The sequence below is a fragment of the Myodes glareolus genome, chromosome 22 (assembly GCF_982192425.1).
Source record: "Myodes glareolus chromosome 22, mMyoGla1.1, whole genome shotgun sequence".
In the NCBI taxonomy this organism is placed as follows: domain Eukaryota; kingdom Metazoa; phylum Chordata; class Mammalia; order Rodentia; family Cricetidae; genus Myodes; species Myodes glareolus.
Window position 1 is genome coordinate 48,864,816 of NC_142047.1, and position 115,097 is coordinate 48,979,912.

Below are 115,097 nucleotides of genomic sequence, written 5' to 3' on the forward strand. Positions count from 1 at the left end.
GACGCTGGGGTGTCACTGAGAAAAGCCAGGTCTTTGTCTGGCTCTCATGGGCCTGACAGCCCACAGGGGACAGACACTTGGCAGCATTCTAGGTCACATAGGTGGACAGAGGTGTTCTGGAGGGGGCCAGGGGAGCTCAGGATGGGGGAGGTGAGCACGCCTGTTATTTCTTCCTGGTGTTTATTTTTGTCATACTTAGGGTTTCTATTGCTGTGAAGAGACACCATGACCATGGCAACTCTTATAAAGGAGAGCATTTAATTGAGTGGTTTACGGTTCAGAGGTTTAGCCCCTTATCATCGTGGTGGGACATGGAGGTGTGCAGGCAGACACGGTGCTGGAGAAGGAGCCGAGAAATCTTTGATCCACAGGCAACAGGAAGACTGAGACCCTGGGCCTGGCTTGAGCACCACCCCCATAGGGACACACTTCCTCCAACTAGGCCACACCTACTCCAACACAGCCACCTAACAGTGCCACCCGCTATGAGCTTATGGGGGTCAGTTATATTCAAACTACCACGATTTTGGAATAATTACAGGGTGACTAGAGAGTGCCGAGATGTCCCCCAGATATCCAGATGCAGAGAGGATGTGCAGGTGTGGGGAACCTGGCAGAAACTGTCTCCCCAACAGTTATATTTTACTATATATATTTATATATATACTGTCCTTAGCTATAGCTAAGGACAGCATCAGAGACAGGGACACAGCCTGACTGCAGGCAAGTGTGTGGTCTCTGTGCCATCAGCTGACTTGTATGGGTGTATGTGACTATCACCTCCATCAGATCAGAATGGCCCGTAACACCCATGTAGGTGTCCCCAGCTGTCCCTAGCCTGTTTTCCCTGTGTCTGTACTGCAATTCCATGTCATTTCCAGGACAGTCCATAAGAAGAGACCCACAACAACAACCTTCTGAGCCAAAAGGATCCTCTGTTGGTCCCCCTCACTCTGTTCTCTCTCTCTGTGTCTTCCTCCTCTTCCTCCTCTCCCTCCCTCATCCCTTCTTCTATGACAGAAGATGAAGACATTTTCTCTGATACCATGATCATAAGCCACATTTGATTGGGACACAACACTTTCCTTCTGGAATGTTCTGCAACCTCTTCCTGATGTCTGATGGCTACATTGTTTGAAGAAATAAGCCAGAGACCTTCTGGGACACTTTTCCTTTGGCACTGGAGTCTCCACCGTGAGGTGGCTATTGCTGGCTCAGGCTCAGAGCAGCTGTGGTCTCCCAGACTCCTGAGTCCCTTGGTAGAATGAGGATGGGGGATATAAGACCCTCCCCCGAGACCACTGTCACTTGCTGGCCCAGCTGTGTGTAGCTCTCCTGAAGACACTAGAGTGTTCAGGAGGAGAGGGTCAACTGGGTGGGGACTCATCTGTGCGTCACCCATGCTGGGTGATATTGATGGGGTGGGAACTGTTGATGCTGTAGCTACCTTCAAGTTAACCACACTTCTGGAGATAATCCCAGGACAGTCACCAGCTCACCAAGCTGGACATGTGTGATCCTGATATTCTCACCAGCTCACCAAGCTTGACGTGTGTGAAATCTTCTCTTCAGCCTGTCACTACTCTCTCTGGGGTGAATAGAAAGATTCCCCCAAACACTCACTTACCACCACAGGACTGAGATTCAGGCTGGGTCTTTAGGCAGAAACAATGACAAATGTCTTACATTTTTTTCTTTTTGTTTTTTTGAGACAGGGCTTCTCTGTGAAGCTCTGGCTGTCCTGGGACTTGCTCTGTAGACCAGGCTAGCCTCAAACTCACAGAGATCAGCCTGCCTCTACATCCTGAGTGTGTGCCAAATGACAACCTTGGTGCCAGTCCTTTTTGACCTTGTGTGAGACAGCATCTCTTGTTCACCACTACATAGAGCAAGCTGGCCAAGGCTTCTAGGGAGTCCCCGGTCTCTGTGTCCTGTCTTGCCGAAGGGGTGCTGGGATCACAGATGAATGCTATGGTGTTGCACTTTGCCTTGGTTCTAGGAATCTGAACTTGGATTCACACTCTTGCATAGATAGCAAGCACTTTTCCCACTGAGCCATCTCTCCAGCCCAGTGGAGCCATTTATATGGAGCCACAAATTCTTACCACACCACGACATTGGTCTGCTGATGGTTATGCGAAAAAGATCTCAGAGATTTTCATCTATATATCTCTACCTTTTAGACAGTTCCTTGAAGCCCTCCTAGCCAACCCCTACCTCCGTCTTGTGAAAAAATCCTTTGTTAAATAGATGCATTCATGTGTCAGGTGTCAACAATTATGGTGGTTACCAAGAATGATGAAGGAAGGGTTCCTAGGCCTGCCCCAGCCCAGGGAAAATGACCCATTGCTGTGACCTGGTGATCAAACAGAGATGCCTATGGATGTGGGAAGAGAGAGAGGGAGTCAGGCATCCGAGCTATGTGTTTACCCCTTGGGCCTCAGTGAGTCCTGGGGCACCTCACTGGGTGCCTGGTGTCACCATGCACAGCTCGGGGCTTATCCATCCTGTTGGAAGGAAAACCCTGCCAGACCATTGATGTTGCCCGGCTGTGGAGAAGAGGCCAGAGCAGGATACATCTGGAGACGATTCTCAGAGCATGACCACAACCGAGGGCAAACACAGGAACTGGGTCACAGCTGAGGCACAGACTGCCGGGCCTCTGCCTCTGACATTGGCTGTGCTGTTCACTCCACAGTCTACCCTCCCCCAGGACCCTTCACACACTCCCGTTCTCTGCCTCCAAATCCCCTCCCAACCATAAGGGCCCCACTCAGGGCCCTTTCTTTCTTCTTTTAAAGATCATATACATACATGTTGCCTGCACATATGTACATGTACCATGTACAAGCCTGATGCCCACAGAGGCCAGAAGAGGGTGCTGGAGAAGTTGGAATTACAGGTAGCTGTGAGCTCGCTGACATGGGAGCTAGGAACTGATCTTGGGTCCTCTGGAAGAGCAAGTGCTCTTAACTACTGAGCCATCTTCCCAGCTACCACAACATTTTTGTTTTGTTTTGTTTTTTAGTAGTACCCAAATTTCATTATGGGGGTTTCACACCTACTTAGCTTTGGTGATTCCCCTATCTCTCTGCTCCCCAACCCTACCCCTGCTATACATTTCCATATAAATGGAGACTGCACCTTTGTTTCCCAGCTGCCTAGACCCAAATAATTATCCAGAAACTATATTGATTACAACACTGTTTGACCTATTAGCTCAGGCTTCTTATTAACTAACTCTTACATCTTAAATTAACCCATTCCTATTGATCTGCATATTCCCATGAGGTTGTGGCTTATCAGTAAGGTTCCAGCAGCATCTTTCTCCTTCGACAGCTGCTTGGCGTCTCTCTGACTCTGCCTACTCTCTTCATATACCTCTTCCAGTCTGACTATATTTTGCCCTGCTATAGGCCAAATTTCTTGGAACTGTGCGTAAAAAATAAGCTAACAAACCCTTCCTTGAGTTGGTTTTGTCACGGCAGCGACAAAATGACACACAAGGGCTGGACACATCTTCACCCAGCCGTTATTCAGCCCTCTACCTCGCTGCCTAGTATTGCACCACACAGATTCACGGCAGCCCTGTGTCACCCACTAGGAGGGAACAGGGCCAGAGTACGCTGTGCTTCCCCACCACCCTGCAAAACAGCCAGAGAAGTATTGTAGCGGGGGCTGGGAGATGGCTCTGTCTGTACAGTGCTTCCCACGTAAGCACAAAGACCTGAGTTCAAACCCTATACCCGAATTAAAAAACAAAACAACACTAGGCAGGGCAGTGCTGGTGAACTCCTTTAATCCCAGCACTCAGGAGGCACAGGTAGACGGGGTAGAGTTCAAGATGTGATGAGACACGACGCTCCTGGTGCTGGGAAGGCAGAGGAGTAGTTCCCATGGCTTAATGGTAGTTCCCGTGGCTTAACGGCCATCCTGGGGAGGCCCACATCAGTGAGAGACCTTGTTTCAAAAACCAAGGTGGAGACTGATTGAGGAAGACAGACAAGGTTGACCTTTGACCTCCACATACACGCACACACATGTGCCTGTACTCTCTCTCTCTCTCTTTCTCTCTCTCACACACACACATACACACAAATATGTGGTTGAATCAATGAGATTATTTTTTTTCTCCATTGACTTTACTTTCTTCATCTGTACAGTATATTGTTACTGTTGTTTGAAGACAAGGTCTCACAACTTAGCTCAGCCTAGCCTTAAACTCACAGCAATCCTCCTGCCTCTAACTCTCCAGTGCTTGGGTCACAGGCGTGCCACACGTCCTTCCACGGTTGTGCTACTTGGTGCGTGCACGGTACCAACGCACAAGCGGCGGCGTATTTGAACGAGGAGCTGCCACTTCCAGCTCATTCCTGCAGCTCAGAAATAAGAAATACGCCTGTGTGCAGCACACCCGTTCTGAAGAGAACACCTTCAGTCGTCAAACCCGGAAGTGCAGTTTATGACCGCATAAATTTCAGGTGCCTTGAGCCCGTCAAGCCTGCTCTGAGAGATGCATTCTTGGGAGCAGAATGAAAGGCCTCCACTTCAGGGAGAGAGTGAAGGGAGTTGACTGGCGTGACCTCACTCATTGCTCAAGGTGTCCAGAACAGACATTTCAAGAAAGGCAACCTGTTTCTGGTCAGGCCCCGCCCTTGGCTCGCAGCCCTGGCCCAGCTGTCAGGGCCATCTCCAACCTGCACTCCTCAGAGACTCCCAGCTGGTTGTTATGTTTGAGGAAATTCCTTAAAACGTGGGTTCTAGCACCTCCCAAGGTGAAGACAGAAATAAAACAACCAAGATGTCTCAAAGGAGAAATAAAGTCCCCGGGAGTCTGGAGGAGCGACCCTGGCTTGCCAAACGACAAGACTGAGAAGGGAGATGGAGAGCAAACAGTAGCTGGGGAAATCTGTTCAAGAGCCCTGCGTACTCCAGATGAAAGTAAAAGATGAAAGGCGGGGAGTATTTGCCTCAGAAGCCAGGCATGAAGCGTGAGAGAGGTGGAGAGAGGCCAGCCGGACACACTGATATGGGAGGAGCAAAAACCCCAGGGCTGGAAAGTTCCAACCGGCAGAGTCAGTTTTACCAAAAGCACCCTGTGCATGGAGCTCACAGTGCCACAGAGATGGACTAGGAAAATAGAAGACAGCTGGGCGTGGTAGCGTATGCTTTTAACCCCAGCAATTGGGAGGCAGAGGCAGGGGGATCTCTGTGAGTTCGAGACCAGCCTGGTCTACAGAGCGAGTGCCAGGACAGGTTCCAAAGCTACACAGAGAAACCCTGTCTCGAAAAAACCAGAAAGAAGAAAACCACGGCCGGCACAATGGGAATACGTGCTCAGTAAGTTCAAACCTAGCAGAGGCGTGTGTGGACTCTACGTTCTCACTCCAATGCCAATTGCCACCTCAGTCTCCAGTGCTTGAGTGTGCCCATCCAGCCATCGGGTCACCATGCCGATCTTTTCATGATCTGCTTCTTTTTGGGGGTGTTCCCTGACACCCAGCACCCAGTCTTCCATCTCACGCTTCCTGTGCACCCTCAAGCCTGCCCACGGATTCTAACCTCCACACATCTGGAGGGAGTGGGGATGTGGGGATGGGATCCAGGAGCTGGACTGTGCAGGCGAGGTGTTGACCAACCCATGGCTGCAGGTGCTGGTGTCTGCCTTGCCCCATCAGCAATGCCCCTGGCAAGGTGAGAGGTTCCACCCCACCACAGCATCTTCCCAAAGCAAGCTGCAGAAGACCCGGAAGATAAAGGAGCCAAGATCCCAAGTGTGGTACATGCACCACAGACTCTTCAGAGAACTCATGTGGGACGGGGCTAGGCAGTGGCACGGGTCTCCCACTGCACGAGCTCTCCCCAGCAACACAAAAGACCCTGGTGTTTTTTTGTTTTGTTTGTTTGTTTTTAATATTTTTATGGTTTATTTAACTTTATTTTATGTGCATTGGGTGTGAAGGTGTCAGATCCCCTGGAACTGGATCTTCAGACAGTTATGAGCTGCCATGTGGGTGCTGGGAATTGAACCCAGGTCTTCTGGAAGAGCAATCAGTGCTCTTAACCACTGAGCAATCTCTCCAGCCCCCCTGGTGTTTTTTTTTCTGGAAGCTTCTCAACTGTTGCCACAGAATATCGTCTTACCCTTCTCCGAGGGACTCAGCGCAGAAGGAGGCACCGATGATCACTGGCTTCTGCCCAGTGCCACTTTCTTCCCCCCCAAGCTCTCGGTTTCTCATAGTGGCTCTGTCCTCTCTAGGTGCCTACTCTGGAGGCCCCACCTGTACCCAGTTCGCCCTACTGCTACCTCAGGTCCTTTCCACTTCCCCTACCTGTGCCCGCATCTTTGGGGACAGTCTCTCACTCCAACTCTCAGATCACTCAGTTTGAGTGTTTCCTTCTGGGACCCCAGCTCACACCGGTGGGTAGAGAGTGCCTCTCCTTCTCCAAGGGAGAGTAAACTGAGGTTCAGCGAGGTGGGAAAGGTCATCCCAGCTCACACACACATCTGGAAGTGCGTGGCCTGGACTGCAAAGTCGAGGGAGTTCGGTAGTTTCTCTGTTTTGGGAACTGGGGCTAGGGGTGAAGTTTCATGCTGGGGAAGGGGTGTCTCATGATGGGAGCAGGCATTGTGGTGGGGAATGGGTAGCGTGACGGGGTGCTTTGGTTTTAAGAGAGGAAGATAGAGGGTGACTGAAGCCCACTAAAGTGTCCCATCAGGTTGATCAGGACTGGAGTGGCCACCACTTGGGGGAGCCAGTGAGGCAGGTGGCAAATATTTGCTCTAAGAGGACAGTTTAGTCACAGAAACAAAGGCAGTCAGTTGATTGACTGCTTGTGGTCAAAAGTAAACCCGGGATGGAGCATGGCCCAGCCTTCTCTAGGGCCACCTCTGCTCTGTGGAGTTAGGGACCCTGGTGCCCCCTAAAGCCTTCTTTCTGGCTTCCCTCACCACACACGGGGCAACCCACAGCAGTTACGTGGCCCATGTGCTCCTGCCTTTGGGAGGTGTCTGACATCCCTCTCCCCGCCAAGGGGTACCAGCATTCTGCTGGCGCAAGCATGCTCTATGCTGAGTCCTGCAGGATGCCCCATCACACTGTCTCCAGGACCCCCGGTTTTCCTGGGAAGGGGGTGCTGTCCTGATGGCCATTTGGCAGGGCAATAAGTAAAGATTCAGGAAACATACAACACTCACCCACCATTTGCAAGGGAGAAGTGTGGCCTCCAAGATAAAAGTTGGAGATCTTTTTTATAAAAAAAAAAGGAGATCTTCCACAGGTTTCCTATTCCAAGGGCACACTTAGGTAGGTATAGATAAGAGTCCTTTTGGTAAGGTCTCAGCCTTCTGCTCCATTTCAATTACAGGTACAGCCAGGTGTCTCATAGAGGCCAGGTAACTAGCCCTGAGTTACACTACCCCATGTAAGACTTTGGCTCAGGACCTTCCCCCTTCCAGGTGACTCCTGTGCTCTGGCAGGTTTGGACAAGAACCACAGCCCTAAGACTACACAGTTGCTTCCTGGTCCTTCCAGAGCCCCTGAGGTTGAGTCTGAGAGTTTGGGGTCCTGGCGCCGCCGGGGCGGGCCAGTTGTGCAGAGGGCGGCGCTGCTGCAGCCCTGCCCAGGGGCGGAGCTAACCTGGGGACTAGGTAGACAGCTCCCGGGCAACCTGGCCGCCCGGGAAGCCTGGGCGCGCAGCAGCCTCGGCCTCGCTTGGGCCCCAGGGACGCGGGCAGGGACTGCGACCCGCCCCACGCCCGGCGGAGCAGCCTGGACACACGTTCACCATGGGGAGACGCCTCAAGTTTCTACAGAAACTGGCTTTCCTGGGTCAGGACCACCGGTACAAGGCTCTGGAGAGGGACGAGGTAGAGACCCTGGTGAGTCTGAGCGATCTGGTATGAGGCGTGGGATCAGACTCCACATGTGTCCCCTGGGATTCTGCATCTGACCCGCGGGACTCATGTGTCTCTGGGCACTGAGATTCCACTCATCCCTTCCTTTGAGTGAGAAGCTGGCTTGAAGGAATCAGCTCGACCTGGCTCTAGGCACAGAACTCACCTGGGTAGGCTAGCCCATTCAGTAATGAGAAACAGACCTGTGCTCTTTAAGGGCGTGCAGCTGGCAAGGCCTCCTAGTCAGGGACTAAACCTAGGTTTCTCTGACTCTAGGGAATTTAAATGCCTCTGCACACACAGGCAGTGGTATGAACTTTTAAAAGCTGCTGAAATTAAGGGGGATGGGGTCTGGGTAGAGACCAAAAACAGCCCCACAAAATCTTGCCCGAGTTTAATAGCGAAAACTGAAACAACTCAGTAGGGCTGTCAGCTTCTTTTCCTCTACATCCGTGTGGTTTTTTAAAAGCCAGGCACACGCCTTTAATTCCAGCGTTTGGCAGGCAGGGGCAGGTGTATCTCTGTGAGTTGGAGACCAGCCTGGTCTACATAGTGAGTTCCAGGACAGCTAGGACTATGTAAAGAGACTCTGTTTCAAAAACAAACCAACCAGAAAAAAGCCCTTCTGAGCTGTATGGTGACTTTGAATCTCCAGGGGACCCTCTAGGATAGCTCTTCAGAACTGCAGTGCTGAGAGTTTCTTTCCAGGACCAACAAGCATAAAACTTAGTTCTGTGTCTCTGATGGAGTAGTTAGGATACAGCAGCGGGTTGGTGACCCAGCATGGTCCCTCCCCTGCACTGGCTTTGTAAGGTCTGGAAGCCCATGGCACACCTAGAACTCCCATGCTTGACCCTGGGGAACAATCCCCCCCCCAAATATGGTCTTGTCATGTGTGGGTGGGTGGTTCCAGGTTAAATTTGTTATGTATGACAGAAAATGTTTGGCAACATTTCGATTTTATTTCTTCCCAAAGAATGCCATAGTCAAAACATTCCAGGGTATGGTTCTTAAATATTAATAAATTTATTTACAGCGTCAGTGTCAGTGGAAGAATTCTGATGTTAGGGCTGTGAACAGCAGGGTTCAAACCCATCCGTGTTTGTCTGCAGCCTTGTGGGTTAGCGGTGTACCATAATCCCTTTGCTAATGCCAAGTGTGTCTTTACATGTTTGTAATGAGTTGTTAACAGGGGTTTGGCGTGAGTTTGTTGACACAGATGGCTTTGCTTCCTTCCATCCTTTTCTGGTTTTTTTTTCCCAATCTTTTGATGTTTTGCACACGGCTGGGTATCCCTGAGTACGCCTGATGCGTAGCTGGTTGTCATCGGGGAGTTTGAGACTGTGCAGGTGTGGGCTTGGAGTAACCCACGTGGAGATGCTCTGAGACAGGTGAACTTCGTTCCTCTAAGCTGCTCAAAGGCGACCTGTCTGCAGGTGTGTTCCCCACCTGGTCGTGTTCTCCGCAGCACAATGGCAGTGAGGGAGCCTGGGCATGTGGTGACCAGTACCGCAGACTCGCAGGGAGGTCAGCAATACTGACGGCTCTCAGCAAAGGCCAGCTGTTGCAGGTGTGTTGCCTCCAAAGCTGATCTTACAAACACAAGGTATGCGTGCAGTAAGGGTGCCTAGTCTGGATCCTGGGACAGTGGAACACAGCAGTGGGTCCGTATGTAAGGCCCTGGCTTCCATCCTCAGTACCCCGAGAAACAAAACGGCACACTAAAAACCAGTACCTGGAAATGAGGTAAGGGAAGAAGGCCAGAGGAGACACTGCTTTCTGCCGGGCTTGGAACTCTGTCCCCGGCCAAGAGGCTTTGGGAAGGAAGTCTTGTCTGCTCTGGTGTCATTTCTGCGGTTGTCCTGACTTGGTTTGGCCAGCACTTGGTGTGTGCTGTGTCCCAGGTTGCTGGTGGGCTTCCCAGCACACACAGCCGTGAGAGGAATCAGTCCTGAGAACTGGGTCCCCTCCTAGGTCTTTGGCCTCCAGATGAACTTAATGGCAATTTTGGAGCAGAAGAGTGCCAGTGTGCCAGGCAGGCACTGTTTGGTTCTTGTTGAATATTGACTGAACAATCTTGACGAGTGCTGAGGGTCAAGGTACTCACAAATTCACAAACCACTAGTGGGGACCGAGGAGAGTGACAGCGGAAAGAGTGGAAGAGATGTTTATTCGGTGGTCTTGCTGACTCAGATGTGCTGAAGAAGAAAACCAAAGGGACTGGAAAGGGACAAGAGGCTGAGATGACAATTGGGACCTTGTCCAGTTACAGGTGTGGAGGCAGAATTGAAGCTCAGCGCCCTAACTAGGAAGCTAGCTCTTTTCTTGTTGTGTCTCCAGGGTGACCACCTGACCAAGGTGTTTGAAAGACTCTTGGTTTTGATGCTCGACAAAGCTCCTCTCTGATGTCCTGCTCAGTAGGCGAACATTTGACTAGAAATTCCTGTTTCTGGGAAGGCCGGGTGCCATCTCTGCCCTGGAGGCTGCTCCCGAGGTGGGTGTGACTCCCACTCGTCCTACCATCCTGGCTACTGACCTTGTCACCCTTCTGGGTTCTCCAGATCCAGGCCTGGGTGCCAGTGGATGGGTACGTGCAGTGGGCACCTCGTCATTCAACCCAGACTCCAGCACCTGTTGTGGGCTGGCCAGGGCTGAGGAAAATGCACGCGCGCTCTCCACCCTTACGCATCTGCATCCGTTGTGGTGGGCGGAAGCAGGGCATAGTTGACCTTCACTGTTGAGTGTGGGAGCTGGGAGGGAGCCATGTCTGAGATTAACAGGAGTGGAAAGATGAGTGAGCTGGGCAGCGTTCCCAGCATGAGGAGAAGGTCAGGCTGCACAGGTGACCCCCAGGAGTCTTGTCTGAAAGAATCTGGCCTTTCTATTTGCAGCAGTGGAGACCTTGGAATGATTTTAAGTCAGGACTTGGTAGTTGTCCACATATTCATAAAAATGCCAGGCTCTAGAGAGTCAGCAAAGCAAACAAACACAGACTTGCATGTTTAAGACCTGACACGTGGGCTGGAGAGACGGTTTCTCAGGTAAGAGCACTGGTCGCTCTTCCAAAGGACCCAGGTTCAATCCCTGGACCCACATGGCAGCTCACAGGTATCTATAATTCCAGCTCCAGGGACCCATGCACTCTTCTGAGCTCTGGGGTCACTCCAGGCACGTGGTGCACAGACACACATCCAGAGACAAAATACCTATCTACATTAAAAAATAAAGATTAATTAAAAAGATAAAAAGACCTGAACTTGTCTAGCATGTGCAAGGCTCTGTGTTCTGTCCTCCAGCACATAGCTTATACATATATATTCTTAGCCTGAGATTGACCCACACCCCTCAAAATCACCAATTTGTTGGGCATGTTAGAGGAAAGGATTGCACCCTCTACCCCTTGCCACCTTCAACAATTCACACTGAGGTGTGACTTCAACAATGCTCACATCCCACCGGTCAATCCGAGGAGCCACAGGTTCACAGCTCAGCTGTGGGCGCAGGCTTGTAAGTATGAAGATCAAAGCTGCTTTTAAACAAGACCGGAACAAACCAAGACCTAGCTCACAATGCTCAGTGACTGTTGGTTCTCCATCCCTGGCTGAATAACGCTCTGTCCCCAGGCTTGCACCAGGACCGTGGGCTTGTGCAGCTGAGTGCTTCTAGTTCAGGGTCTCTCACGAGGTGGTGGTCACACTGTGTGCAGTGCTGGGGCCTCCCCTGGAGCACCCATTTCTAAGCACTTGGGCTGTGGCAGGCCTGTTTCCTGGCACGTGGTCCTTTCCACGGGGCTCCTTGTTGCACAGCAGACAGACTGCACTGTGCTGGTGACGGAAGGCCGACTTAGAACAGCTGTCACTTATCCTGAGAGTGAGGGCTTACGACTTCCGTCATACCTCTGCAATTCTGTGGAGGAAGTCGAGACTCGGTCCCCCTCCACGGGGAAGGGATGACACTGCTTAGGGGACAGGGGTGGTAACTAGGGGCTCCCCCAGGCTGCCCTCCCACAGTCGTCGGAAGATTTCCAGCCAGATGTGGTGCATACCTATCATCTCAGCGTTCCAGAGGTGGAAACAGGAGGATCTACATTCAGAGTCATCCCTGGCTCCATAGACAATTCAAGGAAAGCCTGGGCTACAGGAGACCCTGCCCCGCCCCCGAGAGCAGAAAACAGAGGATGATTTCTTGAGCTGAAATGATTCAAAGTAAAAAGGGTACGCGCGTGCGCGCGCGCACACACACACACACACACACACACACACACACACGAACCTGCTCAGGAATTCCCTAGTTTTGTGATGCTTCCTTTGATGCTATTGTCTCTGGGCTCAGAGTCTGCATGTGAGCCTGCTCGTGCCAAGAATGTGTGTGCAGAATGGGATGCCGATATGCAGGAGCTAGTTTAAGGTGAGCTGTCTTAAGCCCATGACACCTGGCAGCAAGCAGGCTGTGACCAACAGCTGCCCAACCAGCTTGGCTGCTTGCAGATGAGGAACATCTGGATTGTAGAGATGGTGTCTCTTCTCTGTGGCCTGCTGTGTTTTATAACTCACTCCAGGGCTCCTTGCTGGTGGCAGGCAGGTAACTGTGCACAAAGACACGATTCATGCCAGGCACCTGCTTGCAGCTGGCTGCTCCTCTCGCCTCTGTAGTTTACACTTGAGAGTCCCCAGCTGAGATAGGTGGTGTCCCCATTCTCCTGTTAAGGGGGTGTGTTGAGACTGTTGTCACGGGTGCCACCAGATCTGTGCTGATCAGGCCAATCGCTGGAACAGATTCTAACTAGTAAGTTCTCAGGAAACCTGAAGGTCCTGGAGAATCAATCCAAAGATGACACATTGGAATCTGTATAGTCCTAATGCCACAAGTCTTGTCCCAAAGGGTAAAGAAGTCAAGACTCTGAGCTATGAAGCCAGGAAGTGTTGGGTGTGAGTTGGGGCGGGGGGGGGGGGTTAAAGTTGGAGGTTGGGGGTCCTGAGCATGCTCAGTGAAAACAAGGCCAACCCCCAGATGATGGGTGTAGTCTGTTCCTATCCTCCACCAGGGTAGGGCCTTGTCTGTCTCATGCTTAGAGCAGCCTAGCTTACAGAAGACTTAAGTGTTTGAGCTCTCCTCCTACCCTGACAATGACCAATCAAAATGAGAGCCGGCAGAAAGTACATCCAGGGACCTCCTAACTGGGACAAACTGGGCCTTGGCCAGTGACCCTGGCAGGGTCAAGCGCTAAGGGTTGCAGTAACTGAATGAGGTGACTGTAAGTGGGGGCGTTATCTGGCCCCCAGTCTGTCGCATGGGGTGCCAGTGGGAAGAGAATGGTTTGGGGGATGCAGGCTGCCATTCTTGGGGTTCCCTACTCCCAGTGATTCCTGACAGAGATGACTTTGGGTCAATACCAGAAGGACTGTGGGAATGAGTGGCTCAGGAAAGGGGCTCGGCTCAAGGTAGTTACGTTTGGTATGAGAACAGAACAGGCTGCCTGATTCCTGGAACTGGGCATGAAAGAAAAGTGCAGGATCCTATGCGCAGAGGAGAGTTTTCCTGCCTTCCATTGTCAAGGCTTTCACAAGAATATTTTCTTGGTTACTGTGGCTATGGGCACAGCACAGATGTAGAGGTCAGAGGACAATTTTGTAGAGCTTGTTCCATCTTTACAAGGGTCCCAAGCTTGCAGCGCAGGGGCCTTTACCCACTGAGGCAGCTCACCAGACTCAGTTTCTTTAAAAAGGTGGTTAGGGGGCAGGGGACATGCATGCCATGAGGCATACAGGAACTTTCAGGAACCAGTTCTTTCCTTTCACCACATGGGACCTGGGGGATTGAACTCTGGTCATCAGACTAGTGACAGGCGCCTTGACCCACTCAGCCGTCTCAGTGGCCTTGACATGGGTTCTGACTGCTTCCTAGTATTGCACCTACATGGCATGTGCAGAGACTACAGAGGGAGGGTGGTCACAGTCACGGGAATGGTAGGCGACAGGAAGTGGAACCCTGCACGAGCAGAGCCACCCAGCCCCAAACTGAGCATAGATCTTTGTCCCTTTAGACTTCTGTGTGGCGCAAACTTGAAGATAAATCAAGATGGCTAGCATGGAGCAGTAATCTCCAGGTACCACTTCTCCCAACCCTTAAGAGCTGGATCTCTGTGCACCTGTGCTCTCACACCCAAGGATGAACTTTGGGTTCTCACTGGAGAAGAAGCAGAAGATTTAACACTGAAGCACAGTAGTGGCCTGTGCTGAGAGGAAGGGGAAGATTAACACTGAAGCACAGTAGTGGCCTGTGCTGAGAGGAAGGGGAAGATTAACACTGAAGCACAGTAGTGGCCTATGCTGAGAGGAAGGGGAAGATTAACACTGAAGCACAGTAGTGGTGTATGTCGAGAGGAAGGGGAAGATTAACACTGAAGCACAGTAGTGGCCTGTGTCGAGAGGAAGGATAGATTAACACTGAAGCACAGTAGTGGCCTGTGTCGAGAGGAAGGATAGATTAACACTGAAGCACAGTAGTGGCCTGTGCTGAGAGGAAGGGGAAGATTAACACTGAAGCACAGTAGTGGCCTGTACTGAGAAGAAGGGGAAGAATAACACTGAAGCGCAGTAGTGGTGTGTGCTTAGCGGAAGGGGAAGAAAAATGCTGAAGCACAATAGTGGCCTGGGCTGCCTCAGGCTGCACTGGGCAGCTCCTGTACTGTTTTAAATTACATTTATAAATTATTTTATGCATGTGGAGATCACAGGACACCTTGTAGGAATCAGTTCTCTCATTCGACCATACGGGTATCAGGACAGATCCTCAGACTTGACAACAAAGGCCTTCACTCACTAAGCCATCCCACCCACCCATGCCTTTGTAGGGCTTTTGACCTGTGAAACACTGGGAGTGAGAGCAGGAGGTGTGGCCCCATCCAGTGGGACTTTGTGGCCACTGTGGCCTCCACAGCTAAATGGCTGGGGTCTTTCTCTGACTTCCTATCTACAGTACCCTGCTGGAGTGGGGGTTCAACAGTGTTGCTCATGGGTGAAGATGCCCTGGGGTGGGCCACCCCTCCCTCGGAGGAGGTACTATCTCTTTGCAGCTCGCTATGGCTCACACTGTAGGCCTGGGATGGAGGCATTGGCAGATGGCTCCTGAACCAGAGAGCATCATTTCCTTTGCCTTGTTCACCATCCTCTGAGGGTATCTTATGTCCCGAGCTCCTAAGAACTCCAACCCAATGAACCACCTTTAGTGACCTTGCTTCATCTCAGTCACCTCTTTTAAAGCCCTGCCTGTAGAGAAGCCATATCCCAAGGCTGGGGAGGTAGTGGCCAGGGGAGGAGATGCAGCACCGAGCTCTAAGTCCCCAGTGGAAACTCTCCTGAAGTCACTGTCCTTCCAGGAGCCGCAACCGTCACGAGAAAATGCATTGCCTTCCACGGAGGTTGCAGAGTACTTGAACTTAGCTTAAGCCCCCATCTGTTCCCACATCTAGGCAGAAACTGTGCTACTGCAGGGGTTCTTCCAGAACCTTCTGCTGACCCACTGGAGGGAAGGGAGTCCAGCAATGCACGATCAAGTGTAGACAGGGAAGACATGCCCACGGCTTGTGATTCTGCAAACTTCCAGAGCCAAGGTCAGTGTTGTACCTGACCTCTCTTGAATAGCCATGAGTATGTGGCCTGGTTAGACTGTGCATCACCCACAAGGCTGCTCATGTGTTCCCCAGAATGTATAAGTCTTTGCTTCTAGACAGAGAAAATGTGGGAGTCTTGTGGGTGTTGGGGGACAGAGTCCTGGTCCAAGGTCATCCTGACCTGAATCTCCAACTGTAGCACATGACGGGCTCTCCCCTTCCTGATGTACAGCGAAGGAGGCTGATGCGCCTCCCCTGGCTTATCCTTGTGTCCTACTGTGTGTGGAGACACTTATCATAAGAGCCAAGGAGAGTCAGGTTCCCTCCCAGGCTTCCGGGTTCTCCCTTTGCCCCTTTCTTAGCTCCTCATAGCTTTTAGGCAACAAAAGCAGAGCCCACATAGGCCTTCCCTCAACATCCACAGAGAGTAAATGGAATGACCAAGATTCTGCACTGACTCCAAGCAGCCCTGGGAGATTGTGAGACATGAAGTTTTTGGCCTGCTCCAGACCTCAGACACGGGCACCTATGGCAACTCTGGTGACCTGGGCTCTAGCTTGCCTTGGTGGCTCTGGTGCTCCCTGAACCGTGAGCCCCATTCAATGGCTCAGCAGCTTCTCATTGGTTAGACATTACCCTCCTGTGATCCTCCCTCTCTGGGGCTTCTCCCTCTCTGAGTTAGCACAATGCCTGTCCTGCTGTGGAGTATCTTGAGAGAGGCCCCCACATGCGGGGGTGGCGCCTGACAGACAGCCAAAGCCTGGTGCTTCTGCTGCCACACAGACACTTTCTGGAGGAAGGGGTGGGGCGCCAAGAACTGAGATTAGCGTTTGACTGACACACTCCTGGGTCACACCATGCAGACCATGAAGCCTGGGAAATTAAGCCAGTCTTCCCTTCCTTGATGTGGGATGTGCATGCTCCCCAGGAAGCCCTGTGGGCTGGTCCCCTCCGTGTTACTCTTCCTCTGGCTTCTGAAGACTTCTCGCAGCTGTCCCTAATCCGTGCCCCAAGTGTCAATGTAGTGAAATTTCAGCGTGTGCTGACTTCTCTGTCCATGTCCACTGCTATTAATTATTGTCTCGGTGCCCCCCCCATTCCCACCCCCGGGCCTGAATATGACTCCTCTCTCTTCTCTTTCCCTCTGCTTTCTCCCTGTCTACATCTGTCCTCATGTCCTTCCCTTTGTACACCTGTAACTTTTTTTTCCCTTCACGAATGTACAACAAATCTCAATGGGAACAGTGCCGCACCTTACCCCCACCACACATTTTGGCCCCCTTTTTCTCCCAGGCATTGCTGGTTTGTCACTGTGTGGCAGTCAGGCTGTGATGTGCAGGGGCACTCTGGTCCTTTTCTGAGTTGCCCTGAAGCTCATGGGATATGTCACAAAATCCTCTGACCCAGGCTGCTTTCCTGGAGACTCCACCGCGACACCTGGCCCCCTGAGAACTTGTGTAACGTCTTCCTGTCCCCAGGCCTGAACCTGCCCTCTGTACAATGGGATAAACTATGGACATCAGAGGCGCCTCCTGAGAGTGATTAAATATAGGATTCAATATTTAAATCATTAAATAGTGATTAACTATTGAATAAGGAGGGAAGCGTTGAGGGCGCCACCCGAGGGCAGTGCGTCCATGTCAGGCTGCAACATTGAGTTCATTCCTCAGACACCATTTTTCTCTTTCATTGGCATGAAAATTGCCAAGTAGGCTAGGCTGACTGGCCAGAGAGCCATCCGCCTGTCTCTGCCTCCAACCCACCTCCTCCCCAGCCCTGCTTGACTTTTTGTTTTGTTTTGTTTTGTTTTTAATGTGGTTTCTGAACATAGAACTTGGGGCCCTCGTGGCTGAAAGCTCCCCCACCCCCCGCGTGGTTCCTCTTTAGTTATAGAAAGGTATTATTCAGAACTCTGGCTGTATCTTTTCTCCACCTGCAGAGAGCCATCCCAGTTCCTCTGCCCCAGGCTCCCCGGCCTCCCTTGAGCCCTTCAGCATTAGTAGCTAGGCACGCATTGCCCCCCACCTAGCCGGTCTTCCTTTCCCTGTTTGGAACCCTTCGAGAAAATCCCGGCAACTTAAGGTTCCAAAATGTTAGGAGCTTGTCTAGAGTAAGACAACATGCCAGGGAAGTTGAAGTTTCTTGGGCTATTGAAACAGACTCTTTCAAACAGGGTTTTATGCAAACAGCCCCTGGCACTTGGACTAGCTGTCAAGTGAGTCACCCAGTCAGCCTTCCTGTGTCCTCCTGGTCAGGAGATCCCAGCAGCCCAAGCTACTACAGCCAGGGATCTGGGGTCAGAGACCTAGCATCACCGAGCTTCGGGGTCAGATACTGCCGACAGGGAGGCCCTTGGCATAGCAGGAAGAGTCGGGAAGATTTTTCCCATGGTTAGAGGAATCAGGCTAGGCACGTGGAATGAGGCCCACAGAAGTGGCCCCAAGCCGGGCAGGCAAAACCTGTAGCTAAAACCAGAGGTGTGACTCTGCTTCCAGGAACACGGGAGTGGTACTTCCTGGAGCCGCCTTCCTATCATCCCGGCTCGGCCCAGGCCCTGCCACTTCCTGCTGCACAGGCCCCAGCAGGTTCTAAGGAAACCCACCTTGCACAACTGAACCCAGAGTGACTGGGTGAGATGAATGTCCAGCTCTGTCTGCGAGGCAGGGAGGAGAACAGGAGGGTCCACTTACCAACAGAAAGGTAGGCCCAGTCCTCACACAAAACCCGCCTACTGTGACCTTGGGTGAAGTCTTTTGATCCTGGGATACCACTTGCCCCTTCAACAAAGTGGTCACTGCACATCACCAGCTAGCCTAGCCTTTTGGTTAGACTTGGGAGCCAGGGCAGGCAGAATTGGCAGCTGTGTGGGGCCAGATGTGCTCAGTGGATGTAAACTGGGTTGGTAGCCACAAAGGGGACTGTCAGCAGACCATGAAACAGACGCTGAATGTCCTTCATCAGGACCTTATAGTAAATACATGACCACGTTACCTTCTCCCTTGCCACCCCTATTTGGGCACAGGTTACATGGTGATGCGCGGCCCCTATACACTTTAAGACATTCATTCCTAATTACAGTGAAGCCCTCACAGACCACTCAGGCCAGCACTCGGCCACAGGCACATTCGGGTGGTGCATGGATGCACCCGGGTCTGGAACCTCCTGGTCAGGTGTTCCTTGTCCCCCATATATGGAATAGTGCCTCGGGTTTTCCTGGTCTTTGAAGCCCCTGACATTCTTAAAGATTCCAAGCTCACCACTCTGTGGGATGTTTCCCTGATTTGGGTTGGTCTGGTGTTTCCTCAGATAGACACTGGCTCCATTCTCCTGATAGACCCCACGGAGGATAGGGCTGAGTCCCACACTGTGCACAGTGTTGAGAAGCCTAGGGGCGTTTGGTTTGTGTGTGTGCTTACATGTGTGCAGAGCCCAATGTGGGGGGGTGTTTCCCCCTGTTCTCCACTTTTTCTGATTCTCACTGCGTTTGGAGCTTGCTGGCTCCGCTAGCTCGCCTGCCTCTGCTTCCCCAGCCCTAGGATTACAGATCTGAGCTGCCGTGCCTGGCTTTTACATGGGTGCTGGGGCACTGAACTCAGATCCTTGTGATTGCACAGCCAGCGCTTTACCAGCTGAGCGGTGTCCCCAGTGTCCTTGTAAGGCCATCTGTCCCGTTGCTGCTGGTGGCAGCTCCTATCCTCAGATGAGACTAGTGTGTCACTTTCTTGATTCTGCCTGCCTGGGTGATGCTCGACAGACTAAAAGCATCACTGACTGAGCTGTTTCCTAATCCCACTCTTCAGCCACTTCCTAGCTGCCCACACTAGGGAAAGCTTCCTCTTCTCCCCAGCCTTTATGTCATTCACGCCCATGTGGACTCAACACATTCCTAGTTGATTCTGTTCATGTCTGTCATCACCAGTGTTCATTTCAGCTCACTCTGGGTGCCCAGATCTGACTTGTGAGAGACCCTTCGTAAGGCCTCCGTGCCCTGCTAGCCTACCCCAGAATCAGGTAAGGCTGCTGAGCTAGGAAGAAATTCTACACTAACCTCCCGCCATCTCTCCTGGCTCCCGGCTCCTGGATATGCATCTTGTTTGGACCACTGCGTTGAGAAACAAGCTAACAAAACCTAGGTTTACCATTGCTAGTGGGAGGAGGAGTATGTACAGCCATGTACTGCTAGACTCTATCTAGTTTGTGTCTGTACACATACACACTTGTGCATTTCAGTCCAATAAATCCCTAACAGCCCACGCCCGCTCCCTGAGTACTTCGCTGAGAACGCCAGTTACTGGTGATTATTAGGCTATTTCTGAGTCATACAAACTCCCTGTGTGTGAGTAGTCTTGTCACCTATGTGTTGGATCCTAATTATATTGGTTGCCACTCAGCCGAACCATGTCCTCTGGTCCCTGACTATGCTGTTCCTCGTGAATAATACACAGAATGGGTGGGTCATGGTGTGTCTTGCTGAGAGCTGCCTACTCCCTTAGGCCTTAGACACACATGTATACACACACGCAGACATATTCATGCACACTTCCATACATACTCACACTCTCTCACACACATGTGCACATGAAAATACATGCACATTAATGCTCTAGACAGCATTGCAGCCCAGGAAAGAGCTCATTGCCCCTTTTGACCCAAGGCTGCAGCTGAAGCTGTTCTCTCAGCAGTCATAGCTGTATGTTCTTATGGAGTTGATATCACAGGACAACACACCAAGATTTGAGACCGTCATAGGCTTTGCTGTGGGAGGCCCAATAGGCAGGCGAAGGGAGGTGAAACACGCCCCCGGAAATGCTGAAGCATGCATGGACAACCTGTTTATGTTGAGTTTCATGGTCTGATTGGATGAGGATGACTGACTGACTAGGTTTCTTCCTCAAAGAACAGGTTTCACCGGGACACGAACTCTGCTGGATTCAGAGTCCAAAGCATTAACTATTACACCATGGGAGCTGGTGGGCAATAGGCAAGTAGGGAACAAGAATTTGAATTCTGAGCAGGTGGCTGACCCATCCATATCCACAGCAGCCTAGGTTGTTGCATTGAGAAAACTTTCCACTTGATACTGAAAAGCACGGGGTGGGCCCTACTGGGCCCACTTCTAATACCTCCCCTCTCCTCTCTACTGCACTGAAGCTGCGCTAAGCAACCCACCTCTCAGGATATGTAGGAGCTGAGGCTCCACCGTCAATGTCCTCTGGGTCTGTTGGAGGAAAATGGAGGCTTCTCCTCACGAGCCCTCTCTCTAGTGAGCCAGGTCTATGGCTGCTCAGCATTTCTTCCTGGGGAAGCCGTTGTTCCTCTTTCCATCTCTGTCCCCAGGCCAGCTAGGACTGGCTTCCCCTTTGAATAAGTAACTCTTATTTGTAGTTCAAAACTCACAAAAGTGCTGGGCAGTGGTGATGCACACCTTTAATCCAGGCACTTGGGAGGCAGAGGCAGGCAGATCTCTGTGAGTTCAAGGGCAGCCTGGACAGGCTCCAAAGCTACAGAGAAACCCTGTCTCAAAAAAACCAAAAAAAAAAAAAAAAGACTCACTCACAAAAGCATAAAACTGTTTCCCATTGTCCCTCTTTTCAGTCACCAGGTTTCTGAACCCCAAAACCACCTGGGTCCCCACTGTGCTGGATTCTGCCAGAAGTGTATCTTCCATCTTCCTTTTCTCCACATTTTACATAAGCCACCTTATGCACAGCGGCCCACACCTCCAATTTTCCTTCTCTATCTCTTGTTAATGATACCACTATTTGGGGGAGATTCTGGGAAATGTCCATTATATTTAAACACCGGCCCTGGGACCTACCAATGCCATGTGTGACATAACAGCCCAAATTGGACACAGCCTACATTCCAGTCCCTGCGATCCGCTAACAAATCATGATGCCAGGTTCCTCTATGGTGATGGGATGAAATGCCCAGGGTTTCATGCAGCAACAGAGAGACCTGCCATGGCAGCTTCTCTCGCAAAGCTAACAGAAGGATGGGGTCTCTGAGTGTGCCACTTCTGAGGCGGGCAGAGCAGATCCATGTGCAAAGCAGCCAGTATGTGTAATCTTTCTAGAAGGCGGTGTGTGAGAGAGAGCCCAGGGGCAGGAAGATTCTGGGAACTGTAAGTTCTGTCCTTGCTTTAGGTGGTGCTCATTTGGGTATATGGAGACACATGTGAGTCTCCATATAACCACACATGATTTATAAGTATGACTATGGCAGGTATACTTCAATATACAGTTAACATTTCCATTCAGGGAGCTCGGGAAGGTCACTGGGTCTCCTTTCATGGGAGCTTCGGGATACATGTTACAACGGTGTCATGGTTAACCAGCCAGCCAGCGGTGTCATGGTTCACCAGCCAGCCTATTGGCGGGTCTGTGGGTGGACACTAACACACAACCATCTGAGCAGTTCTGTGAGGAGTGGCTCTGAGCGGACCTTTCTGTAGGACAGGCATCTGAACAGGAAGCGAGCAGAGCATATTCATCATGAATGAGGCCACGTGCTCTGCAGCGGGGACTTTCCTGATTGATGCCCCACAGCTGCGAGAGGAGACCTCTCCCCCGCATCAGTACTAGTGTGTGAATGTCCTTGGCTTTATCATAGGCCTGCATTCTTGGTCTATACCCTTTTCCCAGTTTTCTCTCTCACAAACAAATGATGGTCATGTTAGTCTTTCACAGGCCAGAGACTCACATGGTTTTGGTAAACTCTTTGTCTTGCTGTTATGCAGAAGTTTTATCTTTGGATTCTGCTGACAGTGCTCGCACTGGGTGCTACACAGCCCAGTCCCCTTTCTACCTGGGACTTGAGTCATCTATGTCTTATCTTAGCTTTTTATCTTGTACTTAGAAAGTCCTTTCTCACTCTGTGATCCTAAGAAAAGGCAGCCCTTTGCTTCCTCTTGCACTTGGATGGCTTCGTCTTTGTCCTGTGTTCTTTTTGATCTAAGTGAAGGTGCTTGCATAATTTCTTGGCCTAGCATGGGAACTGTGGCAGGCAGCAGGCAGAGTTCTCTGCATTCAGGAGGAAGCCAGGGAATAAAGGAGCGAGTCAAGGAAGCATTGTTAGGGCAGACTTGTGCCCCATGCAGAAGCCACAGCATAGGTGTTGGCGTCTACGGGGATGAAGGTGGTGCCGCCATAAGGGGCACCATGCATTGTGAACACCACTCCCTGTCTGTTCCTGTGCCTTCCAACTGTCTCCTGGCCATGCATGCAGCTGTCATGGCCCCTTGCCCCTTCCCTTTCTGGTGTCAACACTGAGACTGTTCTCATCTTCCCTCCCTTCTGCAGCATGTTAGAGCACCTTCTGCTCTGCATGCACGGTGCTGGCACTCCTGTGTGAGCTGAATTCTGACAGCCCCTCTTCCATGAGGTCCGTGGAGGAGTGTGTGAGGCCTCTTTGTGGGCCAACAGGGACCAGGAAGGGGCTGGAGTCTGGAGCTCAGCAAGCAGGTCATGACAACACCAGGGTACCACACTGTTGCTTTAACCTAACATACTCACTTCCATCACTGCAAGCCACGACCATGTGTTCCCTGGTGATTGGAAAACAGAGGCCAACGTGGGTCTCCCAGGTAAAAGGCAGCCTGACCAAAGCAGCTCCTTGTGCAGACTGGGGGAGGGGAACCATTTTCCAACTCAGGGAGGCCACGTGCTGTCCCCAGCTGTGACCCCTCCATTTCCATCACGGATTCAATGACTCCATCAACAGGTACCACACTGGTATTTTATTTTAAAAATGGGATCTTACTGTGTAGCCCACACTGGCCTAAAATTCTCAGCAATCCTCCTGCCTCAGCTTCTCACGTGCTGGGATTGTAGATGCATGCCCCCATACCTGTGGTCTGACCAATTCCTGTCTGCACAGATGAATTCCTGACTGCTCACCTGGGTTGTCGGGGGTGGTGGGGCCTCTGCACTCTTGCGTGTTAAGCCTGGCACTGTCTTCAGGACCCTAGTTTCTGAAAGCAACCCTGCTGTCCCCTCACCACCTGTGTTTGGGGTTTCTTGGTGCCAAGAACTGCACGTGGGCTTTCCTTCTCCTCTTCTCCAATAGCCTATTGCAGTCCTGTAAGGCCTTGCTGTGACAACCCCTACTCCTCAGAGAAAGAAACAGAAGCAGGGGTCCATTTTAGCAAGTACGTTGGAGGAACGTATGTGATATCAGTCCCAGAACAGGATAGAGATCCTGGGACCTCAGGGACATGAATAGGATCCCTGCACTGGACAGATAGGGAGGCCGGGAGGCCAGGATGGGACTGATGGAGGCTGTGTCCTGCTTCCCAGAGGCTCCCTCTGCCCTGATCTCCAGGCTGTCTCGACGTAAAGCCTGTGTCTTCCACGGGAGATCACCTTTGTCTTTTGTTGGTCTCTCTTGGGCTCAGTTCCAGCCTGAGCCTGCTGCTGGGGAAGCTTTTCCTGAGAAGTCTCAATGTCCTGGACTGTTTCCTCAGGGCCCCACAAGGGAGCAACAGGCTGTTTGCTGCAGGCAAACAGTACTCCGGGGTCACGGAAGAGGCAAGGAGGCAGGGGAGGTCCGATGGTGTGGGATTCTATTCTAGAAAATCCACAGAGGTTAAACCTTAGAGAAAATGGGGCTGCGGCAGCAAAGACTGCAGCAGGTGGGTCAAAGGGGGTGCCAGTCACCCAGCCAGACCAAGAGAGATGGGTGTGTCCTGAAAGCAGCCAGGATTTGAGTGTCTCCAAGCCAGAGAGAGAAAAGGTAGAGAAGACTCTGTGTGTGTGTGTGTGTGTGTGTGTGTGTGTGTATGTGTATGTGTGTGTGTGTGTGTGTGTGTGAGAGAGAGAGAGAGAGAGAGAGAGAGAGAGAGAGATGTTTCAATGTCACAGGACACTGTGTTTGGAAAGTGAGTGTGGTACAGCCAGAGCGAGAGGTATCGGTGTACTCACACCCAGGGCTGTCTCCCACGCAGAGGGAACAAGAGTGAGGACTGAGCAGGGCCAGCAGGACTGGAGCCACACAGTCCAATGGTGCTTATCTCTCTGCCAAGTGAGTTTGCAGTGGGCTCAGGATTGCTGGGAGGACATCCGGGGAAACACAGAACCTGGCAAGGAGCCGTGTCCTCACTGCCGTGCTCTGGTTTTTGAGACCAGCAGCAGAATCCCAGGACGTGGGTGTGTTTGACGGTTCCTGTGGACGAATGGACCACTGGGTGCTAACTTGCACTTGAGTGCTGCGTTGGTGGGAAGGGAAGAGAAACTTGGACTCCACCTCAGCTAAAGGAAGTTGTTAGCACCTCTCCCTTCCTCCTTCCCAGTTCCTGGTGGTGGCTTGAGAGGGAAGAGATGCTATCATGTCCCAGTGCCGGAATTCTGGGAAGAACACTGGAGGTGTCTTGGTGTGCCCTGGCACTGAGATCCCTCTGTTGCCAGTGTCCCAGGCCCCTAGGGGTTTACTTGCCTGGGGCTCTGGGCACACACACATGTACTCAGGCTTCTGGGACCTAACGGTGACCTCCACCTTGTTCCTGAAATTATTTACAAACACTTCTTGGAACACGGGTGTGAGACCACATATTGCCACAGGAGACACTCCTTACAGTTTAAACTCGGCCCAGATTGCTGTAATAAGGAGGTCCGTGTGAAATGTCACCCTGGTCTGTTAGCCTAACCCTACTGAAGAAGTTTGTTTTGTGCAACTGGACGCGTCATTCTGATGGCAAAGCGCTTTGATATACACACACGAGAACCTGAGTTCAGATCCCCAGTGTCCACATAGACATGTGTATGGTGGCACATACCTGTAATACATCTGTAACCTAACCCAGGGCGCAAGGGTACAGAATCTTACTGGTCAATCAGTCTAGCCAACAGGTGAGGTCCAGGTTCAGTGAGAGACCCTGTCTCAAAAAAAAAAAAAAAAAGAGTGGACACAATAATAGAAAATACCAGTGTTAACCACATATATGTGCGTATTACACATACACACCACATACATACACCACACACAAAACATGCACACACACACTGAAATACAATAATAAAAAAGAAAAAGGTTATTTCTAAATAGATGTGTCAGTAATAGCCAATGACTACACATAAACCGCACACGCCCCTAGCAGAAGGAACAGGAGCAGAATCTACGCGTGCAGAGAAAAGCTGAGCACCTGTGGACACCCTGTGAGAGCGGCGGGACACCCTGCACACTGTCACTAACACGTACAGGAAGCACAGTCAGAGGGTACTGGGCACGTGACCGTTTCTGTAGAGTTCACACTGGAAGAAGGAAGCACTTTGGGGGAGGGGGGTCGGTGAGTAAGCATGGGGACCGATGTCATCTGTCTCGTGATATGGAAACAGGTCACGTGGGTAGGCATGTATACTTGGGGTATGTGCATGTTGCATACATGTGCCCTGCTTTAACCAGAGCCGCACAGCAAAAGTCCCAAGCTCCTCACCAGCCACACCGCTCTCTCAACAGATCGATGACCAGTGCGAGCTGAAAGCCATCGAAAGAGAAAAGTCTGTCACGGCCCTGCCGCCCAGGGAAGCGTGTAAATGCAGCAAAGGAGACTTGGCCAGAGCCTTCCATGTAAGGACTGTGTTTGTGTCTGGGTTTATTTCTTTTCTCATCGCCTTGACAAAATACGTCTCCCAAAAACTACTTAAGAGGTGGTGGGGAGGGGTTCTTTCTGGTTCAAGGTGCAGTCCAGCATAGCCAGAAAGTCATGTGACAGGAGGCAGCTGGTCTCCCTCCCGCATCTGCTTTCAGGCAGCAGAGAGAGCTGATGCTGATGCTTGGCTAGGCCCCCACTCATGCCATGGTGCCATCCACATTCAGGCCAGAAGGCCAAAGGCTCTCTGGAAATGCCCGCAGAGACACATCCGGAAGTGTGTTCATGGGGATTCTAATGCCTGTCGGGTTCATGAGCTAAGTCATCACACCTGACAACATCGTCAAGCAGTTTGTGGATTAAGAGAAAATCCCACAAAGCTGTTCGTGCGGAATGGTTCGGATCTCCACACAGAATCTCAGCGGTGCTGCTGTCCTTGGACCCAGACCCTGTGGTTCCTGCTAGAGGCCAAGCGTTCTTCAACCCACAGTTCCCTTGGCAAGCAAAGAATGGCGAGAACCTGAGTGAGTGACCAGCACTGTTAGGACAACACGTGGCCAGGGCCCCTCCAGGCTTTTGTCATCAGGGCTCAAATTCTTTCCCACGCCTGCCTCTCACTTTTCATCTTTTACGATTGGTGATGCCAGTTACAGACATCAAATTCTCACGAGTGCCTGAGGGAATTAGAATTTATCAGCCTTGCAGGAGAAAAGCCAGCCCTGACCTAGGAGTCTGCCTTCTGCCTTCTGGGGCCACAGGATGGAGCCAGCAGTGTATCTTTAGCTTATGTTACACCAAGCAGAAATGGTGGTACATATATATGTGTGTGTGTGTGTGTGTGTGTGTGTGTGCGTGTGTGTGTGTGTGCGTGCATGTGCGCTCATACATGCATGCGCATGCATCAGTACATTGTATGCATACACATGTACATGTGTATGCATGTGCATGCACAAATGTATTACATGGGCATATGTGTATCTGTGCAAGGATATTGAGGTATGTGCATGAATATATGTGTGCACATACATATGTGTACATGTGTATGCATATGCATTTGGGGGGTATATGTGCTTAGGTATATGTATGTGCATGTGCACATGTATACATGTGTATTGTGTACACGACCATGTTCATGCATATATACATTGCATGGGCATGTGTGTGTCTGGAGGGGTATGGGGGAATATGTGTGTGCATGTATGAATGTGCGTATGTACATCTTCATAGCTCATTCTGCTTTGGGAAAAGAAATGTGCAGCAGGGGAAAGGCACGTTTACACATGTACCATGACAGACCTTAAGAATGACCTAAGAGTCCACCGCAAGTCCTGCTTCTCAGTGAGAAGGGGAGGAAGGTCTTTTTCCTTGTTCAGATGTTTCCCCGGCCAGATAATGAGCTCAGCCCTCCTGTGCTCCTGAGAATTCCGCTCTAACTCCCCCTCACTCCTGCAGCCCTGGGCAGCTTTCTCCGTAAGTCCCACATGAGCACAGAGCTTCCTGACACCATGCTCGACACTGAAGTTGGTTGTGCCTAACGATTTTGTTCACTAAAGGCCTGGAATAGTATCTGTCATGGGGTGTATGATACGGTCATATCAGCCACTCCAGTCTCCCAGGGAAGGCCTATTTTGTTTTTAAGATGTAATTTGATGATAACAAGATACACAACATAAGCCATTTTTGGTTTGCTGTTTGGGTTTAGGTTGTGTTTTTGTTTTAAGATAAGATTTTGGTATGTAGCCCAGGCTGGCCTTGAACTTCACAATCCTGCCTCAGCTTCCCAAGTATGGCAGTCACAGGTATACCCTCTATACCTGGCTTTCTTAACCATTTATGTTTTGTTTTGGTGTCTGAGACAGGGTCTCATGTAGCCCAGGCTGCCTCAAACCCATTCTGTAGTTGATGCTGTTCTTGAACTTCTGACCTTCCTGCCTTGGCCTCCCAAATATTTGGATCACAGGTGTGTATCACAAGCCCAGGATTTATTAACTGTTTGTTTGTTTGTTTGTTTGTTTGTTTGTTTGTTTGTTGAGACAGGAATTCTCATAGCTTTGGAGCCTGTTCTGGAACTCACACTGTAGACCAGGCCAGCCTCAAACTCACAGAGATCCATCTGTCTCTGTCTCCTAAGTGCTGGGATTAAAGGGCACCACCTGCAGCTTTTCTTTTTAAAGAAAAGACCCTATTTCTGCCTGTCTACTCTCCCATCTCCACTTGGATTTGCTGACACAGTGGCTCAAGGCCACTGTGTGTTGAAATAAAGGTTTTGTTTCCCTCTCTGCCCCAGCAGAGCCGGTGTCTTCTCCTCCACGAACAAGCCCATTTTCCTAGTTCCCCTAGAAGATGTCGGCTCTCACCCGGTACCCGTGACTTGTTTCTTTGTTCCTTGCTGGGCCCAGTGTGCTCACCCTACATCCCCTATCTCCTTTCAGGTGGACCTGGACAATGGCCTGTCGGAGATGGCTGTGGCCCAGCGCAGGCTGGTCCATGGCTGGAATGAGTTTGTCACTGATAACGCTGAGCCTGTGTGGAAGAAATACCTGGATCAGGTAGGTGCAGGATGTCCTCCGCTGTGTTCACTAAGGGCACCAGCCAGGAAGGGCAAGCCAAGCAATCACTCTTTAAATATTGATCCTGGGTGTCCTTGGACAGGTCCCTATTGGGGTGTGGGGTGAATGAGTTTCTAGATAAACAATCTTGCCCTTTGGATGCTCTGAGCCTCCAAGAGGAGCCCTGCAGAGGTAACTAAAGATAGAGGTAGCCATGACCTTGACTAGCAACGGCGGGTCCTAGGGATGCTTGCCGTAGGCCAGGCGCCGTGCTGAACAGTAAAGAAATAAGTGGTGCCAATTTATTTTATCAGCCCCCTAAAGCCATTTGCAAAGGGAGAGAATGTGGCAAAGAAGCAGGAAGTCTTTGCTTGGCAAAGTCTTTGCATGGCCCATAGCTTTGCCAGAGGAAGCCAACAGAGACACGGATGTCCTGGCAAACAGGCATTTCAGAAGGCCACGGAAGAAACAATTGAATAGACCTGTGCCTCACGTCACTAAAAGTGAAGTCACTGTCAGGCTGGGCAAACAGCTCAGTCCGTAGAGTGTTTGTGCCAAATGAACACAAGACCCTACCTTTTAAAAGCTGAGTTTGGTGGGGTGCAGTTGGAATCCCAGTACCAGGGAGGTGGAGACAGGTGGACCCAGCCAGCCTAGCCTGCTTGGCGAGTTCCAGACTAGGAAAAGACACCGTCTCAAAAAGTAAGGTGGACAGATCCAAGGAAGATAGTTCTCTCTCCAAAAGAACGACCCATTCCCACCCCTTTCTGTCCCTCCTCTCTAGTGCTCTGGCAAGGAGGGTGAGAAACTTCTTGGTGGTAAAGAGCCACTCCTCGAGCTACACAGCCACCATTTCTCCCTTCCACCGATATCAAATATCACTGCATCTGTTGGATACCATTGCCAATGGACACTTACTAAGCCCCGCTCAGGCTAGTCTCACTGTAAGAGCCAGGAGCAACAGGGCACGGAGACTCAGATGTATAATCCCAGCACTCAGAGACTAAGGCAGAAAGATGACTGTGAGTTCTGGGTTAGCCTGTGCTACATATTAAGATGATGACTCGGGAAACTTAAAATAGCCGGGTGTGGTGGATGCCTGTGACCGCAGCACTGGGGACAAGAAAAGAGCTAAGAGTTCAAGCCCATCCTTGACCAGGTAGCAAGTTTAAGGAGCCCCTACCTCAAAACCAAAATGAAGGAGAAAGACGGGGGAGTGTGAGGGAAGGGAAAAGGAGAAAAAATAGACAGCCTGACCACACCCTGGGAAACAGACGTCCCAGATGGCTCCAGGTTGTCTGTGAGTCAGGGGTGAAGACAGGCAGGAGAAGCCAGATTTCTGAGTTCTCATCCACCACACCACACCACTGGACCCCGAACTGGGTCCTGAAAAGACTGTCACACCCAGGGCAGGCAGGGTCTGTGACATCAGGATGGCCATCTCCCAACTAACTGTCCAGTGGGGATGAGTTGTTGCTAGACTCAAAGGCAACCCTAACCCAAAACCAAAATGTCTTCAGGCCTCTGATGTTGAAGAGTCAAGACTTTCGCTAGAGTTATGTCTGAGCTGCTGCCGAGCTGCCCCCACCCGCTGGGTCCTTCCACATGTGATAAACACATGGCATCTCCAGGGGTGAGGATGAGGTTCAGTCCTTTACCACCACGCACTAAAGTGCTCCTCTCGAGCTGTGGGACCCAGGCCCTGGGCCTTGTTTCCTTTTGCACCTTGGCCACTGGGAAGCTCAGAGGCAGAGATTTGCTTGTCAATCCTTCAGTTCTCTCTCTGATCTCCTTGGTTCTGATCTTCGACTCTGTCTGAGTTTGTACTTGTTTTCAAGTCTCTGTAACTTGAGTCATTCCAACATACAGGGCTGATAGACAGCAGCCATCAGAAGTTCTCTGGAGAAATCTTTGGAACTTCTGACCCTATGTGACATGTGTCCATGTGTGGGGGTTAGAGGTCAACCTAAGAGGAACATCACTAGAGTCCCCAGAGATTATCATGGGAGCAGGGTGGTTGGGGTCTGTGATGGCAAGAGAGGAGCGCTTGGCATTGTAGCCAGGATTGGCATTCACCATGCATTCCTAGGATAATGGATGAGGTGTGCCCAGGCAAGACACAAAGAACTCAGAGACCAGGCCGGGTCTGTATCAGCCCGGAAGGCTGTCAACAGACTTTCCTACAGAGGAGGAACACCAGATAGAGTAGCCTCCCTTCCTAAGGCCTTAGCCACTGTAGGGAGGACCTGGAAGCCCAGCCTCACGTGAAGGTCTAAGCTGCCCAGCAGCGGCAGGTAGGAGCCTATCCCGGCCTTTGTGAAATTGAGACCTGCCCTGTTATTCACCTTCCAGTTCAGGAACCCCCTGATCCTGCTGCTGCTGGGCTCGGCCGTGGTGAGCGTCCTCACCAAGGAGTACGAAGATGCCATCAGCATTGCCCTGGTGAGTGACTGGCAGTCTCAGCCCCTGGACAGGGTGGGCCAGGGCTGGCTATGGCTCTGCTGCCGGTTGTTTTTCAAAACATGTTATGATTTGTATGTGTGTGTGTGTGTGCACATATGGGAACACGTGTACATACATGCCAAGGCTAGAGTCAACCTCAGCTGACATTCCTCAGGAACCATTCATCTTGTTTTCTGAGACAGGGTCTCTCGTTGGCCCAGAACTTACCATGTAGGCTAGGCTGGCTGGCCAGGAAGCCCCAGGAAGCCACCTGTCACTGCTTCCCCAGCCCTGGGGTTGTAGGTGTGCAGAACTATGCCTGGCTTTTTACTTGGGTTCTGCAGCTCAAACTAAGGACTTGATACTCACAAGCCAAGCACTCTGCCAACTGAACCATCTCCCCAGCCCTGTGACCAGTTATTACACAAGAAGAAGGTGGTGGGGCATTTATTGTAAGCAAAGAAAGGAGAGATTAATAACAAGCAAATCCACCACCTGCCCCCTGCCAGCACTGAGGGGGTCTGTGCAGCATAGGCATCCCCAGAACGAAGGAACCTGTTTGGGGGCAGACTGCTCTGCCACCGTCTCCCTCCCTGCGGGATCTGAGTGTGTTATAAGACGCAGTCACTCTGTTAGTTGCTTGTCTTTCTGCTGCAATCAAATATCAGAAAGGAACATTGTAGAAGAGACTTTATTTTGGCTCAGGCTTTGAGAGGGGACAGTCCAGCGGGTGGCCAAGGCATGGCTGTGGGAGTAGCGCATGGCTATGACTGCAGAAGGAGGCCGCCTGTCATGTGGAGGCAGATCAAGAAGCAGGGCGGGGATATTAACCTCCACTCTCCACCAGACCCTCCACCTCCCAAAGGCTTCACAGCTTTGCAGAACAGCACCCCTTTCTGGGGACCAAGTGTTTAAGCCCATGAGCCTGTGAGAGGTGGGTGACTCACATCCGAGCCACGATACCCTAGAGGTTACTTCACCTTTTAAGCTTGTCTCACTAAGGGAAATAGACGTTAAAACTTACGATGATTTTACTCCTGTGTGGTAGTGTACGCCTTTAATATCAGCACTCAAGATAGAGGCTGGTGGAGCTCTGTGAGTCTGAGGTAAACCTGGCCTATGTAAGTAGCAAGTTCCAGGACAGAGACTGCTCAAAACCAAAGAATGATGGTTTTATACTGAAGAATTCCATGGGATTTTGCACACTCGTTTGAACCTCTGACCAGCTCAAAACCACTCTCATTGTCCTGAAAATAACCTGGTGCCATCGATAGTCATTTGCATCCCCACCCCCCACCCCTGTGCAGCCCCGAAGACCTCTGCCCCTCAAGAAAAATTTAGAGGGGTTCCCCAGTGCACAAGCCCTGGGGAATTGAGATTTGATGGTTTTTCTGAAATTGGACCAGGGGACACTTGGCTTCTTGCAGAGTTTCTTTATGGAGCAGCTGTTTTGCAAAGAGAACTGCCAATGTGTTCTCTTGGTGGTGCTGGGGATCGAACACAGCACCTCACATGTGCAGGGCAAGTGCTCTACCCCTGAGCCACACCCCCAGCACTCACTGGGTGATCCTAGGCAGGAGCTCTAGCCCTGGGGCCCTGCTACACGCACACACACACACACACACACACACACACACACACACAGAGAGAGAGAGAGAGAGAGAGAGAGAGAGAGAGAAAGAGAGAGGTACAGCCCTTTTTTTATAGGCTGAGACATAGTCTTCCTAAGTTGCCCAGGCAGGCCTTCTGCCCCAGTCTCCTGAGCAGCTTAGATTACAGGCCTTCACCTCAGGGCTTGGAGGGCAGTGCACGTTCAGAGCCCCTGTGGTTGGCTCTGGCCTCACTCTCACCTGGAAGTCCTGCTTACATCCTCCCTTCCCGGAATCCTCTCTTCCAGGCCGTGCTGATCGTGGTGACTGTTGGCTTTATCCAGGTGTGTACATCCCGAGATCCCATCTGGGTGGGGTACCAGGGACATGATGGGCACTTGTCTTGTCGGGGTTCCCCCCTTTGAACAGCACATCTGATGTGCTTCCTGCCAGGAATACAGGTCGGAGAAATCTCTGGAAGAGCTGACCAAGCTGGTGCCTCCAGAGTGCAACTGGTAAGTCGGGGCTTCCATGAGGCTGTGGTCCATGGAAGGAGCTGATTGATGTCCTTGACCACTGCTTGGCTAGCGCTGTCCCCTTCATGGTGTGACACGGGGAGGGCTGTCTCAGTCTCACGGCGAGTGGCAAGATCTCATGTCTGCCCTGGTGGTGGCTTGCTGTGTGATCATAGACAGGAGGCGCCATCTCTCCCGGTCTCTGCTCTGGCAGCAGGGTCTAACTTGGGGTGTGTGACCTAGAGCTGCAGATGAAAGGGAAGAGCCTGTAGAATAAAGCAGAAGCCTGAGTTTTGCCTAAAGAGAGGGGCCAGAGTCCCTGTGCTCTCAAAATGAAGTTAAGCCTGGGGTAGTAACAGGCGCAGCATCAGAGCACGGTGTGGCTGAGGCAGGGCTGTACATGGAGGGATATCTTAGTGAGTCTTCTATTGCTGTGAAGAGACACCATGGCCGAGGCAACTTAGAAGGTTTATTTGGAGCGTGCAGTTTCAGAGGGTGAGTGTGTAATCATCGTGGCAGGGAGCTGGGGGCAGCAAGCAGGCATGGTGCTGGAGCAGTAGCTGAGAGCTTGCCTGTTGAGACAACAACCACGAGGCAGAAAAAGAGAGAAAGAGCCAAGTGGGATGGCATGGGCTTTTAGAACTCCCCAGTAACACACCTCCTCCAATAAGACCACGCCTCCTCCAACAAGACCACGCCTCCTCCAACAAGACCACGCCTCCTCCAATAAGACCACACCTCCTCCAACAAGGCCACACCTCCTTCAACAAGACCACACCTCCTTCAACAAGACCACACTTCCTCTAACAAGACCACACCTCCTCTAACAAGACCACATCTCTAATAAGACCACACCTCCTAAGCCTTCTCAAACAGATCTATAAACTGGGAACAAACATTCAAACATATTAAGATTATAGGGGCCATTCTCATTCACACTCCCACAAGGGTGCTCTCTGAACCAGAGCAGCTCTGGGCAGGTGACAATCTCTTGCCAACCTTTGGCAGCGTTTCAACGGAGTGCAATACGCAGCCATAGAAATTTCCAGAAGTGTCCTCCCACCCACCCTGCACAGTGTGGGGTCATTAGCCATGAGTGCCTAACAAGAACTCCAAATGTGGCCCAGTGGGTGAGATGAAGTCCTCATTTTCTGACATTTTATTTGGATTTATTAAAGTGGGCGTGTAGGCAAGACAGGATGCTTGGACAGAAAGGACTCTAAGTGCATAAGGGGCCAACTTCCGAACATTTTCTTTTTTACATTTACTTATTTGTATATATTTGTGTGAATGGAGCATGCCACGGTGTGTACAAGGTCAGAAGACAACTTTGGGGAGTCAGTTCTTTCCTGCCATGTGACTTCTAGGGGTCAAATGCATGTGATCAGGTTTGACCCTGCTGAGCCATCTCCCAGCTGGCTCTGGGGCCAGCTTTTAAGGACATGGCACAGAATTCACAAGCCACCTCTTGTCTGTGAAGAGGCACAGGAAAGCCTGCCCTTCCCCCACCCACCAACCCAGCTGAGGGCCCTGAATGTTGCAGAGTCCCCTCAGTACCTGTGCTGCTCAAAATGAGGGCTAGAGTCCCCGCATGGCCTGAGACACAGCTACTCGGCTCAGCTCTGGACCCCGCGTGAAGTTTACAGGGACACCCGTGACATGAGCTGGGGCTGTAGGTGGGAAGAAAGCCATGGGTCATGGCAGAAAGTCATGGGTCTGGCTGGTCTCCCAAAGTGCCAGCAGTTATGGGGGTGAGAGAGACAGAAGGAGAGATGGAGGAAGAGGGCCACAATCAAATGGAGTGGGAGACACGCACCCGTAGGCAGGAGGAACATTCTGGAAGATGCAGGGAACTGTGACTATATCTGGGCTCACCGGTTGGAGAATAAAGCTGTCACAAACCCAGACAGGTGACATTAACAGCTGAGCAGCAGAAGCGTGAACCATCTATGATGGTACCTGGACTTTAAGTTCAAACACTGAACTTGGCCTTTCAGTCATGGGGCATGTGACTGATGTCCCCAGAGGCCACTTTAGAGACAGTTTTCTTTAGGAAGCAGGGACACGGTGAGATGTACAGCAGTGAGGTCATCCCTGTGGGAGGAGTGGGGAGGCTGCAGGCCTCAGAGAGCTCAGGGTCCTTTGGTGAGTAGGGGTGGGCTAGTGAGCTGAGAGACCGGGTAGCTGGCAAGTAACTGGTGCTCCCTAGGTGACCACTGCCCCCAAACACACGCATCAGCCAACAACAGCCACAGGGGAGTGGTAGTGATGGGGGAGGGACAAGGACAGCCCAAACAGCCCATCAGACAGCACTGATGTGACACCGGAGGAAGAGATGGCACTGGCGGAAGAGCCATGGAGCAGCGGGGTGTGCCTGGTGCTCTTGGCTACAAAGAATGGAAAACTTAATTACGTAGGACACAAGGAAACGGCATTGTGTCGCAGCAAGAGATCAGAGTGAGGGTTGATTGACATGGTGCCATGGGCTGGCTCTTGCCTCCTTACTCTGCCATCATCGGGTTGTTAGCATTTCGTTTCACTCTGACCAGGGTTTCCTTGTGGCGCCAAGATGGCTGCCACAGCTCCAGACAGCACAGACACAAAACTGTGTGTGTACAGGGCAAGGAAACCTTTCTCGCAAGTTCCAGGCAACACCTCATGTCTCATAAGCTAGAGCTCTATGACACATTCATTCCTAAGCCTGCCACAGGCAAGGATGGAACTGTTCTGCTGATGGATCTGTTCTGGGTACAGTGGGTCACTCACTAGCTAGTGAAACATGTGGCTGTGGAGAAGTTTGAAGGCCTAAGCAAAAGCATGTCCCCTGCCAGGATAACGGGGATACCTACCCTAACTGTCAAGGTCTATAAAGACTCTTATAAAGATCATAAAAGGGGTGTGTGTAAGACCCGAATGGGACCAGGAGTAGCGGGTCAGGTGGCAGATTTTTGTGGGGTTGCCTCCAAGGTCAAGAGAAGCCACTGGAACATTTGGGGGAAATGAGGGGGCTTGTCTAGCTCTCCCTGGCTGCTGGCCAGTTGAACAGGAGGCCAGAGGGACTAGAAGAGGAGGCAGTGCAGTAGGAACTTGTGCCCAGACAGCGGCTCATTATCCCTGGGTAGGTGGCTGTGCCTGAAGGAGGGCCAGGCTTCCCAGGCAATGATGCTGTCCCCTGATGACATCTTTCCTTCCTGACTTCCAAGCCAGGGTGGTATGTTCTCTCAGCATCCAAGCATGTTTTCCCGGGTGCCATTCAGAAGCTATAAAGTGGCTGGCTTCCACCAGTAGAGGCTTCTGGAGGCATGTAGCCTCATTTCTCAGGTGAGACCCCAGGTCTCTCAGGAGCCATCTGCCTTCCCAAGTATCTTGGGAAACGAGTTTAAAAAACAGTAAAGTCCCGAGAGTTTGCCTGCAATGGAAATCCCAAGTTGACCTCTAAATCCAGTTGTCAAAGGGAGTGCAGTGGGGCTCACCATTCTGCTGCTTCTCCTACACAGCCTGAGGGATGGCAAGCTCCAACACATGCTCGCCCGAGACCTGGTTCCAGGGGACATCGTGTCCCTGTCCATCGGAGACCGGATCCCTGCCGACATCCGCCTCACGGAGGTGAGCAACATGTAACAGCTGGTCCTGATGAGCAGGCAGGTGGAGTATGAGCACAAGACCCCCCAAGTCACTGTTCCCAAGTGGCTTACCTTCTAAGAACAGGGGTGCCCAGGCTGTGTGACTTCCATTTCCACAGTGTGTTACCCACGGTCAACCGTAGCCCAAAAATATTAGTAATTTTTTTCACTCTTGAGAAAGAATGAAAGAGACAGAGAGAAATAGAGACAGAGATACAGAGAGACAGAGAGAACATTTATTATAACCTATTCTTACAGTTGGGCACCCCCTGGGGAGCTGGGAACATGACCCCATGGCTGAGGGGACCACCAGCAAAGGCCTAACACATCTTGGTTGGATGGAGCTTTGTGCATATGTGTTCAGTCTCGTGTGTGCGTGTGAGTGTGGAGGCTGGAGACCCACCTCGGGTGTCATCTCTCGGGTTCAGTCTATCTTGGTTTTTGAGACAGTCTGTCACTGGTCCAGGGCTTGCCAGGTAGCCTCAACTGGCTGAACCAGTTAGCCCCGGGACCTGTCTCCATCTCCCTAGCTCTGGGTTTATCACCACGCCCTGCTGCCCTCCTGTCACCATTTCCCCTCCTCTTCCTCTTCCTCTTCCTCTTCCTCTTCCTCCTCCTCCTCCTCCTCCTCCTCCTATCTTCTCCCTGAAAGGGTCTGGGGCTCAGACCTTTACCAACTAAACTATCTCCCAGCCCTGGTTACGTGGTTTATAGAGAAGATAACAATGGCCAAATCATCCAGGGCAAGACTGGGGGAAGACTTCACGGCAAGGAGGGAAACTGAGGCAGAGAGCTGTCAAGTGCAGCCTTAAGATCTGGTTTGGCAACTCTGATGAACCTGGCTCCTCCCACAGCTTAAGGGTTTACAGTTACAATCTAGTAGTTACCACACCTGGGGCTGTGCGAGGTGATGCTGCTACATTCTGGAGAAGGGCCTGGGTGACAGGGTCACCTGAGTGACACATTCTTCCAAGAACAGGAGAGTACTGTTTGGACTCTCAGTAAGCAGGTGGCTGAGGGAGTCCTGAGGACGCCGCGCAGCCAGTCAGGAGTCGCGTCTGCTGCGAGCGTTCTTGGGAGGCAAAGAGGCAGAGCCATGAAAGGAGCTGCACATAAGCCTGGTTTTGAACTCAGCACCTGAAATTCTGCCTGGGTAACCGGGAGCTCTTTGCTTACCCTCTCTGTACTTCAGTTGCCTTATATGTAACACAGGAGGTGATAGCAGTCTGGGGCAGTTAGAAGCCTTAAATAGCTTCACACCTGCAGAACTGTGGGAACACTGACTGGCTCACAAGAAAAGCAGTGGGCATATGGGACAAGGGAACCTTGGGCTTTAAATCCTAGCCCTGTGTCACATGATATAACTGGCGTTTGTCCAGACTGCCCAGAGTTATTGTGCAGTCAGGTAATCCACAACTGGTAACGGCCCAGATACTGGCAGGTGATTTATGTTTCTGTAGCCCTGAGTAGACCATAGGCGTCTAGACCAGTTGAAGCCTCTAACTACTGCTCCGGGCTCTTGAGGCCTCGGATCCATTTCAGTAACACCCTGGGCATATGGACAGCATGAGAATAACACCATCACGCCCCACACATCTCCCTGTTGGCATTTTGCAACTCCCTGAGACAATCAATAGCTTTGTTTATCCACAGCGAAACACCTTTATCGACAGCTAAGCTCCGAGACTCAGGAGCTGCCAGCCCCGACTACCGAGTTCCGGGCACAGAAGGCTCACAAACCTGAGGACGGGACCCACAATAGTGCATGACTGCACGGGGACACAAAGCCTTACCTTCGGGTCCCCTGAGTGGGAACAAAGGCAAAAGTTCTTGGCTGTTCTCCCTGTGGAGTCTATAGTGAAGACAATTGAACCGAGTTGTCAGAACTCCAAGCAAGCTTTGCCAAGGGGGTCTTAGCACTGGGAACAGGCATACGGGTGTGTGTGGGGGGGGACAGGAGCACTCCTGTGGCCTGGAAAGAGAGGGAGCCTCCATGAACCCCATCCTTCAGTACAGTCATCTTTGTTATGCTGGGGCTGTGTAGGGGTATGTCCTCAGTTGTATCTTGGACCCACTCGGGTCTCCTCACCCTAACCCCTGCCTCATCCCTGTGAGATTGTGCCCTCCTCCCCCCACCCTAACCCCTGCCTCATCCCTGTGAGATTGTGCCCTCCTCCCCCCACCCTAACCCCTGCCTCATCCCTGTGAGATTGTGCCCTCCTCCCCCCACCCCAACCCCTGCCTCATCCCTGTGAGATTGTGCCCTCCTCCCCCCACCCCAACCCCTGCCTCATCCCTGTGAGATTGTGCCCTCCTCCCCCTACCCCAACCCCTGCCTCATCCCTGTGAGATTGTGCCCTCCTCCCCACAATTACCTGGTCCTCCTCATTCAGATGCTCTGTCCAGGGCTCCTGGGAAGCGACCAGTGTTTACGGTCGCACACTGCAAACTGCATTCTAGGTCACCAGAGCCGTGTGCACAGTGGTGGCCCACTAGACTTGACCCCCCAGTAATGCTACCGCCATTTTGGCTTTGCCAGCGTACTCTGTGATGTGGGCTCAAATTGAAGTTCCATAAAGGCACATTTTGGCGGAGTGTTTTCCCAGCATTAACACATGTGACTATTTTGTACTTAAGGAACCTACTGACAGCGTGGAAGACCCTCTTGTTACCCCCTAGTGGCTTATAGGGCTCTACAGCTTCCTGAGGGTGCACTTGGGGTAGCTTTCTACCCAGGCTGTGAGGCACTGATCTGCTGTCCCTACTCCCCTTTCTACAGTTGCCCTTCTAGGTCCCTCCTGCCTGTCAGACGCCAGCAGGTGCTCTAACAAAGCCCAAGTCTGAGTCCAGGCAGACCGTGCTCTCTCCCAGGTCTAGAGACCAGCAACTTTCCAGCAATGGAAGGTGCCAGTCTATGGCTCCTGCCAACCCATAGCCCCTCTCAGATCGTTAGTCTTCCCCAAGGATCTTAGGTACCATTGCCCCCACTCTTTCTGGAGCATCACCTCCCGATTTCAGAGTGCCTGTTACACCTGCCAAGTTTCTCTGCTAAACAGGGTAATGTGCCTGCATGTTCTGAAGATGGGGATATGAATGCCTTGGGAGGGTTCACACCTAAGACCCTTCGCTGAGATCTTCTTTCCATCCCTGGGCCTCTCCCTTACACCTCTGGCACCGAGATAGGGACCCAGGGCCTCGTGCATGCTAAGCCCGCACATACCACTGAGTTATATCTCCTGCCTTTGTTTTGCTTTTATTTTTACATTTCACTAAATTGTCCAGGCTAGCTTTAAACTTTTGGTCCTCCTGCCTCAGCCTCCCAAGTTTTGAATGGTTGACTGACACCACCAGGCCCAAGTGATCTAAGGTTTCTATGCACAGGGCACTGTGCTTGGTGCCAGGCCAAGCTGATCTAAGGTGTCTATCCACAGGACTCTGTGCTTGGTGCCAGGCCAAGCTGATCTAAGTTGTCTATGCATGGGGCACTGTGCTGGGTGCCAAGGATACTACAGAGAACAGACCTGACCCTGAGCTTGGGTTTAGCACCCAGAGCAACAGGTCTGAGCCTGTCCTTGCAGGTAGCTATTCAATGATGGTCAGGAAAGTATAATGGAAAGTCCTGGGTATCCCAGAGAGGGCAGGAAGGGTTCCCTAGAAACAACCACTATGGGGCTAACCTTGAGGTCAAATGAATAGGAATTAGCTGTTTGGAGCAGAAAAGACCCAAGCTACAACCCAGGCCCGACCTCCACACCAGGGACACTGTTGTCTCTACGCAGGGGCCCTGTCTGATGCTAGGTCTGTGTCCCTGTGTCTTGTATACTGCCCCCATGGACTTGGCCTTTCCATTCTGAGATCTCAGTTCAAGTCTGTCCATCCTCCCAGCCTCCTCTTAGGGCTTTTCTCTCTGCCCTGTATCTTCACGTGCTGAGCCATCTTGTTGGCCCTGTTCCACCCTATTAACACCACCCAGAGGGAATTGAATAGCACATAGACTCCTGGAGATGCTCACTCCATATAGAATAGAGCCTTCATATACCATGCCATATGGCTCTCTCAGTTGTGGAAGGTGCTGTGTGGGAAGCAGGTCCAGGTGCTTGGAGAGGCAAAGATGCCTTCCAAGGAGCAGCTGAGTCATGTTTTCTGGTGATTCTCATGTTGAAAATAGCATTAAACAAGGCACGAGACTTGTGTGTCTTCCTGGAGGGGCCGGGAGTTCTAAGCTTCTTTGGTTCTGTGATTCTGAATCTGGGTTTCCAAAGCTCCTTCCTCCTGGACATCTTACAGGGCTTTTGGTACAGTTGCAAGCTTCAAGACTTCTGAAGGGCAAGAGGGCATCTCAGAGTTTCACCTTTGTCCCCCAGGTCACAGACCTCCTGGTGGACGAGTCCAGTTTCACAGGGGAAGTGGAGCCCTGCAGCAAAACAGACAGCCCATTGGTGGCCAGTGGAGATCTCAGCACCCTGAGCAATGTAGTCTTCATGGGGACGCTGGTGCAGTGCGGGAAGGGTCAGGTAAGCAGAGTCCGGGGTGCTGGCCCTGCAGCTCCAGGCCCCGTGTTACCTCCCTCTCTCTTCCACACAGGGAGTTGTGATCGGAACCGGGGAACAGTCTCAGTTTGGAGAAGTGTTCAAGATGATGCAGGCAGAAGAGGTGAGGGCAGCGGGGCCAGGGGCGGCCACTGTTTCCATCAGAGCTGTTCTAAGCCAGGGTCAGGGCCACAGGAAATAGGAGCAGGCTTTGTGTTTTTAATTTGAAGACTTCAGCATGTGTGCCAGGCATGTGTGCCGGCAGCTCAGGGTAAGGGCACCTGCTGCCAAGCCTGATGACTTGAGATTGATCCCAGGAACCCACGCGTGAGAAAGAACAACTCCCAAAAGTTGTTCTCAGAACCCCATGTGTGACCCCCCAAAAAACAAAACTTACCATTTTATCAAATATGTATGCATATGTACCCCCACATAGCCATCGCTCAGAACAGTCAAAAGAGTCATGGGTTCTAACACACCATTGTCCTTCCGTGCCCTGCCCCCACCCTACAGACACCTAAAACTCCTCTGCAGAAGAGCATGGACAAGTTGGGCAAGCAGCTGACTATCTTTTCCTTTGGCATCATTGGTGAGTGACGTCATTTCCTGCTGGGTTCTGGAGAGGAGGCTGTGCTGGGACTCCACTCCAGGACTCTTTCAGGGACTCCACGTTGGGTACCATATGTTTGTTACTGGGGAAACTGGGATCCCTTCTTTGGGTTCTCAGTCTCATTAAATGAGCTTGGGGGGGATCTTGGGGACATTTTTATTAGGGTTTGAAAGAAAATAATGGCATCTTCCAGGGGGAAAGGAAGGCAGAAATAGATGCCTTTCTAGAGTTAGACCAGAACGTTCTGCCACAGAGGTAAGCAAGCAAGCTGGTCAGGGGTGGCTTCAGAGAAAGAACAAGAAACCCAAAGCACCAGAGAAAATGTTTTGGCTTTGGCCAGTACCCTTGCCCCCCCCCCCAGGCTGAAGCAGTCCCGTCTCTTGCAGGTCTCCTGATGCTGGTCGGTTGGATGCAAGGCAAGCCCCTTCTCAGCATGTTCACTATCGGGGTCAGGTTCGTTATTAAGGCTCCCAAGCCCTTTTCCCAGCAGAGTGGGTGGCAGACTGCAGGGCAGGCAGGGAGAGGGAGGCACTTCTTGACCCCAGCAAAGCGGGTCTCTCGTAGCATGTGGGAAGGGTGCACTGTATAGAACATAGGGTCTGCTTTTCATCCCTCATCACTGAGGGTTTGGATCTGTGTAGCTGAGGGCCTGGGCCTCAACTGTGCCTCAAGCACAGGCAGGGTGTGACCTTGTTAAATGCCTGAGGAAAGGAAGTAAGGGTTCAAGGTTTCAGCGGGTTCCTCCCAAGGCCACCTGGCTCCTGTAGTGAGCAAGACAGGATGGCAGCAGAAAGCAAAGAGACATGTGGTGCTCCTGGTTTCCTCCTCTCCCCTTTCTTCCATCTGCTTCCTTTGGGATGGCACCGCCCACACACTGGGTGACTCTGTCACACATGGCCAGAGGCACGACATTCCAATCTCTTGATGGTTTCTCCATCCAATTAAGTGGACAGTCCAGACCACTCTGACTGGGACCAGGGAGTAGGTTGGTGATAGAGCAGGTACCTGGCATGCGCAAAGTCCTGGGTTTCATCCCTGCTCTGCGGAAGATCGGTACAGCGCTTCACCTTGATTTCATCTGCAAGGACCTGGATGAACCATCCATCTCTCCATCTCTCAGATAGGATCTCATGTAGCCCAGGCTGGCTTTAAACCTCTTATGTAGCCAAGGATGGCCTTGAAGTTCTGATCACCCTGCCTGTTGCTGGTTTAAGCCTTGCCGGGAATTGAACCCAGGGTTTTGGGTTTTTAGACTCCCAGGAGTGAGAGTCTGAATTTCTTGATGCTGGGACAAGAAACAGGAACTCTAGCTGGTTCTTGCTTAGCTCCACAGGGTCACACATGCTCCACCTTATAAGTGGGGAAACTGAGATTCGGGTTCCACCATTGCCCATGGCTGCAGAATCCAGGAGCGGAGGATATACCCTGCACCACTCCTCACATTGGCTCTAGGCGGGATAGGAGCCTTCACTTCTAAGATTCTGTTCACACCCTAGACAGCTGGCAGCCGTCGGGCCACAAATATTGACTGAGCATTGCTGGACTATTTGTTACATCATCAAGGCACTGATTGAGCCCCAGGCCTAGGCCCTGGTGAGGTTTTCAGGCTGGTAGAGAAAGTGATTGTGAGCAATTTAAGTGTGGGCTAACAATGCAATTACAGCTTAGAAACTGTGCTGTGCTGATATACCATGGGAAGTGCTGGCTGTGAGAGAGACTGAGAGGGTACAGGGATGGGTGTGGAACCGGGAAGGGAGTCAAGGATATTTTCTATGTGATATTGAAAACCCAGGGCCAGTTAAGAGAATAGCAGGAAGGAATCACCAGGCAGGAAGGAAGCAACAAGCAAGTATAAAGGCCCTGGGTTAGGACAGTGCATAGCAGACCAGCACCTCAAGGAGGACACCATTGACACCTGATGCAGTCTCTAACAAGCTCTCAGAAGTACCAAGGGGCCTGTCCCAGGACACACTCTGTAACTGTAACTGGGATTAGAACCTCTCCCAGCCAGGTCCCTGCACTAGCAGAATCAGAGGTGCAGGTCTCAACCCCCAACAGTGCCCTGATGTTGAAGCCATGGAGAGAGGCAGAGGAGGAGGATCCTTGAGGGGCTACTGGAGACAGCAGAGCCCTGGGGGTCAAGATGCTGGAACGCCACCCTCCATGGAAGGGTGCAGCCTGGCCGTACAGAGCGTGGGGGTATGGGACTTGCCTGGTGTGCACAGGGCGCTGGGCCTCATCTCCTCCACACCCTAAACACAAACAACTACTATTCTGTTTTTTTTTTTCTCATCTTATAAGCCACCAAAAGTTGCAGGAGCCTAAAAAGACATCATGCTTGAAGGGTAAAGAACAAAACCCCGGTGTCCCCATTGATCCGTCCCCACATGGCTCATGGCGCACCTGGGCAAGAACCCGTTCCTTTCCCTGGGGCACTGGATAGGCAAAAACCTTCAGGCTTTTGTGATGGATTAGTCACCCCAAACCACCAAATCGGAAGGCAGAAATGGCAGACACGCCAACGAGAAAACTTTCCAAAATAAATAAAAGCAGAGCATTGTTCTTCTAAAAACTTCACCTTAGGCCCTGGTGGCCGGAGTGTTACTTAAGATGATTCAAGGAACTCGCTATTCCTGACCACTCCTAATCTTTATTAGTTTGCGGATTAATTTTTTATTGCTATGAACATACCCAGGTGTGCGCACAGTGCCCATCCCTTGACATATGGGGGTGTCCCCCTCATAATCTAATGTAAATGTTTGCTTAGCTGGTCTGGCCAGCCCAGGCCATAAAACCAAGGAAGCTGGTTTCACTGTCACCATGGAAACGCCCCCACCCCTCACCCCAAGCTCCTTGACCAAATTCAATAATCTTGTTTTATATAACTTGTCTCTGAATGGCCCATTGTCTCCAGGTGAAAGGTCACTATTCACATCCTTCCTCTCTCTCTCTCTCTCTCTCTCTCTCTCTCTCTCTCTCTCTCTCTCTCTCTCCTTTTCTGCTTTGTTTTGTGTTTTTAAAGACCAGAATCTGTCAGTGTGACTCAGGCTGGCCTCACGCTCTGTGGTGATCCCCTGACTCCACCTCCTGAGTGCCGGGATTGCAGGTGTGAGCCACCACGCTTATCCATGAGGCAACTTACTCCGGTGTGATCGGAAACCCTGTGCTACAACACACATAGCACTGTGTTTTGTTTTGTTTTTTTAACATTTATTTGTTTGGGGGTGGGGGTGCACATATGGAGGTCAGGGGACAAATCGCAGGACTCAGTTCCCTTCATCTACCACGTGGTTCCCCGGGACGGAACTCAGGCCATCAGATCTTGGTGGCAGGTGTCCTTTATCGCCTAAACTATTTCACCAACCTCTCTTCTCCTTTCTCAGTGGGACACCAAATAGTGACAGGCTTCACCATTTAACACAGAGAGGTCCCCTGGGTGATGAGCGTCCTGTGAGCCCCCGCCAAGTTTTCTGACTGTTCACTAGCCTGAGCTGAGAGTTCCCTCTGCAACAGCAAGAGTCAGGTCCTCGTGATGAGTTCACGTCTGCCGCTTTAGCACCTCAGCCTGAGGGAGCACAGAAGGCAAAAGGCTGCCCCTGCATCAAGGTAGCCAGAAAGGGCTTTTAATCTGAACTGTTAGAGTTAAAATTTTTTGTTACCGATGCTTTAAAATTCGGTCCTTGTGAGGCTGGACACACGGCTCATGGTCAAGCACTTGCCTAGCAGGCAGGCAGCCCTGGGTTCCACTCCAGTGCCACAGAAGTCAGGTGTGGCTGTGCGCACAGCTCACCCCAACACTTGTGAGGTGGAGGAAGTGAGTTCAAGGTCAGCCTGAGCTACGGGAGACCCTGTCTTGTAAAGACAAATAAAGTCACTCTATTAAAATGGTAGCTGGCCTCCAGTTTCTTGGGAAGGATAGCTGGTCCAGCAATACTCTTGCCCCACCCTCTGGATGACAGCCTGCTTTGGGCAGACCCGACCTGGCGATCACCTGCTCAGCGTGGCTTGGACTGTCCCCTCTCTTATCTCCTGTGTGGCTTCTCAGGTAGCAGAGCTTGCCCTGTCACTTCCACAGCCCAAGTAGTCCCTTTCTAGAAATTACTGTGGGTGGTTCCCTCTAAGTGAAAATACTTGAGAGTTTTCCTGTGTTTGCAGGTCTCACATCCCCCACCTTCACTCCAGGGTCAACCGAGGGGGCTGGGATGGTGGGTGTGGCCAGCTTCTCCCAAGATCTCAGCACTGGAGGGGGTGGTGAAATGAGCAGATATCAGATGTACTCTATCACAAAGGTGTGGGGAAGGTGGGGGGTTGCACTGCTTTGGTATCCACAGGACTGATAGCTAAACCATTAGAAGGTGACAGCTGAAATTCAAGGACCTGGAGATGAGTCTGCATGCCAAAACCTGCCGCTTCCTTTTCTTTTTTTTTTTTTAAGATTGATTTATTTATTATATATACAGCATTCTGCCTGCATGTATGCCTGATCTCATTATGGGTGATTGTGAGCCACCATGTGGTTGCTGGGAATTGAACTCAGGACCTCTGGAAGAGCAGTCAATGCTCTTAACCACTGAGCCATCTCTCCAGCCCCTGCCGCTTCCTTTTCTTTCTTTCTTTCTTTCTTTCTTTCTTTCTTTCTTTCTTTCTTTCTTTCTTTCTTTCTTCCTTCCTTCCTTCCTTCCTTCCTTCCTTTCTTCCTTTCTTCCTTTCTTCCTTCCTTCCTTCCTTCCTTCCTTCCTTCCTTCCTTTCTTTCTTTCTTTCTTTCCTCTCCTATATTACATCTCGACCACAGTTTCCCCTTCTTCTAGTTCCCTGACTCTCTGAAATTGCCAAGTGCTTCCCCGGAAACTCTGTCCCTAATAAATGAGAATGTTTGCCATGTAAAGACGCTTAACCGACACCAGTTTGCACTAAGATGTGACTGCCTGACCGGCTGGAGAGGTCCAGGCTGGGGAGGTAGTTTACCAGGGAAGTGGCGGGACAGAAAGAATAATGGAGGCAAGTGCATTGCGGAATTAGAAATTGAATAGACTGTCCGCCAGGGGCAAAGACAAGGTTCACTAAGAAGAAAGCATCGTCACCGATGCCAATTGAGATGGACATCAATCACTTGTGGGTGTATTAACTCTGGTTCGACTTTTCTATTCAGCTTGGCTGTGGCAGCCATCCCAGAGGGGCTGCCCATTGTTGTCATGGTGACACTGGTCCTGGGGGTGCTGCGGATGGCCAAGAAGCGGGTCATTGTGAAGAAGCTGCCCATCGTGGAGACTCTCGGTGAGGCTTCCCCACTCCAGTGCAATCCGAGTCAGGTGGAGGTGTGGGGTTGGGATTGCTCACACTCCAAGAGTGTTACATGAGCCCCAGGCTTGGCGGTGATAACTCATCTCTATGAACCTATTCCCATGGTGCCAGGCTGCTGTAATGTCATCTGCTCTGACAAGACAGGCACTCTGACAGCCAACGAAATGACAGCGACCCAGCTCGTCACTTCCGATGGGTTCCATGCTGAGGTGAGCCTCGTGCTATCTCATAGGGCAGGAGACCAAGGTGTACCCTGATAGCCCTTCTCCTACCCAGGGAGATCACACAGATTCTCTTAGAACAACAAGGAAGAAATAAACACCTTGGAGGTCTGTCTGAAAAAGAATCGTGACCTCTAATTCAAGATGTCCTCTTTGGCCGGGCGGTGGTGGCGCACACCTTTAATCCCAGCATTCAGGAGGCAGAGGCAGGTGTATCTTTGTGAGTTGGAGGCCAGTCTGGTCTACAAGAGCTAGTTTCAGGACAAACTCCAAAGCTACAGAAAAACCCTGTCTCGACAAAAAAAATGTCCTTTTTGATTCTTAATTATCAAATTTATTTTTTATGGTTTTGTAGGATGGAGCCAAGGGTCTCCTCCATGCTAGATAGTCATTATACTACTGAACCACACTCCCAGTCCCTCATTAACAGCCCATCCTGCTTTTGTGGTTCTGGGGATTGCCTGGCATGCTGGGTAAACCCTCTACCACCGAGCTCACTCTTCTCAGCTCACTCTTCCCTTTCATCTGGAGACAGGTCTTTCTCTGTATCCAGGCTGACTTTGAACTTGAGATCTGCCTGCCTGGGCCTCTCCACCAAGCTAGGATTACAGGTTTGGGCCACTAGGCCCTGCTGCATTTGCACTTTTTGAAACAGGGTCACTCTGTAGCCTGGGCTGGACTGGAACTCATTATGTAGTCTAGGCTGTCCTGGAGACGGTGGTCAGTCTTCTTGTCTCAGCTTCCCATGTGCTGGGATTTCCAGGCGTGAGTCACCATGTCCAGCTCGTTAAAAAACTTAAAAGCTACAGAAGTACCTGTCACCACCCATGACAAACTGACCCTGAGTCACTGTCTGTGCCTCTCTGTCTCTCACAAGGCACAATGGCACGTTTCCTTAACCAGCAATTTTGAGTCTGGGTGTTTTGCTACAGACTTTTCCAGAGCAATGGGTGAGCAAATAGGAGCCCACAGGTCATGGCCTTATCTTGTCAATAACATTTCTTTACTTTTAAAAGATTTTTTTTGAGATATTTGTTTATGTGTATGGTTATATGCCTGTGTGCTGGTACAGTAGGCACATAGGTACAGTGCCCATGGAGGCCCTGAAGCTGGTACTACAAGCAGTGTGGAGCCATCTAGTGGTGGTGCTGGGAACTGAACTTGGGTCCCTTACAAGATCAGTGAGCACTCCTATTAACCACAGAGCCACCTCTCTGGCCCTTCATTGCCATTTTCTTGGCACATTGTCATGCCGGTCTATAAACATTCCACGGCTGGTTGCTTTTCAGCCCCGGGCTTCATTATCTTGATTGATAGGTTTATGAGCTGCAGAGACCAGATATTTCCTCTTGGCTTAGGTGTGGCTTCTCCCAAGCTGTCTCCGTTTGCTCCTCAGCTTGTGCAGCAAGGCCTCCACCAGGAGTGCTGGCAGCAGCTGGTCATAATGCATGCAGCCTCTACTGTCGGGGAGAGGTCCTGGGCGGCAGACAGTCTGCAGGGTCATCCTAACGTATATGCTAATGGGATGGGCTGTAGGAGAGGGAACAGGAACCCCCCAGGGTTTAGGGGGTCAGCTTTTGATAACACCCTCAGTCGGCTATATCCTTCCAGGTCACTGGAGTCGGGTACAGTGGCGAAGGGGCCGTGTGTCTCCTCCCATCCAAGGAAGTGATCCAGGGATTCAGCAACGTTTCGGTGGGGAAGCTGGTGGAGGTGAGCCTTGGGTCGCCATGGTGGGACAGTGTGCAGCCTGCCTGGGATGAAGGTGACTGACCGACTTCAGCAGTTAGGGTTGTCACAGCTGCGAACATCGCCCCAGCTGGATGGGAAGGAGGAGGGCGAAGGGAAGGCAGAACCTGGCTGGACTGGTGGGTGCGGCTCTTCCCACTGTCCCTGTTGGCATGGTCAGGTGTGGTTTCTCCTCCTCATAAGCCAGCTGCCCTTCCTGCATGGTGAGCAGCCTCCCGGAAGTCAGGACCTCCTCCCAAATAGTCCCTCCTCCAGGGGGGCCCTGCTCTACTGCCTTCCCTCCCCTCAGACCCCTCAGAAACAAACTCAGAGAAGCCCCTGGATGGCTGAGATCAGCTCCAGGGTGGCGGGGAAGCGACAGTCGCCTACGCTCTGTCAGGCTTCTAGATGTTTCTCCGAACTAGCTGTGTACTGCAGAACACTTCCCTAAAGCCTGGGGCTTACCTGATGCCTGCTTACCCTCCCATGCAGCCAGTGCCACTCTCCCGCCCCAGAGCACAGTGTCACCTGAGTGGAAATCCACTTGCTGTCCCCACCACCCCACCACCCCACCTCAGACCCTGGTCCCCCTGCACCTCATGCTCCCCTATGACCGCTTCTGGAACCAACACTCCTCCTAAGCCATTTTCCAGCCTGCTGGGACAGGCCTGGCATCCCAGCTACTCAGGAGACCAAGGCAGGAGTACAAGTTCAAGGCCAGCCTGGGCAACTTAGCAAGCCCTATTGCAAAATGAAAAACAAGCCTAGGGTATGCAGTTCAGTGGTAGAGGGTTTGCCTAGCATGTGAGAGGCCTGGTTCAACGCCTGAAGATGGGGTGGGGGCAGGGATGACACATTTGTGTGTTTCTAGGACACCCATTTATTAGAAGGAAACTTGTTATCTGGCCCAGCTCTTAGGCCACGCCTGCAGTGCCCAACCTTTCATAGTGTGGGTGAGCCCAAGGCCCAGGGGCTGGTTCCTAGTACTGACTGCAGATATTCCAACCCCCGTTTTCAGGCAGGCTGCATCGCCAACAATGCTGTCATCAGGAAGAACACTGTAATGGGACAGCCCACAGAAGGGGCCTTGATGGTGCTGGCCATGAAGGTAAGGGGTCATATAATGTCCATACTACTACGTGTACTATGGTCCTATAACACCTATACTATGTGTATTACAGTACCACGCCTGTAGCATACTGCCTGCCTTACCCTTGTGAGCCGGGCAAGGGCCTGGAGATTGAAACACACACACACACACACACACACAGGGACATGGGTCATCCTTGAAACAAGAACACCAAGAATACCAACTTTATTGGGTTCCAAGGCAGCTTATATAGTGCCTTCCCTGACCAATGGCCACGCCCTAGCTCTCAGGATCCTTCAGCTGCAAGCCACCAGAAACCACTCCCCTGCCCTCGGGGTCTCATGCTCAGCCTGGCTGCAAGCATAGGTTGCTCAGAGCAACTACAAGCACAGGAAAACAAGCTGTTTACCCCGCAGGCAAAGGGTCATAGAAAACTCAGAGTCTGAGGGTCTGCAGTCCTCAACAGGGTCAGAAGAGGCCATCTGTGTCCTTCTCTGTGTGTCTCTACTGTTCCCTTGAGACAGGGTCTCTGGCTGAACCTAAGCCAGGCTGGCAGCCAGCAGGCCCCAACCGTCCTCCAGTTACCCACTCTGTCCTCCAGCAGCACTGAGGGTACAGGCACACACAACCACTTGCTGGCCTAGAAGTTTTGGTTCCAAAGGGAGGAATCTTCCTGCCAGGAGACACAGCAAACATTCCACTGACTGGAAGCTCAGACTTCCCCCTGGCCACTTTGGGTTTCTGGGGCCCTGAGGCAGACAGGCTAAGAAAGGAACAGCAGTGGTAACAGGATCCTGACTACCAAGAGGAAATTGGATTGCTTCTCCACAATGGAGGTGAGCACGATTATGTCTGGCATGCAGGGGATCCTACATGGCATCTCTTGGTGCCACCCTGTCTTGTGATTAAGGTCAATGAGAAACTACACCGTAATTCAGGCAGGATGACAGAGGGTGCAGACCCGTCAGGAATGAAGGTGCTGTTGAGGTGCTTGCTGAGGGTAAAGGAAATACAGAATGGGTAGTAGAGGAAAATAGTTACAAATGCCAGTTAAGGGGCTGGAGAGGTGGCTCAGAGGTTAAGAGCACTGACTGCTCTCCCAGAGGTCCTGAGTTCAATTCCCAGCAACCACGTGGTGGCTCACGACCATCTGAAATGAGATCTGGTGCCCTCTCCTGGCCTATAGGATATATGTAGGCAGAATACTCTATACATAATAAATAAATCTTTAAAAAAAAATGGCCAGTTAAGGCCATGTGACCAATTACAGATGATAATAAATCAGTAATATATAACAACTCTGTAATTATAGTAAATAATATATAATTATAAATAACTATAACATATTTATAATTATAATTTAACATATTTAATAATCTAAATATATTTAAATATAATTAAATAATATAAATAATAAATCTATAATAAATATATAAAACAAGGATTATAATTGAATGTTCTGTCACATTTTTAAGATTGTGTTTGTGCATATATACACACATATTAAACAGATATTCGTGTTTTATTTCCTTTTTTTCCCATGTAATTACACTGATTCTATCAGTTCTGTTCCTTTAGAGAACCTTGACTAGTCACACAGTTCTGGAGATTTGAACTCAGGTCCTTATGTTTGTACAGCAAGCCCCCTTACAAGCTGAGCCATCTCCCCAGCCCTAGACATAATCTTTGTGATCTGCCTACCCCTCTTTCACACCACTCTCACAATTTTATTAGCTTTCGGGAGTGAGAATGGAATCCAGGGCACCATGGCTGCCTGAGCCAAACTCCACCCCTTACTGTGTGGCCCAGATCGGCCTTGAACTCACGGTCCTGTCTCAACTTCTGAGTAGCTATGATCACAGGCACATGCCACCACACCCTGCCGGCCATTACACCTCCATGTTTTGTCATCTTCTCCTGGGGTGACACAAACATCTACTCACCCAGATAGGGCACCCCCAAAAGCATCAATTCCACCCAAGCCCAGCTTGGTGGGTGAATGACTTTATTGGGTTTACTCAAAATAGCATGGTAACCTCAAATGCCCACATCCCTACAGAGCCCAGCCCTGATCTGGTGTGCCCCCTGCAGGGGAACTTCTGCCCTCTGCATACTCTAGCAGGTCCTGCTGCCGTTGAGGTAGGGCTGAGGAGGTGAGAGTCTGATGCCCTCCCTACTCCTCCTTCTGAGGATCTCCTGGGATGAGTCACAGCCTCTCAGATGAAGATGCTGATGGCTGCCCTTCTCAGAGGACAGCTTTCCACAGCACAGCCACTGCTGGCTACTGTGGGGGCTGCTGGCATAACTGTGCTTTGAGGGGAAGGGGGGGCTCTTTCCAGGCATGGTGGCACACGCCTTTAATCCCAGCACTGGGGAAGCAGAGCTAGGCAGATCTCTGTAAGTAGTACAAGGCCAGCCTGATCTACATAGCAAATTCAAGGCCAGGCAGGGTGACAAAGCAAGACCCTGTCTCAATGGGGGAGCAAGGTTCTCAGAGCCCCTCCTTCCCCAAGCCAGTCCCACTTTTACCAGAGTTCTGGAATTCCTTTCTCTCCCAAACACTGTCTCTAATGCATGAGATGCCTGGCTAACATTGGTTTGCTTTTGGAAAACTGAGTTTGCCCTGAGTTTTAGTTTAGTGAGCAATAGGCCCCAAAGTCACCAAAGACTACACAGGTGCTGGTCCTGCAGGCCCCAGGCTGCACCTCCCCAAATGTCCTTGTTCCTTAGAAGTTTCCAAAGGCAATGAGGCAAAGGCTTGGTTCTGGGTCAAGAGAAAAGAAAGGTTCCTGGGTGAGACATTTGAAAACAGACAGCCTTCCCTTAGCTACTGCTTGGGGTTCTGTAGTTTGGATGTTGGTTTATACAGAGTTTAGCTTACGGCAGTGGTTCTCAACCTGTGGGTCACAACCTTCAGGGGTGGGGGCACAAATGACCTTTTCATAGGAGTTACCTAAGACCATCAGAAAACACATATTTCCCATTTCCAATTTATAACAGTTGCAAAATCAAGTTATGAATGAGCAATGAAAAGAAGTTTATGGTTGGGGGTCACCACAACAGGAAGAACCGTATGAAAGGGTTGCAGCGTTAGGAAAGCTGGGAACCAGAGGCATACAGTCTGGCTTGGGGTGACTCTCTGGAAACATCCCATCTTATATACCCTAGATGAACTTAGGTGGTGCCAAAGAGTCCTACACACGGAGAAAGGAGATTCCCTTCAGCTCTGAGCAGAAGTGGATGGCCGTGAGGTGCAGCCCGAAGAACGAGGTGAGCTTGGCTGTTGTTAAGAGAGTCTCGCTGTGGTACCCAGGCTGGCCTGGAAGGCTCCTGCCTCAGCATGGAGAGCTGGGATGGCGGAGCACTCCTCCCTCCCTTACCAAAATAAGGCACAAACGCCTGGGGGGAGAGAATGGCATGCCCCGCACCTTCCAAGAGCTTCCAGTGAGGACAGCCGTGAACCTGGCATTCTGACCCCTGGTGCTCATAGTGGGGGCCCTGACCCAGCCGCACCTGCGTCCCTGGGGATTAGCAATGTGGAGTCTCAGGCTCCTATTAACCTGCATTGGAAAGTCCAGGTGTGGACCCGTTGTTGCAGAGATTCTGGTATGGGCTCACGTGTGAGGCGATTGTCTATGCAGCAGGAATCACCCAATGGCAGTGGGTTTTTTTTTTTTTCTTTTCCAAGGATCGGGAAGACATTTACTTCATGAAGGGGGCCTTTGAGGAAGTGATCCATCACTGTAGCATGTACAACAATGGGGGCATCCCCCTGCCTCTGACACCCCAACAGAAGTCCTGCTGGCTGCAGGAAGAGAAGAAGATGGGCTCGCTTGGCCTGCGGGGTTGGTATCATGGCCTCCTCCCTTGTCCACTGGGGCCTTGCATTGGCCTGTAGTGTCGCTGGCCCGAGGTGACCACGGCACGGGAGCAGGGTCCGAGGTGAATCTGCCACCGGCCAAAAAGTAGGCAGGGGTGGACCGACAAGCAACTCCCAATGTGAAACTTCACAGTTGAAGGGCCTAGTTACCCCTAGCCACCCATGACACCTGCTAACCTAAGGGTGGCTTGTGTATAGAGGAGGTGCTGCTTGCCAGAGTCTCTAGGGCATATGAAGTTTGTGCTGTGAGCACTGATTTCAGGCATGATTTCATCCCGTGCCTTCTGCCACGAATACCCAGAACTCTCAGACAAAGGGAGACGCTTCATTTTGGGCATCTGCAACTTTCTCAGGAATGGAGTCACTTGTTGGAGAAAACATCTCAGAACACTCTGGAATACTTGTATTCCATGGAGGCGGGGCTGGGAGATGAGCCGGGCTTATCCTATCCATGACCTCAACCTCCTGACTCTGGAGACAGCATGCACTGAGCCCGTGGCAGGCGAGGCTGTCCTAGATGCCTGTCTGCCATCTCCCAGGGGCTTCAGCTGGACCATCAGCCTGTGTCCCATACCCCTCCCTCCCTCTACAGTGCACCTATGCTCCCCGGAGGGTCCCAGCAGGGCTTGCTAGGACCAAAGGTGGCCACCAGTCCCCAGACACCTGTCCTTGTGTGTCTTACAGTGCTGGCCCTGGCATCTGGGCCCGAGCTGGGAAGACTGACGTTCCTGGGTCTTGTGGGCATCATCGACCCACCGAGGGCTGGTGTGAAGGAAGCGGTCCGGGTCCTCTCCGAGTCTGGCGTGTCAGTGAAGATGGTGACAGGAGATGCCCTAGAGACAGCCTGGGCCATAGGTAACTGCGGTGAGGGGCTAGGAATGAAGTGGCCTCATGCCCAACTGAAAGATCTCTGAGCTGCGGAGACCTGGGCTCCCCGCTTCAGCTTGTGTCCAAAATGGGGGAAAGTCCGCATGTAAACTGAGGGCCTACTGTGTGTTTCGGAGCTCTTCAAATGCAATCTCATCACACAGGTGGCATCCTACACCCTGTAGGTCCAGTCTGGCTTCCTCCATTGGCTGGGTATCTTTGACAAGGCATGGAGGCACTCTGCTCCTCAAGTCTGTTCATCAGCAGTGGGCCGGCAGGCCTCCTCTGCCTCCTCTAATCGTTCCCGTCAAGAGCTGTCACGTTGGCTTTGCCCAAGTCAGCCCAGTGCTGGGAGGTCACAGCCAGAGTCCCAGTGGTGCCAGTGATACTCCCCAGGGAAGCCGATTTTTGCATAGCTTTGTTATCATGGGCAAATATAGGTTCACCATGGTTACCAGACACTGACTGGAGATGAGCTAGAGTCAGGTTTGTCGCACGCATGCTGGGTGGGACAGGACCACAGTGGGGGTCCTGGGGGTGTTCCTCAGCCCTGACTCCTCCCCCAAAGGAAGAAACATCGGCCTATGCAACGAGAAGCTGAAAGCCATGTCTGGGGAGGAGGTGGAGGGCATGGATCAGGATGCACTGGCTGCCCGAGTGAGGCAGGTGGGTTCTTCCGGGGGGGCAGACGGGACAGGAATGGAGAGGACCTCCAGCTCCTATGTCCGCGGATGACTCTTTGACTCCCTGTGCCAGGTGTCTATATTCTTCAGGACCAGCCCGAAGCACAAGGTTAAAATCATAAAGGTAATGGGGCCAAATGATGGGCCGTTCAGAGTGGGGCCATTCAGGGTGGCAGGCTCTTAGCTGGCCAAGTGATGGGGATGGTCCAAGGGGGCAGGCTGCTAGGCACTTCACAGTAGAAACAGGGGTGGGTCCTCTTATGGGGTTGTGGGGAAGTTGGGGACCACTGTCCACAGACACTGGGAACAGCCCTAAGAATCAGATAACGTAAAGAGAAAATATTCAGGTGTCAACACGGAGCTCCCGTGGCTCCTTTTTGATAACCAGAAACCAGTGAGTTCCAGAGCTTTCCCCACATCTGTACCTGGAAGTTTACCGAGCTCTTTGGTAGCCGTGTTTTGTTCTTTGGGGGCTATCTGAGGGGGTTCTGGGGTGTTTAGTTTTTACTGATGAAGAATAAATGCCAACCACATATGGTGGCTCACAGCTGTCATTCCAGTACTCATGAGGCTGAGGCAGAGGGGTCATGAGTTCCAGGACAGCCTGAGCCACACAAAAAGACTCTATTAAAAAAAACAAATTCAGGGTCATGCCCACCCTCAGGGCCACTGCGGTAGAGCTGCTGTGGCTAGGCCAGTTGATCCCAGAGTCCAGGAGATGGGCCCCCGTGGTACACCAGACAGGGCATCAAGACAGTCTAAGAGAGTCCTCGGGCTGCATCCTCCATTACCTGCTCTTCCCAAAGGCACTACAGGAGTCAGGGGCGATTGTGGCCATGACAGGGGATGGTGTGAATGATTCAGTTGCCCTCAAGTCCGCGGACATCGGGATCGCCATGGGCCAGACGGGAACAGACGTCAGCAAAGAGGCTGCCAACATGATTCTGGTGGACGACGACTTCTCAACCATTATGTGAGTTACTATCATCGGCCTCCCCAGGATGTACTGTAGTGGATATAGCAGGCTTTCTTGGGGTTCAGGAAACTCCCTGGAGAGAGCTGTATCCCAGGCTTATCACTGTTACGGTAAGCCCACTCCAAATGTAGGGACCTTCTCAAAACGTGGTCCTGGGGCCATCCTGTTGTTCATTACTGTGGGATATTAAGAAAGCCTAGAGTCACTTGACCAGCTATTCACAAGAGACAGCTGTTAAAAATCATGTTTGGGGGCTGGAGGGAGGGCTCGGTCGGCAAAGTGCTTGACCTGCAAGCATGGGGAATCGAATTTGACACCTTGAGTTCACGTGAAAACGCAGGCAGGGCGGTACAGGCTGTTGGTCCAACAGCTGTGGAGGAGACAGGCAGACCCAGGGCTTGCTAGCTAGCCAACCTCACCCGATGGGTGAGCTCCAAGCCAGTGAGAGATCTCGTGTCAAAGGAGGAGGACAGTCTTCCTGGGGACGACACCAGGTTGCCCTCTGGCCTCCACGTATGCACACCTACACACACCTGCACAAATAAAAGTCCCAGTTGGAGGCCCAACATTCAGGAGGCTGAGACAGTGGGGGTTAAAATTGCCTTTCTCTGGATTTAATCTTAAGTAAATTATGGTACTTTAGCGTACAGAAGAACATTTGGAGGCGTGTTTTTAATAGCAGAGGCACTGGCATAGCAACATTTCTCTGCCACTAAAAAGACTCTTCCATGAATGATTCAGCGTGTGCATGTGTGTCTGTCCCCCCACGGACACAGCCCTAGGAGCATGCCTGTAACCCTGGCACTGTGAGGGGGCAGAGATAGGAGGATCCCTAGGGCTTGCTGGCTGCCAGCTTTGCTCCAGACTGTGAAATACCGACTCAAAGGAGGAAGTCAGAGAGGCAGCCAGACATCCAGCATGTCCTTACGGCCTCCACACGCATGTTCCGACACATAAACTACACGCACACACAAGACAGATGGACAGTGATGTCTCTGAACCTCTCACACCCTTTCTTGTTCTGCCCCCAGTGTGTGGAGCTTGGGTATCTTCCACTCTGTGTGCTGAACTGCAAGTGGATTGTACACTCAGCATTCTGAGCACAGGCGGGGCCCTGGGCTCCAGCGGAGATGGGTCACACACAGGATTTGTACAAAAGGGGCTACCAATACCCCCTATCAGTGTGTCCCAGGTGTGCCAGCAAGGGTTCCTGGCACCACTGCACGTAGGCTGGCCACACCATGTGGTTAAGTCCCCCACCCCCACCAGGACTTTCCTGGCCACCCACACTCTTGCCTCCCTTTCAGGAGTGCGGTGGAGGAAGGCAAAGGCATCTTCTACAACATCAAGAACTTCGTCCGCTTCCAGCTGAGCACGTAAGCAGAGGCAGCCAGTCCTCTGTAGTGAGCGGGTGCAGCGTGCGGTGCGCGCACTGAGGGGGGCTGCCTGTTGCCTTTGCCCTGCAGGAGCATTGCAGCCCTGAGCCTCATCACCCTGTCCACCGTGTGCAACCTGCCCAGCCCCCTCAACGCCATGCAGATCCTGTGGGTGAACATCATCATGGATGGACCGCCAGCACAGAGGTGAGGCTGAAGGCAGGACCACATGAGTTTCCTCTGGGAAAGGAATCTCCAGGCTGCTTGTGAGCAGCTTCCTGAAGGGCAAACTGGAATGTAGATATGGAGCTTTGTGCTCCCTGAGTTACAGTGAACTCCTGGAGCCCATGACTCTGTCCCATTCTATAGCCAGGTCACCACCTCCAAGAAGACCTCCCTGATCACTCTAACAATGGTGGCCTCATCTGCCCATGCTTTTCCCTAAAGGGGAAAGTATCCTTGTTTTGATTGATTAGATCCATCCTCACTGTCGTTCGTTATTATGGACTTGATGCCCCTTGACCCTTAGGATGGTGCTTGCATGTTATAGATGTTATATGAATGCATTTGTGGCCCAGGAGACCTGTGTGCCCAGCAGCCTTGGCTGCTTGCACAGGGAGGTATCATTCCAAACGTGGCTGATGGTCCTGTTAGCATTGATGTAATCATTGGCTGTGGTATGCAGAGAGGAAAGTCCAGAGCCTAGTGAGGGCTGCCACTTCCACAAGCCTCCCTGTGTGTGTGTGTGTGTGTGTGTGTGTGTGTGTGAGAGAGAGAGAGAGAGAGAGAGAGAGAGAGAGAGAGAGAGAGAGAGAGCCGGTGAGGTAGCTCTCAGGTCTCCACCCCATGTGCAACTGGGCCTCCTGATGTTCCTGAGTGATAAATGGGCTTCTGACACAATAGAAGTAGACCCTGGAGGGCAGAGTTGGGTCTCATTTCTCCAGGCCCCACTTAGGACCCCCTCATGGTAGAGGGAACTGCATGGGGGTTAGAAGGCCATGGCATTGGGAAAGGCCAAAGCCCAATTTGGCCCTTGCTAGGTGCTCTGGCTTCTCTGCATCCTTGGAGATAGATGGGTAGAGAGTCATGGCTAACAGTAGGATAGTCACTTGGGGGACAAAAACAGCCCCACTCACAGGTGGCAATCGTCAAGGCTGAGGCACGGGTCTCAGGTGTCCCTTTTTAATTTTTTTCGTATTTTGAGGCAGGCTCTCCCTCTTTCATTCAGGTGGGCTTAGGGATGCACTATATAACCCAGGCAGGCCTTGAACTCAGAGTCTCCTGCCTCAGCCTCCGGAAAGCTGGGATTGCAGGTGTGTGCCACCTAGCCCGGCTTCCAGTGACCTCTGCTATTTCAAAACATCACTTGCCTTGCCCTGCACAGCCTGGGGGTGGAGCCTGTGGACAGAGATGCCCTGCGGAGGCCTCCAAGGAGCATGGGGGACAGCATCCTGAACAGAACCTTGATCCTGAAGGTCCTCATGTCCGCTGCTGTCATCATAGCAGGGACCCTCTTCATTTTCTGGAGAGAGGTGAGCAAGGCAGGCATTGGCTCGCTCCCACAAATCCATCTCACTGGGGCTCCAGCCAGACCTGGCTGCCATGGCTTAGGCCTCAACAGACATTCTCACCAAACACACTGTCTTTGGGACCAGCCGTCCCACGCTCCTCATAGAACATGGCTCTGATCTGTGGGGTTTTGTAGTGGCATGACCCGTTTAGGGTGTTACCCCGTAGGACAGTCTTCCTGATGATGCGACCCTTTAAGTTCCTCACGTTGTGGTCCCCAACCATAATTGTTTTCGTTGCTGCTTCATAACTGTAATTTTGCTACTTTCATGAATCATAATATAAATGTGTTTTCCAATGGTCTCTGGTGACCCCTGTGAAAGGGTCAGTTCCCCCAGAGGGGTCTCAACCACAGCTTGAGCACTGTTGCCCTGGGAGATGTCTTTCCCTTCTCTGCTACCTTCTGGCTGTGCTGGCAGCCAACACTCCTGATAGAAGACGGGGTGGGAGTCCCCTGGGGACGGCACAGACACACGGCACAGAATCAGCTTCTAGGTCCAGCTTTGGGACTGGGCTGACAAGCAATCCTCAGGCAGCATCCACGGACCACCCCTGGCACACTGACTGTACCCCTCAGCTCTAAGGTAGGGGGCTTCCCCTCTCTGCCCTGAGCACACCTATGTGTGATTCCAGATCCCAGAGAATGGGACCAGCACCCCGCGCACCACCACCATGGCCTTCACCTGCTTCGTGTTTTTTGACCTCTTCAACGCCCTAAGTTGCCGCTCTCAGGTAAGCAGGGCTGACCCCGCCCCAAGTCCCACGCCCCACCCCCCCCCATAGACCCACAATGGGTGGGGGTTGTGGACGGGGACACTGTTACACTGCCTCTCACACTCTCGGCAAAGTTTTGGGGAGAGGGGTGCTGGGGTCAGATTTCATGGCCCCTCAGCACTTGCCATTCTGTCTAGGTGCCAACTTGGGGAGACACAGATTGCAGGTGTCCCAGGGGCACAGGTGATAAACCCGCTCATGCCTCTCCTCCCCACAGACCAAGCTGATATTTGAGATTGGCTTTTTCCGGAACCGGATGTTCCTGTTCTCGGTCCTTGGGTCCCTTCTCGGGCAGCTGGCTGTGATCTATGCCCCGCCCCTGCAGAAGGTCTTCCAGACAGAAAACCTGAGAGCTCTCGGTGAGTGATGGGATCAGGAACAAGTGGTTACCCCGCCAAGTGGGGGTGGAGCTGTGGGGGCCACAGAGTGGGAGCTTCAAGGTCATTCTGGAAAGACAGTTTGGTCCGCAGCATCTGCTCTATGTCACAGAGGGAAGGAAGGTGACATGTAGACTCTACAGGGAACACAAATGAAGCCCAGAAAGAGGACCCTCTGCTGAAAGTGGGGCCTGGGGCTAAGACTGGGTGGCAGCATCCTGAACCTCAGGACACACACATCTGAGCTGGTCATCAGGCAGTTTTTGCTGAAAGGGACATCTGAGATGCCCAAAGGCCACCATGTGCATGCCCTGCTCTGGAGCCCAGGATGCTCCCACAGCCAAAAAGAGGTGGGGACAGGAAGCAAATTGTCCCTATTCCTGCGGGGACAGGCCCTGCAGAGGAACTAGCCCGAGCACAGCAGTTGCAGGCCATCTACCTTCCCTTCTGTCACCCCCACCCAGGAGTAGAGGACAGAGCAGGCCATGGCTCCAGCACAGCTCACTGCAGACCCACAAGGGTCACTTGGGTGTGAAGATACACTTGAGACCTGGATAAAGCCAGGATAGGCACCTCCGCGCGAGCTAAAATCAGTGTCCATGCAGGGTCCCCGTGAGTGCCCCAGGGTAACAAGCAAAGAAAAGGGAGACAGGACAGCATGAGGCCCCAGTCTGATCCTCAGAATGCATGCCCCAGTATTGCTGGGGAGGCAGAGAGAGGAGGATTTCGGGGCTCTGTAGCCTAGCTGAAAATGGTGAACTCCAGGCTCGGGGAGAGAGCTGTCTCAAAAAAAAAAAAAAAGGTGGAGCACAGAAGATGACAACCCCTGACCTCTGCCTGCATGTTCCTGCAAATCCGCACACAAAGGAGACTCCTGGGCTGGGGCTGAAGCTCCGTTGATAGAGTGTTTGCTTGGCACAAAGCCCTGGGTCCGTCCCCAGCACCAAATGACCTAGGCATGCCTGTAATCCCAACAGTGGCACTGGAGAGGCACAGTCAGCCAGAAGGACCAGGAGTACAAAATCGCCCTTAGCTGTGTAGGAAGTTTGAGGCTAACCTGAACTACCTGAGACCCTATCTCAGGAAGACAAGGAAACCGCCTCCCCCAAGCAAGTTTCTAAGCAGCCTTTTCCGTGGTAGGGAAGAATGTCAGCTAGCCAAAGCCAAGGTGACTTATTTGGGCATCCGGTGTCACAGAAGGACCCTGGCCTCGTCAAGTGGCTGGCCCTTTCCCTCAGCCCCCACAAGTTGGTCGGGTTGAGGAGAAGGGCAGAGAACATGGAGGGAGACACGGCAGGACGTGGCAGGCGGCCACTGCCATCTAAGCCTCTCCCCCCGCAGACCTGCTGCTGTTAGCGGGCCTGGCCTCGTCTGTCTTCGTTCTGTCCGAGCTGCTGAAGCTGTGTGAGAAGTTCTGCTCTGGAGCCAGGGCCACCCAGATGCTCTCAGAGGCCGTGTAGAGGAGCCACTGTGTCAACAGCTCCGGGTGACCTGTGTCTGTCCCCATCCTTCAGCCTTGTCCACTCCAAGAGGCAGATTTTAGGACCACACAAGCACCAGGACCCTGGCTCCGTATGTCCTCCTAACCTGCTGGGATGCACAGGACAGGACTGGAGCTTACTAAGACCGGGCACTATTTATTAAACCACTGTGTTTTTTATTTAACCTGTCTCTCTGCGCTTGAGCAATGCAACTTCACGTGATGGCACAGAGCTTCACAGCGACCAGAAATATGACCACTCTGCCCACAGCCATCCCCTTCAAGGCCTTGCTTCTTCATCTAAGATGAGGGCTTAGGGGCAGCTCTGTAAAGAGCTATGCCTCATGGTTTGGTTTGGGGTTCAAGCCCCAGTATTCAAAAAAAAAAAAAACTCCGCAAGTATGATTTATGTAAAATCTGATTAAAAACAAAGCCAAGGCGGTGCCACTGAGTGGGATAGGGCACTAGTCACTGAAAAAGCCAAAACTCCCTATGTTCACTGTGATGAAGTACACAGTTGCCTAGTGTTTACAAAGCTCTCATTCCATGAACGCCAAAATAAAACCCTAACATTTTTTCAGAATTCCACATCCACTCCTAACAGGGACTCCTCATAAATACTGACACACGTGAAGTTCCCTCTCTCGGAAAAACAAAACGAAAACAGATACCTCAAAGCACATGCTGGAATCCTGCTTCATGGAGAAAGACCAGAGCATCTCCATGAGGGAGAGAATGCTGTGGTGAAGGTGTTGGAGTCACAGAGCTGGGCACACGACTGACATGCCAGCTACTCGGGAGGCTGAGGCAAGATCATTACAGCTGAAGGCCAGCTTGGGCAACTCAGTGGGACTCGTGATCCCTCTGCCTCGGAGAAAAATGGGTTGGGCTTGGTACTAGAGTGTCTGCCTGGCATGGATGAGGTCCTGCTCAGTCCCACACTGAAAACCATGAAGGAATCAAGGCAAATGTATAATAACGCCATTGGAGGAGCAATGCCTGCACATTCAAGACAGCCTACAGATGAACAAAAATGATTATGGAGGCTGCCAGAGGGAGCTGGGACCTGCGGTGCAGCATCGCTCTCTGGCAGTGTGGACTCTCCGGTCCCACCACACTCCCCTCTCAAGAGGTGAAGCCTCTTCTGTCTCAAGATGCTGGACAGGTGATTCTGAGACACTCATAGCAGAGGGTCATGATACAAAGGGATTCAGCAAGCATCAGGGACAAATCTCACACACATGTACATTCAAGTATGCTAACAGACATATCACACATGCACAAGTGCACCTGTACATAGGCTTATGTCACACAATGTGCACCTGCACACAAGCTTATGATACATACATACACACGTGCACCTGCACAGAGACATATAGCCCAGGCACATGTGCTCCTTCATACAGGCATACATCTCACACACACACACGTACTTGACACAGACCTAAGTCACATATGCATGTGCACCTGCACACAGGTATACCACACACACATGAGCACCTGCACATAGGCATACATCACACACATATCACACCTGTACATATACGTGCATGTGCACACAGGTGTATCTCACACATGCACCTGTGCACCTACACACATACAAAGAGGCATGTGTGCCTGTACCTGTACATGCCACACAGTATCCTCATGTCAGCTCCTGTATTCACTCATTTCATGCCAGCCTCTGGCTATAGTTGAGTCTTCTGTCAGGGGCAGGCACTGAGCATCTGTGAGGTGAGTGTTTGTCTTTTACAGAGTTGAGTGAATATTTTCTCAGCCAGTGCTTAATGACCACAGCAGGCTCTTGAATCTACCTCTGAGCTCAGCCCCAGCCATCCGGCATTTTAGAAGCAGTCACCACTGAAGAGAAAAGCGGGCAAACATACGAGGCTGTCAGAGACCGTGAGAGTTACCGCAGGTGATAACTAGTGAGTGTTCACATGTCCGCCCACCAGAGAAATGGGCCTCTGATGGAGGAGAATCCTGCCCGAGCAAAGCCCACAGAACCATCGATGCTGGAAACTGTTGCTCGCATTTGCTAGAACAGCCATGACCTCTCCCCAGGGTCATGCATTTTCCTGTAATGTGTACATGTAATCTCATGATTACATCTCAATCTTATGGGCACATATGCTTGTGGATAGCCAGGAAGATGACTTCTCTCTACACTGTGTTCTCATTATGGTGAGAAACTTAGAAGCCTGTTCTCTATCATCAGCCTTACTGACAGAGCAAGTTGGCCAAACGTGTGTCCTTCTGGGCAGGTCACAAGTAGAACCTTTTACCTATGAAGTTGCAGGTGTCTAGCCTTGTAGGATCTAAGCCTTTCAGAGGAATTACAGCGAACTAGGGCTACCTGGCAGGGGTCTGGCCTGTTAGATCACAATCCTTCAAGAGATCAATAGTACCTATGTTGCCCTAAGCTTCCTTCACTATCCCTGCTCTGATTCAAAATAACAATTAACACTCTGTACCAGTTTATGATGCAAGGTTTTAGATTCAGTAGACTGTTTTTGTGACCTGAGATTCAAGTGATAAGAAAGGCTGCTGTGTCCAGATATTATTAATCACACATAAATGTAAAATAGCACACGTAGTCTTTGCCTCTTCCTTTGATCTCTCATTGGTTTAGTCTCTTCCTTTTGTAACCTTTGTTGCTGTCCTTTTAAGAGATGGCTGGTCCCACCTCACAGCTGCAGCTGCCGTTGGCTGCAAACTAGGTGATAATGCCTGTATGCTTGTAGTTTCTTTTTTTAATTAATAACGAGTTGCTAACAAATGGATATACACATACATGCTTGGGAATGTGTTAACAGCAGAAGAGTAAAGACTGGAAGAATATGTGGAATGTAGGGAGTAAGAATAAATATGCAGAAGAATAAAGAATGCTAGAGCTAAGAAATTGTAGACATCTAGGGCAAGAGAATCAGAACTAAATAAAAAAAATAAAGAAAATGACCCTCAGACACTGTGTGAAGTTATTATAGAAATCTTCCAATCCCCACTCTTAAGAAGCATTTCTCTGAGGGACCCTGGGTAGGGGCTGGGAGCTGGTTTCTTGGCCTTTGCATGAGACCATTCCAAGATACAGGAGGGGAAAGAACTCTTGCTGAACCTTCTCCTGCAAAACTCAACTTTTAATTCATCCATTCATTCGTTCTGTATTTTTGGTGGGGGGGAGACAGGATTTCTCTGTGTAGCTTTGGCTGTCCTGGAACTCACTCTGTAAATCAGGCTGGTCTCGAACTCACCGAGATCCACCTGCTTCTGCCTCCTGAGTGCTAAGATTAAAGGCATGTGCCACCACCACCCACCCCTAAAACTCCAATATTACAACATGAGGAAGATGCCTGAATTCACACAGAATGTCAGTTGATTAGAAAATAGCTTAAGGGGCTAGAGAGATGGTTCAGTGGTTAAGAGCACTGGCTGTTCTTCCAGAGGTCCTGAGGTCAAGTCCCAGCACCTACGTACAGCCCACAACTGTCTATCACTATAGTCCCGTGATATCTGATGCCCTCTTCTGGTGTGCAGACATACATGCAGACAAAATGCCTATTTACATATAATATAGAAATAAAAAAATTTAAAGCAAGTAGCTTAAGTAGAGGAAAGGCATAAAACACAAGGGGTATGGGAGCTGAGGAGATGGCTAGGGGTAAAGTGGAGCCAAGAAAACCTGATAACCAGGCTTCAACCCCTGGAACCCACCTAACAGGAGTGCACAACTGTGACCCCAACGACTCTAAGTAGGACGTGCAGCAGGGACAGGACAACCTCCCAGGATCTCACAGCCAGCTGGCCTGGAGTGTACAGCAAGGCAGCAGACATAAGACCCTCATTGTCATGGTAGGAGGCAAGGACCAACTCCTCAAATTGTCCTCTGACCGCCATACTCAAATAACTGATTTCAAACCAATAAAAAATTTTAAGAAGACACTAGAGGCTGGGCAGTGGTGGCACACACCTTTAATCCCAGCAATCGGGAGGCAAAGGCAGGACGATCTTTGAGAGTTTGAGGCCAGACTGGTCTACAAGAGCTAGTCTCAGGACATCTAGGGCTGTTACACAGAGAAACCTTGTCTCAAGGAACCGAAAGAGAGAGAGAGAGGGAGAGAGAGAGAGGGGAAGGGAGGGAGGGAGGGAGGGAGGGAGGGAGAGAGAGAGAGAGAGAGAGAGAGAGAGAGAGAGAGAGAGAGAGAGAACGAATGAATGAACAAACAAACAATAAAGCTGTCCACTGTGGCTTGTTGATGAGTAGGCACTCAGTATGTTACAGGAGTAAAACGAGGTCCAGAGTTCTGTCATACCTCAGCCAGGCATGGTGGGGCACAAGTAGGGGGAATTGTGACTCCAAGGCTAGCCTAGACTACACAGGAGACCCTGCATCCAAAAGCCAAGGGCTGGGGACATGGCACAGCAATGCGTGCTTGCCTAGCATGCTCCAAGTCTTGGGTTGCATCCCACAGCATTACTAAAAGGAATGAAAGGGGGCAAAGGCATCTTTTAAACCAACTAGTCACTCAGTTTATCCTCCAGACACAATGCCAGACGTGTGATGGTTGCTATGGCAACAAGAAGGATCCAGTAAAGATGCTGGCCTGCCTAACAGTGTGGAGCCTCTGCACAGCGGAAAGAAACAGCAGGAAAGGAGATGCAGAAACCCTGAGTGACCCCCACTGGAAAACATATCATGTCCAAACGCAGCTGTGTCCAGTGTGCAGAGGGTGGCCTCCGGAGGAACCCAAGGGAGAACAGGGCATGCCTTCCCAGAGCTGTCCTTTCCCATCTCCATCCTTCCAGCACCTTGCTCAAGCACACATTCTAACAACACCCACGCTTGCAGCTGGCCCATGTTTCTTACCTCTTCCTTCTAGCACTTTCTGGGCTTGGATTGGGCTCCCAGGAGGTCTTGGGCGCTCACAGCTGAATGCTTGCTCCAGTTTCACCAAAGACTGCACTCCTCATTCGGAAGCAATGAGAAGCAATGAGAAGTTCCTTGGAGCCCGGCTGACACCCCACACACATTCGTGCCCTGAGAGGTTTGTTACAGGCGTGTGTGGAGAAGCAGAGCCTGTCACCGGTACCCTGAGAGGACTGTCAGGCCCTCCTGTCTTTAGGGTGCTGTTTTGAGAAGCAGGATCCCATCTGTGGTTTGAGCTCTTGTCAGCACCGAGATCAGAAAGCATAAGGGCCGTGGTGTCATGACCTCCCAATGGGTCACACCAAGCCATGGGCACCACAGGTCTGCAACCAACGAGAGACAGGACTATGTTTCTATATTTTTATTTTAAAAAAAAAAAACCTCCAGGGCTGGAGAGATGGCTCAGTGGTTAAGAGCACTGGCTGCTCTTCCAGAGGTCCTGAGTTCAATTCCCAGTACTCACATGGTGGCTCACAACCATCTGTAATGAGATCTGGTGCCCTCTTCTGGAATGTGGGCACACATGGAGGCAGAATGTTGTATACATAATAAATAAATAAATCTTTACAAATAAAACCACTCCATAGCACAGTGGCCTAATCCTGTGAGGTTACAATGGGGTAGCCCAAAGACTCCAGTATTTTCTCTCTATCCCACATACCACTGGCAACTGGCGTCTTAGCAAGAAAACCAAAATGGCCCAGGCCTTGTCTGCACCACACACCTACCCCCCTACACACAGAAATAGCACTTTTGTTTGGAAGGTACATGCCTCAGACCTTCTGCTGTGCTCAAGATGTTACATGGAGTATTCCGGGAGATTCCTGGGCAAAAAAAAAAAAAAAAAAATGCGGAACTGGAAAAATGCCGGCTTTATTATGGCTTTTAATTGAGGCAAACGGTACAGGAGATCTGTAAAGTCGAGGTTTGCAGCACAAGGCAAAGGGAAGAGGTAGAGGTCTCAGAGAAGAATGACTTACAGTGTGACGGGCAGCCTGAGCACCTGCGTCCTCTTCAGTCTTCCGGGATCGCTGGAGTCTTCCTCAAGTACGTCTACACTGTCCCCTCACTCACCATCCTTCTGAGGAGCCTTGAGCTGTGACCCCAGAGAAGGCACCTAGAAGCTGCCACTCCAAGCCAAGGCTGGACATCACCCACCACTGACTTAAGGGATGGATCTCGGGCATCCATTAAGCAAGCACCCAGACTCTGGCTCCCTCCAAATGCCCTCAAATTTTAGTTAGCAGCAGAGTAATGACTTGGTCTCTGGGCAGATAGGTCTAGTTTGCCCATTTGCTCATCTGATTCATTTAAAAAAAAAAGTGTTGAGAAATGTAGATGGGAACCCCCATCCCAAACCTGCTCTGAGGAGTCCTGCCCCCAGAGCTTTCGCTACAAACCCAGAAGTTCCATGGTGGCACTGAGAGTGTTCTTACAAAGTACCAAGATGTTCTTCTAAGCACCTCTGTCTTTCCACTCACGATGAGTCATCAGGGTGCCCACTGAGACCCAGAGCAAAGGCCACGCATGCAGCCGCCTCCTGAGGCAAGAATACACGCCCCTACCAATCACCAGTTCTGGCAGGTTTCAAGCCTCTTTGTCTTGGATTCCATCGACACGAAATGAACAAAGTATAAGGCCAACGTTCTAACTTATGCATAGGGATCCTGGGAGGCAACACCCATCGATTATGGCTTCAGAGGGGTTTCTTTTGGCGTGGCTGTGTTCCATTAAGTATATCCATGATGGCCTGGATGTGGCGATGTGGCTGGTGTTAAAGCTAAGCCAGAGTCAGGGCAGAGGGCCTGTAGGGTTTTGTCTCCCCGGCAGTGAGAAATCTGGATGCCCTGTGCACTGTATCCCTGGGGGAGTCCCCGCCCTTGCTCCAGGAAGCCCACAGTTCAGGAGCCTCAGTCATTGTCTTCAGGGACTTCCCGCAGTCCCTCACTGTGGCGAGTCCGTCCACTGATCTCCAGCAGGGACTGGGCTGCAGGATCCGAGTCAAGGATGCTCTTCTTGTTCTTGACCTTGGGAAGAAGGGGAGTGAGCGTATGCAGAAGCATACGGGGTGATAACAGCCCCCCAATCTGAGATATACAGTGACACTCCCCCCCAGCGGTCAGCTCATCAGAATAGAGCCACGAAGAGGCCAAGTGGCGTGGGTATCCTGACACCTCCCTGGCTGGGATGCAATTGCATCACTGGGATGCAGAAACCAAGTGTTCTTGGAGACGGGTAGGGAAGGCAAAGAGCCACGTAGCTGGCTCAGGTGCACACCTTAGGTAGGTCCCCGCTTCCAAGGCAAACCCATACTCTATTTTGCTGCATGTATCCAGGCATGGCCCATCACTGGTAAAGACAAGCTTCCCCAGGAGGAAAGGCAGGCAGAGTAAGAACAAGCAGAACGCCATGGCTCTACATGAGGTCACGGCCACGCAGAACTCACCAGACATGTCTCTGAGAGATCGCCGAGCCCCCACACCTCCATCTTATCAAATTGGAAGTCCTCCTGAGCAGACAACTGTGGGCTGTTGTAGGTGGTACATGTGGGCTTAGCTTTGCTGTGTCCTTTCCCAAAGTCAGCATCCACCCAAAGCCCAAAGTAATTGTGCTGCCCGCCCATGCCCTGTGGAGCAAGTGGAGACAGAAGACACTGTCGGCAGCCATGTTTGATCGATCACTCCAGAGAACCAGGAGATCCTGGCCAGCCTGAGACACGAGGGAAGGAGGAATGCAAGGGGCAGCTTTGTTTCCTGGGGCTGTGATTGTAAACACGTTCCAAGTTACTAAGTGGTCATGGGTACCAACAGACCACACGCCACAGCTCTCTGGTGGGTGAGGCTACACACAGGGGACAGTAGACTAGGCAATCTGCAGACTCCCTGGGTGTCCCATCTGCACCCTGACCCCATGACTCTCCCTTGGGAAAGTTGGCAGGCTAGAAGTGGCAACTCAAACCCTTTCTTCCCACCACACAGGTACTGTCAGATCAAGCCAGCTGTTACCCTGCCTCCTCGACAGCTTTGTCCTGACGCCACCTCCGCCAACCTTCCTGTTCCTAGTGGGCCTGAAGGACAAGCTATGACCTGCTTCCATCTTGGACGTGTAGAGATCTGAGCTTACGACTAGAAGTCGCTTTTGGTCCCCAGGCCAAAGGCGAGTGGTTCCTGCGGGTGTTGGGGCTACTCCTGGAGCTGACAGCTAGGCTCACGCTGACAGGGGTACGGTGCCTAAACTCTGGTGTCCTGGGGACCTGGCCCACGTCCCTCCCACTTGCTCTGGGATCAGCCTGGAACTGAACCCCTGAGCCTCTCTAGCTGGCAGAGGGGAACATCTCCTTGGCGCTCAGCTCAGCAAGTACAGAACTGGGCCTTCCCAGAAGACTCATCAAGAGAAATGAAAAAGGTCAACAGGCTGGGTGGCTCTCACCCATGCCAGGCATCCTTGTGGGTGTTTGTCTCACTGTACCTCCACACATCCACTGCTGACCTGGCCTCCAGCTTCCTCTCCTCTCCCCTCTCCTCCATTCTCTTCTCCTCTCCCCCATCCCTTCCCTTTCCTTCCCCACTCTCTCCCCTCTTTTCCTTCCTCCAGCTATCAACATGTAAGAACATGACCACACACGCAGAGCCTGCTTTCTGTCTTGTAAGTTACTAATGACCAGACCCAGCGTCCAGAGCCCTCAGCTCAGGCGTCTCCCACCTCCACTAAACTTGGCACACAGCCTTGGTGTGCAGGCTCAGCACACACAGGGGTGAGGTAGGATGGCAGGGCCTTGTAATGTGTCTGCTCCCAACACCCTCTCGGGACCCAGGCCAATCATTTGGGGTCCAGTGAAAGGGCCAGGCTGTTTACACACAACAGAGGAAAGCCCAACAAAGGTAAGGAAGATGTGCCCTGGGCTGGGCTCTCAGCAGGAGGGACAGACACACAGAAAGCACTCCCCCATGACTGGCAGGACACCCCCTTCCCATCTGCTTACCAGTCCATTGGGCATGGTCTGCTGTCCGTGATTCAAGTACATGAAGTGGTCATTGTAGCCCGTGTACATGTACGTGGCCATGCTGGGCGTGATGGAGAACAGGAAGCATTTATTGTCCCCTGGAAGTGAGAGAGCCAAGGCACGAGTCACTGCCTCTGAGCCAGACACAAAGAACTACAAACGCCGGCAGGTCGCATGCCAGAATGCAGCAACGAAGAGCTTATGCATACTTAGGAGTGGTGTGGAGTGCAATCTTGGTAAGCAGAGGGCAGGTCCCAGACACCACACAAAACAAGTCTTACGGATGTCTAGAGACCCAGATGGAGAAGCTGAAGGCTCCGAAGGCTCCAGGATCGGAGACCTGCAGCGCTGCCTGAGGTCAGTGCAAAGGCTCTGGAGGAAGTGGGGTTCATCTGCGAGGAGCTGAGCCTGCAGGGCACAGTGAGGGGGGAGTGCAGCCTGCCCTGGAGCCTCTGGAGAGGGTAGTGCTGCCCTGCCCTAGACAACATGGCCAACAGCACATGCTGCAGAGCCCGAGGCAGCTGTTTCCAGACGGACCCACCTGCCAACCTGGCAACACCTGGGCACTTGGACTTGGGGACGGTGCTCTAACCTCTGAGCCGTCTCTCCAACCTCACTACTTCTTAACCCACCAGATGTAGACGAGCAGCCGTCACCTGCTCCTGCCACCCTGCCCGGTCCACCATGATGAACTGTACCCTTGCAAACTGTGACACAGCCTCCCCATCTCTGGCTGCTCTTGTCAGGTAGTTGGTCAAGCAACAAAAATAAGTGTCCTACACTAAGAGAGACTTACATAGATCTAATCTACATGGGAAGTAGAAAAAGACAAGATCGCCTGAATAAATTGGGAGCATGGGGACTTTGGGGGAGGGCTGAAGGGGGGAGGAGAGAGGCAGAGAGGGGAACAGAGAAAAATGTAGAGCTCAATAAAAATCAGTAAAAGAAATTATATATTAAAAAAAAGTGTCCTAGCTTCCTGTCTGTTGCTGTGCTAAGACCTGGACCATAAGCAACACAGGGAAAGGGGACTACTGGGCTCATAATTCTAGGTAATGGTCCACCATTTTGGGGAAGTTGAGGCAAGAACTCAGGCAGCTAGGCACACCAGAACCACAGTCACAGCAGAGGGAAAAGACTACATCGACAATGTCCACTCTCTCGGCCTGCTTTCTTTACGTGTGTACAGTTTAGGACCAGCAACAGTAGGCGAGTCTTCCCACGTCAATCAACAACCCGCTCTGGATAGCGTCTTAGACTCTCCACCCAGGGATTCTAGGCTGTGTCGAGGTGACAGTGCTGGCCAGCATAGCCCCTACTACGGTCTTGGAAGTCTTACCTTGAAACTGAGGCTTGACCTCCCAAGAACGGGAGGCAAAGCCACCGAAGACATAGCCATCCCTGTCCTCGAGGACAACCAGGCAGGGCCCCTGGTGTGTGATGTGGCTGCACAGCTGGGAAAAGCTCTGTCCGTGGAGCTGTGTGGAGAAGAGCAGGCGCCAGCGGTGCTGCTGCTCTACGGCCAGGTGGGAGTTGAGGTAGATGACCGGCAGCACGTCCAGGATGCTCTCAAACGGCTGCCCCTGATCCACGTGGCGCTCGGGGACCAGCGTGGAAAGGTCCAGGGATGAGTTCAGGAGGCGAAGGCCCCGATGGATGACCACACTCAGAAACAGGCCCACGTGAGGGACATGGAACACCCAGTCCTCAATCACGGTTTGGTCGCAGACCTGGTCCAGGCACTGAGGCCCCCGAAACTTGTGGCCATCTATGGAAAGGGACAGCAACAGTGAGCCCACTGTGTCACCTTACAGCAACCATCCAAGCCTGCCATAACCGATTTAAGAACCAGTCACATGTGACTGTGAACTGGGGCGGTGGCTCCCCTGAGCTGAGGCATGCCGTAAGTCTAATGAGCACTCCCAATTTCAAACACCCGGAATGAAAACTTACTGTAAAATACTGCAATATTCACACTGATGGATTATAAGCATACTTTGGATATATTAGCAAAACTCATGTCTCTGTTACTTTGTATAATTTTGTTTTATTTATTTATTTTTGGCTTTTTGAGACAGGGTTTCTCTGTGTAACAGCTCTAGCTGTCCTGGATCTTGCTTTATAGACCAGGCTGGCCTTGTGCAGAGATCCGCCTGCCTCTGCCTCCCAAATGCCGGAGCTAAAGGCATGCACCACCACACCCTGTGGTAATGTTGGATTTCCAACACCCACATCTGGTGGCTCTCAAGTGCCTATAACTCCAGCTCCAGAAGATCTGACGCCCTCTTCTGGTCTCTGTAGACACCCACATGCATGTGCACATACAGGCACACATAAATAAAATTAAATGTATGGTAAATTGAAAGGACACTGAGCTGAATGCCAACTAAAGCAGCACATGGCAACCTCTGGGTGCAGCTAAGGAGCCAAATAGCAGTGACGAACACCTCTACTGAAGCGGGGAGACCTCGGGTTAGTCATTTAAACCTTAAGAAACAACGGGGGCTAAGGAGATGGCTTGGTTGGTCAAGTACCTGTCAAGCAAACCTGAAAACGTGAGTTCAGATCCCTGGCTGCATCTAACCTCAGCAATGGTGAGCAGAGACAGAGACAGGAGGATTTCTGGACCAGTCGCGTAGCCAACTGACGGGCCCCAGATTCAGTGAGAGACTGTCTCAAAAAATAAGATGGAAGCACCTGCCTGTAACTCCAATTCAGATCTGTTGACCTCTTCACAGGCACCTGCCTGTGCGTGTGCGCGCGTGCGCACACACACACACACACACAATTTTTTTAAATCAAAACAAAAATATTGAGACCCTTTCTACTAGACTGACCAAGAAAGACAGATTTCAGGCACTAAAACCAGAGGAGGAAGTGTGACGTCATAATGGCTTCTGCACAAGGACATCCCATAGCAATCACAGAGCAAGGGAGACTGGCACACACCACAGCAGATCTTCCCTGGGAGGCTACAGTACCAGCGACTGTGGCAACCCCACCATGCCAAGGTCTGAATCAGAGGACAGTCCGACACTTGCCTTGAAACTTCATCTCTGAGAGCAGTTGGGCAGCCATGGCCTGCACACTGGTGGCGGACACTGTGGATTTCCTCCCAGTCCAGCCTCGAAGTTCATGCCGGTGGGTCAGCACGTGCACCACAGAGGTCACCAGCTCCTCTGTGAACTGGGAGATACTTCGCCGTTAGAGCCAAGCCATCCCCGACCCACTCCCAGTGCATGGCTGTGAAGATGGCAATGTTTATCTTTTCAGTACCAACCACAGTGGACCACAGCTTGAACACGCCCCTACTTCAGGTAGCTATTCGTGTATTCTTTTTCTTCTTTTCTTAGCATCTTACGTAGCCCAAACTGGCCCCAAAACTGAGAGAAAGAGAGGGTTTCATGTAGCCAAGACTGACCTCAAACTTACTATGTACCTGAGGATGACCTTGAACTCCTGATCCTCCTGCCTCTACCTGCCAAGTGGTGGGATTACAGATGTGGGCCACTATACCTGCTGTATGAGCTGCTGGGGACGGAACCATGGGCTTTGCGGATGTTATGTGAAAATCCTACCAAGCGATAATACACCCTAATCCTCTTCCCCTTTCTGTTAAATTCCAACACAGGGTCTTACCAAGGTGCCTAGGCTGGCCTCTGACCCTCTTGAGTAGCTGGGATGTCAGGCCTATGCCCCCAGGCCTGGCTATCATTCTTTTTCTTTAAATTTTATCTATGTATATATTTTACGTATGAGTGCTCTGTCTGCATGAATGCCTGCAGGCCAGAAAAGGGCATCAGATCTCGTTACAGATGGTTGTGAGGCACCATGTGGTTGCTGGGAATGAAAGCCAGTACTCTTAAGACACTGAGCCATCTCTCCAGGCCCCGGTGTTCATTCTCCAAATAACACACTTAGTTCACCTGAAAGTTTGCCAAAACTAGTTCAAGAGCTCCGAATCAACCAAGCTGTTGTATGGACTCAGGGGAGGCTGGCCAGCATCACGATGCCATCATTACCTAAGCCCCATTCCAAGTACCCCGCCAGCACACCAAGTGTCTACCTTCTGGACGTCTCTGGCCTTCACAGGACCCTCTGCAGTGACGATCATTTTCATAACCATGTGGCCCTTCTCCTCGAAGCTGCCTTTCAACAGGTGGAACAGGAACACTGTGAACTGCTCCCGGGAGACATTCCTGCTGCCCTCTTGTGCCTTGTGGGTCGCCTTGACCCTCCACATGCCGTTATACAGCCTGGTGACCATCACCGGAGGAAGAGCCTCCTTGACGTGGCTCTGTTGGGGACAGACAGAAGAGCTCTAAGGCAGGGTTCATGGGAAAACAAGCTGAGGACAAGCCCAACCACAGCTCCCCACAGACGCCGCCTGTGGCTGCATAACCTTCCAATAACCCCACAGTACCATCTCCCCAACCAGAGGCTCCTCCCAAAGTGTACCAGCTCAGGCTGGGGTGGAGCTCAGTGGGAGAGAGCTCACCGCCCTGTGGAAGGCCCGGGGTTTGATCTCTAGTAGTGAGAGGGCAAAAAAGCCAGGTGGTGGTGGCAGCGCACGTCTTTAGTCCCAGCGCTTAGGAGGCAGAGGCTGGCAGATCTCTGAGTTCAAGGCCAGCCTGGTTTACATAGTGAGTTCCATGACAGAGAAACCCTACCTCAGAAAACTAATTAATTTGTTGATTAAATAAAAAGGAAAAAGCCAAAGCACTCCAGTTCATCATGTCCATCAGATACTTCCTGTCTGGTCCGTTGCCTGCCCCTCCCCCTCCAGTCCTCCCTGGCCAGACTTGTCCTTCATGCCTCTGCTCCTCACTCTGCTTAGGGCCCCATCTTCATCGATTCTTGTGGCTGCAGGACCTGTCTGAGCTCATGAATGTGTGGGCCACGCCTGTGGAGAGCTAGTGTGGTCTCTGCCATTAGCTAGCTCTTACTCCTGCCAGGCCTCAAACTACTTGTCCCTCTATTCTCTTTTTTTCTTTTCTTTTTTTCTTTTTTTAGATTTTATTTATTATGTATACAGTATTCTGCCTACATATATCCTATAGGACAGTAGGGGACACCAGATCTCCATGGTTGTGAGCCACCAAGTGGTTGCCGGGAATTGAACTCAGGACCTCTGGAAGAGCAGTCAGTGCTCTTAACCTCTGAGCCACCTCTCTAGCCCCCTCTTTATTCTCTTTTGCAGTGCGGCAGAGGGCACCCAGAGCCTCATCCACGCCAGGTAACACCCTCCCACTGAGCTACAGCACCGGCCATTAGACCAACCGGCTCTTAAGACCTTAACATTCTGCAAATGGCTGGAACCGTCAAATCTGTTTAGACCCAGAGGTTACAAAAAAGTGGAGAGGGAGTGTTTCCCACCAAGGTGTCCTGCAGAGCGGGGTCAGGGCTGGATCCCCCCAACAGCTCAGGGCACCCCTAGCCTGTCCCTACCAAATGCTGTCATTGCTGGCAGGCTCATCCCTCACACGTGGAGAGGGTGGTCCTCAAAGTGCTGAGGCACAGAAGCCACGACTGCCCCCCCAAAGAAGAGCCAGCAAGCCTCACAGCAACTTGTCACCGTGTACCTCAATAAGTGACTGATCTCTCTGCTCCAGCTGCATGCATGTTCGGCTGCACCTCAGTCAGCCACACATTCCCATGCACGTGCACACATATGCACATATACCGCATGTGGGGCTCCCACAAAGCCTGGAGCAGCTGGTTGGCTGAATGCGGCAGTGAATCCTCGGAGCCCCTATCTGCTGCCTTCTATGTGCTCTGTGGAGCATTGGTTCTCAGCCTTCCTAATGCTGCAACCCTTTAATACAGTTCTGGTTGTGGTAACCCCCAAACATAAAATTATTCTCTTTGCTACTTCAAAACTGTTATGAATAATAATGCAAATGTCTGTGTTTCTTGATGGTCTTAGGTGACCCCTCAAAGGGGTCATGACCCACAGGTTGAGAACCGCTGCCCTAGAAGATGAAGTTTTAGAATGGCTTCGTAGACTACACCTATGCCCAGTCTCTGGGAGTAAGCTGATGCTTGCTTATGTCCACGTTCTGAGGAGCAGGGCAGTCGCCCTGAGGACATGGCCAGTTCTCACTTCTTTGAGACTCTGGTACTGAGCGGGAAGTGCCACAAAACTCCCTGGTATCAAGAACACCTTCTAGAGGCCACTGACAGCTGGGGCATCAAGCATGGCTCTAGACCGCCACCCGGAGGAGGCAGCTGCTCCTCCTCCTGATGTCACGCCAAGTTATAAATAGCCTGAATGCTGTCCGGTCACAGTCCGTTCCAAGTTCCCTCTCCCCTTGCTTCCACCTTCCCTCTGACCCTTCTTCCTGTTTTCTGAGACAAGGCCTCACTATGTAGGCTCAGCAATCCTCCCGTCAGCCTCCTGAGGGTGTGGACTACAAGCACACACAGCCAGGCCTGGCACCAGGTCCTTGATTTAGCACATAGAAGACAATGCATTTTTGCACCAGCGCTCGGAGGGCTGAGGGGAGAGAGCTACTGTCAGTTCAAGGCCAGCCTGAGCTATACAGTGAATTCCAGGCTAGACAAGCTATGGCTATACACCAAAAAACAGAGTGGGGGTGTTGTTCATCCATGGCCCATGGCTGCTTTCTACCCTACAAGGACAGAGCTGTGACACAGTCATGGAGTATACAATGTCAAAACCAGGGGCCAGTCACCAAAACCAGCTTGTTAGTGCTTAGCGCACCTGTAGACCCCAAATCCCCCACCACGCGGTCGCTCTTGCCTTTAGCGCCTCCAGAGAGAACGTCCTCGCTGCCGAGCCACCTTTATTAGATGACAGGACACCAAACAGCCTATCCACCTCAGCCTGCTCCTCAGGCAGGAACTTGGAGCCCATATTCTGGCTCGACAGGCTCTTGGCATTTCCCATCTTGCCTGGTGTCCGGAGCTCTCTGCAGACCGGGAAGAGAGAGAGTTACAATATGAGGTCACCGAAATACTGAAAACCCACGGTAGCGAGCGACCCACTCACTGCAAAACACAGCTAAAGTCCTTCCGATGGGCATTCTGGTCTGATGGGGTAGAAATTAGCAGCTGCCACAAGCGAAGCACAAAGGCCCCCTCCTGATCCCTCGAGTCAGCTGAAGCAGCCCGAACTCTTCATTTAAAACCACACTACTTGGCCCTGGCGTAGTGGCACAGCCCATAATCCTAACATTCAGGAGACTGAAGCACCAGTGGTGGTACCCATGAGCTTGCAGCCAGAACTGGCTACATAGTAACGTATCAAATACCTCACTCCTTTTCATAGCTGAATAATATGCCACAGTGTGGACATACCACATTTTGGTCGCCAGTCACCAACTGGCAGGCACCTGGCTGCTTCCACTGTGGGTCTATTACAGGCAGTAATTCCATGGACTCGGGTCCCTCTCAGCAGGTTTCTGTACTCCGCCCACAGGCTTCAAGCCTCAGACACAGCACAGTGGGACTCTTGATGTTCGGAGGAGCTGCCATCTTGTTCTCCAATTACACTCCCACCAGCCCAGCACAAGGTTCCACTTCCTTGCCCACATTTGTTCTTTGCTGTCTTTTTTTAGGGGGAGTGGGGGACCCTGCTCTTGACAGCTTGCATGTTACCAAGTATCCCCAGAAGACGTGTCCCGCCAGAGGGCTCACCAGAGCACTACCCACAGAAGCGGGCTGGAAAGGGGCTCACTCAGCCCAACCCACACAGACACAACAATCGATCTAAAGAGACCCAGCTGCACCCCACATCCAAGAGCACAAGGCTGGCCTCACCTCCTAACCAGAGAGCAGCACAGCTGAACCCCATCCCTCCAGGGACACAGCCTGTGCAGTCACACGGAGCAGACCCCTGGGACTGCAACTCTAAGCAGCAACTCAGCCATATGGCGCTCAGTCAGGTTGTCAGTCTTCCTGGTTGATTCCCCAGACGCAATGTCACATTGTTGAGGGGAAGGTACAGAGTCCTGTGCTCAGGAGGGGGACAGTAAAGAAGAGTGTGCTTCAAAACAGCTAGAAGGGTGGACTTCGGATGTCCAGGCGACAGCTATGCCAGTCACTCAGGCTTGGAAGTACAGGGAAAGGGACATTGCTTCTGCAGTTCACTGAAGCCATCCGCCTATGGGGAACCACGTGGGGACAGCTGTGAAGTGACCTAAGTCAGGGTTGGGACAATGACAATGAAAAATGCCAATACAGGCCCAGGCCTGGGGTCAGAACTGCAGACCAGGGTTGTAGGGAGGGCACAGAATGGACTCCAAGCTGTCCTGAGTGGTGTGGGGAGGACTCTAAGGGAAGGGACAGTTCAGTGGCTCGGTGTCTTTAATTTCCAACTGAGAAGCAAGAGAATACAGAGGGCTGGAGCGTAACTAGGAAGGAGGAAATGGTTGGTGGTCATGGAGATGGGGAGAGGCCAACACCGGCTCATGTGCAGATGCGCATGGTGCCTGTTCTTGCCCTGCACAGGGAGGCTGAACAATGCCTCTGCTGCAGCCCTGTCCCTTGTGACTATCAGCTGACACACAGAAAACTCGTTAGGTGCATAAGGCTGAGCACCCCTAACCAGGACATCACCTGTGGCTACACAAGCATTCTCGGGTTCTCTGCTTACCAAAAGGCGCACGTGTGGATTCACCAAGCCACCAAAAACCTTGCCACTTTCTCCCTGTACCCTCCTCAAGCCCACCGTGACCTACAGGCACCCCCCCCCTGGTCAATACCACTTGTCCCACTGTGCATGGCCTGCCCCTGCTCAGTGACATCACCTACATATCCACGGCCTGACAGCAAGAAGCCACAGTGGGGACCCAACTTATGGAGAAAGTAATTGCTAAGCACCCAGTCTTGAACAGAAAACAAGCCAGGTTTGAACAGAAAACAAACCAGGGGCAGCATGGGATAGGGCCAGATGCCAGGACAGAGCCAGAGCAGCTGCTCTGTGGCGAAGGGGGAGGGGGAGGGCGGCTGCATGGTAAGGGGGTGCAGCCTGCAGGGGAAAGGCAGGTCTAAAGCCCACAGCTCAGGAAGACTGGGGAGGGATCTTGAGACTACAGCTCTATGCCCTGTACCGCCCCAGCTACTACAGCTAAAAGGCAGCCTGTCTCCTCCCACAACTGAGGCAAGAATGGTTCTCAGGCTCCACGCTGTCCCCACCCCCAGCTACAAGCATTGTCATGTGGCCAGAAATCTGTCAGCTTCCAGGAGAAAGGTCTTTGGTGTGTCCAGGTAGCAATGCAGTCAGAGCTAGGTTCTCTCTAGTGTCCAGGACCTCTATGGGAACACCTGGGTACATGGGACAGCCTTCCCCTGCCAACTTTTATCCACCCTTCGTGGGTGAAGGCGCTCAGTTACTGTAAGGTCAGCTGTAGCAGTGAGTATGAGCCTTGTATCCCAGAAGGGACATTTGACAAGGGTCAGAGCCATTTTTCTTATATTAAAAAAAAAAAAGGTCCGTGGTGGGGCGTGGGGACAGGGGGGTACTGCTCACATCCACTGGGCAGAGAACATCTTACAGGGCACAGAACCTCCTCACCGCCACAAAGCATCCGGCTATGGCTGGATGAGAACGCAGGGCAGGGACCAAACAGGGGGGTCCCCTGAAGGTCACCCATAATCATAGTCCCGGCCATCCTCCACACAGGGCCAGAGCTCTGCAGGCACAAACTGAGCAAAGGTGACCCACCGAACACTTGCTCCATAACAAGGTGCACATGACCGCTTTCTCACCTGGGGACAATCACGGGGCAAGCCTTTGCCTGCCCAGAGTTTAAGTTCCCTAAGCCCACAGGTGCACTTCCTTAAACAATCCAATCTCAGCAACAGCCCATCCTCCATACTCCACCGTCCTTATTAGCTAATCGGTCCTTTCTCCTCCCCCAACCAGGTGATCCATTCCCCCAGAGGAGCCCAGCCTCTTCCCGGTTGTGAAATCCCATCACCACGTCACTACTCCAGGGCCTGAAACGGAGTGTGCCCTGCTATGCTTTAATAATCTCAGATGAATCATTTAAAATTAAGGCATCAGACTGAATGAAGCCATCCAGAGTACCTGGTCCTGCTTTCCAGTGGCCAAAAACAGACACTGATGGGCTCACAATACTAGAAGGGGACTCCTCGAATTTGCCCTAAAGCACGGGATGGCTTCTCTGCAGCCCCAGGCTCCTGGTGGCAGGCCGGGATGTGACTCGGGGCTCCTCCCATAAGGCCTCCAAGAGATCATGACCCTGTAGTTCCTGGGGTCAATGTCCACCACCCCATCTGAGCAGCCACATCAAGTCCATGTTTGAATCCTGGAGACCACTGGGGCCTCTGCGGCTGGCCACGCTCCTTCCAGCCCAGCCTCCCGCAAGAATGTAAACCGGGGCACCTCCCTCGCCTCTCCCTAACTGGGATTTGAGCTCGGCTCTGAAGGAACTCCTGGGTTTTCTTGGAAAATAAGGCAGGCCCACAGCCTCCTGGGCACGCCCAGCTTCACCATTCCCAGGCGCTGTTTCTCCTACAGTAGCTCTGACCGAGGGAAGGCTCCCTGGGGACTTGCTGAGGCCGCCCCGCAGGTCTTCCTTCCTTGAGCTACACCTAGCTTCCCCCAGAGCTCCCAATCTCCGGCTCACCAGCCTCGGCTCACGGGGACCGAGCTCCTTCCGGTGTGTCCTAGGCGCCAGGGTTGCCCGGGTCGCCCAACCCATTCCCTAGCAACAGCGCTGACGAACGGTCGTGAGCACCAATTGGGGAAAGTCAATTCAAAGGCGGAGCCCGGTAAAAAGCTCAACCAATGGGGTTGTAGTTCACAGGGAGGGGGCGGAGCCTGGGAGCGGTGAGCTTGAGTCTGCCAGGAGCAGCACCTGGGGTTGGGGGTGACACAGCGGCCAGTCATCTACGAAGGCGGGGGGGGGGGGGGGGGGGGGAGGCGAGGGGGGGCTTGAGGAGGTGCTGAGGGGCTGGGAGCAGAACAGAAGGTTTGAGAGCAGGGGCCTGATTGAAAGGAGCCTGGGAGAAGGGGGAGGGGGGTCCCAACAGGGGAGCTGGGAGCAGAACAGAGATGCTGGGAGCAGGGATGCTGGGAACAGGGAGCTGGGGCTAGCCCCCCAGGACTAGAGTGGAAAAGCTGACCTCCTTACCTCCTGCAGTCCATCCTACCGGCCAGTGTAGTAGCACTTGACACACAGAAGTAGATGCCAACTGGTCTTTTGGCCAGGAGGGTGGAATAGGTTTCTGTCAGTCCCACCCGGCCTTTTCTGGTGCTGGGGACAAACACGGCAGAGGCAGAGTGCAGTGAAGCTTCAGGATTCCCAGCAGTGATGTCCCCACTGACATGCAGCCGCTTCCAGAGAACTCCACCATCCGAGCGGCACAGAGGACTCCTCCCAAGCCCACAGTAACAGAAGCTTTGCTGTTTGAAATTGTAGCTGGAAAAATGACACCAGAGGCTGGAGAGGTAACAGAGAAGTTAGGATCATTGCTGCTCTGGCACAGGACGCTGGTGCAGAACTCACATGTCAGCCCATGCCTGCTTAACTCCGGTTCCAAGGGATCTGACGCCCTCTTCTGGCCTCCACAAGGCATTGCACACACGGTGCACATCAAGCATAACACCCACACAGCCTGGTCTACACAGTGAGTTCAAGGCCAGCCTGGGGTATAGAAAGAAAAAGAAAGCTGAGAGGGAGGGGGAGGGGGGAGGGAAGGGGGGCGCAAAGAAGAAAAAGAGATGGGCAACTGGCTCCCCCTAGTGGACTGAAGTCACATGACCATCAGAAGCCAGCCCGTCTTGTGCTCCGAGTGGTTTCTGTTCTCAGCCTTCCACTGCCAACTTAATGCCAGTCCTTGGGAACCAAGAGCTGAGTCCTGGACCTGCTTGAGATGTCTTAAATTTACTTGCGCCCCACCCTCCAACAAGCTCCTGTGAAAACTGCCTGAGTCAGTGGGCCCAGCCACAACAGGAGCCATCATGGGTCCTCCAGGCAGCATAGATCTGTGGCACATGGCCATGTGTCAGGCCCTATAGGAGGCTACACAGTCCCTGCCCTCAGCACCCTCTTTCCGCATCCAATCCCCACCTGACATGAATAAACGGGGGGGGGGGCAGTGGGGATGGAGGTGTGGCCATGGATGATAGCTGAGGGGAAGAGGGGACGGTAGAGATAGAGAGGAGATGGGGTCCAGAGGCCGCTAGCAAGAAGTCAGATGGGTTATAAAGACCAACTGGATGTCTAGGTTTGAGAGTTCATCCAAATATGCTACTTTCTATGTCATGGGCCAAGCACCTTTCCAGATCTTTCATAAGAAGAAGCCAGGGCCATATTCAGGGTTTAGTGAGGGTAACTTTCCCAGGGACATAGAACTGGGACATGGGCACTCTTGACAGCAAACTGTGATCTGACTCGGTGGCTTGGCCGGAAGTCATTTTCAGGGAAGAGAATGCTCTGTGGGTTTGGATTTTAGGGACTAGATGTTGCTACATCATGCACCGCAGCATACAGGTGAAGGTCAGAGGACAATGTGTTGTGGTTCCCTCCTTCCACGGTATAGGTGCTGGGGACTGAACTCATGTCATCAGGCTTTGCATTCTGCCTGCATGTGTGCCTGCCGGCCAGAAGAGGGCACCAGATCTCATCACGGATGGCTGTGAGCCACCATGTGGTTGCTGGGAATTGAACTCAGGACCTCTGGAAGAGCAGTCAGCGCTCTTAACCGCTGAGCCATCTCTCCAGTCCTGGACTCAGACTTTCAATCCTGCCTCCAGCTCCCAAGTGCTGGGGTGACAGGTTAATATCCAGCCTGGGAGCCTCAGTGGGCAGTCTTGTTTCTAGAGACCCTGTGAGGTCTGCCCATGGATAGGAACCTCTGAGAACGGCAGCTAAGACTCAGCTCGGCCCAGGGAGTCCACTGCACTCTGAAGTGGGGGACCCAGCACGTACATCCATCTGCTGCGCCGAGCCCTGGAAGGAGAATTCTGCACAGAAAATGCCTGATATACAGGACAAGGATGACAGCTCAAGGTATCAGAGCCAGAAATGAAAGAAGTAGGAAAGGAGGTCTCTCCCCACATCCCCACATCCTGACCACCACCCTCACACATTCCAGTGCTCAGCCCACCTGGACCACAGCAGCCTCATGCCCGGCCTGCTGCCATCCTCGCTCTGTGCCTGCCCACTGGCCATAGCCACTCTAAAGGAAGGTGTCATCATGACACCACTCCCTGAAAGACTCTCAAGGCTTCCCGCTGTGGTTCACAAGACCTTTTGTTCAAATTCACCTGTCACCAAATTTCTAATTTCAGTCAGGGCTGCCCTCTTCCTCCCTCCATAACCGTCAAGCTCACGACTGCCAGTGCCTCGTACTCCTCCACTTTTCCTTGCCCAGCTTCCGCCTGCCACACTCAGATCTTCATGCCTACGAGCAGCATTCATCCTGTGACCCCTCAGCTGCTGTCTGCATCCCCGGTGCCCCCGCCACTGTTTGACCTCGCTGGACTTATCTGTTCTCCACCTCCCATCCCAGAAAGACACCTGTCAGCCCAGCCACTGTCTACTCAGCATGCACCCAGGTGCCAGGCACCTAGCCACTGGGATGTGACCAATTGCTCACAGTAGCAGGCCCAGGTGGGGATCTGGGACAGGTAAGCCTGCTGTACAGAAAGGACCTTTGCAATGCAGCAGGAGCCAAACATCGAGAGCCTCACAGGCTTCAACAGGTGACTGGGGAGCCAATAGTCAGGGAAATACCCAGTGGGTTCTGGGAGCATAAATCCATCAGGAGGGTGTCAAAGGGGACCATGAGGTCAGAGGCAGAGGGAGACATGGACCAGGTTTAGACAGTGTGAAGCTAGCATGCCCCCAAGATGGTCATGTCCTATCCCTAGCCCCTGTGCATGTGCCACCTCCCATAGCCAAAGAAACTTTGTAGGTAGGATTGAGTCCAGGACCCTGAGATGAAAAGAGCATCTTGGATGGCACAGATGGCCCCAGGTCACCATCACAGCACAGTGCACCTGCAGACCCAGCTTTCAGGAGGTAAAGGCAGGAGGATCAGAAGTTTTAAGGTCATCCTCAGCTGTTCAAGGTCAGTGTGGGATGTACACCTTGACTTAAAAACAAACAAAAAACCCAAAAACAAAGTCAGCAGTGGTAGTGCATGGCTTTAATCCCAACACTCAAGGGAGGCAGAGGCAGGTGGATGTCTCTGAGTTCAAGGCCAGTCTGGTCTATAGAGCAAGGTCCAGGAAAGCCAGGGCTACACAGAGAAATCCTATCTTGAAAAACCAAACCAAACCAAACAAAAACCAAATAAACAACAAAAACAGTGCTTTGAAACAAAACAGAAAACACAATACTAGGGGAAGAAGGGGGAGACCCTGCATCTGCTCTGCTGTAGACCTTAATGAATTGAAATTGTTCTCAATGTAGTGACTCTGGGACCTGACTACCTACTAGCTGACAAAAAAATAAATTAAAATAAAATAAAAGACAAGAAGAGCCTATGAGGAGAAGGCAGTCGATCCCTCATTGTCCCCAAGTAAGAAGAGGGAGTGGTGGCAAGAAATGAAGCCATCCCCCAAAGACTGCCTAGGGTCAGTTACAGTGGGATGTATCAGCTCTGTATCTAACACAAAGTAAAGGTGCAGACAGAGCCTCCTGTCTTGCTCTGCAAGGTTTTCCTTCCCATCTTAGGATCCACCAGAGGGCAGGAGCCAGATCCCTCCATTTTATCCACCACAGACCCTTGGAAAAGTTCTTCCTGGTTACAGCAAGGCTATGTAGCCTTATGCCCACAAGGTGGCACTCGTGATTACTGCAAAATATATTGCAACAGTTCTATCTTAAAAACTGCAAAATACCTTGGCTTTTTCCAGGGCTTGACCACACATACCTGTAATCCCAGGGCTCAGAAGGTGACGTAGGAATACTGGGGTTCGATACCAGCCTCAGATACATGAACTGTATCTCAAATCATCAAAATAATAAGCTTTTTAAAAGAATGGAGAAGGTGGGGGCAGAGGTTAAGAACACTAACCAGGACAACAAACAGCCAGGTTTGGTTCCCAGCATCCACATGGCAGCTCACAACCATCTGTGACTCTGGTGTCAGTGGACCCAGCACCTTCTTGCCTCCAAAGGCATTGCCTGTACATGCTATACCAGACATACACTCAGGCAAAAGTGAGAAAATGAAATTTAAAAATAAAGAATGCCGAAGGGGCTAGAGAGACGTCTCAGCAGTTGAGAGCACTGACTGTTTCCACAGAGGACACAGATTTGATCTCTAGCTCACAATCCTGTCATTCCCATTCCTAGGAGATCTGACGCCCTCTCCTGGCCCCCATGGGGACACATGTACATGGTGCACATACACACATGCAAGCAAAACACTGGTAACATGAAAACAAACCTTTAGTGTTATTTTTGTTTTGTTTTTGAGACAGGGTCTCTATAGTGGTTTGAAAGAGAGAGGCCTGCATTGGTTCATTGACTATCTGACTGCTTAGTCACCAGGGAGTGGAATTCTTTCAAAGGATTAGAAGGATCAGGAAGTGTGACCTTGTTGGAGGAAGTGTGTCACTTGGTGGGGGGGTGTCTTTGAGGTGTAAAAGCCAATTCCAGGCCCATTCTCTCTTCCTCTCTATCTGCCTGCAGATAAGAATGTTCTCAACTCTTCCCCAGCACCATGCTTGTCATGCAGGCCACCCTTCTCCCCGCCAAGACGATAATGGACTGACCATCTGAAACTCTCGGCAAGACCCCAGTTAGATGCTTTCTGTTCTGAGTTGCCTTAGTCAGGGCTATTGTTGCTGTGGCGAAACACCATGACCAAAGCAACTTGGGGAGGAAAGGATTCCCTATGGCTTACACTTCCACATCATTTCATCACTGAAGGAGGCCAGGACAGGAACTCAAGCAGGACAGGAACCTGGAGGTAGCAGCTGATGCAGAGGCCATGGAGGGGTGCTGCTTACTGGCTTGCTCCTCATAGCTTGCTCAGCCTGCTTTCTCACAGAATCCAGAACCACTAGCGCAGGGTGACCCCACCTGCAAGGGGCTGGACCCTCTCCCATCAATCACTAAGAAAATGCCCTACAGGCTTGGTTACAGCCTCAATTCCGGGGCATTTTCTCAACTGAGGCTCCCTCCTCTCTGTTGACTCCAGCATGTGTTAAGTGGACATTAAACTAGCCAGTACCGTGTCTCTTCACCGCAGCAGCCCAGTGACTAAGACAGTCTCTCTGTTATGTATCTCTGACTGCCCTAGAACTCACTCTGTAGACCAGGCTGGCCTCAGACTCATAGAGATCCACCTGCCTCTGCTTCCTGAGAACTGGGAATAAAGGTGTGCACCCTCAAAATAAATCTTTTTAAAAATTAAAAAAAAAAACCACAGCAGTCCTAACTTGCAAGAAGGTTTCAGATGCACCCAGAGGGGCTGCCCTATAAGTCCTGCCTCCTCTCATCTGCCATCACCACTGGGTTCTTCTCTAGCACATTCTCACCTCTCTGGAGCTGGCACTGATGCAGTAAGACTACGTAAAGACTACATTCAAGCTGGACTGGGTGGCTCAGGCTTGTTATAAGTGGCTGAGGCAGGAGGACTCCAAGATCAAGTTCTGCCTGCTACAGAATGAGACTTGCCACAAAAGGCTGAGGGACAGGGAAGGAAAGGCAAAGATGGAGAGAGTTATAGAGAGAAAGGGAGGAGAGGGAGAAGGAGCGAGGGAGTAAGGGGAGGATCCCTGGGGCTTGCTGGCCAGCCTGGTTAGCCAAATTAGTGTGCTCCCATAACTCAAAGAGCAAGAGTGAGTAAGGAAGATAAACAAAGACATATACAAAAACAAAAAAAGGTGCCTAAAGCAATAGTTCCTAGGTCTCACCTCTTCCCACACTGCAAATTACACCAGTAAAACCTGCCCATTCTCCTTAACAGAACTGGGGGAAACTCCGGCAAGGAACGCTCAGAAAAGAAGTGTGAATCCGGTGAGCAGGTAGATCCATCCTATCCCCTAAAACGGCAAAAGCCCAAGCCCTGGAGAACTGAGCACCATCCTGCACCGGGAGGGACTTGCCCAAGCAGGTGCTTAAAAAGTAGCCATGTGCTGGGACTATAGCTCGGTTGGTGGAGTGCTTGCTTACAGTACATGAAGCCCTGGGGCCATCCCCTGCACCACATAAACTAACTAAATTTGGTGGTTCATACCCGTAACCCCAGCACTTGAAGGTGGAGGCAGGATTATAGATTCAAGGTTCGAGCTGGGTGGTGGGTGGCGGCACACACCTTTAATCCCAGCACTTGGGAGGCAGAAGCAGAGGCAGAGGCAGGCGGAACTCTGCGAGGCCAACCTGGTCTACAGAGCTAGTTCCAAGGCTGCCAGGGCTTTTGCACAGAGAAACCCAGTCTTGAAAAACCAAAGAAAGGAAGGAAGGAAGGAAGGAAGGAAGGAAGGAAGGAAGGAAGGAAAGAAGGAAGGAAAGAAGAAAGGAAAAATTCAAGGTTCGTTCTCAGCTACACAGTCAGTTTGAAACCAGCATGGGCTACCAGAGACTGATTCAAACCAAGTAGCTGTTGAACGACATTTGGCAGATGGCTTCCCCATCCACAGCAGCTCAGTTTCACCACATAAACAGCAGCCTGCCTCTCATCTGGTTCAGCATCTGCCCAAGCCTGCCTGCCACCTATCAGGGTCTCATGTCTGTCCACGCCTACTTCCCCCGGCACCTTCATTTCTGCCCAGAACAAGCTTCCTTATCTTTTCCCCTTCGCGCCCCACCCTGTTCCCCGTCAGGCCTCTGCTCAAATGTCCCTCAGAACTTTCACATCCCCTTGAAACCTCACGGTCCCGGCCCTGAGATGAAGAAACAGGACAGTGGGTATCTGTGCTGAGGACCCAAGGCGTGGCCAGATGCCACTGGACAGAGGTGGAGGGGTGGGGGGAACAGGAGCCCTGGAAGACACTCTGCCCTCCAGTCCCACTGCTGTCCCCGCAGGGTCTCCAGCCCTCTTGTTCTGTCTCTGCAGTCACTGGGCAGAGCGAGGGCCTCCGCAGTCTCCCAGCAAAAGCTGGCTTTGCGGTGTTGTTCTGAGTTCAGCCCACACACCTCACGGTGTGGAGCTCTGTACTTCTGTGAAGCCCGGGTCTCTTGTCTTCCTCCAAAGCCATAAAAGGTGACAAAGTCTCCCAGCTGCTGAAGTCCCCTGTGCACAGCTCAGCTGGGAGACTTTGCGGCTTTGCTAAGGGAGGCCCGTGGCTGCCTGCTCACCTGTGTCACCCCGAGGAGAGATTGCCTTATAGGGCCAAGAGCAACCACCCCGTCAGCAACCAAGCACAGACCTGGGAGGGTGGAGGAAGCGTTCAGTTTCACAAGAGGCTTGTGAGGCCTCGGGCCTGTGGTTCTCTTATTGCTGCAGACGGGTCAGGGTGCCTAGGCCAACTCAGAAGCAGGTGTTCAAGTCAAATAACTTCCGACCCAGTGGTTACAAAGAACCACACCCAGGCTAGAGCTGGGAACAAAGTATCTCTTTTATCCCTCCAAACAACTCTGTAGGGGGTGGGGGGAGGGCAGGCAGTCTCTTCATTCCCACTCGGGAGAGAGAGAAGGCCACATCTGGAAGATCAGGAGCTGGTCCTCCAAGCAAGTAGAAGGGGTGGGGGGGGGGACGGGGGGGGGGGGCGGAATATGACAGCAAAGCAACTCTGCCTTCAGGGCAGCCACTCTAAAGAGACACCCTGAGGGCTGTAGAGGGCTGCAGAGGGTTGCAGGTGTGCCTGACATTGCAGCAGCTACAGACTGAACTCGCCTATGGGAAGGAAGCTTGGCTGGTCCCAAACAGCGGTGTAAGTATGAAGGTGAAATCCAACAGAGTTGGTGGCGATAAACCAGGTAAAACATGGGACCAACGAGAGGGCTCGGTGAGTCAAGGGGCTTGCCACCAAGCCTGGTGACCTCGGTTCAAACCCTTGAGCCCACATAGTAGGAATGTACTGACTTCTACATATTGTCCTTTGAACTACACACACACACACACACACACACACACACACACACAGAGAGAGACAAGGGTGATGGAGAGAGAGAAAGAGAGAGACTTTTCAAAGAAGTTGAAATGTTTGGATTTTAAAGCCGTGTTGAAATGAGTACACGTTCCTGGAAAGATTCGAAGATCATTTTGCATGGTCTTCCATGCCATTCATGCTGTTTTCCCACAGGGACCTTCACATCAGACACACAAAATCCAAACAAGACAGACTATGGGTGCGACACATAGATCTAGTGCAGTAACTGCGCTCGGAGCGTAGATGGGGCAGCCTTGGCTGAAACAGACAAAAAAACAACATCCTCTTGTCACAGAGACCTGTTTGCCCATCCCCCAGTGCCTTTAGCCCAGGTGGAGTCCCCTGGGGCAGCTTCCGGATAATTCACCTTGCAGAAGCTAATACCTCACAAATTAACTACACAAGGTAGGAAACACAAGGGACCACAGAATCCACGTGAGATGTGTGTGCTGTTTCTCTTTATGGTTCAGATGCTGGCAGGGCTCCTGGGCAGGGACTAGGGAGACAGCTCTGTTGGTAGAGTTCTTGTCATGGAAGCCTGAAGGCTTGATTCTGATCTATGTTTAAAAAAACCCAGGCCTGGGGTTGTGTGCTCAGAATCCCAGCATAGAGGGTGGAGCAGAAACAGGCTGGCACATGCCAATGAAGTGGATGGTGCCTGAGGAATGACATCATGAATGGTCTCCAGCCTCCACATGCATGTATGCACACGCACACACACTAGCACATACATGCACATGCTACCAGCTTCTCTAGGGGAGTCCTGGGGGGGGTAGCCAAACCTGTGAAGTCATTGCATGGCTGGCTACGCATCTTCATAGCGGTTGAGGACCTACTGTGTGCCAGACAGTGTAAAGCAAGGGGGGAGGCCTGAGGGCAGACACCCCATAACAAGTGGGTGAAAGTGAGCGAGGGGTCAGCTGCTCACAGAGCTGAGGCAGGAGTGTTACTCAGAAAGCGGAATGATTGCCACCACTGCAGAGACAGGGACAGGGCCAAGGACTGAGAAGCCAGAGGAGGAGGGGATTGTGGTACACACCTAAAGCCACCATCTGTCAACCCTGGAGAGGAGCACAGGGAGGAACCAGCCCTGCCCACACATTGATCAGACTTTAGAACGGGGTACGAGGGGGGATATATATTGTGATATATCAGGCTGCCATGTCTATGGTTCTTCCCTACAGTGGCCCCACGACATGAACACCCAGATCTATCCTCAAAGCTCAGTTATGCTGTTCTGGCAAACTCTCCTGGCTGAGGCCACCATGAGAGAGGCTCATCCGATGGGACAGAGTGGTGTTCAGGCAGCCTGGGTACTTCAGACAACTGAGATATTCCAGGCGGTCATGGGGGAGCCTCATGGCCCTACTTTCTCTGCTAATGGAGAATGTGGAGGGAATTGGTAGGTGAGTCCCCCAGCTGGACCTCTTGCCAGGTAGAAGGGCAGAGAGTTAGCAGGGGAGGGGTGCCCACCAGCAGAATAATAGCCCTTTAGTATGGACCTCGGCACAGCTTCCTGATGCTTCAGAGAGAGAAAGGCACCTCCGCCTCTCACCTCATCTCTAAGATAGGCCCTGCGTGGCATCAGAGCATCCTTGAAGCCCCCAGACTGTGAAAGTAATGGATGGTCCTCATGCTGGGGTGTGAAGAAAAACCCACATCCTTACACACACACCACCCACACAGACACACAGACACACACACACACACACACAAATAATACCAGGCATTTTTCCTAACACACAAGCGTAGTACACTATCAAAAAGTTTGAGTTTAGATTGGAAAAAGAAAACCTCAGCCAGGCCGAGAAGCTGTCATCCCAGTTGCTCAGGAGTCGGAGGCAGGAGGATTGAAAGTTCAAGGCCAACTTGGGCAACTCAGTGAGACTGTCTCAAACAGAAAAAAAAAGGAAAAGCTGACATGCATATAGCATGTAGCTCATGTTTGGCATGTAGAAGACCCGCTGCATGAAAGAGAGAGAGAGAGAGAGAGAGAGAGAGAGAGAGAGAGAGGTGTGGGAGGGAGGAAAGGAGAGAGGGAGGGAGGGGAAAGAAAGGAAGAAAAAGAAGGACAATCTCATTTCCCCCCAGGACTCCCAGAACAGCTGCCACTAGAGGTCCTGCGGGTGTGTCCCCCACTTCCGTGAACACTCATTCACATCCACCTGTTGTCCCCTTACACATGGGACACCACCCACAGCGGCATACCTGCTTTCCCTCCACGGACGCACGGATGTGGGGCTCACACAAATCTGCATGCACTTTCCCAGCGTGTGAAAGGAGGGAGGGCACAGTCATGTATGTACCTGGTCAGTCCCTTCCTGCCGGGTACAGCAGTTGCTCTGCCCCTCGCCCTACAGACAGGCTTGTAGCTAATGTGTTTGCATAGGCATCTTTATACAGAGGGTCTAACGTTGGGGCATCTGCACCTGCAGGCTTCATGGGCCAATGATGCAAGTACAGGGCCAGCATGCAGCTAGCTGCTCCCATCTTTATGCAACTAAGGACATTTCTTTAAAGGGTAAAACAATTTGACATTGCCCAACTTGTAAAAAAAAAAAATCATCCTAGGCTGGATGTGGTGGGTCACACCTTTTTGTTTGTTTGTTTGTTTGTTTGTTTTTCAAGACAGGGCTTCTCTGTGTTGCTTTGGAGCCTGTCCTGGAACTAGCTTTGTGTAGATCAGGCTGACATCGAACTCACAAAGATCTACCTGCCTCGGCCTCCTGAGTGCTGGGATTAAAGGTGTGTGCTACCACCACCCAGCGGGACTATGATCTTTAAAAGCAACCAAGACTTAGACTGGCAGGGATGGCTCAGTAGGAAAGAGATTTGCCGTGCAAGCCTGGTGACCTGAGTCGATCCCTGGGCCCAGGGGGATGGAGAAAACCCACGCCACCGGATTGTCCTCTGACCTCCACATGTACATAATAATAATAAAATCACAAAAACAAACACCCAGACACCTTGCCTGTGGATTTCTCACTTCCTGGCCTGAGAGCAAAGTTTCTGTTGTACCAGGGCATCCAGTGTCTGTATTGGAGTACCCAGTACCAACCAATTCAACGTGTCCCTTCACAGATGACACAAACGTCTTAGACACAGAGGGCTTCTCTGCTGACAGGCTCCTGACAATCATTTCTGGGAGGAGGAGACAGAAGGTCAGCTCATCCTGTGGCTCCAGCGCAGGTGTCCCTGAACATCTTGGGAAGAGAAGCTCCCCGGGCTCCTTTCTGCCTGTTTCCAGTTGCTCTGCCCTGATTTTCAGGCTCTCCTCATTTAGAGTGCGTGCTTCCCCGTCACCAGGTGGGGCCACAGAAATGCCTGGTGGAAGTGATCCCAACCAGCTGCCTAATGAAAGCAGCAGGGTGCCCAGGCAGCTGCTTCATTTTCCCAGAAACCCAACGCCAGGTGCTCACCGCACGGAGACTGGACCAGCCCCGATGGTGGAGCAAAGCCCATCTCTCTGTAGCTGGCTGTCACGCATTTCCTGCTGTGTAGGCTAAAATGGCCGGAAGCAGGACAAGGTTGCCCGTGCTGCAGACTCCTCTCTGCATCCCCAGAGGTTGCCTGGTGCCCCATCTCTTATGAGTATCTAGAGATAGACTCTTATTCCCAAGCCTTTGCTCACTGGTGCCAGGTCCAAGGGCATCAGCCTGCCATCACTGGGCAGGCTGGGTCTGCATTTTAAGCAGGCCATACACATGCACGTGGATGCCGGGGGAAACACAGGCCGAGCAGAGCCCACAAGCAGAACCCAGGGCACTTCGACGTGGTGAGTGCAGGCTCTCTTCCTTTTAGCAGGCTTATGGGTGCCAGGAGACCCCACCCACCCCAACAGCCTTCCTCTTCTCTGAGGACCCATGGCTGATGTTGTCCTTGTGTGTTGGACATTGGTTGTTTTGAAACTAGTTTTGTAGCAGCTTCCAGCATTGCAGAAACCAGACACGCACCCTGACGGGGAGACCACACACCCCAACACAGAGACTGGGTGCCCTGATGCAACAGAAACTTCAACCCCCAACACAAAAGCTAGAAGTCCACATTCAAGGTGTCCGGAGTGAGGACTAAGAGGGAGGCTCTGCCCCCTCTGACCACAGACACTTCACGGCAGCCTCTACTCTACCTTCAACGCCCTTCAAAGTTTCCAAGCAACTGCGGGTGAAGCTGGGTTGGGTCGGTCATGGGGCCAGTGGCCTGTTAGATCCTTTCTCTCAACTGCTGTTGGATCTGGTACAGCGTGTGCGTCCCTGTATACCTTGGCTCTGGTGACCTCTGTAGCTTCCAAGGCCTGAGCAGCAAAGCCCCAGATGCTCAGACTTAATGGATCTCATTAATTTACTCCTAGACCAGTGTAGTCGTGACCCCTTGGTTAAATGACCTTTTCACAGAGGTCGTATTTCAGATAAGTGCATTACAGTTCAAAACAGTAGCAAAAATTACAGTTACAAAGTAGTAATGAAGTAATTTCGTGGTTGGGGTCACCACAACATGAGGAGCTGTATTAAAGGATTGCAGCATGAGGGAGGTTGAGAACCACTCTCCTTCAGTATCAGTGGGAGCTTTTCAAAGGACTCAGACTCTGAACAACCTTCAGAGTGGGGTCCCTGACTTTGGAGCCCTGGGATGGCACTGAAAAACCAGTGTCAATGGCTGCACCCCAGGCAGAGGTGACATGAGACATTGTGGCTCCAAAGGGCATCCTACAAACAAGCAGGACAAGGCTGGGCAATGGCCACCAGTTTGAAAATGGAGGGAACCCTGCCTCCTCTGGGGGCCCCTGCAGCCTGCTCCCAGGCTCCTCTTCACCTTCGACCTTTGACCCTGTCACAGTCTTTTGTTCCCTTTGGAAGCTCGGCCTTGAGGTTGCTGTGTATACACGCCCCACTGGTGAGGGTCACGGGTTGCTCAGACCTCCTCTGCATGGAATATCACTGTTATCGTCATCAGATCGACTAACCTTGCCCACAAGAGACCCTGAGATCTGACCAGAGCTGTCTGATATGTGGGGAGTCTGCTGCTATTCCCTCTCGGAAGGAGGGGCTGGGGAGGTCACGAGCCCCTCCCCTGAGATTTGAGCCACTCAGTCCTATGCTCCTCTCCCCACGGCGATTCTGTCCCGGTCGGTCGCATTGATCTTGGAAGATGCTGGAGTTCATGGGAGGCGGAAGGGAAACAGAAGGTGATCGTGATCACCCATATTGGGTAGGCTTTTTGCTGATGCAGCTGTTCTGCGAATAACTCTCATCCACACTTCCAAAAGACACCCCAATAAAACTCACTGGGCACAAAACTTGACTTGATTGGAATTCCTTTGGGTCAATTTTCAGTACCTAACATGGAGGAAACAGATATCTGTTCATACTGCCTCAGGAACCTTCACTCAGTATCCCCCTAAGAGAATCTGGAGGTGTCCCTCCTCACAAGCAATGATCAGGATCAGGGGCTCCTGGAACCAGCCATGTGATCCCAGGGAGGACCACCCATGGGTCATCTTTGTCCTGGGATTAACCAATGACCTGGCTGGGACTTGAAGGGCTGAGTCTATCCCCATTCTGATTTCATAGGTGGCACTCCTGCCCTGTGAGTTAATGCCTTTGACACTTGATACCTATTCCTGCCTCTCCTCCCCTCAGCCCACCCCTGGGCATCACATCCAACATCAACTCCAACTAGAAATTCAAATCCACATTGCAAAGATCAGGGAAGGCACAGAAGGCAGTGTGGCCTCCAGCTCAGGAAGAATGGGACTCAAGGGGCAAACGTGACTATATCTTCTGTCCTCAAACAGGTCACAGTCCCACCCCAGGATGCTGCCACTGTCCCTGTCTCCACAACCTTCCTGGAAACCCTGTCAAGATGCCCTGTCTCCTGACCTTCAGGGATTTGTTTGTTTGCTTTGCTTTTTCAAAGCAGGGTTTCTCTGTGTGACAGCTCTAACTGTCCTGGAACTCACTTTGTAGACTAGGCTGACCTCGAACCCAGAGATCCCCCTGCCCCTCCTCTCGAGTGCTGGGATTAAAAGCATGCACCACCACCACCACCACCAGGCTGGGATTTTTTTTTTTCTCTTTGTTGAGGCAGAATCTCTCTACCAGCCCAGGCTGGCCCTGAAGTTTGCATACTTCTCCTGGTGAGCCTCCTGAGTGCTGGGATTATGTGCATGGGCCACCATGTCTGGCTCTCCTGGATCTTTTCCAGAGCCCTGTCTTCTTCGAACACAGCCACTACCCTGGTCATAACCACCAGGACCTGAAAACATCCCGTCCATGTGTCCATCCAGCAGTCTGACTTAGAAGACACAGGTGGACACAGGCAGACTTATATGTGAGTTAATTGTCCCCGTCAAGGAGAAGGTACTTTCCTTCATAACTCATATTTGGTGACAGTAACTATGCAGCCCTATGCTATATGTCAAAGGAAAGTCCAGGACTTTCACTGGCCCCAGTTCAAAAGTATCTAAACAAGGAGCTTAGGGGACCTCCTGTGTTTTCAGGACTGACCTAAGGGACTCCCCAATAAGGTCAACCCTGAACTGAGGTCAGCAGTTGATATGACTGACCCTCCCCGAGTCAACTTGCGAGTCAAAAGGAGTTAGCATGCCTCAGCCAGCCCTCAGTCTTGAATACAGAGAAGCACCTCAGCCATTCCCTCACCTCCCTGCAGCCTATTGGTTGCTCTTCCGTCTTCTGATGAGCCAAACCCATAGTCAATCTGTAAATCCCACCAGGGAGCACAGAGCCCTGGACACTGCCTCTGCACTGCTGACTAGGGGACTCTTCATTCTGCCCCAGGAAGTCATGTGGTATCTCTGAGAAGTAGGTGTGGGCACCAGCCCTGGCACAAACCAAAAGCTGGCTACTATCACGACTCGTTGCCTCTCTGTAGACAGAAAGGGATTCCGAGGAGCTAGATGTCACTCACTACCAGTCCCCTGCAGAGAGGCCAGCCCAAGGCCTTACCCGTCCAAGAGGGGAATGACACTCAGAGAGACTATGAGGTCCTTGGCCTTCCAGAAGGTGGCAGGTGGCCCAACCGAGAGAACCTTCCTTTGTTTGTGGTTGGTTGCAAAGATCCAGCGGCTTGTGCCTGCACCAGGACTTCCCCAGCAACCTTGAATGACACCTCAGTTCATGCTGTGAAAGTTCAACCTCGCTAGGTTCCGGTGACTTGACCACAGTACACAGCTGTGTCCCTGAATCCCTAAGCAGAGGCCTGGGATGCTGGGCAGGGCAAGGTTGCAGCTGGAGTCTCCTGACCCTGGGCAGGGACCAATCTACTCAGCAGGCCAATCCATGGCACGGTGAAAGGATTTCCCAACAAAATTCTATCCTTTGGGAACTGCAGATTTGTTGTATTTGAGATACAACAGTACCATCTGGAGAGGTGGCCCCGTTGATAAGAGTGCTTGCCTGGCACCTTGGATTCAGTCCCAGTAAACTGGGAAAGGCAGTGCACACCTATAATCCCAGAATCCAATAGGTCAGTGTTTCTCAGTCTTCCTAATACTGTGACCCTTTAATACAGTTCCTCACATTTTGGTGACCCCTCCCCACCATAAAATAATTTTTCTTGTTACTTCATAACTGCAATTTTGCTACTGCTATGAACTGTGCTGTAAATATCTGTGTTTTCCAATGGTCTTAGGCGATCCCTGGGAAAGCGTCATTCAACCCCCACCCCCCAGGGGTTGCGACCCGCAGGTTAAGAACCACTGCAATAGGTGGAGGCAGGAGGATCAGAAGTTCAAGATGAACTTGGACAACTTGGAGAGACTGTTTCAAATGAAAACTGGGAGCACTGACCAGGCACTTCAGCTAGAAGAGGAATTGCCCCCCCCCAGCTCTCTTTTTCTCTCCTTCTCTCTGCCCCCTGTCCTCTTCCTCCTCTGTCTCTGTCTCCTCTCCTCCTTCTCTGTCTCTGCCTCCCCCATCCCCATCCCTGAGCTTTCACGTCTATATCCATGTCTTTCTCTTAGAGACAGGTCCCAAGACTTCCTCTCTATCCCTGATATTCTGAACCTCAGCCCCACCGCAATATTACACAACAGAGAATCTGATTGATCCAGCTTGGGTTAGTATTCAGCCCAGCCAGTTGGTTCTGGCCAAGAATTATCCACTGCAGAAGCATTCAGTTGTTGGCAGGGAAGCCTGTTCAGAGCCCCCAGGCAACAGCTCCCCACTCCAGTCTCACCCCGCCCCCTACCCCCAGCTGCCCTCCCATGCTAAGCTCTTTGAGTGACTGACAGATTGACCTTTGGCCTCTTGCCATGGCTGCTCAGGACTGCTCTGTGCTGCCGGCTTAGGGAAGCCTTGTCCCTTCTGGTCACTTCCTCGCTTTCTGTTGGAAAACAAACTGGAGCAAACAAATTCAAGTCCCGGAATGAAAAGGCCAGGAGCGGGAGGTGGCCTGAGCTGCACACACTGGGCTGTGAGCTTTGCTAACGAAGGCTGCCCCTCCCAGTATGGTGTTTCTCAAATGCTGCAAGCTTCTGGGAGCTCTGAGAGACAAAGGCCCCTCCCAAAGGCAGCCCCTCATCTCTGCATCCTTCTGCCTGAGGTGATGGCGAGGGAAAAAAAAACCTTGTCTTCCTTGTGAGGAACAAAGGCCCTGTGTCCACAGTGCCCCACTGACCTTCTCATGCATTATGAATGGTGACCTCGTGATCAGTTCATGAGCTCCAACTCTGAACTGCCTGCTCCTCGGTGGCAGAAGACAAGGCTGCTGTCCCGTGCCTCTGCCAGGTCACTCCGGCCCTGCACATCAGACCAAGAGGACTCGACTGTCAGGCTTCCAGTCATGAACACTAGCCAGGCAGGACTCTTGCTAATGGCACAGGGGGGTGCAAGGCAAATACGGAAGGTCCGTGTCCACGTCTGTTGTTCTCATGGTCAATTACTAGGAATGGCATTTAGGGAGCAATTGCAGGCTGTAGACGATCCCCAAAAGTGGGGAGCAGGGGGACACGTCTGTGACCCAAGTACTTGACGGAGAGACTCAGGAGGATCAGAAGTTCATGGTCCTCCATGATTACATAACACATTTGAGGCTGTCCTGGCCTCCATGAGACCCTGTAATTAAAAAAAAAAAAAAAAAAAAAGGAAGGAAGGAAAACAAGAACCCCAAATCCTAAACACCTAATCACAGGCTTTTCTTCTAAGCATCGGACCTAGCGACTGTCCTAGAGATGACTGCCAGCGGCCAGTGCTGACCACAGTTGTACCAACCTGTCCTCGCTCTGACTCTTCAGCTAGAACATCAGTCAGCTTGTCCAGCCCTTGCTAAAGCTGGCACCGACACCCCCAGCTTCCTAACACAGACATGCACATGTGTAAAGACTTGTTCTGGAGCATTCTTAGCAGCTCTGATATAATCGCCACCCTCTGGGAATCATTCATGCCTATGCACAGTAGAAAGATCCAAAGGTGGGGTTGAGGGACACCTCACAGGAGAAAACATACTATGTAATGGTTATGTGTAATATATATATACATATATATACATATATATGTATATGTATATATTACATATCTGTTATATGTGTTACAATTTTAAAAACAGTGGGAGAGTCATGCCATACAAGAGGGCTCACAGGGGAGGTTTATTGGAAGAAGAGAGAAAAGGGGCCGAAAAGGGGACAGAGAAGGGGGTAGAGCTCGGTCCCTGGGGATAAGAGTGGTGAGAGAGAGAGAGAGAGGAAGAGGGAGGAAGAGGGGGAGGGAGAGGAACGGAAAAGGAGATGGGAGGTAGGCAAGGTCCACCTTTTAAAAGGAAACAACATAACCCATACAGACCTGGATGCTAACATTCCTCCCTTTTGCTTATCATAAAAAGGGGAGGAGTTAGAAAAGGGTAGCAGGTGAGGTGGGGATGAGGATGCTGTGTTCTCAAGACGGCTTCCTGCTGACCTGGGGGGTGCTGACCATCTTTGGGGGACCTGAGAAAACTGGGGTGATGGCCACATCCTGGGGTATCTGGCTGTTTCACTTCACTGTCCGGGCTCTGTGAGACTGTCAGGTGCCGCTTGGACCTGGCAAAATGCTGTTCAAGGTGGATCCAAGTCGACTCTCTAGAGCTCACAAGAAACACACATGCAGAATTAAACAGGAGTTCAGAAAAAGAAAAGGGGGGTGGGGAACTGGTGTGTGCTGAGCAAGAGGAAGCTGGCTTCCCCATCTGACTCGCACATTGCAGAAAACAGACAGGACATTTAGAGAGGGAGAGCAGGCAGACAGGAGCAAACAGATGCAGCTGGGGCCTCAGAGGGCTGATTTAAAGGATGAAGGCGGCGGAAGAATACTAATGCTTCACTCTTGGTCTAGACGGTCAGCGGGGAGTGTGAGGATTCACTGAGCCCACATCAGACCGGTGCATCTCTGTCGTACTTCTGTAATTATTTTATTTACTTACTTATTTTGTGTGTGGTGGCGGGGTGGGGGTGGGGTTCACATGCATATGCAGAGCTCAGGGAACAACTTCCAAGAGTCAAGTTCTTTTATGCAGTCCTGAGGATCAAAACTCAGGCCGACAGTCTTGATGGCAAGTGCCTCTGCCCCCTCTCCAGCCCCCTTCTCTGTTGTATTGGATCTCATAAAAATCATGGGGCCAGTGAGGTAGCTCACCGAGTTTGCTCACCAAGACTTGGGACTCACATGGTGGAAGAAGAGAACAGACTTCTGGGTGTACACACAAAAAAAATAAATAAATACAAAAACAAGGAAGTTGGAGACGTGGTTCAGTGGTTTAAAGCATTGCTGACTTTGCAGAGGACCAGGGTTTAGTTCTCAGCACCCAAATGGTAGCTCACAACCATCCATAACTCTAGTTCCTCGGGGTTCAATGTTCTCCTCTGATTTCTGTAGGCTCCAGACACACATGGGCAAAAGCACTCATTCACGAAGATTAAATAAGTGTGACTGTGGAAAGGATGAGGGAAGATGCTCGCTGAGGTGCTACCCACACCCCTCCTGAAAGTCCCATGTCCCCTGAACCTGTGGCTATCACCCCCAACAGGCTAAGCCTACAACGCCCCTGTGGTCACGTACACAGCAGCCCTGAGGTAGTCTAGGGATTGAGCTTACATCATTCTTTCTAGAAAGCCCCAGACTGTCTTTGAGTAACTCCATCTCAGGTTTGGATTTCAGTTAAATGTCACCATGCCACAGGGCTTTTTCAATGTCCCTCTAAGTGAAGCTGGGGACCCTACCTCTCAGCCATATGTTGAGTCTGTGCTGAGGACTAACTGACTCTATTTGTAGTCAGAATCCACCTTTGCCCAGTTCTAGTTCTGTTTTGAGACTTACTCTGTTGCCTGTAACTTTGTAACTCACTATGTAGCCCAAGCTGACCTCAGACTCTCTGTGCCGTCAGTGTCCGCCCTGAAGTCCTGATCTTCCTTCCCCAGTTTCCCCGGTGCTGGATTACAGGCATGCACCACCGTACCCATCTTTTGAGAGCTGTCCTACTGGGGATGTGGCGGTTAGGCTGCTAACCTCTCGCAGTGTGTGATCCTGAGGGGAAAACCATCCAGCGGTCCCTCAGTGACCAGCATGAGGTCAGGCCAACACCTGGCACCCAGAATGCAAAGGGGCTAGGAGGTCAGCCCTAGGGTGAAAATCAGAAACTCTAGCCCAGGGCCAGATGCTTCAGCTCAGGGTGAAATCGGAGGCACCTGGCCACTGGCTGCATTTCTTTTTGTTTCTTTTTTTTTTTTTTTTATGGGTTTTCGAGACAGGGTTTCTCTGTAGCTTTGGAGCCTGTCCTGGAACTAGTTCTTGTAGACCAGGCTGGTCTCGAACTCACAAAGATCCACCTGTCTCTGCCTCCCGAGTGCTGGGATTAAAGGCATGTGCCACCACTGCCCGGCTCACTGGCTGCATTTTGAAAACTAAGAAATGGAAGAATCATAAATAATGAAGTCATTGATATCTTGTCTTCCTTATGGTCGTCCCCAGAGCATCATGGGATGTACAGGCATGGGTCTCCCCTGCAACTATCCCTAAGATCTGGTTCCTTAACACTGATGCCTTTCAGGTGTGAGCACTTCTTACGATTTGGTTCCCCACTGTGGGTGTTTTGGGGCAATGCCCAGCACCCACAAGCGAGTGGTTTAAATCAAATAGTATTTGTAACCATTTGCTCCCAAGCCAGCAACCTGGCCCTGACACCACCTTACGTTTTAGGTTCCATTTTTGCTGTCATACGAATGACAAGTGGTGTCAAGTTAGCCTTCGCAGATGCCAACACCACCCATCCCTGTTTCCCCGATTCTGTGTCAAAAACCACCTTGAATTGTCTCTTGTCACAAACAACAAAAAGACAGATCTGGGGAATATAGGTATGGTGTTTGGTATGTCTGAGGCCCTGGGTTCCATTCCTAGCACAGAAAGAAAGAAAAAAAGAAAGGAAGGAAGGAAGGAAGGAAGGAAGGAAGGAAGGAAGAAAGAAAGAAAGAAAGAAAGAAAGAAAGAAAGAAAGAAAGAAAGAAATAAAGAAAGAAAGAAAGAAACCTGCTTTCTCTCTGAGCCATCTGCTTTCGAGGTGGGAGGAAACGCCTCCCAGGTCCCTTGAGGACAATTGTCCTTCTGGTACAGCAGCCTTCAGAGCTCCTCCCTGCCTGTCTCCTGTGACTGAGCCGTGATCTGGATGGCAGAGTCAGTTAACAATGCCCTAAGTAGGAAGAAAGCCGGGGTTTCCTCAGCAGGAGAGCCTGAGGCTCCAGTTTTTAGCATTATAAACCAGCGAAGGGCTCTGGAAAGAAGTACTGTGTGGTAGCCCAGTCTAGGGGTGCTCAGCAGGCCATGGGGCCAGGCAGGAATCTTTGAAGATTGTAGGTGGTACTGTCAACTTCACACAGTCAGAGACATGGGGAGGGGTGGGTACAGAGGGGCAGGGGAATTAGGCACTGAGCTAGCAGCTGGTAGAGAAGGATCAAAGATCACACAGAGTATGGGGCTGGGTTACTTGGGATGGGGTTATGTGTCTGTTCTCCCTCGGGTGGCTGTCTTATGCTACCGACCAACACAGCCTGGACCCAGCAGAGGTGGGAGAGTCTGTACTTGTCTACACCTCTGGTATGACCCCTGTGGGCTGATTGACAGGATCCTCTCTCTCTCTCTCTCTCTCTCTCTCTCTCTCTCTCTCTCTCTCTCTATCTCTATCTCAGAAGTGCCACCTGCCCCTGTGCACCAAGGCATAGCTGTCTGCAGAACTGTTCCTCACACCAGTGTGTGGGAGATGAGAGCGGTCAGCTGCAGGCGATGGGGAACTCGTGAAGCAATTGCTCCAGACACTGTCATCGCAGGGAATGTTGACATTGTTGGCATCTGGCGTAGGGTGGGGGTGTCCTGTGCATTGTAGATGCCCACCGGATGCCGGGTATGACACTCAAAAATGTGTCCTGATACACAGTTCATTTTTTTATTATTGTGTGAATACATGATGTTTGTGTGTGGATGCGTGGATCTCACAGCACACGTACAGAGGTCAGAGGACAGCTCTGAGGAGTTGATTCTCTCCTTTCACCTTTACATGGCTTCCAGGGATCAAACTTGGTCACCAGGCTTGCATGGCAGGCCACCTTCTCTAATGAACCATCTCACTGGCCCTATTATTTTTTAAAAGCCGGTTATCATTATGGCCAAAGTCAACACTTAAACCATCATCCTCCTGCCTCAGTTTCTCAAGTGCTCGGGTTACAGGCACATGCCGTCATGCTAGCTGCATGCCACTTTATATGGCAAGCAGAGAGGGACAGCGACAAGGGGGAGTTGCAGGCACAGAGCTATGCCCCCGCACCCCACAAGTTTTACCCAGTCTCTGCCCCATGCCTGAATTATTCTCAGTGCCTGGGACAGGGTCTGTGCACTCCGGGAAACGGCATCATGTCAGGCAACCAACAATCGGGGTGCTCAGTGGGAATGAATGCTCTGAAAATTCATAGGGCTGGGGATGTGGCTCAGCTGGTGGCTGCTCACCCAGCATGTGCAAAGCTTTGGCTCGAATCCCCAGTATCACATGCATTAGTCAGGGTTCTCTGATGGAGCAGAACTGATAGCATGAATGTGTGTGTGTGTGTTTATATGTCCGTGTATGTATTTGTGTGTGTGCGTTTATGTGTGCATGTATTTATGTGTGAGTATATGTGTGTGTTTATATGTGCGTGTATTTGTGTGAATATGTGTGTGTGTTTATGTGTGTGTATATTTGTGTGTGAGTGTATGTGTTTGTGTGTGCAATATTTTGAGGCTGTATTGCACGTAGCCCAACTTGCTTGATGTCAAGGCTGATCCTCCTGTGTCTGCCTCCCAAGTGCTAGGATTACCGGAGTTTCTACCACACTTGGTTTCTATGGTGTGGTGGCTAATTTGGTTATCAGCTTGACTGCATCTGAAATGAGCAAAATGCAAGCCACTGGGCATTTTGCTTAAAGTGGGATTTATTAGGTGGTTGGCATCACACGGTCCTGTATTATGACAATAGCTGTCTCACACCAAAGAAACGAGGATCACGGTAGTTGCTCAGTCCGTGAGGCTGACCATCTCCTCAGTCCCAGTCTGGTGCTGGAGGCCTGGGGGATCTCTAGAGAACTGCTGGGCTTTAGTCTGTGTGGGAACCTGGAAGGAGCTGGTTCTAATATCAGTGAAAGGATGCAGCAGCGGCAAGAACAGAATAGATGAACCTGCCTGCAAATGTGAAGGCAAGCAGGCAAAAAGCAAAGTTGCCTTCATCCAGCTCCCTTTAATCTGGGCTGAGAAGGTGTCACCATATTCAGGGTGGGTCTCCTCACTTCAGATTATCAGATCAAGCACATTTCTCACAGGAGTGTCCACTGGCTTGCATTTGTGTTGATTACAGATACAGTCAAGCTGACAGCCAAGATGAGTCTCCGCACTGCATAAACCAAGAGTTGGTGGTCACCCCTTTAACGCTAGCATTTGAGCAGGAGAGACAGGAGGGTCAGTCAACCTTGATGCCACGGCAGGTTGCGCTACATGGGTCGCAGTCTCAAAATAATAAACAACTGGGCCCTGAGTCCGCAGCAGGACGCAAGTAATGTTCTAGAAAAGGGTCTGGAAAAGCCTCCCGGAGGTGGCGACGAAGCAGAGATCTATGTGGGTAAAATCATGAAAGCATCCATGCCAGCTTGGTCCAGGCAGGCGAGGCAGATGTGAAAGAGCTCAGAGCAGAACTGCCCCGAGTTAGGAGGCTCACGTCTTCAAGGTGACTGTGGTTATGGGAGGGGGTGGGGTGCGGGGGGAGGGGTGCGGTGGCGATGCCCCTGGAGGTGAGAGTAGTGATCACAGCTGGCCCTAAGTGGTGTCAATTTTTTTCTGCTCTGTAAACTGGGGAGCCTGGTGCTGGGTAGGGGTGGGGTGGGTATCTAACAGGTGGCAAAAGCCTCACTCTCGAGGCTGTAGTGACCCGACCATCTCCACTTATTGAAGCTGAAAGAGTAGGCGAAGGAGCCCCTTGAAATGTACTGAAGAGTCGATAGGTGGTTGCAGCGATCACGGGAGGAAGAAAAGGTGGGAGAGAAGGAGGGAGGAGAAATGGACCAGAACTCTTGCTGAACCAGCAGACCCAGGTTCAAACCCCAGCACCCCCCCACACACACACACTAGCAAGTTCACCCCTCTATGCCTCAGGTCCCTCTTCTATAGAATGTTTCCACGCTGCTTCATCTACCACTGGGCCCCTGATGCAATGCTGTCACTTGACACCCCAAATTGAGTGGGAGCCCCTCCTCTTCACATTGCCAGGTAGGGAAGCTTTCGATCCAACCACAACCTAATTTCTCAGCTGCAGCTTAGAGGCACAGGGACCCTCAGGACAGCCCAGGCAGGCTCCTTCAGGCCGTCCGTGAAAATACTGGTTGGAGTTCACATGACTGCCAAACTTTGGGCCTCCACAGACCAGATCTGAAGCCCACAAAGGCTAATTAAGGCAAGCTCTTCCCTCCACTTGCGGCCCAGGCATCGTGACTGCCCTGACATCTGGCCCGGCAACCTGCTCCTGACAGGACTTTCTGCTTGGTGTTTTATTTCTCTCCCTGCCTTTCATCTCAGCTGCCGCCCAGCCCCCAACACTCTCAGCACAAATCCCAGGGAGGAGCCGTCAGGACCCTCCTACGACATCTGCTCAGGACCTCATAAATCCACAGGAACAGTCCCAGGCCTAAGCACCTCCGTGTCACACAGGATGGAGTACTGCAGGGGCCGGCTCCAGACACTCCAAGGAAAACAACACACAGGCTTGCTCCGCCTCATGCAGTGCCATGGAAACAAGGCACAGGGAACCAAGCATCTGAAGAGAATGTTCTAGAATCTGTGAAAGGCCTGGCAGGAGCATGTGGGACCCAGAAACAAAGCTGGGTGTATCTGTCTCAGGCTTTGTAGACCTCCCACAACCTGGCACCCCTCTGTCTCCACACCCCTTGTTCTGATGCTAAATGGGAAAATGTGGGGGCACTGACTGCCTGCTCCCCATGCCTTCCCCATTGGCCAAAACAATTCAGGTGTGTTTGGGAGAAATGCCAACATTTAAATATCCCAGTTTGGGGGTGATTTTGAAAGTTAGGAGAGGCTGGGTGGTGTTGACATAGGTCTTTAGTTCCAGGCAGAGGCTGGTGGATCTCTGAATTTGAGGCCAGCCTGGTCTACAAAGTGAGTTTCAGGACAGCCAGGGCTACACAGAGAAAACCTGTCTTGAAAAAATAAAAGAAATAGACGAAAAGAAAAAGAAAGAAAGAGAGAGAGGGAGAGAGGGAGGGAGGGAGGAAAAGAAAGAAAACAAGGTCAGGAGTGGCAAGACCACTGGAGGACATGGACACTCGGGAGATGAGCAGGAGCCACTAGGTCTTGGGACACCTTCACAGTCCCAGTAGCAAGGAGGGCCTTGACGCCCCCATTCAGTTCCTTAGGTGACCGCTGATGTCCTTCCACTGCCATGCTTTAACCTCATCATAGTCATGCAGATAATTTTGCAGGTTCACTTTGTACCGCAGGCTGGTCTTGAACTCCTGACCCTTGTGCCTCAGCCTCCTGAGAGCTCAGAATACAGATGGGAGCCACTGAACTCAGTTTAATAGCAGCCATGCACTGAGTGACCACAGTTTGCCGTACGACATGCCGAGTCTTTCATTCATGACCCGCCAGCCATGGGGTATGCATTTTACAGTCATCTTTAAGATAAAGACTGTCACAATATTCTTATTTAAAAGGTCATGAGGACCAAGCACGGTGGCTCACACCTTTAATCCCAGCACCAGAGAGGCAGAGGCAGGTGGATCTCTGTGAACTGGAGGCCAACTTGGTCTACATAGCGAGTTTCAGGCCAGCCAGGGCTATACAGCGAGTCTCTGTTTCAATAAAGGGGTGTGTGTGTGAAACTGAGGCCCAAAGAGGTTTGTGATTTAAGGTGGTTGCACAATGTGGGGTTCGCACTGAGGATATAAAGGAAGCCTAGGGTGGTGATGGCCCCAGAGTCAGCTGGATCCTGGCTGGCCTGGCTGACGGGAAGGGGTGCTGCCCCTGGTGGATGCTCTGAAGCTGTCTACAGTAGAGTCCCAGAGTTGCCATGGCAACCCTGGTTGGCACTGTGGCTAACGGTTTCTGACTCGAGAAAGCGATTCCATTACTCACTCAGCAAACATTTAAAGGTGCAGTCGAGGCAGATGTAGAGGCTCCCATCCGGCAGCTAAGGTAAAGCAGCTGAAGAGAGGATGACAAAGTGTCATCCGGGGTCAGGGGGTGGGGAGGGGGTGGGGGTGGGGGTGGGGGGGAGCATGCCCTTCCTCTCGCCCCTGCTAAGTTAGGGTTACTATTGCTTGTGATAAACACCATCGCCAAAAGCCACCCAGGGAGGAAAGGGTTGGCTCTGGTTTTCAGCCTCCAGTCCATTGTCCAGAGAATTCACGAAGCCTGGAGGCAGAAGCCGGTGCAGAGGCCCTGAGGGAGGAGTGCTGCTTCCCGGCTTGCTCTCCAGGAGTTGCTCAGCCTGCTGTTTTGCACCGCTCAGAACCGCCTGCCCAGACACGGCACTGTGTACAGTGAGCTGGGCCCTCCACCTCAAGCATCTATCCAGAAAATGACTCTCAGATTTGCCGACAGGCCAACCCTACGGAGGCATTTTCTCAATTAAGATCTCCTTCTCCCCACTTGGTCCTAGCTGTGTCGAGTGACATAAAAACTAGCCAGCACACAGCCTTGACTCGGTTTTCGGGCTCTAGTTACACTGCAGGTGTGTGAGCCCAGCATTGTTACATGTTCAGATGTGCAAAAACAAAACAAACTGAAAAGAAAAAAAAAATACAAAAACCTGGGAGCAAGATTTTCATGGGAAAGCTGTCCAGCTCAAATTTCAAGGAGGGGCTTCTGGATACGGTTGCGCACTGCACAATCTGGGGACACCGGTTGTGTTAGGTCGGGATACAATGCTCCACGCTCTCTGCTATGTATGTATGTAAGCCTGGTTGTCACATGGGGGGGAGCGCTGAGTCTGGCTTGTGGGTCACGGCCTGCGTCACCCAGCTCTAGGTATAGACCCAGAAAGTTATCGTACATCCACTGACATAAGCCACGGGGAAAGGTTGAGCAGAGTGCGGTGACACACGCCTGTCATCCCAGCGGAGGGTATAAAGCAGGAGGTTGGGAAGGTTAAGGCCAGCCTGGGCTCCGACAGTGACCCCTTGTCTTGGAAGAAATGAAGGGATGGATAGTATATGTGAGTGTGAAAATGTGCTCACGATGTTGTACAGGTCACCGATAAAATTCCTTCCCCGGGGGAGACCGGAAGCAGTACCCATACTTCCTGAGTTCCAATGACAAACCCGAGAACCACTCCATCCCAGTTTTTTGAGTCAGGGTCTCTCATTTCACCCGAAGCTTCCTTCCGCATTTGGCCAGCTTGGCCAGCTGGTGAGCTCCAGGGACCCCTGCTTCCGCCGCCCTATCCCCCACAGTTCTTAGGTTTGCGGGCATGAGCCACGATGCTGGTTTTTGTTGTTTGTTTCTGTTTCTTTGGGTGCTGGGGACCTGAACTTGGGTCCTCACGCTTGCGCAGCAGGCGTTTCTCCTCTGAGTCATTCCCTCTCTATAGTGGGCTCTTCTCATTTGTGGTTCTGTGGGACCATCCTCTCAGCCAAACTGCAGCCGCCTTTACGAGTTCAGCTGTGCCTGGCTGCCAAATCACCACAGCTGGGCTCGTTGAGCACTGATTCCCTCATAGAGGGAGGGACAGGAAGGGTTGTGGGGCCATCGCCTAAGATCCAGTCACTCTTCCTAAAAGTGGTATGCAATTCCACCCCAATTGCAGGTGGCCTTAAGGGAGAGTGAGAGGGTTAGGGAAAGGACTAGGAGGAGGTGGCTCCATCTGGGTGGAGATGTGGGAGTTGCCCATGCTGGGTGTAGACCTTCCAGTGACTGCTTTAAAGAACCTTTCACCCAGATGAGCTGTGGTGGTTCACACCCTTAATCTCAGCACTTGGGAGGCAGAGGCAGGCAGATCTCAGTGAGTAGAGGCCAGCCAGAACTATAGAGTGAGTTCCAGGGCTACACAGAGAAATCCTGTCTCAAATGACCAAACACCAGCCAGTCCATTGCTCTGTAAGTCAGCCTAAATGTGATGATGGTGACCCTGGAAGGCAACATATGAATGCTTCATCTTCTTCCATTTGTGGAATTTTTATTGTAGTTAGGGTTATCCCCTTTTTTGTTGTTTTGTTTTGTTCAGACAGGTCTCACGATGCAGTCAGTCCTGGCTATCCTGGAACTCATTATGTAGATCTGGCTGGCTGCATACTCCCCAGAGATCCACTTGCTTCTGCTCCTCAGCACTGAGATTAAAGGTGTGTGCCGCCAAGCCCGCCACCTCCATGCTTTAAAGAAAAATTAAGTCCATTCATAAACTTCTCTAAAATGGAGTCAAAACTTCTTTTCCAGCCTGAAGTGGGCCAAAGCTGGACCTCACACTGAATCAATGGAGCCTTGGGGTTGAGTAGGGAAAGCAGAATGCCCTGCCCCAACCACAGCTGGCAGACTCGGTAGGCAGAACACCAGTGGACTCTGCCTTACAAGTCTGTCTCGGGGTGTGGCTAGTGCCGCTGCCGCTAAGCAACTGGCCATTAAGGGACCTGAGCCTCATCTGACAGAGGTGCGAAGGCTACAGAGCTGCTGTCTGTCCCCACCTGGCGACTCGCAGGTCCCCGAGGCACTCTCTAAGAGATCTGCTCTGCAGCCTCTGTGTACTCACCCATCTAGGCAGCACCCACTATGAACCTGAACCGTGAATGGAAAGAAAGACACGACACCTCCAATGGAGCCTTCCACGAGGCTGGCTAACTGACGAGAACGTCAGTGTCTGCAGAGCGGTTGGAATGTTTGCAGGCCCAGAGCGTAATTTCAATTTATCTTGGATTATCTCCAGCCCCTCTCTGTTGGACCTACCATCCTGTGACTAACAGTTGAATCTTTTGGAAGGAATTAATAAAGTCATATCCCACCAACTAAGAGGCTAAGTGTCTCTCAGATAGCATCCAAGACCTCTCCTCTGTTGCAACCTCCTTGGTTCGTGACTTCCTTTGTTACTGTAAAGATCTTCATAAAACTGATTCCAGGTTGGAATATGGAATTTGAGGTAACCCAAATCTGTGTTCCCAGGCCACGGGCACTCATATTTGGCTCCAGAATTAACAATCTCTTATTCCCTTTGAGGTCCATTTTTGCATCCACAGACTGAATGGTTATCACTGGGCACCTGCTGTTTACCAGGCTCTGGATTGCCGGAGCCCGGAGGAATCAGGGGGATATGGAAGTGTGGGCCTTGGCAGCAAGCGTCCAGGCCAAAGCAGGTTGCTGGGGAAGGCCGACTGCACAAGGTTCTGGAGGAGGCGCTGGGCCTGGAGGCCATCTGGACAGTCCTAGAAACTCCTGAGGACAGGCTTCCCTTCTAGACCATTCAGGCCAACATTTTGCTTCTCCACAGAGCTGGCCTCATTTCGTGACAACGGAAAGCTTCAGACTCAATTTGGAACAATCTTTTTTTTTTTCTCTCCTTAAACAGTTCTTTGTTTCAAACCCAAAGGCTCTGTGAACACCAGGCAACAGCCGTCACCAAACTCCACTGTCACCCCTGCCAAGCCTCCTGTCACTCCCCACGGCACCCTGCACGTTGCCCAGTTCCCTAGCTCCCCGCTAGCTTTCCCTCTAGGTGGACTTTGAACCAAGTCACCTGCTGTAGGCAACATGGATCCCGCAGGCTGCTGGGTGTTCTGTTTGGAAAAGCACAATCAGGGTCTGGGGAGGTGGCTAAGCTCATGAATTGCTGCCCAGACTGCAGGACCCGAGCTTAGATCCCAGCACCTGCAGCCGCATCTTAAAAACTCCAGTCTGTGTTGCATGTTGAAACCCTAGTGCTCAGGAGGCAGAGGCGGGAGATCCCTGGGACTCGCTGGACAGCACAGGGTTCGGTGAGAGAGCCTGTCTCTAAAAGTCATGGGGAAGGCCCGGAAGGCGGCTCGGTGGGGACAGGGGCTTGTTGTATAGTCTGATGACCTGGCTGGATGTCCAGAATCCACAGCCGAAGAAGAGAACAGACTCCTGAGAGTTGTCCTCTCACCTCCACGTAAGTGCCATGGCAAGCACGTGTGTGCAATCCCATTACCCCCACGCACACACACACACACACACACACACACACACATACATACACACAACCTAAATTAAATTTAATAATAAAAATAAGGTTGTGATTAACTGGGGAAGAGGAATGAACATTTGAACATTGTCCTCTGGCCTTTACAAACATATGCAGACATGGCACACCTACCTACTTACACATGCACCCCCATGGGCACACATACACACACACATGCACACACGCACGCGTACTCTAAGGCCGTACACAGTGGTGCATACCTGTAATCCCAGCACCACGGAGCCTAAGGCAGGAATGTGAGTTCGAGGCCATCCTGTGCTATAGTGCTCAAAGAAACAAAAGTTATTTTTTCAAAAATTAAAAGCAGATATAAAGCCAGGTAAGGTGGTATACGCCCGGAATCCCGTTTGAAAGCTAAAGCAGGGGAGTGGTGAGTTGGAGGCCAGCCTGGGTTACATCAGAAGACCCTGACACAAATCTTCACGGCAAATAGACAAATGACGTACCTCACAGATTCTGACCCACCCATTAGGCAGACACTAATGTTTTCCTGCAGTCTACCAAACACCAGGCACAAGTGAGCTATGCACACACACACACACACACACACACACGCACACGCACACACACACGCACACATATACACACACATGAATCACATTACTGCCGTGTCTGGATGACACTGAGGATCTCCTGGGGTGCCCACATTTATGCTTGAGGATTTATGGGAAGAGTTATTGTGTGCCACCATGGTCTGGCAAGGCACCAAGAGTGACATCAGCCATGGGAACTGCTGGGGATGAGCCAAGGGAGCAAAGAAACACATTAGCATCTGCTTGAGTGGGTCTGCCAGAAACAAGGCGCGAACTGTTACCCCTCCTTCCCAGAGGCCTCTTTCCTCTTTTGAGGAACCCCTCCCCGTAAGCAGCACCCCAAACCTGTCCTGACACAGAGCAGGAAGGGCTCCCCAGGCTCTGCAGGCCCCATTTTCTCCCACCTCAGACCCTCCATGAACCACAGAGCAGTATTTGCCTCTCCTGTCACACCCAGAGTGAGGCCCTCCCAGGAGCCTCAGCGGCAGGGCTCCGTCCCTTGACCTCAGCTTCCTCAGAACTATTTAGGAGTCAGAGGGTTAGATGGGCTGAGGGCCCAATGCGGGGTGGGGCAGTTGGTTTGGTGGTCAGATAGGTGAACAAATCAGCCTCCTTCCTGAGGTGGAATCCAGGGCAGAGTCAACCAGGAAGTCCTTGGCTCCACCTGGCACAGCACCAAGCTGGTTTGAGATCTGGCATCTGTGTGGCTTGGTAGTTCAGCAGGACTCCAGTTTGTTTTTGTTGTCTCTGGTTTTCTGTTTTTGTTTTTGTTTTTGTTTTGTTTTTTTAAAGAAAGGGTTTTTCTTTGTAGCCTTGGCGGAATTGGAACTCGCTCTGTGGACCAAGCTAGCCTTGAACTCACAGAGATCCGCCTGCCTCTGCCTCCTGAGTGCTGCACCACCACCGTTGACTCAGGACTCCAGTTTTAGCAGGGGGTATGTCAGGGAAACCCAACTGCCAAGCACTGCCCAAACTCCTGTCTTGTGGAAGGACCACCCAGGCACAGGGACACAGTCCCACCTGAGGAAAAGGAAGGTTTAAACTTAGGATTACCACAGCAGCAGAATGTGTCCTCTGTCCCGAAGCTGCAGGATCTGCCATTCAGGGAGTGTACCCCCGCCCCCCCTGGAGGCCCTGGAGCCCTCCTCCTGTCTCTTTCAGCTTTTCAGGGCCCCAGGAGTTGCTCAGCTTGTGGCTCCCTTCTCTTCACATTCTCTTATCTTTCCGCTTTCTTGTCTGTGTCTCAAACCTCCCTCGGACACTAACCTTTTCCTTAATCCAGACTCATCTTCAATTAGATCCTTAAAGACACTTTTTTTCCAAGGGGAGGCCCATGGTCTGGGCCTGGATATCTTATAGGAACCAATTTTTAGACCCCTTCATAGTCCACCTCACAGGGCCCAGGGAACATTCTAGAATCATGGCACAATTGACTGTTGGGGCTAGGGAAGTAATTCTGTGGGTAGAGTACTTTCCAGACACACAAAATTGGGTATTGTGCTGTGTCCTAACACTCTAGAAGAGGCAGCGGTGGAGGGGGCAGCCTGGGCTACCTCAGACTCTGTGCTTCTGCTCAGCACCTCCCCTTGCTGACGGAGTCACCTGAGCTAACCTCGCTCAGCCTTGGTTTAACCTCTTCTGCGGTTCTCTAGGAATGGGGAACAAGGTGATTACATCAGACTAAATCCAGGGCATCCACCCCCAGGGAAGAGAGAGACCTCTCCCCCAGTCTGGATGGCACCCTGAGACCTGGGGTGGCACACCCCCTAACCCCTGGAGTTTATCTAAGCAGAGTGCCAGGGTCCCACAGGAGGGGTGGGTGAAGTGAAAGACAAGTCCCCAGAGACCAATCAGCAATGGAGCAAAAATATATACCATAGCCACAGGCTGGCTTCCTCCCTGGCTCTCCTTCCTTCCCCACCCTACAGAAGGCCTCCAGCAAGGGCAGGATAGACGGAGGGCTTGCAGGTGTAGCCAGGTCTCAGTATTTTTTTTCCTTTTTCTTTTTTTTTTTTGAGACAGGGTCTGTAGCCCAGGCTGGCCTTGTGAACTCACTATGTAGCAGAGGATAACTCTGAACTTCTGACCCTCTGGCCTTCTCAAGGGCTGTGATTCCATCATACCCAGCTCGTACGGTGTTGTCCATTCTCCTAGGAGGGACTCGGAGAGCACAGAGAGGTTGACCTTCCTGAAGGCACACAGCTATAACAGAAAAATAGATGCTGGGAGCCACGAACGTGAATTTCCCATGGAGGGAGTCACCGCTGGCTTGTGCCACCGGCCAGCATGGCCATGGCCTTGTGACAGGGGAGGGAGGGGAGCTGGTCTCTCTGATCTTGTTTTTATAAAATGAAGATAACCATCTATGGTTAAGAATTTTAAAATCTAAGCCAGGATTACATGCCTGTAATTAGGAGGTTGTGGCTGGGAGATTGCTACAAATTCAAGGGCAGTCTAGGCTACAGTGAGGCCCTGTCTCACTAGAGACAAAACAAAAGGCATATATCTAAGGCTGGCTGTGGAGACTAAGACCTGTGAGTCCAGCTTCTTGGGAGGAGAGAGGGGGATTAATTACAACTTCAAGGCTTCCCTGGAATGTGGAAT

The 115,097-nt window shown here is 51.6% G+C and overlaps 2 protein-coding genes and 1 long non-coding RNA gene across 8 annotated transcripts; 2 read left to right on the forward strand and 1 right to left on the reverse strand.

Annotated features, from left to right (window-relative positions):
* The first annotated feature begins 7,653 nt into the window (after positions 1-7,653).
* Positions 7,654-70,298, forward strand: Atp2c2 (ATPase secretory pathway Ca2+ transporting 2). 2 transcript variants are annotated; one of them, XM_087900466.1, is made up of 27 exons: positions 7,654-7,882; positions 25,962-26,072; positions 28,527-28,643; positions 30,996-31,085; positions 32,983-33,018; positions 33,128-33,189; positions 36,687-36,795; positions 41,177-41,326; positions 41,397-41,465; positions 41,855-41,930; positions 42,338-42,404; positions 47,102-47,226; positions 47,365-47,462; positions 49,086-49,187; positions 50,221-50,310; positions 53,461-53,562; positions 53,981-54,137; positions 54,857-55,027; positions 55,608-55,705; positions 55,796-55,846; positions 56,529-56,695; positions 58,006-58,074; positions 58,165-58,281; positions 59,459-59,606; positions 60,277-60,375; positions 60,635-60,776; positions 70,177-70,298. In XM_087900466.1, the coding sequence occupies exons 1-27, from the start codon at positions 7,790-7,792 to the stop codon at positions 70,281-70,283; spliced, it is 2,823 nt and encodes a 940-aa protein (XP_087756592.1). In that variant the 5' UTR covers positions 7,654-7,789; the 3' UTR covers positions 70,284-70,298. The 2 variants fall into 2 exon arrangements, with proteins under 2 accessions (XP_087756592.1, XP_087756591.1); XM_087900465.1 differs by lacking the exon at positions 70,177-70,298 and adding an exon at positions 62,136-65,238 and having other exon boundaries at positions 7,655-7,882.
* Meak7 (MTOR associated protein MEAK7) lies at positions 68,056-82,621 on the reverse strand. 5 transcript variants are annotated; one of them, XM_085681794.2, is made up of 9 exons: positions 81,818-81,890; positions 78,984-79,174; positions 77,965-78,133; positions 75,268-75,498; positions 74,243-74,387; positions 72,541-72,969; positions 71,181-71,299; positions 69,645-69,824; positions 68,056-69,225 (listed from the first exon to the last, which is right to left on the reverse strand). In XM_085681794.2, the coding sequence occupies exons 3-9, from the start codon at positions 78,109-78,111 to the stop codon at positions 69,109-69,111; spliced, it is 1,368 nt and encodes a 455-aa protein (XP_085537920.2). In that variant the 5' UTR covers positions 78,112-78,133; positions 78,984-79,174; positions 81,818-81,890; the 3' UTR covers positions 68,056-69,108. The 5 variants fall into 5 exon arrangements, with proteins under 5 accessions (XP_085537920.2, XP_048293349.3, XP_048293345.3 ...); XM_048437392.3 differs by lacking the exons at positions 78,984-79,174; positions 81,818-81,890 and adding an exon at positions 82,325-82,621 and having other exon boundaries at positions 69,645-69,726; XM_048437388.3 differs by lacking the exons at positions 78,984-79,174; positions 81,818-81,890 and adding an exon at positions 82,325-82,609.
* Positions 82,622-107,860: 25,239 nt separating this feature from the next.
* On the forward strand, positions 107,861-110,753 carry LOC148118541 (uncharacterized). The gene is made up of 2 exons (XR_015735988.1): positions 107,861-107,948; positions 110,187-110,753. It is a non-coding gene; the product is annotated as an uncharacterized LOC148118541 (long non-coding RNA).
* The last annotated feature ends 4,344 nt before the right edge of the window (positions 110,754-115,097 follow it).

Excerpts from the sequence above, each read along its gene's own strand:
- Atp2c2 (XM_087900465.1), top strand. The coding sequence starts at position 7,790 with ATGGGGAGACGCCTCAAGTTTCTACAGAAACTGGCTTTCCTGGGTCAG. Across the intron at positions 55,847-56,528 it reads ACAAGGTTAAAATCATAAAG|GCACTACAGGAGTCAGGGGC; the intron begins GTAATGGGGCCA and ends CTCTTCCCAAAG. Across the intron at positions 56,696-58,005 it reads GACGACTTCTCAACCATTAT|GAGTGCGGTGGAGGAAGGCA; the intron begins GTGAGTTACTAT and ends CCTCCCTTTCAG.
- Meak7 (XM_048437388.3), bottom strand. Across the intron at positions 72,970-74,242 it reads CTCAGAGATGAAGTTTCAAG|ATGGCCACAAGTTTCGGGGG; the intron begins GCAAGTGTCGGA and ends CCCTTTCCATAG. Across the intron at positions 69,226-69,644 it reads ATCTCTCAGAGACATGTCTG|GTCAAGAACAAGAAGAGCAT; the intron begins GTGAGTTCTGCG and ends CTTCTTCCCAAG.